At 31.6% G+C, this 144,179-nt stretch overlaps 5 protein-coding genes, 2 long non-coding RNA genes, 1 other non-coding gene and 3 pseudogenes across 9 annotated transcripts in view; 1 reads left to right on the top strand and 10 right to left on the bottom strand.

The window, feature by feature from the left end:
• LOC25480959 (boron transporter 4-like) overlaps positions 1-1,316 on the bottom strand; it is a 4,698-nt pseudogene extending 3,382 nt beyond the window's left edge.
• A 14,386-nt stretch (positions 1,317-15,702) lies between these two features.
• Positions 15,703-20,560, bottom strand: LOC25481101 (boron transporter 4-like; annotated as a pseudogene). Its single transcript, XR_005644234.1, has 14 exons — positions 20,511-20,560; positions 20,308-20,413; positions 19,931-20,013; positions 19,627-19,819; positions 19,261-19,399; positions 18,981-19,146; positions 18,553-18,722; positions 18,234-18,407; positions 18,031-18,126; positions 17,571-17,687; positions 17,044-17,366; positions 16,595-16,874; positions 16,138-16,267; positions 15,703-16,036 (listed from the first exon to the last, which is right to left on the bottom strand). The product of XR_005644234.1 is annotated as a boron transporter 4-like (transcript).
• Positions 20,561-48,695: 28,135 nt separating this feature from the next.
• On the bottom strand, positions 48,696-58,145 carry LOC120578279 (boron transporter 4-like). The gene is given in 15 exon segments (XM_039830926.1): positions 48,696-49,029; positions 49,131-49,160; positions 49,162-49,253; positions 53,934-53,937; positions 54,361-54,640; positions 54,810-55,132; positions 55,337-55,453; positions 55,798-55,893; positions 56,001-56,174; positions 56,320-56,489; positions 56,748-56,913; positions 57,028-57,166; positions 57,394-57,586; positions 57,698-57,780; positions 58,074-58,145. Coding segments are annotated over 14 exon segments (1,881 nt in total). The 5' UTR covers positions 57,765-57,780; positions 58,074-58,145; the 3' UTR covers positions 48,696-48,999.
• Positions 58,146-62,971: 4,826 nt separating this feature from the next.
• LOC25481271 (uncharacterized) lies at positions 62,972-64,128 on the bottom strand. Its single transcript, XR_005644034.1, has 5 exons — positions 64,022-64,128; positions 63,736-63,861; positions 63,550-63,645; positions 63,347-63,460; positions 62,972-63,181 (listed from the first exon to the last, which is right to left on the bottom strand). It is a non-coding gene; the product is annotated as an uncharacterized lncRNA (long non-coding RNA).
• Positions 64,129-90,288: 26,160 nt separating this feature from the next.
• Positions 90,289-92,420, bottom strand: LOC120578423 (boron transporter 4). Its single transcript, XM_039831144.1, has 6 exons — positions 92,229-92,420; positions 91,801-91,970; positions 91,482-91,655; positions 91,279-91,374; positions 90,820-90,936; positions 90,289-90,615 (listed from the first exon to the last, which is right to left on the bottom strand). The coding sequence occupies exons 1-6, from the start codon at positions 92,389-92,391 to the stop codon at positions 90,289-90,291; spliced, it is 1,047 nt and encodes a 348-aa protein (XP_039687078.1). The 5' UTR covers positions 92,392-92,420.
• A 5,672-nt stretch (positions 92,421-98,092) lies between these two features.
• LOC120578422 (boron transporter 4-like) lies at positions 98,093-105,800 on the bottom strand. Its single transcript, XM_039831143.1, has 6 exons — positions 105,670-105,800; positions 105,298-105,403; positions 104,916-104,998; positions 104,612-104,804; positions 104,244-104,384; positions 98,093-98,099 (listed from the first exon to the last, which is right to left on the bottom strand). Exons 2-6 carry the CDS (start codon positions 105,399-105,401, stop codon positions 98,093-98,095), a joined length of 528 nt encoding a protein of 175 aa, XP_039687077.1. The 5' UTR covers positions 105,402-105,403; positions 105,670-105,800.
• LOC120578748 (small nucleolar RNA R71) lies at positions 98,447-98,553 on the top strand. Its single transcript, XR_005644559.1, has one exon. It is a non-coding gene; the product is annotated as a small nucleolar RNA R71 (small nucleolar RNA).
• A 4,781-nt stretch (positions 105,801-110,581) lies between the features above and the next one.
• Positions 110,582-111,319, bottom strand: LOC120578103 (uncharacterized). Its single transcript, XR_005644033.1, has 3 exons — positions 111,180-111,319; positions 110,979-111,095; positions 110,582-110,867 (listed from the first exon to the last, which is right to left on the bottom strand). It is a non-coding gene; the product is annotated as an uncharacterized lncRNA (long non-coding RNA).
• Positions 111,320-112,417: 1,098 nt separating this feature from the next.
• LOC120578421 (protein ANTI-SILENCING 1) lies at positions 112,418-116,506 on the bottom strand. Its single transcript, XM_039831142.1, has 7 exons — positions 116,147-116,506; positions 115,003-115,171; positions 114,431-114,816; positions 113,997-114,023; positions 113,254-113,346; positions 112,727-112,805; positions 112,418-112,569 (listed from the first exon to the last, which is right to left on the bottom strand). The coding sequence occupies exons 1-7, from the start codon at positions 116,504-116,506 to the stop codon at positions 112,418-112,420; spliced, it is 1,266 nt and encodes a 421-aa protein (XP_039687076.1).
• Positions 116,507-132,070: 15,564 nt separating this feature from the next.
• On the bottom strand, positions 132,071-137,613 carry LOC120578278 (boron transporter 4-like; annotated as a pseudogene).
• A 5,295-nt stretch (positions 137,614-142,908) lies between these two features.
• The window catches only part of LOC120578277 (protein ANTI-SILENCING 1), a 6,052-nt gene continuing 4,781 nt past the window's right edge, over positions 142,909-144,179 (bottom strand). Inside the window, exons 8-9 of the mRNA XM_039830925.1 lie at positions 143,413-143,518; positions 142,909-143,328 (exon numbers count right to left, since the gene is read on the bottom strand). Of these exons, the coding sequence (XP_039686859.1) occupies positions 143,119-143,328; positions 143,413-143,518 (316 nt within the window). The 3' untranslated portion in view covers positions 142,909-143,118. The remainder of the gene's footprint in view (positions 143,329-143,412; positions 143,519-144,179) is intronic.

Here is a 144,179-nt window from a genome sequence, read left to right as displayed (position 1 = left end):
TGGTATTTATCCAATGTTGGATCCCCCTCTTTAGGAACTTCAAACTCACTTACCATTCCCTAAAGATTCCCCAAAAACAAACTAATATATCAGGAACTAACCTTGATAGCTTCTTGAATGAATAAGACTGTAATCAACATGCCAAAAAGCTCGCCAGCAATTCTTGTAAATCTGTTGATGATAATGGCAGCATTGAATATTGCTAAAAGAAATAGCAATAGAGCAGTCCATACACAAACCCTGAAATGTTAATAACATCCCTTAGAAAATGATTAAAACATGAAATTCAAGCCTGTTTTGATTGACTTAATTTAGTCTATCTAATTACATAAGCACTTGGGAGAGCTTATGAAAACAACTTATAGCTAATTATATGAAAATCTTTTGTTATAGAAATAGCTTATACATAAGTAGTTATGCTATAAGCACTTAATTAAGTTGGGTTATGTAGGAAATGTTATACTTACCATCCTACCCAAGCCAAAAAGAGTTCTCTTCCCAAACCTTCCTTATTTTTGGCATAATTGTACAAATATGTGTACATAAGGATAGTGGGTTCTGCCACTCCTAGTATTAGGAGAGGTTGTCCACCAAAAATGGAGTGTATGATTCCACAAATGGCTGTAGAAGCCAGTGTTTCCACAGTGCTTAAGCTTCCATCTACAAAATACAAGCAAGAAATTGTTCAATCTTAATACCAAAAGTTATGCATAGAGTGAGTGCATTAGGTCAGAGTGAAAGGACATAATGATCAAGAAAGAATGAACCAACCTGTTTCCCTACTGAGCTGCGCGCCGAAGGCAATAACAGGTAGAGCAGAAGCAAAGAAAATATACATAGTCGGTGCCAATATCCTGTCATTACATTAATATTATTATCGTTACATTACATTACATGATTATACACATAGTTCTAAATCACGGTCTGCAATTGCATTGTGGCGGCAGTGTAGAGGTTTTAAACGTCTCTACAACGGCAACTGTGGCCGTATCAACTGCATTTGCCAACGTCGCAATATTAAAATTCTCAAAGTAACTGACAATTTCAAACCATGAACACACATGCATGAATTTTTTTGGTGAAAAATACATACATACATATATACATACATACAAACATGAATAAATTTATATATAAAAGAAGCTTACCCGGTTCCAGAAGTGAGACCAGAAATCCAATCATCTTTATAGTGTACTGCTCTTCCCCTAAAATCATCTACAATACCCTTGAAAGGTGTTTTAAAGCTCTTCATATCTGCATTCATACATACATAAATAGAGAGTCATCACAAAAAGTGTAAGGTTTTACACGTTCAAGAAAAAATCAAACAAGAAACATAAATACTACGTACAAAACCAATAACAATTTAACATGCAATGCAATTTTTTTTTTTGAAAAGTAGGTAGCAAAGTGCTAACCTACCAAAAATATATATAAATAGGAGTGTGAACCAGTAAATATAAGTTGTTTTTTTTTTTTGAAAACTCGGTATCCGATCAAGAATCGACTAATTCGAGGGGACCAATCCCACCGTCCACTTGCGGGGGCCCCATTTAAAGCCAGAGCAAGCTCTGTATGGACTTAGCCCACCGAAATTGGCTCCAGAGGGAATCGAACCTGAGACCTCTGGAGGAGCAAACTCCAAGATCCCAAGCCAACCACTAGGCCAACCCCAAATGAATAACTATACTGTTAGGACAGGAAAATAATGAATTATATATTTTGTATTTATTTTAGAACAAGAAAATTTTAGTAAATATTATTACTTCACCAAATCATTAGATAAAAAAAAATGTTTTTTATTTACAAAGACTAAATCTTAAGTCACTTCTCGTCCAACGAAAAAAATATTATTGATACGTGTCAAAATATATATATATATATATATATATATATATATATATATATATATATATATATATATATATGAAACATACAACAAATAGGACCTCTTTTTTTTTTCTTCTTTCTAAATAAGGTTGCTCGCTCTACTTTTATCACGACACTAACCCCTTGACAACTATACACACAACAAGTAGGACATAATCAGACTAATATTACTGTAAATTTTTAACAGCTTCAAAAACTTTTGAAATTATACAAAAAAAAAAAATAAGTGTATCTTTTGTGGACCTCTACGATGATTGTCCACTTTAAGAGTGTGTTTGGTTTGGAAGAGAAATTGTGAAGAGAGAAATAGGTGAGAGTGAGTGATAGAAAAGAGAAATATGTGAGAAATAGATTAGATTTGATGTATTGTTTGATAAAAGAGAAATATTAGAGAAATAGGATAGAGAGAAATTGGTTGATTTTATGAATTGACAAAAAGCCTATATATAAAAATCAAACTTAAAATATATCGTAGAAAATCAAATTTACGTTACTATGTATTTTATTTTAAATTATTTTTTCATTTGCTACTTTTTTTATTATTCTTATTACTATTATCTTTGTTGTCATTTTAATATTATTTTTATTGAGAAGGTAACCAACTTTTGTTTAATCTTGCAATCCAGCATGTTCAACTCACTAGCACGTACTACATAGTAGTGTGGTGAGGTTGCCTTTATTACTCCCTCCGTCCCTAAATAAGTGACCTAGTTGACTCTGACACACATACTAATGCATATGTTTTATCTTTGATATCTTCAATTCTCTACTAAAAAAAATTATAAAAATTTAATATTTTAAAAATACTCATCGAGACGAATCCAACAACATCTTACATGATATTATTTATCTTTGTGAATTAGTAGAAAAGTATGGTCAAAGTATGTCAAGTCAATAATGTATATTGTCAACTGGGTCATTTATTAAGGGACGGTCATGTAAATCTTCAATTAGTTTGATGTTTCTACCCGAGTACTTGACCTTGTTTCACACTCTGCTCAAGAATCCTACATCGGATAGGTGATGGTCTAACAATATGTTTGTAAGTGGGGGCAATCATCACCTCACAAGCCGGTCATGTAATAATGAGTTAGGCCCCAAATTTCAACATGGTATCAAGAGTCTCTCCAAGATCCATTGGACCACCTGCTATCAGGTTTCCGCCTATTGGGTCACCCACTATTTATGTCCATGAACCAAGCCCAATAGTGTTGGTCGTGATGGGGTGTGTTAAGAGTCATACATCGAATAGGTGATAGCCTGACAATGTGTTTGTAAGTGAGTGCAATCCTCACCTCACAAACTGGTTTTGTAAGGATGAGTTAGGTCCCAAATTTCAACAACCAACTCTAACTTGAATTTAAGTTCGAAGTTTCATAATTAGACATATCAATATCAGTAGTTTGAGGCTTCTACTTGACTTTGTATAACACTTTGCTCACATCAGCTGTAACTTAAAGTTTCATAATTAGACACATCATTTAAAAAGTATGTCCGAACTTGCATTGCATGAAAATGAGTCTTTCCTAATTTTTTTATTAGAAAAGAAATAATGAAGATGGAAAATGAAAAAGAGATCCATATCAAATATCTTATCCTAGGCAACCCATGTGACTGCAAAAGTTATTTTAGTCTCAATGTCCCTTTTTCTAGCCTACATATGGTGGCTGTTCTTTATTTCTTCATTTTTCCATTAGTTTCTTTGTTTTGTGGTCGGCAATAATAATTATGTTTAATAGAATGATAAAATTGGGTATCTAACAAAATCAAGCTGACTTAGTGGCAGGTTAGAGAATAATTGCCTTTTGTACTATTAACATGACAAAATTAGGCAACAGTTAACATGGTTGCATGTGATTTTATTTACTAGTTTAGAACATCCTATGACCATGAATTTTCTTTTTAAAAAACTAATAATTTAATTCATATCATTAATCAAAAGGAGAAGCAATAATAATTATGTTTAGGATGTTAAAATTGGGTATCAAGAAAATCAAGCTGACTTAGTAGCGTTAGAGAATAATTGTGTTTTTGAACAAATAACATGGCAAAATTAGGACACAATTAACATGATTGCATTATTTATTTGATTTTTTCTAAATTACCTTTTTGAGATAAAAATGGTTGTATTATTTTTAAAAAATAAAAATATCATGGCAAAATTAGGACACAATTAACATGGTTGCATTATTTATTTGACTTTTTCTAAATTACCTTTTTGAGATAAAAATGGTTGTATTATTTTAAAAAAATAAAAATATCATGGTTGCATGTGATTTTATTTAGTTTTGAACATCCCGTCGCCATGGCCTTTTTTTTTCTTCGGCCAATGGGCAATATTAATAGTTAAAAAGGAGTTTAAACTCAACGATGCATTGACCGATAGCCTAAGAAATAGCTATCCTCCCAAATATATGAGCAATTATATTCGTTTGTCGTCTAATAAATTTTACTTCAAAGTTTTTTTTTTTTTTTTAAGGAAATATTACCTCAAAGTTAGAATGTAGAGATAAACTAGCTATTAATAAGGTAAAAGTTATTGAACTAAACTCCCAAACACCAGATGAGCGAAAATAAATAAATTCTATTTAAATTTGAGAATCGTTCTCAAACACCACTCGCTCTCATCTAACCATCTTGTTCTTGTTTTTTTTTTTTTAGGGATAACCATCTTGTTCTTGTTGATAAGCATCTGAATTGCTTCAAATAACACATTTGTTTCCCCTTCAATTGTCGACAATCGACATCTTTTTGAACTTTGTTCTGGCTAGAATAAATTCCCCTCCCCTGTTTTAAACACAACAACCCAAGGAAACAATACCCGCTTCAAGATGAAAACTCATATCCACATTATATTTAAGATACGATAAATGCTAAAATACTCTCTTTTCAACACTCACTTAAACACTTTTTTTAATTGGAAGAAACATATGTGTTCCACCATTTTAAGTGAATTATATTTTTAAAGTGTAGGATTCACATTAATTTCACTCAATAAAATTGAGTGTGTTTAAATGAATGCTGAAAAAAGTTCATTAGTAATACTCCTCTTAAGACATCCTTAAGACACCCTTGTTTTTCCACCATACCTTATTGAAAGCTTAAAAGTTACAAAAACTTACCCCACCTTTTGATTAAGGACATGTCAACCTTTCCCATGCCATCAACCTAATCTCTCTATTATTAGAACCTTTATCCCACAAAAGACATTTAACATTTTTTTCAATGTCACAAATTGATGGCTATAACGACTATCAAAACATTTTGAGTTATCATATCTATGTAGACTTGATAATATTTAAACTGTTCAATAATATTTTAGTGATAGAGTTTGAATAGTTGTTTGTAAGGTAAATGAGTTAAAAATCATGAAACTTAACATATTAAAATGTTGTGTTAGGATAAGATTTCGTTAAATATTTCTCTTATGCATCCTATTAATTGATTATATACTTATAGTGTTTTAATTATACCTTCACCTTTCATTTATGATATCTTTCTATGTACAAAAATAATGAGAGATCTATTGTATCTATTAGCTTCCAATTAATTTATACAATATCATTGAGTCCCGACGGTGGTTTATAATTATAAATCTAGCCATATGTCTAACAATTAACATCTATAAATAAAATTATTTCAGATCCATTAAGTAAAAATTATACGTCTAGCACTTTCTAAATTAAAAGTTCAATTTTTTGAGTTTCACATTAGAAAAGTATTACGTATGAAATATGTATGCTCCAAGCTTGCAAGCCTCTCCACTTTATTTGGCTTTCTTCCATACTGAACCGGCGTTGTAGTTGAAGCTCTGAGTGGGAGAGAGTTATTATTGAAAAAATGGAAGATAACCAATCCATAACGGTTGATTATTCTTCATCTTCTTCTATGTTCCTCAGTTTACCTCACTAATAATAATTGAAAATACTTCTTACTTGAACAAACATGGACATTAACTCTGCTTCGTTGACTTTACTGTTGTTTTCTACCTTGTCTCAAAAGTCCCACATCGACAAAAATAACCACCAAGGACAGCTATATATAAATTGAACTTTGAGCATTAATCGATACTCTGTTATTGTTTATTTGGATGCATGTTATTTTTAAATTTGTTAATTTATTTTTTGTAGATCTGTTACAACTGTTGAATTTTTTTTTTTTTAATTTAAGTAGAAAGAACTTCAAAATTTGAATTACTGTGGAGTATAAAATAGTTGTATTTTTTTCTTTTAAATAGATGATGTTTTATACACTTAAACAATTTATTGGACAAAAAATATTAAAAAAAAAGATAAAAACCAGAATTCTAATTTTTTTTTTTTAACTTTTATTCCTTTTTTTACAAGAAACTGTTACCTTTTTAAAAACGTTTGTTTTTTTATTTTTTTAAAGAAAACTATTATTATTTAAAAACGTTTTAAATAATGAAACAGAATTTTAAATAATAAAAAATTGTTGTTATTACAAAAAAGAAATTAAGTTTTATTTAAAAAACATTTTCTTTTTTAATAATTATTATTTAAACAATTTTTTTTTAATGAAAATGCATTTTTAATCATAATTTTGTAAGCAACGGGTTGAGGTCTCTACTATAATTCAAGTAAACTATCGAATCATCTGCAATTCATTCCCACCTTGAAATACACATATGCAAATTAAAATCGTAAGCACACATGACGTAACGTGTGGTAGTTTATAGTTGACTTTCTCCCTCAAAATGAAAATCATTTCACATAAGAACCCACACACTTATGTATTTGAATCAAATGGGTTTGATAATAAAAATTCATAACTCATACTCATCAAACAATGTTGAAATAAATTTAACGATTTGAGTTCACCCACTTGTTATTTTTTTTTAAGTCCTTAACCAATTGAGCCCAATTGTTGATTCATTTTTTACTATAAAAAAGGTCACAAACACAGAAGCATAAATAGATAGATAAAAAGAGTAAAAATAATTACTGGTAACATACATGTTTGCCCTACATTGCACAAATTTTCAAATTACAAAATGAGCTAACAAGAAATATAAAACCATAATTCAAGCAAAGGAAAAAAAAAGTTGAAATACAAAAAACAAGGTTAGAAAATAAACAAAAAAATCTAGGTACCTATAAAAAGGGGATTAGGGTTTAGTCTAGTCTCAAAAATCAACAACAATTATAAACTCAACAACATCAGATCTTCATCACAAATGTACACCAATCAATAAACCATGTTGTGTTTCATACACTGCTCATTACCAAGGATTCTGAACACGAGAGGAGCTTCCACTGTAGCGGCTCATTCATCACCAACATCCATAATCCGTTCAAAAGAAGAGCGAATCCGGACTGTATGGGTTTCTGGCTTCCGTTTGATGCTTTCTTTAGAAGAAAGGAAAACTTTATTCTTGGGTCGGATCAAAGATCTATCGATTTTAGTGGAAAAGGAAAAGAGTGAGATAGGAACCAAGGTGTGAGGGATTACATCCAACCCTATCATCATGAACAACTAAGGTTGACACATACCTTGCACACGAGCAACGAATTTGAGGTAGTAATGATATACTCCTAATATAATGAATGTGTGTGTTTGTGTGCTGGGTTGTTGTTTTCAATTTTTAATGTGTGTGTTTTTGTCATTTTTATCAATACACTGACTTGATAGTAAGTCATATTAAAAACAACTTATGTGCTGGGTTGTTTTTATTTTTTTTTATTTTTATTTTATTTTATTATTATCATGTTGTAACCAAAAAAAATCAGGGATTAATATAGGTCTCTAATTTGGCTTACTATCATTAACAACTTGATATAAGTTAAAGTATTTCTCTTTTTTTATGTGTCCTCTTTTTAAAAGAAAGTTATCTCAAATTATTTGACCATTTTACAATATTAATGCAACATTTGTTTTTTTTTTCATAAACATTATTTTATTTATTGCATTTCAATCCTCTATAATTATTCAACTAACTATTACTAATAAGAGTGATTTAGTAAATGATATATATTTTACTACTATTGAAAAATATTATTAATCTTTCCTAAATACCCATGTAAAAGTCAAATTAAACAACTATTTTGAGACGGTAACGGTATAATTTGATCCTAAATTTGGTCTCAACCCACATATTGTCTTGATTTAGTTATAATGCATATTGTCTTTACAGATTAACCTGATAGACACCGGTTTCCAACCCACATTTACCTTAGATATTTAAATCGCATTCTCTGTTGTTGATGCTGGTATTCTTGTTCTCTCTAGTGTACCTGAGGAACGCACGGTGTGTAACCACAAGAAATCTGATAATTACACGTGAATATGTAAGTTTTAGGATATACTCCCTCCGGTCCTATTTATAAGAGAATTTTGGGTCAACAAAAGTTGATGTATCTAGTTAAAAATTCAGTCCAAATACATTCACTTTTGTTGACCTAAATTTCTCTTATAAATAGGACCGGAGGTAGTATGTTATTATATATTTCAAGTTTATATGTATATAGTATACGTTGAATATGTATGTTTTTATTTTTTTTAAATGCATGTTGAATATATGTTTTTCTTTATATTATGATGATATGTTTAATTATATATTTATATTCTATAATTGTTTATATCATTGTATGTTATTTTTAGATCTGTTAATTTATTTTTTTTAGATATGTTACAATTGTTAAACTTTTTTTAAAATTTAAGTAGAACTTCAAAGTTTGAATTACTGTGAAGTATAAAACAGTTGTATTTTTTTCTTTTAAATAGATGATGTTTGATACACACTTAAACAATTTAATAGACAAAAATGTTAAGAAAGATAAAACCAAAATACTATTTTTTTTTTCTTCAAAACTTTTACTCTTTTTTTGATAAGAAATTGTTACTCTTTTAAAACGTTTGTTTTTTTTTGTTGTTGTTTTTTTTAATGAAAACTATTATTTATTTAAAAACATTTTAAATAATAAAATTTTTGTTGTTCTTACAAAAAAGAAATTAAGTTTAATTTAGAAAGTTAGTTTTATTTAATAAACGTTTTCTTTTTTAATAATTGTTATTTAAACAATTTTTTTGAATGAAAATACATTTTTAATCATAATTTTTTTTAAACAATTGGTTGAAGTCTCAATTATAATTGTTTCCTAGAAAACTATTGAATCATCTGCGATTCCTTCCCACATTAAAATATACATATGTAAATTAAAATCATAAGCACACATGATATAGCATATGTAGTTTATAATTGCTTTTCTCCCTCAAGATGAAAATCATTTCACATAAGAACCCACACACTTATATGTATTGGAATCAAATGGGTTTGATAATAAGAATTAATAACTCATACTCATCAAACAATGTTTAAATAAATTAAAGATTTGATTTCAATCACTTGTTTTTTTTTTTTTTTTAAAGTCTGTTAACAAATTGAGTCCAATTGTTGATTCACTTTTTACCACAAGAAATCAAACCATAAAAATAGTCACAAACACGGATAGATAGATAGAAAAAAGAGTGAAAATAGCATGTACTGATAACATACACGTTTGTCCTATATTGCACAAATTTGCAAATTACAAAATGAAAACCATAATCCAAGCAAAGAAAGAAAAGAAAATAATAAAAAGAAAAGAAGTTGAAATACAAAAAACAAGGTGAGAAATAAACAAAAAAATCTGGGTACCTATAAAAAGGGAATAAGGTTTAGCCTAGTAAAAAATGCAACAACAGTTATAAACTCAACAACACCAAATCTTCATCACAAATCTACACCAATCAATAAACCATGTTGCATTTCATCCACCGTTCATTCATTACCAACATCCATTATCCGTTCAAAAGAAGAACGAATCCGGAATGTATGGATTTCTGGATTTCGTTTAATGCTTTCTTTTGAAGAAATGAAAGCTTTATACTCGTGTCGGATTGAAGATCTATCGATTCTTGTGGAATATGAAGAGAGTTAGATAAGAACAAGGGGTGTGAGGGATTACATCCAACTCTATCATCAGGAACAACGAAGGTTGACACATACCTTGCAGAGGAGCAACTGATGACACATACCTTGCACAGGAGCAACTGATTTGAGATATTAAAGATATACTCCTAATATAATGAATGTGTGTGTTTGTGTGTTGAGTTGCTGTTTTCAATTTATAATGTGTGTGTTTTTGTCATTACACTAACTTGATAGTAAGTCAAATTAAGAACAACTTAAACCAGTGACTAAAACAAGTCTCTAATTTGGCTTACTATCATTAACAACTTGATATAAATTAAAGTATTTCTATTTTTTTATTTGCTCTTTTTTTTTTTAAAAAGTTATCTCAAATTATTTGACCATTTTACAATATCAATGCAACATTTGTTATCTTTTTTCCCATAAACATTCTTTTATTTATTGCGTTACAATCCTCTATAATTATTCCACTAACTATTCTTAATAAGAGTGATTTAGTAAATGACACATATTTTACTACTATTGAAAAACACTATCAATCATTCATAAATACCCATGTAAACCTGAAATTGAACAACTATTTTGAGACGGTGACGGTATAATTTGGTCCTTAATTATATATATATATATATATATATATATATATATATATATATAGTTTTTGGTTTGGTTATAATGCATATTGTCCTGACAGATTAACCTAATAGACACTGGTTTTCAACCCACTTTTACCTTAGATGTTCAAATCGCACTCTTTGTTGCTGATGTTGGTATTCTTGTTCTCTCCGTGTTCCTGAGGAACACATGGTGTGTAACCACATGAAATCTGGTAATTACACAGGGATATGTATGTTTTAGGATATTATGTTGTTATTTTTAAGATATATGTTTTATATGTTTCAAGTTTATTTGTAGAGTATATGTTGAATATGTATGTTGTTTTTTTTTTTCTCTAAGAAATGCATATTGAATATATGTTTTTCTTTATATTATGATGATAAGTTTAGTTATATATAGCTGCATGTTATTTTTAGATCTGTTAATTTATTTTTGTAGATAAGTTACACCTGTTGATTTTTTTTTTTTTTAAATTTAAGTAGAACTTCAAAGTTTGAATTAACGTGAAATACAAAACAGTTGTATTTTTTTTCTTCTTTTAAATAGATGATGTTTTATACACATAAACAATTTATTAGACAAAAATGTTAAAAAAAGAAAAAGGAAAAATACTTTTTTTTTTTTTTAAACTTTTACTCCTTTACTGACAATAATCTGTTACTCTTTTAAAACGTTTTTTTTTTAGAGAAAACTGTTATTATTTAAAAAGATTTTAAATAATGAAAAATAATTTTAAATAATAAAAAAAACAGTGGTTGTTACAAAAAAAAAAATTAAGTTTAATTTAGAAAATTATTTTTTTTAAAAAACGTTTTCTTTTTTAATAATTGTTATTTAAACAAATTTTTTAAATGAAAATGCATTTTTGATTATACTCCCTCCGTCCCAAATTGTATGACGTTTTGGGCATTTCACACATATTAAGAAATGCAATTAATATTGCGTGAAAAAAAAAGATATTATGAGTTGTTTTACAAAATTATCCTTAATAAATAATATGGGAAAGATAAATGAAAGAATTGAAAGAAGAGATAATAATAAATAGTTAAGGTTACAATTGGAAAAGTAACATTAATGTTGCATTGGTACTGTAAAACGACATATAATTTGGGACAATTTTTTTTCCTAAAGCGACATACAATTTGGGATGAAGGGAGTAGTTTTTTTTAAGCAACGGGTTGATGTCTCTACTATAATTGCTTCCAAGAAAACTATTGAATCATCTGCAATTCTTTCCCACCTTGAAATACACATATGCAAATTAAAATCATAAGCACATATGACTTAACGTGTGGTAGTTTATAGATTCCTTTCTCCCTCAAAATGAAATTCATTTCGCATAAGAACCCACACACTTATATGTATCGGAATCAAATGGGTTTGATAATAAGAATTCATAACTCATACTCATCAAACAATATTTCAATAAATTAACGATTTGAGTTCAATCACTTATTATTGTTTTTAAGTCCGTTAACCAATTGAGCCCAATTTTTGATTCATTTTTTACCACAAGAAATCAAACCATAAAAAAATTTACAAACATAGATAGATAAATTAAAAAAGAGTAAAAATAATATGTATCGGTAACATACACATTTGTCTTTTTTATTTATTTATTTATTTTTTGGTCAAGTAGCCTAGTGGCTAGAGCTCGCACAATTTAATTGTGGAGAAGTGGAGTGTCCGGGGTTCGAACCCCGGCTCCTGCATATAATATGCAATATCCCTACCAACTGAGCTAAGCTCACGGGAATTTTATCTTTTTTATTTTATTTGAGAGAATATACATTTGTCTTATATTGCACAAATTTGCAAATTAAAAAATGAGCTAGCAAGGAATATAAAACCATAATCCAAGCAAAGAAAGAAAATAAAATAATAAAAAGAAAAGAAGTTGAAATACATAAAACAGGGTGAGAAAATAAACAAAAAAATCTCGGTAGCTATAAAAAGAGGATTAGGGTTTAGTTTAGTCTAAAAAATCAACAACAATTATAAACCCATCAGTACCAGATCTTCATCACAATTCTACACCAATCAAATAAACCATTTTGTGTTTTATTCGCCTTTCATTACAAGGATTCTGAACACGAGATGAGCTTCCACCGCAGCGTTTCCTTTATCATCAACATCCATAACCCGTTCCAAAGAAGAGCGAATCCAAAATATATGGGTTTATGAATTTTGTTTGATGCTTTCTTTAGAAGAAAGAAAAGCTTTATAATACTTCTTAAATGAACATGGAAATCAAATCATTTTTGATTTCTCATTTAATTTTACTTTTACTTGCTGTTTTTCTTTTTTTGACTTTACAACGAGAAGTGTCTACCTTGTCTCTTAAATGATGTCAAACTCAAAAGTCCCACAACAGCAACAATAGAAGAAAAATGGCATTTTATGAAAAGAAGTATGGTGCGAGATTCACAAAATCATATGTTATTAGTTTATTTAAAAAAAGTAGGGTTAAATATGTTTTTGGTCCCTATAAATATACCAATTTTTTGTTTTAATTCCTCTAAAATTTTCCTTCAACTTTTAGTCCCTATAAAGTTTTCAATCATTACTCTTAAAATAGTTAGACCTATTTAAATCAAAGTCTAACTTAATCCGACCTACTTTCATCTCTATCAATATAATCCTCTCAACAAATGCACTTCTATATAATAAAAAGAAAATGCTAAAGTGTACAACACATCTCTCGTGCAAATCCCAGAAATGAGTGCTACTCTCTTGAATTTTAAGATAACAATTTACATGAATTTGTTACTATTATTGACTCTGATGGTAGTACTGGAAGTGTGATCTTACATCACAACGCTCCATGTGGTTAAAGTGTGGATGCGTAGCCTCCATTTTCGACCTAACTATCAATCTGCCAATTATAAATGGTGATTTTGCTGAGGTGGTTTTCAGGTTGTGGCAGCAACCAATTCTCACTCCGGAGAGGAGTGACAACAACGACAATGACACTGGCATCGATGGCAACAATGACAATGCTTGCCGCTTGTGTTATCGTATAAGTGGTGAGACGGTGTCAGGTACTCACATGCTGGCAAGAAACAATTACGCAGGTGTGACACACCTTGCAAAAAAAGAAAATTGTGAATGCCGAAGCCTGAGTACACCATTCACTACAGACTAGTTGCGTATGGATTCAAGGATAATTTCATTTATGTAGAAGCAAACAAATTTATTAGAACAAAATATCCAGTCTGCAAAGTTGCAGAAAGAATAGAACCGTCAAACTCTAACTTACGAAGGATGCTACAAAACCAGCTTAACACGGAAGCGAAAAGAATTACAATGCAAAGAAACAAACGAATAGCCTCATGCATGACAACCAGGGCAGACTGTAGAAAGAATGATCTCCACACAAAACATCTCAAGCAATTATGACAGACCTGAAATCTGTCCAGAATAAACTGCGACAAATCAGAAATGTATCGCTACTTTGGACAGCAGAAAACACAGTCAAATAAACCCCAAACTAGCACTTGCATTCAAGCATCATTGAGATATTTTATGTTATAATCAAGACTATTCAATTTCTCCTGCTCAGCCAACTTACGTGTACCCTAAATGGTCTGTTATGAAATAGTTTTCCATTTCTTGCTTTCCAAATACTCAAAACACAAGCATTCTATTTGAAAATGACCCAATGAATTGATCTAGATCTGCCAACCAATCCCTTTAAAAAAGCAGTAGATATGTTGAGTTGAGTCACCTGCAAATTGAATAGCAAACACTTGCAAACACCGATTCTACACCACCGCAATCACAGACAAACTGCTCCAGCCCCTAATTAATCACTCCATTCCTAAGAGACAGTTTTTAGTACCTAATATAAACAATCAATAATCCAATCCACGAATTCAGACACTAGAGCATATTTTAAGATATTGAAATCTCATAATGATACACTCTACTAAAAATAAAGTAGTGACTACTGTGTCTTTCAGTTAGGAAGACAAAATAATAGTTAGCAGATAAGATAACAGAAACCATTTTTAACAAATCATCAAATTATAGAGCATAAAAAATTGCCAGCATTTGTTGATCCATTGTCCAACACATTGATTTGACCAAAGATTTTGCTTTGCAAATTGGACACATGAATCCAACAGAATTTTATTGTATGTTAGAATCAACTTGTTAAACTCTATTCTGCACCATAGACATGCGATTGTGAGCTGATTTTTTTAATGCATGCATATAATACTTGTAGGAACATTCCTTCTGTTTTTCAAAATGATAAGTTATGCCTTATACTTATACCTTGTCTGAGCTGAAGGAACAAAAAGACTCACATTTATTTCTTTGTCTAATCAACAACCGCAATTTCTGAAATATGAATCAGAGGAACAATATGGTTCCATGACAGAATCCACTATGACTGGAGGAGACTTTTCTGCTCTCAGGACATTAAACTGGCACTCAAACTTCCCACCCACCATTAATTATAACACCGTCAGGGTCAGAAACAATGAACCAAGTCGGTCGATATTGTAAGTACACATCCTTCTCATCAAAGGTCATTCTGCATTAAGGAGTCATCTAAAAAATGTTTTTTGTTTGGTCATCAACATGAAACTGCATTTGTAGGACTTGAATTCACACGGTAAAAATATTTTAACCGTTCGATTAATGAAGATCGGAAGTCTCTTATTCTAACTTCACCAAGTTGTGTGTTCATTCATATTCATAAGGATGATGTAAAGGAAATAATGAATCGACCCAGGATTTATTGGACAAGTTCTGTAAATTTATTCCATATATTGTAACAAAAAGAATAGCATAGTGGAAGATATTCATTTGTTAGGTAGGGGTTGATTCACCTACAATTAACGGTTGCTTCACATTTTCATTCATGCCTATTAACAAAAGCCATTGCGCATAATAGAATGAGTTCATCAAATAAATTTTTGAGTGGAAGAAGATGGACTAACGTTGATTGATGTGTTTTTGGGTTTGAATATCTTGATGTTTTTGGGTTTATAAAATTTGATGAAGGGGACTTATTTGATTCAAGTTAAGTAAATTGAGAGGCTCTAAAACTATTTCGAATAATTTAAGGACCAAATTGATCGACAAACAAAAATTTAATGACTAACAAAGTTAATCACAACCAAAATTGTAGATTAGAAAATGGAAGATCGAAATCTCGGATTTAGAAAAATAAGAAGACAAAAACTGCAATTAAGTATATACTTTTTTATCCCGTGGTTGGTTCAATCCATCAATATCAAGGACAGGTTAGATTAAAATTATTAAAAGCAAATTTTTTGTTTAGCCAACCCACAATTTAGTTCGGACTAGGCTCATTTAACACTTCTAGATCTATTAACAAAATTTTATGGAAGCATCACATAGGGAATAATATATATGTAACTAGAGTACCAACTTTTCACTACTTATATTCTAATGTTACTTACAAATTCCACTAACATCACGTAGAAAATTTATATTGCAACACTTGATCTTCATGGATGTATTCTTTAAGAGGAGGAAACTCTATTAGTTGCATTGGATTGGACAGTCACGGTTACCATGTAATATCACATTCTAGTTTGAATCAAGTTTATGAGGATAAACCTGCAAAAACTCATCATTAAAAACGATGCATCTCTTTAGAGAAAGAATAAAACTATTTAACTCAAATTCATCCAAAGAAACAACATTTGAATTATGGTTACCTGATTATTTCTTTCCTCACTAAAGCTCATATATAGTTCTGACCTTCAACTCCCCTCTGTTAGTGGTTAACTCATCTAATATTTCAGCATTACCTATTTCCTTTGATCCAACTTTAGGTGATTCAACCTCCTGTTACAAAAGTAAAGAACTCTTTAATATCCTAGGTTATTGTGTAAAACATAATTGAGATGAAATAACATATTGAAAAGGCTTCGGATTGCATGCAATCACAATCCCACACATTCATGAAGTCAACACATCGGTAGTCCTTGGATCGGGTTCGAACGGTGTAGAAAGCAAGCAGGTTTTGATTTTTTTTCACTCTAAAATATCGAGCTTGAAATCTGCAACGTGCGATCTCGATTTAATGGCTACCGATGTGTTGACTTCGTGAGCGTGAAATCGTGACTGCAGACAAAGCAAATAAAAAAAATGATAAAATTAAGCATAGCATACTTTGTAGGATATATTGAAACTTAGTCTTGGAGCACCAGGTATTTCTTCATACTCAGCTGCATCTAGTTCCATAAGATGGTTTGGACTGAACAGCTTGGGGAGTATATATTGCCTCAATGTGATCAGCAAAAAGAATGGCAAAGGGAACAACATTCCAGCAATTGGAATCCATGTCACTCCAAAACAAACCAAGAAATACACACATTGGAAGAGTGTAAACAATACTATATGTTTGAATGGTACTGACTCAACAAAGGAAGCATGATCACCTTCCAACAACCTGCAAGGATAGGTTTGGCTTTAGAACCAGAAATCAATGACAACCGACACTTCAGAATAAAGATGTGTCCGGTATCCGATGTGTGAATGTCGTGTTCGGTGTTTGTGTCTATTTCAATGCTTCATGTCTATTTTGTTAAAATGGTGAAATCAAAGTAACTTTCACTTACTTGTACCATCTACTAGGTCTTACAAAAAGAAGCAATATCCTTTCCCAAAACTGATTCCCTGGAAGACTATCAATAGCCATGTAAGCAAAGTATCCCCACAAAACTGAAGTTGGTATCATTTTTATGGCAGGCATAGCAAACACTGCTACTCCAACAAAGAGTGATTGTAAAAGGTTGCTCACTCTTTGCTCCTTTACTCTTACAGGCAAATATGTATCAATATGTTTCTCAAGATCAAATGTGCTCTTATTGTTGTCTCCTTTATCTTCACCATTTAGGACAAAATCTTTCAAATCCTCTAGTTCTTTTACCACTGAATGATTCTGCAGAACCATGTTCAGGAACAATTAGTAATTTAGTTATTATTCGTGTCGTGTTTGATCTCCATGATAGCAGGTTCGGAGCAAGAATTTTATAGGACAGGGCAAAGATCAGAATATAATATGAACATATAATAAAAAACATAAAACAATTGCTGAATATATTTATTGGCAAAAGGATAAGAGGATCAGAAGGCGTAGGCTTACATTAGGATCATTATCCATTTCTATAAACACTGCTTGCATCATTCCATATATTTCAGAGTTGCTAGCTTTCTTCCCTATGCTTTCCTTGGCACTTTTAACCATCTTTCTCCGGATCAACTACCATTCAAAGGAAAATGAATCACCATATTCAGGCTTTGTGTATATAAACAACTTAATTAAGAGTTTACAACATAATCACTTATCATATAAATTTTATCTAAAAAAAAAAGATGAAGTCAGATTATTTTCAAATACCATGTAACCTTGAGAGCTTATGAAAGTAAGCAGAAAACAGCTTATTTGTATGTCATAACTTGTTTTCATAATCTCTCTCAAACTGTCTCACAAGTGATTATACCAATATATAAGCTCAAATAAGTCAATCCAAACAAACCCTTGCTATCAAATTCAATCTTGTTACTCAATACAAAATTACAAGTATCGATACTCATTTACACACCTGTTTCTTGAGAACAGCCAGACTCTTGGTGTGCATAGGGGATTGAGGCAGAACTCCATTTGAAGGAGGCAAACCAATTAGTCCACAAAGCAAAGTCTAAAAGTTTGATTCAAAGAAAAGCATTAGTTCGGTTGGTATCATTAATGTGAGTGACAATTAAACAACTCCATACAAGATATCATATATAAAATATAAATATATACCATGAAACCTAGTAACAATATGTCATAGTGATATGCCGAAGATTTCTTGAGATTGAATTCCTTTTGTTGCGCGAGTTGGGATGCAACACTATGGTCAAAGAAGTAAAGCCCTGCTATCATTAAGGCTGGAACAAAAGCAGCAAAAATATGTTCCAGAGAAACCTTCCCCATATCCTGCAGTAGAAATTATGTCAGTAACTTCCAAAACTACGTCATGTTTGGATAAACAACTTAGTTAAAGCGCTTATGTGTAAGATATTTATCAAACAAAAGATATAATAAAGTCCAATGGTTTTCAATAAGCTATAAGTTGTTTTACTTTGATTACTGTCCAGTGATGTAATGATGCAGATTCCCAAGCCAAAGGTGCAACGAGTCTTCTTGGAACTCCAGAAGGTACTTTACTTGCTACTACTGTAAATGATAAAGCTGTCCACACCACTACCAAGAATGGTACTCCATAGTCTGCAATGAAACTTCTCAACCAACCTGCTCAATAAACAAACAATGTCAGATTCCTTACTCCAACCATGGTAATGATTGATCCGGGTTGTGTGCAGTCGCAACCTCATGACTGCATATAGATGGCCACATCTGGACTGTCGGATCAAAATTGGACAGTCGATACTTCAAGTTCGATATTTTTAAAAGAAATTAAAATATGGGCAGTCCAAGATGTGGCTGAATCCAAATCCACTAATGATGGCTCAAAGCCTCAAATTATCACCAAGAGTTTTCTTGACAAACCTGTTCCATATAACCATGACCTTGCTTTTCTGCTTTTCAAAGAAGTATAGAGAAGGCAAAAAGTGAATATAATTCCTAGCAATCCATTTGCATACAACCAATGAAATTGGTATTTATCCAATGTTGGATCCCCCTCTTTAGGAACTTCAAACTCACTTACCATTCCCTAAAGATTCAATACAATAATATATCAAAGTCTTTTTCTTATGCGTTATGCCAAATTCATGTTTCATTTGATAGTTGATACCACCAAAAACAAACTAATATATCAGAAACTAACCTTGATAGCTTCTTGAATGAATAAGACTGTAATCAACATGCCAAAAAGCTCGCCAGCAATTCTTGTAAATCTGTTGATGATAATGGCAGCATTGAATATTGCTAAAAGAAATAGCAATAGAGCAGTCCATACACAAACCCTGAAATGTTAATAACATCCATTAGAAAATGATTAAAACATGAAATTCAAGCCTGTTTTGATTGACTTAATTTAGTCTATCTAATTACATAAGCACTTGGGAGAGCATATGAAAACAACTAATAGCTAATTATATGAAAATCTTTTGTTATAGAAATAGCTTATACATAAGTAGTTATGCTATAAGCACTTAATTAAGTTGGATTATGTAGGAAATGTTATACTTACCATCCTACCCAAGCCAAAAAGAGTTCTCTTCCCAAACCTTCCTTATTTTTGGCATAATTGTACAAATATGTGTACATAAGGATAGTGGGTTCTGCCACTCCTAGTATTAGGAGAGGTTGTCCACCAAAAATGGAGTGTATGATTCCACAAATGGCTGTAGAAGCCAGTGTTTCCACAGTGCTTAAGCTTCCATCTACAAAATACAAGCAAGAAATTGTTCAATCTTAATACCAAAAGTTATGCATAGAGTGAGTGCATTAGGTCAGAGTGAAAGGACATAATGATCAAGAAAGAATGAACCAACATGTTTCCCTACTGAGCTGCGCGCCGAAGGCAATAACAGGTAGAGCAGAAGCAAAGAAAATATACATAGTCGGTGCCAATATCCTGTCATTACATTAATATTATTATCGTTACATTACATTACATGATTATACACATAGTTCTAAATCACGGTCTGCAATTGCATTGTGGCGACAGTGTAGAGGTTTTAAATGTCTCTACAACGGCAACTGTGGCCGTATCAACTGCATTTGCCAACGTCGCAATATTAAAATTCTCAAAGTAACTGACAATTTCAAACCATGAACACACATGCATGAATTTTTTTGGTGAAAAATACATACATACATATATACATACATACAAACATGAATAAATTTATATATAAAAGAAGCTTACCCGGTTCCAGAAGTGAGACCAGAAATCCAATCATCTTTATAGTGTACTGCTCTTCCCGTAAAATCATCTACAATACCCTTGAAAGGTGTTTTAAAGCTCTTCATATCTGCATTCATACATACATAAATAGAGAGTCATCACAAAAAGTGTAAGGTTTTACACGTTCAAAGAAAAATCAAACAAGAAACATAAATACTACGTACAAAACCAATAACAATTTAACATGCAATGCAATTTTTTTTTTGAAAAGTAGGTAGCAAAGTGCTAACCTACCAAAAATATATATAAATAGGAGTGTGAACCAGTAACAACAAAAAAGAGAGGGGGGCCAAACCAAACCTCTCTAATGGGACACAAACCTAAAATTAGGCAAGCCTACTCTATTCCTACCAAGAAACAAATCATAATTTCAATTATGAATTATTGAAATGATGGTCACTTAACTCTAGTTAAAAGTACTTGTCGAAGAATTAGGTAATTGAACTGAAGTGTAACAACTACAAAGGCCAAATCAGTCCATTAGGTAATTGAATTGAAGAATTAGGTAATTGAATTAGGTAATAGAATCTCTCAAGTGGTCCATTAATTTATGTGTGCAAAGAGAAAAATGTTTAGTGTATAGTACTGTAGTTTTCCAACACTCGTTTTAACTTTTACAATATATTTTTCTAATTTTGTTTTTCTTAATTAGTTACCTTTTTAGGCACTTGATTAGTTAAATTTTAATTTTTTATGGAATTATTTTATACTGGGGTGTTGACCAAATCAATTGGATGAATTTTTGGAATTTATTTTATTATTATACTTATACCAACCATTTCCAGAATATGAGGGAACAAATAATATATAAGAAAAATTAAATTATATCTCATATTGTAAACTAAAATAATGAATAAAATTTGTTATGAAAGATATAAATGTAATAATAAAATATAATTTGATGCTTGAATGTTGTAAATTTCAGGACACCAAATCTAATCTTTTTTTTTTTTTTTTTAAGAAGAAGACCAAATTTAATATATTATTAAAACATTGTACAAACCATAATTTCTTCATCATATTTCAATAAAATGATAGTAAAGCCAAATGCAGATTATGAAAAAAGAACTCCTACAAAGTGCTTCCTCTCTAAATTATGAAGGAAAAAAAAAAGAGAATGTTTGGTCTTTAGTTTGTTCACTTTGGCATTTCTCTAAAAAAAAACTGTTCTTTTAAAAAATGTGAATTTTTTGTCTATTTTTCCATATATTTCCAATCCCTCAAAGACCTCCCCTCCAAACTCCCAAACAAAACCTTAGCGATTGAAAGCCAAAGTCTCAAGAGAATCTTTCTCAAGTGGTCCATTATGTGTGCAAACTGCAAAGAGAATGAATATGTTTGGTTAATGGTTACATACTTACATTACCTATAGTTTTCCACGTTTTCCAACCCTATTTTCGGCACACGGTTATTTTTTGTTCATAAATCACACACATGAGTTTACTACTTTGGAAACAAATCACGTTAATTTAAATAATAAATAGGAGACTTGAAAGCAATGGGAAGAAAGTGAATGTCATTTTCACCATGAAAGAAATGGAAGAAAATTTTATATACTTTTAATTTCCAAATCATTAGATTAAAAAGAATATAAGTTGTTTTTTTTTTTTTGAAAACTCGGTATCCGATCAAGAATTGACTAATTCGAGGGGACCAATCCCACCGTCCACTTGTGGGGCCCCATTTAAAGCCAGAGCAAGCTCTGTATGGACTTAGCCCACCGAAATTGGCTCCAGAGGAAATCGAACCTGAGACCTCTGGAGGAGCAAACTCCAAGATCCCAAGCCAACCACTAGGCCAACCCCAAATGAATAACTATACTGTTAGGACAGGAAAATAATGAATTATATATTTTGTATTTATTTTAGAACAAGAAAATTTTAGTAAATATTATTACTTCACCAAATCATTAGATAAAAAAAATGTTTTTTATTTACAAAGACTAAATCTTAAGTCACTTCTCGTCCAACGAAAAAAATATTATTGATACGTGTCAAAATATATATATATATATATATATATGAAACATACAACAAATAGGACCTCTTTTTTTTTTTTTTTTTTTTTTCTTTCTAAATAAGGTTGCTCGCTCTACTTTTATCACGACACTAACCCCTTGACAACTATACACACAACAAGTAGGACATAATCAGACTAATATTACTGTAAATTTTTAACAGCTTCAAAAACTTTTGAAATTATACAAAAAAAAAAAAAAAAAAAACTTTTGAAACTCTTGTTTTTTTAATGATTTGATGGGGTAATTTATGAAGTTTGATACAAGTTTACGAGCATGACACTTTATAACGATGATTTAGTATACTTTGTTTTATAATCAAGTTAAATTTTTGAATTATTAACATATCTATCGTACTATATACGTATGTGCGCCGTGCGCGTGCTATTTAATACTCCCTCCGTTCTAAATTGTAAGACGTTTTGGCCATTTCACATGTATTAAGAAATGTAATTAATATTGCGTGGGGAAGAGAAATTATGAGTTGTTTTACAAAATTATCCCTAATAAATGGTATGGAAAAGATAAATGAAATAATTGAAAGAAGAGAGAGTAATTAATAGTTAAGGATATAATAGGAAAAGTAACATAAATATTTCATTGGTATTGTAAAGCGACATATAATTTGGGACAATTTTTTTTTTCCAAAGCGACATACAATTTGGGACGGAGGGAGTATAATTATCTAATTTTAGTAAAAAAAAAGTATAATTATCCAAGGAGAAATGATATGTATAGCAAAGGAATGGGATAGCGAGAATTTCACGACCGTGTAGCGGTTGAATACATTTCCTATATTTCACCCATCATTCCCATGATTTGTGGACAAGCAGAATTTTGATTGGCTAAAACATTTTAGTGGTGTCCTCGAGATAAAAAAATTCTTGATAAATAACATCACTCTTATCTAAGTATCCGTAAGAACCATCATATTTGTTGTATTGGAGTAGTGGAATCAATAGAAAACTATAAAAACAAAACAACCTTCCATTTGTTTTGGGATTTTTTTGTTTTTTTTTTTGTTTTACGAATGTGATGAAGTTTGTGAAGACGATGATGATGACGAAGATGAAGATGAAGAGGGAAAAGGTAAAATAAATTAAATGTTGGTGATTTACTATTATATTCATTGAACCTACAAGATTCAATAGTTTCTTTTTTTATTTGAAAAGATTAAATGATTAAAACTAAAAATAAGTGTATCTTTTGTGGACCTCTACGATGATTGTCCACTTTAAGAGTGTGTTTGGTTTGGAAGAGAAATTGTGAAGAGAGAAATAGGTGAGAGTGAGTGATAGAAAAGAGAAATATGTGAGAAATAGATTATATTTGATGTATTGTTTGATAAAAGAGAAATATTAGAGAAATAGGAGAGAGAGAAATTGGTTGATTTTATGAATTGACAAAAAGCCTATATATAAAAATCAAACTTAAAATATATCGTAGAAAATCAAATTTACGTCACTGTGTATTTTATTTTAAATTATTTTTTCATTTGCTACTTTTTTTATTATTCTTATTACTATTATCTTTGTTGTCATTTTATTATTATTTTTATTGAGAAGGTAACCAACTTTTGTTTAATCTTGCAATCCAGCATGTTCAACTCACTAGCACGTACTACATAGTAGTGTGGTGAGGTTGCCTTTATTACTCCCTCCGTCCCTAAATAAGTGACCTAGTTGACTCTGATACACGTACCAATGCATATGTTTTATCTTTGATATCTTCAATTCTCTACTAAAAAAAATTATAAATATTTAATATTTTAAAAATACTCATCGAGACGAATCCAACAACATCTTACATGATATTATTTATCTTTGTAAATTAGTAGAAAAGTATGGTCAAAGTATGTCAAGTCAATAATGTATATTGTCAACTGGGTCATTTATTAAGGGACGGTCATGTAAATCTTCAATTAGTTTGATGTTTCTACCCGAGTACTTGACCTTGTTTCACACTCTGCTCAAGAATCCTACATCGGATAGGTGACGGTCTGACAATATGTTTGTAAGTGGGGGCAATCATCACCTCACAAGGCGGTCATGTAATAATGAGTTAGGCCCCAAATTTCAACATGGTATCAAGAGTCTCTCCAAGATCCATTGGACCACCTGCTATCAGGTTTCCGCCTATCGGGTCACCCACTATTTATGTCCATGAACCAAGCCCAATAGTGTTGGTCGTGATGGGGTGTGTTAAGAGTCATACATCGAATAGGTGATAGCCTGACAATGTGTTTGTAAGTGAGTGCAATCCTCACCTCACAAACTGGTTTTGTAAGGATGAGTTAGGTCCCAAATTTCAACAACCAACTCTAACTTGAATTTAAGTTCGAAGTTTCATAATTAGACATATCAATATCAGTAGTTTGAGGCTTCTACTTGACTTTGTATAACACTTTGCTCACATCAGCTGTAACTTAAAGTTTCATAATTAGACACATCATTTAAAAAGTATGTCCGAACTTGCATTGCATGAAAATGAGTCTTCCCTAATTTTTTTATTAGAAAAGAAATAATGAAGATGGGAAATGAAAAAGAGATCCATATCAAATATCTTATCCTAGACAACCCATGTGACTGCAAAAGTTATTTTAGTCTCAATGTCCCTTTTTCTAGCCTACATATGGTGGCTGTTCTTTATTTCTTCATTTTTCCATTAGTTTCTTTGTTTTGTGGTCGGCAATAATAATTATGTTTAATAGAATGATAAAATTGGGTATCTAAGAAAATCAAGCTGACTTAGTGGCAGGTGCCTTTTGTACTATTAACATGACAAAATTAGGCAACAGTTAACATGGTTGCATGTGATTTTATTTACTGGTTTAGAACATCCTATGACCATGAATTTTCTTTTTAAAAAACTAATAATTTAATTCATATCATTAATCAAAAGGAGAAGCAATAATAATTATGTTTAGGATGTTAAAATTGGGTATCAAGAAAATCAAGCTGACTTAGTAGCAGGTTAGAGAATAATTGTGTTTTTGAACAAATAACATGGCAAAATTAGGACACAATTAACATGGTTGCATTATTTATTTGATTTTTTCTAAATTACCTTTTTGAGATAAAAATGGTTGTATTATTTTTAAAAAATAAAAATATCATGGCAAAATTAGGACACAATTAACATGGTTGCATTATTTATTTGACTTTTTCTAAATTACCTTTTTGAGATAAAAATGGTTGTATTATTTTAAAAAAAATAAAAATATCATGGTTGCATGTGATTTTATTTAGTTTTGAACATCCCGTCGCCATGGCTTTTTTTTTTCTTCGGCCAATGAGCAATATTAATAGTTAAAAAGGAGTTTAAACTCAATGATGCATTGACCGATAGCCTAAGAAATAGCTATCCTCCCAAATATATGAGCAATTATATTCGTTTGTCGTCTAATAAATTTTACTTCAAAGTTTTTTTTTTTTTTTTTAAGGAAATATTACCTCAAAGTTAGAATGTAGAGATAAACTAGCTATTAATAAGGTAAAAGTTATTGAACTAAACTCGCAAACACCAGATGAGCGAAAATAAATAAATTCTATTTAAATTTGAGAATCGTTCTCAAACACCACTCGCTCTCATCTAACCATCTTGTTCTTGTTTTTTTTTTTTAGGGATAACCATCTTGTTCTTGTTGATAAGCATCTGAATTGCTTCAAATAACACATTTGTTTCCCCTTCAATTGTCGACAATCGACATCTTTTTGAACTTTGTTCTGGCTAGAATAAATTCCCCTTCCCTGTTTTAAACACAAAAACCCAAGGAAACAATACCCGCTTCAAGATGAAAACTCATATCCACATTATATTTAAGATACGATAAATGCTAAAATACTCTCTTTTCAACACTCACTTAAACACTTTTTTTAATTGGAAGAAACATATGTGTTCCACCATTTTAAGTGAATTATATTTTTAAAGTGTAGGATTCACATTAATTTCACTCAATAAAATTGAGTGTGTTTAAATGAATGCTGAAAAAAGTTCATTAATAATACTCCTCTTAAGACATCCTTAAGACACCCTTGTTTTTCCACCATACCTTATTGAAAGCTTAAAAGTTACAAAAACTTACCCCACCTTTTGATTAAGGACATGTCAACCTTTCCCATGCCATCAACCTAATCTCTCTATTATTAGAACCTTTATCCCACAAAAGACATTTAACTTTTTTTCAATATCACAAATTGATGGCTATAACGACTATCAAAACATTTTGAGTTATCATATCTATGTAGACTTGATAATATTTGAACTGTTCAATAATATTTTAGTGATAGAGTTTGAATAGTTGTTTGTAAGGTAAATGAGTTAAAAATCATGAAACTTAACATATTAAAATGTTGTGTTAGGATAAGATTTCGTTAAATATTTCTCTTATGCATCCTATTAATTGATTATATACTTATAGTGTTTTAATTATACCTTCACCTTTCATTTATGATATCTTTCTATGTACAAAAATAATGAGAGATCTATTGTACCTATTAGCTTCCAATTAATCTATACAATATCATTGAGTCCCGACGGTGGTTTATAATTATAAATCTAGCCATATGTCTAACAATTAACATCTATAAATAAAATTATTTCAGATCCATTAAGTAAAAATTATACGTCTAGCACTTTCTAAATTAAAAGTTCAATTTTTTGAGTTTCACATTAGAAAAGTATTACGTATGAAATATGTATGCTCCAAGCTTGCAAGCCTCTCCACTTTATTTGGCTTTCTTCCATACTGAACCGGCGTTGTAGTTGAAGCTCTGAGTGGGAGAGAGTTATTATTGAAAAAATGGAAGATAACCAATCCATAACGGTTGATTATTCTTCATCTTCTTCTATGTTCCTCAGTTTACCTCACTAATAATAATTGAAAATACTTCTTACTTGAACAAACATGGACATTAACTCTGCTTCGTTGACTTTACTGTTGTTTTCTACCTTGTCTCAAAAGTCCCACATCGACAAAAATAACCACCAAGGACAGCTATATATAAATTGACTTTACTGTTATTTGGATGCATGTTATTTTTAAATTTGTTAATTTATTTTTTGTAGATCTGTTACAACTGTTGAATTTTTTTTTTAATTTAAGTAGAAAGAAATTCAAAATTTGAATTACTGTGGAGTATAAAATAGTTGTATTTTTTTCTTTTAAATAGATGATGTTTTATACACTTAAACAATTTATTGGACAAAAAATATTAAAAAAAAAGATAAAAACCAGAATTCTAATTTTTTTTTTTTTTTTAACTTTTATTCCTTTTTTTACAAGAAACTGTTACTTTTTTAAAAACGTTTGTTTTTTTATTTTTTTTAAAGAAAACTATTATTATTTAAAAACGTTTTAAATAATGAAACAGAATTTTAAATAATAAAAAATTGTTGTTATTACAAAAAAGAAATTAAGTTTTATTTAAAAAACATTTTCTTTTTTAATAATTATTATTTAAACAATTTTTTTTAATGAAAATGCATTTTTAATCATAATTTTTTAAGCAACGGGTTGAGGTCTCTACTATAATTCAAGTAAACTATCGAATCATCTGCAATTCATTCCCACCTTGAAATACACATATGCAAATTAAAATCGTAAGCACACATGACGTAACGTGTGGTAGTTTATAGTTGACTTTCTCCCTCAAAATGAAAATCATTTCACATAAGAACCCACACACTTATGTATCTGAATCAAATGGGTTTGATAATAAAAATTCATAACTCATACTCATCAAACAATGTTGAAATAAATTTAACGATTTGAGTTCACCCACTTGTTATTTTTTTTTAAGTCCTTAACCAATTGAGCCCAATTGTTGATTCATTTTTTACTATAAAAAAGGTCACAAACACAGAAGCATAAATAGATAGATAAAAAAGAGTAAAAATAATTACTGGTAACATACATGTTTGCCCTACATTGCACAAATTTTCAAATTACAAAATGAGCTAACAAGAAATATAAAACCATAATTCAAGCAAAGGAAAAAAAAAAGTTGAAATACAAAAAACAAGGTTAGAAAATAAACAAAAAAATCTAGGTACCTATAAAAAGGGGATTAGGGTTTAGTCTAGTCTCAAAAATCAACAACAATTATAAACTCAACAACATCAGATCTTCATCACAAATGTACACCAATCAATAAACCATGTTGCGTTTCATACACTGCTCATTACCAAGGATTCTGAACACGAGAGGAGCTTCCACTGTAGCGGCTCATTCATCACCAACATCCATAATCCGTTCAAAAGAAGAACGAATCCGGACTGTATGGATTTCTGGCTTCCGTTTGATGCTTTCTTTAGAAGAAAGGAAAACTTTATTCTTGGGTCGGATCAAAGATCTATCGATTTTAGTGGAAAAGGAAAAGAGTGAGATAGGAACCAAGGTGTGAGGGATTACATCCAACCCTATCATCATGAACAACTAAGGTTGACACATACCTTGCACACGAGCAACGAATTTGAGGTAGTAATGATATACTCCTAATATAATGAATGTGTGTGTTTGTGTGCTGGGTTGTTGTTTTCAATTTTTAATGTGTGTGTTTTTGTCATTTTTATCAATACACTAACTTGATAGTAAGTCATATTAAAAACAACTTATGTGCTGGGTTGTTTTTATTTTTTTATTTTTTTTTATTTTTTTATTATTATCATGTTGTAACCAAAAAAAATCAGGGATTAATATAGGTCTCTAATTTAGCTTACTATCATTAACAACTTGATATAAGTTAAAGTATTTCTCTTTTTTTATGTGTCCTCTTTTTAAAAGAAAGTTATCTCAAATTATTTGACCATTTTACAATATTAATGCAACATTTGTTTTTTTTTTTTTTTCATAAACATTATTTTATTTATTGCATTTCAATCCTCTATAATTATTCAACTAACTATTATTAATAAGAGTGATTTAGTAAATGATATATATTTTACTACTATTGAAAAATACTATTAATCTTTCCTAAATACCCATGTAAAAGTCAAATTAAACAACTATTTTGAGACGGTAACGGTATAATTTGATCCTAAATTTGGTCTCAACCCACATATTGTCTTGATTTAGTTATAATGCATATTGTCTTGTTTATAGGGTTGAATAGAAAATTCAAGTTGGACATTGCTCATTATTATTGATTTATTTTCTTCAATTATTGATGTATCTTATCTACTTTTTTTTTTCTTTCTTCCTATTGTCTTCATCCTTTCTAACACAATGATCTTGCTCTTTTCTTTGCATAAATAAATATATAAAATGAGAATTGGTCTATACAGATATTGGTTTAATGAGATATTAACAAACTTAATTATTCAATAGTCATATACATCCATTTCTAGCACATTTTTATTTAGTTGGCATATTCAATATTAACAAACTTAATTGATTTTATTGTTGCAACATATTTGATTATACACTTTTTTTTAAGGATGAATATATACTTTTTTTTTTATTTTCTTTAATTCTAAGGTGAGAGAATTAACACATATGATCCTCATATATTCTATTTTATAAATGTTACTCATCTTTTTATGCAATTAAAAGAAGAAAAAAATTAATTGCACAGGACTATTATTAGTTTTCAAGGTAACGAGTATCACACTATTTTGATTAAAATAATTTAAAACCATTAATAAATTATCTTATACATTTATTGGAGAAAATAAGGAGAATCACATGATTTTAATGCATTAATGATATGTAAATTATTTTTTATTATTCCAGATAGTCATCTTATTTGAGAAGTTTGTATATATTAAATAAATTTTTAATAACATAATTTTAAGCATATATAAAAACGTTAAAAAAAAATATATTTTTTATTAACATTATTGATATAAATATAATTTAAAATCTCTCTAAAAAAAATATAGATCAAATTTATATATTTTTGTTTGTTCATCGTAATAGTTTTAAATTAACCGTACATCAAATGTACTAACTTTATAAGTTCAACAAAAAAAATTACATATAGAAATAACATAAAAAAACTACATTAATCAAAATTTATGACTCATTAAAAAATATCAAAAATTGTAATAAATGTGTTCTTAAAAAAGGAAACAATTCTAAATTTAAATAGTCTTAAAAAACAAAACTCACATTGACAACTATAATATTTGTGTCATATTTACTCCCTCCGTTCGTGTATGTAAGCACCCTTTGCATTTTTCATATTTTTTAAGAAAAGCTGCAACGAATTATGCCAACCAAAATCTTTTACAAAAGAATCAATCAAAGTACGGACTTCATCTTGATAGAAAATTTGGGATAAATAACTTCTTTGATGTTATCAAGTTACTAATTTAAAATTAAATAGAAAAATAAATAAAATTTATGGTCAACCTCATATTTTAAATAGAAATTAAAGACAATCTAATTAATTAGTCATGGATTTTTTTTCAAGGAATTAATGTGGAAATTTCTATTATAATAATAAATGATTATTATATATTTTTATTTACAAGAATTTCCGTTTTCAGTGTATAATTATAAGTGATTATGATATAATTTTATTTACAAGAATTATCATTTTCGTGTTTTTATTATGGGTTTTTTTTTTATTGAGGAAATCTTCTAAAAAAATAATCAATTTCTATAATCACCATGTGCATTAAATAAAAATTAATGAAGATAATTTATCAAAAAGAAATGAAAATTATATTTTTTTTATTTAAATGTTTGAATTTTAATAAGTAAAATAATATATAATTAGATACCACAGTAGGTACTCTAATTCATATTATACGACGTAACTCATCCCCTTTTTTGAAAATATAACTGTTTTTTTTATCCTCCATCAAAGCATACTATCCCCACAAGGTTATTTTAACATTATCATTCACCTCTATAATTTTTACTTTTTTCCCTTCATAAATACATTTATTTTGGTGAAACAAAATTGAACATGCATGGATAATTAATCTGATCATATGATGAGTCTTTTTCTCCTCATAGATTACCAAATTGAATGACAACTCCACAAATTACCAAGCATTATTTTCAAAAAAAACATTTCATTCAATAATTAAAAAAGACAAAGAAAAAATAATTAAAAAGAAGAAAATTCTCACACGCTTCACATCATAATGAAAGTAGATGTCTTTTATGTATATTATGTCTTTTAATAACATAATAATGCACTTAAATGTATTTTAATACAAAAATAAATTAATGATCATTGAACCATAATGATTCTTGAGGTATGGCATTTAATGTCATTATTAAAAAAAAAAAAAAAGTCCCAATAATTTCTTTTTGGTAAAAAAAAGTTACGATGATTGAATGTTAATTTTGCACCACGTAGAAAAAATCTTTGAGATAAAAGAACACTCAGTGTATTTTCATTACCCATCCCCAAGGGTACTTGAATGGCTCACAATCTGAAACCTCTAAATCTATATTATGTATTTTTACTACTAGACTAAACCCTTTGAGTTAGAGAATTGCAAAGAACAAGAAAATGAATTTTTATTTCAAATTATAATCACGACAAATGACATACTTCTTATACCCGAATCATATTTCATCTTAATTTTCTTTTATTAAAAGTAGTTATTGGTTGGTTTAATTGTTCTTACTGATTGAGATTGCTTAGTCAAACACATTTGTTGGTAATTTAATGGGTTTGTTGAAGGAATAGAAAATTTTGGATAATTAATTTACCATGACAATAAAGTGAGTTGTTCGTAATTTTATGATTTTGTTGAAAGAGATAGAGTTTTTTTGGTAATTATTTTACCAAAAAATAGACTCAATTAAAAACCAATATTTTTAAAATGTCTAATAAGGATATATTTTGTCAACTTAGAAAAACACACCTGCATTTCAACCAATGACCATATATGTAGGAATTTGAAATGATATAGGTTGACTTAAAAGGACATCAAAGCGAATAGCATCCAAATTTTTTTTTTTTTTTTTTTGGATAAACAGGGAGAGTGGACATGCATCAAGAGGAAACACCGACATCCCAACTAGGTTGGCACCCCAGGAAACCTCCATCCTATGCAGCCAAACTCAAATTTTATTAAAAAAGGGGGAAAAATACAACGAGGGGACTAGGCCAAAACTCTCAGAAAAAACAAAACAAAAAAAGCTACCACAGACTAAGGAAATATGTAGTTAGGAAGACCACATCTCGAACATTCCAGAAGAATATATTCATTGAGCAGGAGGTGAAGTGCCACCCTTGGAGCGGGTTTTATATAGAGCATTTCCATGAAATTGATGCTTGCGTAACATTTGTTGTTGTTTCGTGGATAGCACTTGAACTAAATTTTAAGATAAATAAATAAAAAATGTCATCCAAAAAGTAACAAAATAGGTCGTTAATAGTTCAGAGAGGAGCATATATTGGGTTTGATCGTCAAATTAGTCTAAAATCAACCACACGGTGAGATTGATGCCACATCTTCACTTAAAATGTCTAATAAGCATGCATTTTTTTAACTCCACATATCACATCTATATTGTCATATGTCACTAAAAACCATATAAGAAGGAAAATGAAATAATGGAGGTTGGATTAAAAAATAGAATCAAAGCGAATGACATCCAAAAACTAGATTTTAAGATAAAAAAATTAAGCAAATGACATAAAAAAAGTTCATCGTAACGTTGGGACTTCCAGAGGGGCATAACAGGGTTGGATAATTACATTAGGTTAAGAGCAATCACAAAAGTGAGGTTAATACCACATCCAAATTGTTAAGGTACTAGGTATTTGGGTCATCTCATTTATATGTTTCATCGCTTAAGTTTTATACTCTCTGCATCTATGATATCGTAGTATAACTAAATAAGACCATGGAAGGTGTAACATGGTAAAAAAAAAAAAAAAAAAGGGGTTGGTGTTGAGTTGATTTAATGGAGGAAATTTTGCGTTCCTTTCATGCGAAGATAAAAAGAATTTGAAATGAGAGAAATGATAAGGAATAAAGGGGTTTATGCTTTTTGATAGTGAGATTATAGATAATAAAGTTAGTTGATGGTAATTTACACGTTTGTTGAAGGAGTTGCAGTTTTTTGGATAAATGTTTTACCAAAAATTTAAAATAAAAAAGAAGTTACGTTATTTTAAAAATTCTAATAAACATGTATTTCGTTAACTAAGCATAATATCCAATTTTCCATTGTCAAATTTAACCAAAGATCATAAAGGGAGATTTATGTTCATTTCTTTCATAATAATAGATAAAAGAAGTTATAAAGAAAAAAATGAATATGAAAAATGATTTTTTTTTTTTGTTACATATGTAAAAGGACTTCAAAGATGAAAGAAACAATAAAGGAGAAATATATGTAGTGTGTTTTATTCGTGAGAGTATATTAAATAAACTAAGTTGTCGATAATTTTGGGTTTGTTGAAAGAGTTGAAGATTTTTGGATAATTATTTTACCAAAAAATTAGGCTTGATTAAAAAAATGTCACGTCATTTTAAAAAAAAAAATCACAGTTTTAAAATATCTAATAAGCATATATTTTGTAAAATCAATGTAAGACATACAAATTTTTCTATTGTCAGATCACACCAAAAATCAAATGCGAAGGAATTTGAAATAATAGAAGTTAAATAAAAAATAGCATGAAAACAATGACATAGTAGTTTATCATAATGTTAGAACAATAGGGAGCCTACATTGGATTAGATCACCATATTATACCAAGAGCAATCACACATGTGAAATTAACATCAAATCTTCACTCAAAATTTTTAATGAGCGTGTGATTTGTCAACTCAACATAATACATCTATAATTTTTTTAGTGTTATCCCACCAAAGATCAAAATAAAGAAATTTGATATATTTCAGGTTAGACAAAGAAATTGCATGAAAGTGAATGACATACAAAAACTTATATTTAATATAACAAAATTACGCAAATGAGATATCAAAACTAAAAAAAATAGTTCATCATAGTGCTTGAATTTCTGAGGTAGTCTATAATGAATTTGATTGTCAAATTTAATTAAGAGAAACCTCACAAGTAAGATTGACACCACATTTTCACCTGAAATCTTAAGACGTTGGGTATATTGGTTATGTCACATATATGTTGCTTAGTGTGTGTATGTGTGTGTGTGTGGACACACACACACATACACACACACACTCTTGCATCAAATGTAGAAGTTTAACTCACACATGAAACATTAACATCTCTCTATTAAATATTAGACTCCATGTGTTTGTGATTTTGTGAGATAGTCAGATAAAGGGAGAGAAACATCATGGTAAAAAATGTGGGTTGGTAGCGGTTTCATCGATGAATGTTTTTGTTCCTTTCTTTTAGATAAGAGAGAAAGAAAATTAGAAAAACAAATAAAAGAAACATGAATTTAAACATGAGAGAAATTATAAGGAGAATAAAGTAAGGAGTTTGTTTTATCTGTGAGAGTATAGGGAAAATAGTGAATTGAGGGTAATTTTATAGATTTGTTGAAGGTGTTGGAGATTACTGGGTAATTATGTCACCAAACTATTAGATTCATTAAAAAAAAATGTCACATCAATTTAAAATGTCTAATAAGCATGTATTTTATCAACTCAACAAAACACATATATATTTTTCCATTGTCGGATTTCACCAAAGACCAAGAAGAAAAGAATTTGAAATAATAGATGTTGGATAATTGTTTTTACATGAAAGCGAATGACGTTTAAAAACTAAAATTTAATATTAAAAACATTAAACAAATGACACCTACAAACTACATTGGATTGTATAATCATATCAGGCTAATAGAAACAACACAAGCGAGATTGATATCACATTTTCATGTCCTTATATGTTGCCGAACATATACTCTTACATAAAATTTAAAACTTTAACTCACACTTGACACATTAACATCACTCTGTTCCCCCTAAAATGTTGAACTAGGATATCATGCCACTGTTGGGCCTTCTAAGGGAGCCAACACTGGTGTAGATAGTGTCAAACTCTCTGTGCCCATGATCGACCACCAAGAACCACTCTGTTCCCCCCAAAATGTTGAACTGGGACATCTTGCCACTGTTGGGCCTTCTAAGGGAGCAACACTGGTGTGGATCCACACATTTTAAAAAGAGTAACCACATAAGTTAGAATGATATCATCTTCATCCAAAATTTTAAGCCTTAAGTATATGAGTTATTATTTTACTTATAAGTCGTTCAACTTACACTCTTTTATTCAATGTTGAACTTTAACAATACCAACTTTCTTCATCAAGTATGACAAAATTCTAGCCCGTGCTTGGTACGGAATTTCTTAATGGTATTAAGAGCTCTGGCATTCTAAATCACAGGTTGAAACTAAGGGTGGGATGTCCAGTTAGGCTGATGAGAAACATTGATGAGGTCAATGGTCTGTGTAATGGTACGAGGCTGACAGTTACACATCTAGGGAAGAGCACGATAGTTGCAACCGTAATTACGGGAAAAAGGGCTGGTACCAGGGTATTCATTCCCAGGATGAATCTTATTATGCAGGCGCATGCAATTTCCATTGACGCTTTGTTTTGCAATGACAATAAATAAAAGTCAGGGTCAATCTTTATCTCGAGTGGGAGTTTATCTTCCTAAGCCCGTGTTCACGTATGAACAACTTTATGTCGCTGTCTCTCGAGTTACTTCTAGAAAAGGTTTGAAGCTGCTCATCTTGGATGGAGATAATAATGTTTGCAAGGAGACCACGAATGTTGTGTATCGTGAAGTTTTTCAAAAAGTATGATCATTGGTTATGTTTTAGAATTGTTGTTGCTATAATTTAGAAAACCAAAGTTGCGTATTGTTTGGAAGTCGTTTTTTTTTATTTCTTTGTAAGGCGTATTGGTCATTACAAGACATGCAATTTCTATATAAGCATGTCCTCCTGCCATTGACTTTTAATTGATGCATTTTTCAGGTATAACAATACGTGAAACTTTTTTGTTTTTTTTTTTACATCGTTGTTACCCTAAAATATAATATTTACATTAGACCATTGATTTTGTAAAAAATAAAAACAAATAACAATCGACATTTCTGTAGCCCAAACTATATTTATACACACCCGTAAAAAATTTAACGTTTGCATTCACAGACTAGGTGTATACATCTGACACTGACTATTATATTAAAAAAATACATTTTTTTTAGTTTTTATGATTAGTAAAATACATTATGTCAACAAATAATAATATACAGTACGTCGGAGTATTTTTGCAAAAATATTACATATGCTAAGTTTAACAATGAGTACATCTTATACTACAAATAATTTAGTTAAGTATAAATCCAAATACTTTAATCGTTATGTGCAATGTTTAGATATTTCAAAATATATACAAAATTAACAAAATTAAGATGATATTTTTTCCATATCAAATTTAAATTATAACCATACTTATAACTTTAAGATAACATAATATAAAATCTATTCATTTGATCAAAACAGTTTTTTATTTCCCCGTGCTGGCACGGGTCACTGTACTAGTTTAAATAATAAATAGGAGACTTGAAAGCAATGGGAAGAAAGTGAATGTCATTTTCACCATGAAAGAAATGGAAGAAAATTTTATATACTTTTAATTTCCAAATCATTAGATTAAAAAGAATATAAGTTGTTTTTTTTTTTTTAAAACTCGGTATCCGATCAAGAATCGACTAATTCGAGGGGACCAATCCCACCGTCCACTTGCAGGGGCCCCATTTAAAGCCAGAGCAAGCTCTGTATGGACTTAGCCCACTGAAATTGGCTCCAGAGGGAATCGAACCTGAGACCTCTGGAGGAGCAAACTCCAAGATCCCAAGCCAACCACTAGGCCAACCCCAAATGAATAACTATACTGTTAGGACAGGAAAATAATGAATTATATATTTTGTATTTATTTTAGAACAAGAAAATTTTAGTAAATATTATTACTTCACCAAATCATTAGATAAAAAAAAATGTTTTTTATTTACAAAGACTAAATCTTAAGTCACTTCTCGTCCAACGAAAAAAATATTATTGATACGTGTCAAAATATATATATATATATGAAACATACAACAAATAGGACCTCTTTTTTTTTTTTTTTTTTTTTTTTTTTTCTAAATAAGGTTGCTCGCTCTACTTTTATCACGACACTAACCCCTTGACAACTATACACACAACAAGTAGGACATAATCAGACTAATATTACTGTAAATTTTTAACAGCTTCAAAAACTTTTGAAATTAAACAAAAAAAAAAAAAAAAAAACTTTTGAAACTCTTGTTTTTTTAATGATTTGATGGGGTAATTTATGAAGTTTGATACAAGTTTACGAGCATGACACTTTATAACGATGATTTAGTATACTTTGTTTTATAATCAAGTTAAATTTTTGAATTATTAACATATCTATCGTACTATATACGTATGTGCGCCGTGCGCGTGCTATTTAATACTTCCTCCGTTCTAAATTGTAAGACGTTTTGGCCATTTCACATGTATTAAGAAATGTAATTAATATTGCGTGGAGAAGAGAAATTATGAGTTGTTTTACAAAATTATCTCTAATAAATGGTATGGAAAAGATAAATGAAATAATTGAAAGAAGAGAGAGTAATTAATAGTTAAGGATATAATAGGAAAAGTAACATAAATATTTCATTGGTATTGTAAAGCGACATATAATTTGGGACAAATTTTTTTTTTTCCAAAGCGACATACAATTTGGGACGGAGGGAGTATAATTATCTAATTTTAGTAAAAAAAAAGTAGAATTATCCAAGGGGAAATGATATGTATAGCAAAGGAATGGGATAGCGAGAATTTCACGACCGTGTAGCGGTTGAATACATTTCCTATATTTCACCCATCATTCCCATGATTTGTGGACAAGCAGAATTTTGATTGGCTAAAACATTTTAGTGGTGCCCTCGAGATAAAAAAATTCTTGATAAATAACATCACTCTTATCTAAGTATTCGTAAGAACCTTCATATTTGTTGTATTGGAGTAGTGGAATCAATAGAAAACTATAAAAACAAAACAACCTTCCATTTGTTTTGGGATTCTTTTTTTTTTTGTTTTTGTTTTACGAATGTGATGAAGTTTGTGAAGACGATGATGATGACGAAGATGAAGATGAAGAGGGAAAAGGTAAAATAAATTAAATGTTGGTGATTTACTATTATATTCATTGAACCTACAAGATTCAATAGTTTCTTTTTTTATTTGAAAAGATTAAATGATTAAAACTAAAAATAAGTGTATCTTTTGTGGACCTCTACCAATGCATATGTTTTATCTTTGATATCTTCAATTCTCTACTAAAAAAAATCATAAAAATTTAATATTTTAAAAATACTCATCGAGACGAATCCAACAACATCTTACATGATATTATTTATCTTTGTGAATTAGTAGAAAAGTATGGTCAAAGTATGTCAAGTCAATAATGTATATTGTCAACTGGGTCATTTATTAAGGGACGGTCATGTAAATCTTCAATTAGTTTGATGTTTCTACCCGAGTACTTGACCTTGTTTCACACTCTGCTCAAGAATCCTACATCGGATAGGTGATGGTCTGACAATATGTTTGTAAGTGGGGGCAATCATCACCTCACAAGCCGGTCATGTAATAATGAGTTAGGCCCCAAATTTCAACATGGTATCAAGAGTCTCTCCAAGATCCATTGGACCACCTGCTATCAGGTTTCCGCCTATCGGGTCACCCACTATTTATGTCCATGAACCAAGCCCAATAGTGTTGGTCGTGATGGGGTGTGTTAAGAGTCATACATCGAATAGGTGATAGCCTGACAATGTGTTTGTAAGTGAGTGCAATCCTCGCCTCACAAACTGGTTTTGTAAGGATGAGTTAGGTCCCAAATTTCAATAACCAACTCTAACTTGAATTTAAGTTCGAAGTTTCATAATTAGACATATCAATATCAGTAGTTTGAGGCTTCTACTTGACTTTGTATAACACTTTGCTCACATCAGCTGTAACTTAAAGTTTCATAATTAGTCACATCATTTAAAAAGTATGTCCGAACTTGCATTGCATGAAAATGAGTCTTCCCTAATTTTTTTTTATTAGAAAAGAAATAATGAAGATGGGAAATGAAAAAGAGATCCATATCAAATATCTTATCCTAGGCAACCCATGTGACTGCAAAAGTTATTTTAGTCTCAATGTCCCTTTTTCTAGCCTACATATGGTGGCTGTTCTTTATTTCTTCATTTTTCCATTAGTTTCTTTGTTTTGTGGTCGGCAATAATAATTATGTTTAATAGAATGATAAAATTGGGTATCTAAGATCCAGAAGTCCTAGCTCAACCGGCAAAAATGCCGAAATTGTTAGGCCGGATGCCATGACCGGGGTTCGAACCCCGGTACCTCCACTTGTGTGTGTGAGTTTATAATTGCTTTGCCATTTCGTCTATCTACCAAAAAAAAAAAAAAAAAATTGGGTATCTAAGAAAATCAAGCTGACTTAGTGGCAGGTTAGAGAATAATTGCCTTTTGTACTATTAACATGACAAAATTAGGCAACAGTTAACATGGTTGCATGTGATTTTATTTACTAGTTTAGAACATCCTATAACCATGAATTTTCTTTTTAAAAAACTAATAATTTAATTCATATCATTAATCAAAAGGAGAAGCAATAATAATTATGTTTAGGATGTTAAAATTGGGTATCAAGAAAATCAAGCTGACTTAGTAGCAGGTTAGAGAATAATTGTATTTTTGAACAAATAACATGGCAAAATTAGGACACAATTAACATGGTTGCATTATTTATTTGATTTTTTCTAAATTACCTTTTTGAGATAAAAATGGTTGTATTATTTTTAAAAAATAAAAATATCATGGCAAAATTAGGACACAATTAACATGGTTGCATTATTTATTTGACTTTTTCTAAATTACCTTTTTGAGATAAAAATGGTTGTATTATTTTAAAAAAATAAAAATATCATGGTTGCATGTGATTTTATTTAGTTTTGAACATCCCGTCGCCATGGCCTTTTTTTTTCTTCGGCCAATGAGCAATATTAATAGTTAAAAAGGAGTTTAAACTCAATGATGCATTGACCGATAGCCTAAGAAATAGCTATCCTCCCAAATATATGAGCAATTATATTCGTTTGTCGTCTAATAAATTTTACTTCAAAGTTTTTTTTTTTTTTTTTTTTGTAAGGAAATATTACCTCAAAGTTAGAATGTAGAGATAAACTAGCTATTAATAAGGTAAAAGTTATTGAACTAAACTCGCAAACACCAGATGAGCGAAAATAAATAAATTCTATTTAAATTTGAGAATCGTTCTCAAACACCACTCGCTCTCATCTAACCATCTTGTTCTTGTTTTTTTTTTTTTTAGGGATAACCATCTTGTTCTTGTTGATAAGCATCTGAATTGCTTCAAATAACACATTTGTTTCCCCTTCAATTGTCGACAATCGACATCTTTTTGAACTTTGTTCTGGCTAGAATAAATTCCCCTTCCCTGTTTTAAACACAAAAACCCAAGGAAACAATACCCGCTTCAAGATGAAAACTCATATCCACATTATATTTAAGATACGATAAATGCTAAAATACTCTCTTTTCAACACTCACTTAAACACTTTTTTTAATTGGAAGAAACATATGTGTTCCACCATTTTAAGTGAATTATATTTTTAAAGTGTAGGATTCACATTAATTTCACTCAATAAAATTGAGTGTGTTTAAATGAATGCTGAAAAAAGTTCATTAATAATACTCCTCTTAAGACATCCTTAAGACACCCTTGTTTTTCCACCATACCTTATTGAAAGCTTAAAAGTTACAAAAACTTACCCCACCTTTTGATTAAGGACATGTCAACCTTTCCCATGCCATCAACCTAATCTCTCTATTATTAGAACCTTTATCCCACAAAAGACATTTAACTTTTTTTCAATATCACAAATTGATGGCTATAACGACTATCAAAACATTTTGAGTTATCATATCTATGTAGACTTGATAATATTTGAACTGTTCAATAATATTTTAGTGATAGAGTTTGAATAGTTGTTTGTAAGGTAAATGAGTTAAAAATCATGAAACTTAACATATTAAAATGTTGTGTTAGGATAAGATTTCGTTAAATATTTCTCTTATGCATCCTATTAATTGATTATATACTTATAGTGTTTTAATTATACCTTCACCTTTCATTTATGATATCTTTCTATGTACAAAAATAATGAGAGATCTATTGTACCTATTAGCTTCCAATTAATCTATACAATATCATTGAGTCCCGACGGTGGTTTATAATTATAAATCTAGCCATATGTCTAACAATTAACATCTATAAATAAAATTATTTCAGATCCATTAAGTAAAAATTATACGTCTAGCACTTTCTAAATTAAAAGTTCAATTTTTTGAGTTTCACATTAGAAAAGTATTACGTATGAAATATGTATGCTCCAAGCTTGCAAGCCTCTCCACTATTTGGCTTTCTTCCATACTGAACCGGCGTTGTAGTTGAAACTCTGAGTGGGAGAGAGTTATTATTGAAAAAATGGAAGATAACCAATCCATAACGGTTGATTATTCTTCATCTTCTTCTATGTTCCTCAGTTTACCTCACTAATAATAATTGAAAATACTTCTTACTTGAACAAACATGGACATTAACTCTGCTTCGTTGACTTTACTGTTGTTTTCTACCTTGTCTCAAAAGTCCCACATCGACAAAAATAACCACCAAGGACAGCTATATATAAATTGACTTTACTGTTATTTGGATGCATGTTATTTTTAAATTTGTTAATTTATTTTTTGTAGATCTGTTACAACTGTTGAATTTTTTTTTTAATTTAAGTAGAAAGAAATTCAAAATTTGAATTACTGTGGAGTATAAAATAGTTGTATTTTTTTCTTTTAAATAGATGATATTTTATACACTTAAACAATTTATTGGACAAAAAATATTAAAAAAAAGATAAAAACCAGAATTCTAATTTTTTTTTTTTTTTTAACTTTTATTCCTTTTTTTACAAGAAACTGTTACTTTTTTAAAAACGTTTGTTTTTTTATTTTTTTAAAGAAAACTATTATTGTTTAAAAACGTTTTAAATAATGAAACAGAATTTTAAATAATAAAAAATTGTTGTTATTACAAAAAAGAAATTAAGTTTTATTTAAAAAACATTTTCTTTTTTAATAATTATTATTTAAACAATTTTTTTTAATGAAAATGCATTTTTAATCATAATTTTTTAAGCAACGGGTTGAGGTCTCTACTATAATTCAAGTAAACTATCGAATCATCTGCAATTCATTCCCACCTTGAAATACACATATGCAAATTAAAATCGTAAGCACACATGACGTAACGTGTGGTAGTTTATAGTTGACTTTCTCCCTCAAAATGAAAATCATTTCACATAAGAACCCACACACTTATGTATCTGAATCAAATGGGTTTGATAATAAAAATTCATAACTCATACTCATCAAACAATGTTGAAATAAATTTAACGATTTGAGTTCACCCACTTGTTATTTTTTTTTAAGTCCTTAACCAATTGAGCCCAATTGTTGATTCATTTTTTACTATAAAAAATGTCACAAACACAGAAGCATAAATAGATAGATAAAAAAGAGTAAAAATAATTACTGGTAACATACATGTTTGCCCTACATTGCACAAATTTTCAAATTACAAAATGAGCTAACAAGAAATATAAAACCATAATTCAAGCAAAGGAAGAAAAAAAAGTTGAAATACAAAAAACAAGGTTAGAAAATAAACAAAAAAATCTAGGTACCTATAAAAAGGGGATTAGGGTTTAGTCTAGTCTCAAAAATCAACAACAATTATAAACTCAACAACATCAGATCTTCATCACAAATGTACACCAATCAATAAACCATGTTGCGTTTCATACACTGCTCATTACCAAGGATTCTGAACACGAGAGGAGCTTCCACTGTAGCGGCTCATTCATCACCAACATCCATAATCCGTTCAAAAGAAGAACGAATCCGGACTGTATGGGTTTCTGGCTTCCGTTTGATGCTTTCTTTAGAAGAAAGGAAAACTTTATTCTTGGGTCGGATCAAAGATCTATCGATTTTAGTGGAAAAGGAAAAGAGTGAGATAGGAACCAAGGTGTGAGGGATTACATCCAACCCTATCATCATGAACAACTAAGGTTGACACATACCTTGCACACGAGCAACGAATTTGAGGTAGTAATGATATACTCCTAATATAATGAATGTGTGTGTTTGTGTGCTGGGTTGTTGTTTTCAATTTTTAATGTGTGTGTTTTTGTCATTTTTATCAATACACTAACTTGATAGTAAGTCATATTAAAAACAACTTATGTGCTGGGTTGTTTTTATTTTTTTATTTTTTTTTATTTTTTTATTATTATCATGTTGTAACCAAAAAAAATCAGGGATTAATATAGGTCTCTAATTTAGCTTACTATCATTAACAACTTGATATAAGTTAAAGTATTTCTCTTTTTTTATGTGTCCTCTTTTTAAAAGAAAGTTATCTCAAATTATTTGACCATTTTACAATATTAATGCAACATTTGTTTTTTTTTTTTTTTCATAAACATTATTTTATTTATTGCATTTCAATCCTCTATAATTATTCAACTAACTATTATTAATAAGAGTGATTTAGTAAATGATATATATTTTACTACTATTGAAAAATACTATTAATCTTTCCTAAATACCCATGTAAAAGTCAAATTAAACAACTATTTTGAGACGGTAACGGTATAATTTGATCCTAAATTTGGTCTCAACCCACATATTGTCTTGATTTAGTTATAATGCATATTGTCTTTACAGATTAACCTGATAGACACCGGTTTCCAACCCACATTTACCTTAGATATTTAAATCGCATTCTCTGTTGTTGATGCTGGTATTCTTGTTCTCTCTAGTGTACCTGAGGAACGCACGGTGTGTAACCACAAGAAATCTGATAATTACACATGAATATGTAAGTTTTAGGATATACTCCCTCCGGTCCTATTTATAAGAGAATTTTGGGTCAACAAAAGTTGATGTATCTAGTTAAAAATTCAGTCCAAATACATTCACTTTTGTTGACCTAAATTTCTCTTATAAATAGGACCGGAGGTAGTATGTTATTATATATTTCAAGTTTATATGTATATAGTATACGTTGAATATGTATGTTTTTATTTTTTTAAATGCATGTTGAATATATGTTTTTCTTTATATTATGATGATATGTTTAATTATATATTTATATTCTATAATTGTTTATATCATTGTATGTTATTTTTAGATCTGTTAATTTATTTTTTGTAGATATGTTACAATTGTTAAACTTTTTTTAAAATTTAAGTAGAACTTCAAAGTTTGAATTACTGTGAAGTATAAAACAGTTGTATTTTTTTCTTTTAAATAGATGATGTTTGATACACACTTATTATTGTTTTTAAGTCCGTTAACCAATTGAGCCCAATTTTTGATTCATTTTTTACCACAAGAAATCAAACCATAAAAAAATTTACAAACATAGATAGATAAATTAAAAAAGAGTAAAAATAATATGTATCGGTAACATACACATTTGTCTTTTTTATTTATTTATTTATTTTTTGGTCAAGTAGCCTAGTGGCTAGAGCTCACACAATTTAATTGTGGAGAAGTGGAGTGTCCGGGGTTCGAACCCCGGCTCCTGCATATAATATGCAATATCCCTACCAACTGAGCTAAACTCACGGGAATTTTATCTTTTTTATTTTATTTGAGAGAATATACATTTGTCTTATATTGCACAAATTTGCAAATTAAAAAATGAGCTAGCAAGGAATATAAAACCATAATCCAAGCAAAGAAAGAAAATAAAATAATAAAAAGAAAAGAAGTTGAAATACATAAAACAGGGTGAGAAAATAAACAAAAAAATCTCGGTACCTATAAAAAGAGGATTAGGGTTTAGTTTAGTCTAAAAAATCAACAACAATTATAAACCCAGCAGTACCAGATCTTCATCACAATTCTACACCAATCAAATAAACCATTTTGTGTTTTATTCGCCTTTCATTACAAGGATTCTGAACACGAGATGAGCTTCCACCGCAGCGTTTCATTTATCATCAACATCCATAACCCGTTCCAAAGAAGAGCGAATCCAAAATATATGGGTTTATGAATTTTGTTTGATGCTTTCTTTAGAAGAAAGAAAAGCTTTATAATACTTCTTAAATGAACATGGAAATCAAATCATTTTTGATTTCTCATTTAATTTTACTTTTACCTGCTGTTTTTCTTTTTTTGACTTTACAACGAGAAGTGTCTACCTTGTCTCTTAAATGATGTCAAACTCAAAAGTCCCACAACAGCAACAATAGAAGAAAAATGGCATTTTATGAAAAGAAGTATGGTGCGAGATTCACAAAATCATATGTTATTAGTTTATTTAAAAAAAGTAGGGTTAAATATGTTTTTGGTCCCTATAAATATACCAATTTTTTGTTTTAATTCCTCTAAAATTTTCCTTCAACTTTTAGTCCCTATAAAATTTTCAATCATTACTCTTAAAATAGTTAGACCTATTTAAATCAAAGTCTAACTTAATCCGACCTACTTTCATCTCTATCAATATAATCCTCTCAACAAATGCACTTCTATATAATAAAAAGAAAATGCTAAAGTGTACAACACATCTCTCGTGCAAATCCCAGAAATGAGTGCTACTCTCTTGAATTTTAATTTTTTTTTTCTTCAAAATTTTAACCATGCTATATCTTTAAGATAACAATTTACATGAATTTGTTACTATTATTGACTCTGATGGTAGTACTGGAAGTGTGATCTTACATCACAACGCTCCATGTGGTTAAAGTGTGGATGTGTAGCCTCCATTTTCGACCTAACTATCAATCTGCCAATTATAAATGGTGATTTTGCTGAGGTGGTTTTCAGGTTGTGGCAGCAACCAATTCTCACTCCGGAGAGGAGTGACAACAACGACAATGACACTGGCATCGATGGCAACAATGACAATGCTTGCCGCTTGTGTTATCGTATAAGTGGTGATACGGTGTCAGGTACTCACATGCTGGCAAGAAACAATTACGCAGGTGTGACACACCTTGCAAAAAAAGAAAATTGTGAATCCCGAAGCCTGAGTACACCATTCACTACAGACTAGTTGCGTATGGATTCAAGGATAATTTCATTTATGTAGAAGCAAACAAATTTATTAGAACAAAATATCCAGTCTGCAAAGTTGCAGAAAGAATAGAACCGTCAAACTCTAACTTACGAAGGATGCTACAAAACCAGCTTAACACGGAAGCGAAAAGAATTACAATGCAAAGAAACAAACGAATAGCCTCATGCATGACAACCAGGGCAGACTGTAGAAAGAATGATCTCCACACAAAACATCTCAAGCAATTATGACAGACCTGAAATCTGTCCAGAATAAACTGCGACATATCAGAAATGTATCGCTACTTTGGACAGCAGAAAACACAGTCAAATAAACCCCAAACTAGCACTTGGATTCAAGCATCATTGAGATATTTTATGTTATAATCAAGACTATTCAATTTCTCCTGCTCAGCCAACTTACGTGTACCCTAAATGGTCTGTTATGAAATAGTTTTCCATTTCTTGCTTTCCAAATACTCAAAACACAAGCATTCTATTTGAAAACGACCCAATGAATTGATCTAGATGTGCCAACCAATCCCTTTAAAAAAGCAGTAGATATGTTGAGTTGAGTCACCTGCAAATTGAATAGCAAACACTTGCAAACACCGATTCTACACCACCGCAATCACAGACAAACTGCTCCAGCCCCTAATTAATCACTCCATTCCTAAGAGACAGTTTTTAGTACCTAATATAAACAATCAATAATCCAATCCACGAATTCAGACACTAGAGCATATTTTAAGATATTGAAATCTCATAATGATACACTCTACTAAAAATAAAGTAGTGACTACTGTGTCTTTCAGTTAGGAAGACAAAATAATAGTTAGCAGATAAGATAACAGAAACCATTTTTAACAAATCATCAAATTATAGAGCATAAAAAATTGCCAGCATTTGTTGATCCATTGTCCAACACATTGATTTGACCAAAGATTTTGCTTTGCAAATTGGACACATGAATCCAACAGAATTTTATTGTATGTTAGAATCAACTTGTTAAACTCTATTCTGCACCATAGACATGCGATTGTGAGCTGATTTTTTTAATGCATGCATATAATACTTGTAGGAACATTCCTTCTGTTTTTCAAAATGATAAGTTATGCCTTATACTTATACCTTGTCTGAGCTGAAGGAACAAAAAGACTCACATTTATTTCTTTGTCTAATCAACAACCGCAATTTCTGAAATATGAATCAGAGGAACAATATGGTTCCATGACAGAATCCACTATGACTGGAGGAGACTTTTTTGCTCTCAGGACATTAAACTGGCACTCAAACTTCCCACCCACCATTAATTATAACACCGTCAGGGTCAGAAATAATGAACCAAGTCGATATTGTAAGTACACATCCTTCTCATCAAAGGTCATTCTGCATTAAGGAGTCATCTAAAAAATGTTTTTTGTTTGGTCATCAACATGAAACTGCATTTGTAGGACTTGAATTCACACGGTAAAAATATTTTAACCGTTCGATTAATGAAGATCGGAAGTCTCTTATTCTAACTTCACCAAGTTGTGTATTCATTCATATTCATAAGGATGATGTAAAGGAAATAATGAATCGACCCAGGATTTATTGGACAAGTTCTGTAAATTTATTCCATATATTGTAACAAAAAGAATAGCATAGTGGAAGATATTCATTTGTTAGGTAGGGGTTGATTCACCTACAATTAACGGTTGCTTCACATTTTCATTCATGCCTATTAACAAAAGCCATTGCGCATAATAGAATGAGTTCATCAAATAAATTTTTGAGTGGAAGAAGATGGACTAACGTTGATTGATGTGTTTTTGGGTTTGAATATCTTGATGATTTTTTTTTATTTGTAAAATAGTCTTGCATACGTGGAATGACACATTAACGTCTAATGTTGCAAATTGTTTAATCATAAAATTTGATGAAGGGGACTTATTTGATGCAAGTTAAGTAAATTGAGAGGCTCTAAAACTATTTCGAATAATTTAAGGACCAAATTGATCGACAAACAAAAATTTAATGACTAACAAAGTTAATCACAACCAAAATTGTAGATTAGAAAATGGAAGATCGAAATCTCGGATTTAGAAAAATAAAAAGACAAAAACTGCAATTAAGTATATACTTTTTTATCCCGTGGTTGGTCCAATCCATCAATATCAAGGACAGGTTAGATTAAAATTATTAAAAGCAAATTTTTTGTTTAGCCAACCCACAATTTAGTTCGGACTAGGCTCATTTAACACTTCTAGATCTATTAACAAAATTTTATGGAAGCATCACATAGGGAATAATATATATGTAACTAGAGTACCAACTTTTCACTACTTATATTCTAATGTTACTTACAAATTCCACTAACATCACGTAGAAAATTTATATTGCAACACTTGATCTTCATGGATGTATTCTTTAAGAGGAGGAAACTCTATTAGTTGCATTGGATTGGACAGTCACGGTTACCATGTAATATCACATTCTAGTTTGAATCAAGTTTATGAGGATAAACCTGCAAAAACTCATCATTAAAAACGATGCATCTCTTTAGAGAAAGAATAAAACTATTTAACTCAAATTCATCCAAAGAAACAACATTTGAATTATGGTTACCTGATTATTTCTTTCCTCACTAAAGCTCATATATAGTTCTGACCTTCAACTCCCCTCTGTTAGTGGTTAACTCATCTAATATTTCAGCATTACCTATTTCCTTTGATCCAACTTTAGGTGATTCTGTTAAACTGATACAGTAGGTCTCATTTTATTTCTTTCCAAATCTACATTACAAGAGTGTAAAGGTATTCTATATATACAAGTAAAAACCTATTTTTACTAGACTGAAATAATGGTAAATTATTTCTGATTACAAATCAAATCCCTATGATTCCTCATGATATATCAGAGGCATAACTCACGCCAACACTCCCCCTCAAGTTGGTGCATAGAGATTCTGAATGCCCAACTTGTCAAGTGAGTTGAAAAAGTTTCTGCTGCATACGGCTTTTGTGAGTATATCTGCTAACTGGTCCTCAGATTTAACAAATGGAAATTGAATTATTTTGGTCTCCAGATTTTGTTTAATAAAGTGCCGATCTACTTCCACATGTTTGGTTCGATCATGTTGAACCGGATTGTGAGAAATGTCTATAGCAGCCTTGTTGTCACAAAATAGTTTCATTTCACAACTTGGAGCAAATCCAATTTCTGTCAATAGCCTTCGCAGCCAAAGGAGCTCACAAAGACCCTTAGCCATCCCCCGAAATTCAGCTTCAGCACTTGATAATGCTACAACCTTCTGTTTTTTACTTTTCCATGAAACCAAATTCCCTCCAACAAAGGTAAAATAGCCTGAAGTGGATTTCCTACTTGTGATATCTCCCGCCCAGTCGGCGTCTGTATAGCCTTCAACCTGAAGATGATTATTTTTTGTGAACATTAATCCTTTTCCAGGCGAGGATTTCAAGTACCGGAGAATCCGAATTACTGCATTCATGTGATCTTCACTTGGATTGTGCATGAACTGACTCATTACACTTACAGCGTAGGCTATGTCAGGTCGTGTATGAGATAGATAAATAAGTTTTCCAACTAACCTTTGGTACCTTCCTTTCTCTGTTGGCACTTGGTCTGGATATTCTCCAAGGTGGTGATTTTGAATAATTGGAGTATCTACTGGCTTACAATCTAGTAATCCAACCTCTGATAAAAGATCTAGAATATACTTCCGTTGAGATATAAAGATGCCTTGCTTGGACCTAGCAACCTCAATCCCTAGAAAATATTTGAGCCCTCCTAGATTTTTCATTTCAAATTCTGTTGCCAATTGCTTTTGAAGCCTTTCTATTTCCTTAGAGTCATCTCCGGTAATGATCATATCGTCTACATAGACGATCAAAGCTGTAACTTTACCTTCGCGATGTTTTAAGAATAAAGTATGATCTGCATTGCTTTGTTGAAAGCCATATTTTTTCATTGCCAAGCTTAATCGCCCAAACCATGCTCTAGGGGATTGCTTCAAACCATACAATGAACGTTGCAACTTGCACACCACTTCAGTCTTAGAACTTGTCATATATCCTGGAGGAATATCCATATATATTTCTTCATCGAGATATCCATGCAGAAAAGCATTTTTTACATCTAATTGATGTAATGGCCAATCAAGATTTACAGCGAGAGATAGAAGGACTCTTACAGTGCTCAACTTAGCTACAGGTGAAAAGGTTTCTTGGTAGTCTACACCATATGTTTGTGTAAACCCTTTAGCCACTAGTCTTGCCTTGTACCTTTCGATAGATCCATCAGCTTTATACTTGATCGAGAAAACCCACTTACAACCTACAGGTTTCTTCCCCTTTGGTAGAGGTACAAGATTCCATGTTGTATTCTTATTTAATGCCTCCATTTCTTCATTCATAGCTTGAATCCATCTCGGGTCTTCAAGAGCCTCTTCAACATTGGTAGGAACACTATGTGATGAGAGCTCATTTGCAAACTTCTTAAGAGGTTCAGACAACTCCTCTGTAGAGACATAATTAGTAATTGGATACCTCGATCTTTGGTCTTCCACCTCAGGAGAGTATCTTTTTGGTGGTTTCCCCCGATTATGCCTGTAAGGAAGCTCATAGCCAACATTGATATCAACATTATTATCAAGAGTAACAGGAGAGCTAACCTCAACGATATTCTCTAAAGAAGAGTCATTGGATACTGGAGAGAGAGGGGGGTTTGTTGCTTCAACTTCTGGAGAAGGGAAAAATGTTTGAGGAGCCTCATCGGAAACCTCATGAGATGGTGTATCGATATGATTGAACCAGTCAAACATCATCCAATTCGACTCTTCTTCTCTTGTCTCCCCCTGAAGAGAAGAATTGGATGAGGGAGGTGCATAGAAAGTGTCGAATTCGAGGAAAGTCACATCCATAGTTACATATGTATGCTGAGTGATAGGGTCAAAGCAACGGTACCCTTTCTGGTGTACACCATACCCCAAAAACAGGCAGCGAATGGCACAAGGATCAAGTTTTGTTCGCTGATTTTTATGTAGGTGAACGAATGCAACACAACCAAAGACTCGAGGTGGGAGCATTTGTATTGTGGGTAGTGACACAAATGTTGACAAAGTTTGCAGCGGAGTCTTAAAATCAAGAACCTTCGTTGGCATCCTATTAATGAGATACACTGCTGTAGTAACAGCATCAGCCCAATGGTGGCTAGGCACATGAGCTCCAAGTAAAAGAGCACGAGTAGTTTCAAGGATATGACGATTCTTACGTTCTGCGGTGCCATTTTGCTGGGGAGTTTGTGGACAAGTGGTTTCGTGAATAAGTCCATGTTGTTGGAAATATTCACGAAATTGTTGATTCACATATTCGCCACCATTATCAGAACGAAGAATACGAATCTTTGATAAGTATTGAGTTTGAATCATTTTATGGAATTGTTGAAATTTGTGGAACACTTCATTCTTGTGTTTTAACAAGTAAATCCAAGTCATTCGAGTGCAATCATCAATAAATATCACAAACCAACGAAAGCCAAAGACAGAGGATTTTGGGGATGGACCCCATACATCAGAATGAATCAAAGCAAAAGGAACATCAATCTTATTCATACTTAATGGAAAATTGACTCTATGACTCTTGGCTAAGATGCAAGCCTCACACTTTAAGTCCAACAATGATGTACCAGTAAATAAATCAGGAAACACATGTTTCAAGTATCCAAATGAAGGATGGCCTAGCCTACGATGCCAAAGTAAAATCTGTTCCACTTTAAGATTTTCCGGGTGGCGCATGTGGTGTGCTTGTCCTACACTAAAATCCTCCATGTAATAGAGCCCCCCCTTCTTAGTACCACGCCCAATGATCTCCTTGGTGAGAATATCCTGAAGGAAACAGAAAGATGGATATATCAGCACAACACAGTTCAAGTCGTTTGTAACTTGACTCACGGATAGCAACTTATGAGAGAGAGATGGAACAAGCAGCGTATTAGATAGTAAAAGAGAGGGTGATAACATCACAGTCCCAGCCCCTGTTACCGACGATAAGCCACCATTAGCGTTGGAAATACTTTTCCGTCGAGGAGTTGAGCGTTTAGAAAAATCAGCCACATCAAATGTCATGTGATCGGTAGCACCGGAATCAAGTATCCAAGCATTGCGGTCGTCAACAGGATTAGAGAAAATTAAAGCATTACCTTGTGTAAGGTGGGAGCTTGATGATGGAATGAGTGACAAATGTGGTTCTGCAGAAGCTACAGCAGCTGTTCCTGGATCGCTATCAGAAGTGCTTGTATCTCGATGCTTTCGAGCTTGAAAATCTGTCCACCAATCTGGATAACCATGAAGTTTAAAGCATGTTTCACGTGTATGTTTTGTTCCACCACAGTGAGAGCACTTAGTACCGATGTATGAGCTTTTATGTTTTGAGTTGGAACTCGCTTTGCCGGTATGTAATCTGAGACTTTTAGATGCAAGAACTGCTCCAGGTATTTCATCAGAGTTGTTTGTCATTACCGCTTGACGCAGAGCTTCCCTCCGAACATGTGCATAGGCTTGCTCCACTGTTGGAAATGGTTTCATCTGTAAAACATCGCTCCGAATATTATCTAAGCGGTCGTCAAGCCCATCCAAAAATACATATACTCGGTCTTCTTGGAGGAGGGTGTTGTAATGTTGGATATCAATGGGGCATTCCATCGGATTTGGACGACGGAAGTCGATCTCACGCCAAAGTCCTTGGAGATCATTATAATATTTCTCAATAGATCCACCAGCCTGCTTGAGACGGCTTACCCGACGCCGAAGATCATACACCTGAGAGGTGTCACTGCCATCAAAGTACGTGGTTGCAATTGCGTCCCACACCAACTTGGCTGTGGAGAATCGAATAAAATTACTGATGAGGGAGGTGTCCATAGAGTTAATCAGCCATCCTTTTACAATCGCGTTGTCAGTCCGCCAACGTCGAAAAGTAGGGTCAGTTTGAGGAGGTTGAGGAAGATCTCCATTGATATAACCCAGTTTGTCTTTGCCTGAGATATACATCTCGACAACCTGGGACCAGAGTGGGTAGTTGTTGCCGTCTAATTTGATGCCGATTGGTGCCACCACCGTATGATCAGAATTAACATTAACTTGTGACGGGGCTGCAGCTCGGTTCAAAACTTCTGTCATTTTCGCCGTCAATTCAGCTAGGATGGAGGACGATGATGTGTCTTCCGTATTAGAATCAGAGTCGGCCATGGAAGGAGGTGAATTTTTAGGGTTTCAGAGTTATTTTAGGTTTTGGATCGGAAGCTCTGATACCATGTTAAACTGATACAGTAGGTCTCATTTTATTTCTTTCCAAATCTACATTACAAGAGTGTAAAGGTATTCTATATATACAAGTAAAAACCTATTTTTACTAGACTGAAATAATGGTAAATTATTTCTGATTACAAATCAAATCCCTATGATTCCTCATGATATATCAGAGGCATAACTCACGCCAACAGATTCAACCTCCTGTTACAAAAGTAAAGAACTCTTTAATATCCTAGGTTATTGTGTAAAACATAATTGAGATGAAATAACATATTGAAAAGGCTTCGGATTGCATGCAATCACAATCCCACACATTCATGAAGTCAACACATCGGTAGTCCTTGGATCGGGTTCGAACGGTGTAGAAAGCAAGCAGGTTTTGATTTTTTTTCACTCTAAAATATCGAGCTTGAAATCTGCAACGTGCGATCTCGATTTAATGGCTACCAATGTGTTGACTTCGTGAGCGTGAAATCGTGACTGCAGACAAAGCAAATAAAAGAAATGATAAAATTAAGCATAGCATACTTTGTAGGATATATTGAAACTTAGTCTTGGAGCACCAGGTATTTCTTCATACTCAGCTGCATCTAGTTCCATAAGATGGTTTGGACTGAACAGCTTGGGGAGTATATATTGCCTCAATGTGATCAGCAAAAAGAATGGCAAAGGGAACAACATTCCAGCAATTGGAATCCATGTCACTCCAAAACAAACCAAGAAATACACACATTGGAAGAGTGTAAACAATACTATATGTTTGAATGGTATTGACTCAACAAAGGAAGCATGATCACCTTCCAACAACCTGCAAGGATAGGTTTGGCTTTAGAACCAGAAATCAATAACAACTGACACTTCAGAATAAAGATGTGTCCGGTATCCGATGTGTGAATGTCGTGTTCGGTGTTTGTGTCTATTTCAATGCTTCATGTCTATTTTGTTAAAATGGTGAAATCAAAGTAACTTTCACTTACTTGTACCATCTACTAGGTCTTACAAAAAGAAGCAATATCCTTTCCCAAAACTGATTCCCTGGAAGACTATCAATAGCCATGTAAGCAAAGTATCCCCACAAAACTGAAGTTGGTATCATTTTTATGGCAGGCATAGCAAACACTGCTACTCCAACAAAGAGTGATTGTAAAAGGTTGCTCACTCTTTGCTCCTTTACTCTTACAGGCAAATATGTATCAATGTGTTTCTCAAGATCAAATGTGCTCTTATTGTTGTCTCCTTTATCTTCACCATTTAGGACAAAATCTTTCAAATCCTCTAGTTCTTTTACCACTGAATGATTCTGCAGAACCATGTTCAGGAACAATTAGTAATTTAGTTATTATTCGTGTCGTGTTTGATCTCCATGATAGCAGGTTCGGAGCAAGAATTTTATAGGACAGGGCAAAGATCAGAATATAATATGAACATATAATAAAAAACATAAAACAATTGCTGAATATATTTATTGGCAAAAGGATAAGAGGATCAGAAGGCGTAGGCTTACATTAGGATCATTATCCATTTCTATAAACACTGCTTGCATCATTCCATATATTTCAGAGTTGCTAGCTTTCTTCCGTATGCTTTCCTTGGCACTTTTAACCATCTTTCTCCGGATCAACTACCATTCAAAGGAAAATGAATCACCATATTCAGGCTTTGTGTATATAAACAACTTAATTAAGAGTTTACAACATAATCACTTATCATATAAATTTTATCTAAAAAAAAAAAGATGAAGTCAGATTATTTTCAAATACCATGTAACCTTGAGAGCTTATGAAAGTAAGCAGAAAACAGCTTATTTGTATGTCATAACTTGTTTTCATAATCTCTCTCAAACTGTCTCACAAGTGATTATACCAATATATAAGCTCAAATAAGTCAATCCAAACAAACCCTTGCTATCAAATTCAATCTTGTTACTCAATACAAAATTACAAGTATCGATACTCATTTACACACCTGTTTCTTGAGAACAGCCAGACTCTTGGTGTGCATAGGGGATTGAGGCAGAACTCCATTTGAAGGAGGCAAACCAATTAGTCCACAAAGCAAAGTCTAAAAGTTTGATTCAAAGAAAAGCATTAGTTCGGTTGGTATCATTAATGTGAGTGACAATTAAACAACTCCATACAAGATATCATATATAAAATATAAATATATACCATGAAACCTAGTAACAATATGTCATAGTGATATGCCGAAGATTTCTTGAGATTGAATTCCTTTTGTTGCGCCAGTTGGGATGCAACACTATGGTCAAAGAAGTAAAGCCCTGCTATCATTAAGGCTGGAACAAAAGCAGCAAAAATATGTTCCAGAGAAACCTTCCCCATATCCTGCAGTAGAAATTATGTCAGTAACTTCCAAAACTACGTCATGTTTGGATAAACAACTTAGTTAAAGCGCTTATGTGTAAGATATTTATCAAACAAAAGATATAATAAAGTCCAATGGTTTTCAATAAGCTATAAGTTGTTTTACTTTGATTACTGTCCAGTGATGTAATGATGCAGATTCCCAAGCCAAAGGTGCAACGAGTCTTCTTGGAACTCCAGAAGGTACTTTACTTGCTACTACTGTAAATGATAAAGCTGTCCACACCACTACCAAGAATGGTACTCCATAGTCTGCAATGAAACTTCTCAACCAACCTGCTCAATAAACAAACAATGTCAGATTCCTTACTCCAACCATGGTAATGATTGATCCGGGTTGTGTGCAGTCGCAACCTCATGACTGCATATAGATGGCCACATCTGGACTGTCAGATCAAAATTGGACAGTCGATACTTCAAGTTCGATATTTTTAAAAGAAATTAAAATATGGGCAGTCCAAGATGTGGCTGAATCCAAATCCACTAATGATGGCTCAAAGCCTCAAATTATCACCAAGAGTTTTCTTGACAAACCTGTTCCATATAACCATGACCTTGCTCTTCTGCTTTTCAAAGAAGTATAGAGAAGGCAAAAAGTGAATATAATTCCTAGCAATCCATTTGCATACAACCAATGAAATTGGTATTTATCCAATGTTGGATCCCCCTCTTTAGGAACTTCAAACTCACTTACCATTCCCTAAAGATTCAATACAATAATATATCAAAGTCTTTTTCTTATGTGTTATGCCAAATTCATGTTTCATTTGATAGTTGATACCACCAAAAACAAACTAATATATCAGGAACTAACCTTGATAGCTTCTTGAATGAATAAGACTGTAATCAACATGCCAAAAAGCTCGCCAGCAATTCTTGTAAATCTGTTGATGATAATGGCAGCATTGAATATTGCTAAAAGAAATAGCAATAGAGCAGTCCATACACAAACCCTGAAATGTTAATAACATCCATTAGAAAATGATTAAAACATGAAATTCAAGCCTGTTTTGATTGACTTAATTTAGTCTATCTAATTACATAAGCACTTGGGAGAGCTTATGAAAACAACTTATAGCTAATTATATGAAAATCTTTTGTTATAGAAATAGCTTATACATAAGTAGTTATGCTATAAGCACTTAATTAAGTTGGGTTATGTAGGAAATGTTATACTTACCATCCTACCCAAGCCAAAAAGAGTTCTCTTCCCAAACCTTCCTTATTTTTGGCATAATTGTACAAATATGTGTACATAAGGATAGTGGGTTCTGCCACTCCTAGTATTAGGAGAGGTTGTCCACCAAAAATGGAGTGTATGATTCCACAAATGGCTGTAGAAGCCAGTGTTTCCACAGTGCTTAAGCTTCCATCTACAAAATACAAGCAAGAAATTGTTCAATCTTAATACCAAAAGTTATGCATAGAGTGAGTGCATTAGGTCAGAGTGAAAGGACATAATGATCAAGAAAGAATGAACCAACCTGTTTCCCTACTGAGCTGCGCGCCGAAGGCAATAACAGGTAGAGCAGAAGCAAAGAAAATATACATAGTCGGTGCCAATATCCTGTCATTACATTAATATTATTATCGTTACATTACATTACATGATTATACACATAGTTCTAAATCACGGTCTGCAATTGCATTGTGGCGGCAGTGTAGAGGTTTTAAACGTCTCTACAACGGCAACTGTGGCCGTATCAACTGCATTTGCCAACGTCGCAATATTAAAATTCTCAAAGTAACTGACAATTTCAAACCATGAACACACATGCATGAATTTTTTTGGTGAAAATACATACATACATATATACATACATACAAACATGAATAAATTTATATATAAAATAAGCTTACCCGGTTCCAGAAGTGAGACCAGAAATCCAATCATCTTTATAGTGTACTGCTCTTCCCCTAAAATCATCTACAATACCCTAGAAAGGTGTTTTAAAGCTCTTCATATCTGCATTCATACATACATAAATAGAGAGTCATCACAAAAAGTGTAAGGTTTTACACGTTCAAAGAAAAATCAAACAAGAAACATAAATACTACGTACAAAACCAATAACAATTTAACATGCAATGCAATTTAATTCAACGAAGAAACAAATCATAATTTCAATTATGAATTATTGAAATGATGGTCACTTAACTCTAGTTAAAAGTACTTGTCGAAGAATTAGGTAATTGAATTGAAGTGTAACAACTACAAAGGCCAAATCAGTCCATTAGGTAATTGAATTGAAGAATTAGGTAATTGAATTAGGTAATAGAATCTCTCAAGTGGTCCATTAATTTATGTGTGCAAAGAGAAAAATGTTTAGTGTATAGTACTGTAGTTTTCCAACACTCGTTTTAACTTTTACAATATATTTTTCTAATTTTGTTTTTCTTAATTAGTTACCTTTTTAGGCACTTGATTAGTTAAGTATAATTTTAATTTTTTATGGAATTATTTTATACTGGGGTGTTGACCAAATCAATTGGATGAATTTTTGGAATTTATTTTATTATTATACTTATACCAACCATTTCCAGAATATGAGGGAACAAATAATATATAAGAAAAATTAAATTATATCTCATATTGTAAACTAAAATAATGAATAAAATTTGTTATGAAAGATATAAATGTAATAATAAAATATAATTTGATGCTTGAATGTTGTAAATTTCAGGACACCAAATCTAATCTTTTTTTTTTTTTTTTAAGAAGAAGACCAAATTTAATATATTATTAAAACATTGTACAAACCATAATTTCTTCATCATATTTCAATAAAATGATAGTAAAGCCAAATGCAGATTATGAAAAAAGAACTCCTACAAAGTGCTTCCTCTCTAAATTATGAAGGAAAAAAAAAGAGAATGTTTGGTCTTTAGTTTGTTCACTTTGGCATTTCTCTAAAAAAAACTGTTCTTTTAAAAAATGTGAATTTTTTGTCTATTTTTCCATATATTTCCAATCCCTCAAAGACCTCCCCTCCAAACTCCCAAACAAAACCTTAGCGATTGAAAGCCAAAGTCTCAAGAGAATCTTTCTCAAGTGGTCCATTATGTGTGCAAACTGCAAAGAGAATGAATATGTTTGGTTAATGGTTACATACTTACATTACCTATAGTTTTCCACGTTTTCCAACCCTATTTTCGGCACACGGTTATTTTTTGTTCATAAATCACACACATGAGTTTACTACTTTGGAAACAAATCACGTTAATTTAAATAATAAATAGGAGACTTGAAAGCAATGGGAAGAAAGTGAATGTCATTTTCACCATGAAAGAAATGGAAGAAAATTTTATATACTTTTAATTTCCAAATCATTAGATTAAAAAGAATATAAGTTGTTTTTTTTTTTTGAAAACTCGGTATCCGATCAAGAATCGACTAATTCGAGGGGACCAATCCCACCGTCCACTTGCGGGGGCCCCATTTAAAGCCAGAGCAAGCTCTGTATGGACTTAGCCCACCGAAATTGGCTCCAGAGGGAATCGAACCTGAGACCTCTGGAGGAGCAAACTCCAAGATCCCAAGCCAACCACTAGGCCAACCCCAAATGAATAACTATACTATTAGGACAGGAAAATAATGAATTATATATTTTGTATTTATTTTAGAACAAGAAAATTTTAGTAAATATTATTACTTCACCAAATCATTAGATAAAAAAAAATGTTTTTTATTTACAAAGACTAAATCTTAAGTCACTTCTCGTCCAACGAAAAAAATATTATTGATACGTGTCAAAATATATATATATATATATGAAACATACAACAAATAGGACCTCTTTTTTTTTTTTTTTTCTAAATAAGGTTGCTCGCTCTACTTTTATCACGACACTAACCCCTTGACAACTATACACACAACAAGTAGGACATAATCAGACTAATATTACTGTAAATTTTTAACAGCTTCAAAAACTTTTGAAATTATACACAAAAAAAAAAAACTTTTGAAACTCTTGTTTTTTTAATGATTTGATGGGGTAATTTATGAAGTTTGATACAAGTTTACGAGCATGACACTTTATAACGATGATTTAGTATACTTTGTTTTATAATCAAGTTAAATTTTTGAATTATTAACATATCTATCGTACTATATACGTATGTGCGCCGTGCGCGTGCTATTTAATACTCCTTCCGTTCTAAATTGTAAGACGTTTTGGCCATTTCACATGTATTAAGAAATGTAATTAATATTGCGTGGGGAAGAGAAATTATGAGTTGTTTTACAAAATTATCCCTAATAAATGGTATGGAAAAGATAAATGAAATAATTGAAAGAAGAGAGAGTAATTAATAGTTAAGGATATAATAGGAAAAGTAACATAAATATTTCATTGGTATTGTAAAGCGACATATAATTTGGGACAATTTTTTTTTTCCAAAGCGACATACAATTTGGGACGGAGGGAGTATAATTATCTAATTTTAGTAAAAAAAAAGTATAATTATCCAAGGGGAAATGATATGTATAGCAAAGGAATGGGATAGCGAGAATTTCACGACTGTGTAGCGGTTGAATACATTTCCTATATTTCACCCATCATTCCCATGATTTGTGGACAAGCAGAATTTTGATTGGCTAAAACATTTTAGTGGTGCCCTCGAGATAAAAAAATTCTTGATAAATAACATCACTCTTATCTAAGTATTCGTAAGAACCTTCATATTTGTTGTATTGGAGTAGTGGAATCAATAGAAAACTATAAAAACAAAACAACCTTCCATTTGTTTTGGGATTCTTTTTTTTTGTTTTTTTTTGTTTTACGAATGTGATGAAGTTTGTGAAGACGATGATGATGACGAAGATGAAGATGAAGAGGGAAAAGGTAAAATAAATTAAATGTTGGTGATTTACTATTATATTCATTGAACCTACAAGATTCAATAGTTTCTTTTTTTATTTGAAAAGATTAAATGATTAAAACTAAAAATAAGTGTATCTTTTGTGGACCTCTACGATGATTGTCCACTTTAAGAGTGTGTTTGGTTTGGAAGAGAAATTGTGAAGAGAGAAATAGGTGAGAGTGAGTGATAGAAAAGAGAAATATGTGAGAAATAGATTAGATTTGATGTATTGTTTGATAAAAGAGAAATATTAGAGAAATAGGAGAGAGAGAAATTGGTTGATTTTATGAATTGACAAAAAGCCTATATATAAAAATCAAACTTAAAATATATCGTAGAAAATCAAATTTACGTTACTGTGTATTTTATTTTAAATTATTTTTTCATTTGCTACTTTTTTTATTATTCTTATTACTATTATCTTTGTTGTCATTTTATTATTATTTTTATTGAGAAGGTAACCAACTTTTGTTTAATCTTGCAATCCAGCATGTTCAACTCACTAGCACGTACTACATAGTAGTGTGGTGAGGTTGCCTTTATTACTCCCTCCGTCCCTAAATAAGTGACCTAGTTGACTCTGACACACATATTAATGCATATGTTTTATCTTTGATATCTTCAATTCTCTACTAAAAAAAATTATAAAAATTTAATATTTTAAAAATACTCATCGAGACGAATCCAACAACATCTTACATGATATTATTTATCTTTGTGAATTAGTAGAAAAGTATGGTCAAAGTATGTCAAGTCAATAATGTATATTGTCAACTGGGTCATTTATTAAGGGACGGTCATGTAAATCTTCAATTAGTTTGATGTTTCTACCCGAGTACTTGACCTTGTTTCACACTCTGCTCAAGAATCCTACATCGGATAGGTGATGGTCTGACAATATGTTTGTAAGTGGGGGCAATCATCACCTCACAAGCCGGTCATGTAATAATGAGTTAGGCCCCAAATTTCAACATGGTATCAAGAGTCTCTCCAAGATCCATTGGACCACCTGCTATCAGGTTTCCGCCTATCGGGTCACCCACTATTTATGTCCATGAACCAAGCCCAATAGTGTTGGTCGTGATGGGGTGTGTTAAGAGTCATACATCGAATAGGTGATAGCCTGACAATGTGTTTGTAAGTGAGTGCAATCCTCACCTCACAAACTGGTTTTGTAAGGATGAGTTAGGTCCCAAATTTCAACAACCAACTCTAACTTGAATTTAAGTTCGAAGTTTCATAATTAGACATATCAATATCAGTAGTTTGAGGCTTCTACTTGACTTTGTATAACACTTTGCTCACATACTACTACAAAAAGGGTCTTATATAGCGCTTTTTTTTTGCTTTAGATAGCGCTTTTGAAGCGCCGCTGTAGATGGCGCTGGTAAAAGAAATATAGCGCTTTTGTTCTGTATGAAGCGCTAGCTAAAGCATGGTTTATATAGCGCTTTATGTCAAAAAGCGCTAGCAATGGTTCTCCTTCGATAGCGTTTCCTATGAAAAACGCCATCTAAGACAGGTTTAAAGCATGGTTTATGTAGCGCTTTATGTCAAAAAGCGCTAGCAATGGTTCTCCTTCGATAGCGCTTTCTACGAAAAACGCCATTTAAGACAAGTTTAACAGCAGCGCTTTTGTATTAAAAGCGCTATGTAACAATATGTTTAGATAACGCTTTATAAAGGAAACAAAGCGCTAGGAGAAGCATTTATTTTATTTTATTTTATTGTCAATTTTTCTTTCTTTCGCAGATAGCGTTTTTTATTAATTTAAAGTAAAATATATATAAAGTCAGAAATTTAAATGGAAATATATATAATTTTGGCACGTTATAATTGGGACTATTATTTATCAAATAAAACTTAACCATATATCATAAAAAAATGTATGTACATATAGCATAAAAGTCAGAAATGTATGGCCTCTAATATGGTAACATAGATATCGATCTCTATGAGTTACACAACTAATTAGTTAACATAAAGATCAAAATCTTCTATTGTATCATGCAGTCTTCATCTATCTTCTTGATCTTCTCAACATTTTTATACAAAACAAGCAGACAAATCATCATTCATTTCCAAATTTCGTTACTTTCCTCCACCTGAATTAATATATACCAGAAAACACCATTAAGCAATAACACTATATTATATTAAAGATAAATTCAAAGTACTACTGATCATGAGTACAAATTAAAGCAAGATTATAAATTAAAACAACTACCATGCACTTCTATAGCAAATATATTTAGAAACATGAAACCCACCTTATCATAAAAATATCATATAACTTTTAGGCCGAGCATGAACTGACACCATTCTTCTTGGATTTCTCTTAGTTTATCTTTTGAGTATGTCACACACTTGAAATCATCAATGTACTGCATATATATTATAACAAAAACTAACCATGTTACTTAATAAACTTAATTATATACAAATATTATACTTTAATATAAAAATAACATACCAGCTTTGGAATCTCGTTTAGTTTTGAAATGAGAATCTCTTTCATAAACCTCATCACAAAGTACCCGCAATCTATACCATTTTCTTGGCGAGGACACTACAAACAATAAAATAAGTTTGTATCAATTAAATTATTTATATTATTCAGACACCAATTTTTTAAGGTTGTTATGTTATATTATTAAACCTGTACTCGGACCCATGATATGTTGTTAAATTTATTCTTTGATACTTAAGCGTCTCAACATTTTTATCCAAAACAAGCAGGCAAATCATTATTATTTATTTCCAAATTTCGTTCACTCTTCACCACCTGCGTATATAGCAGAAAACACCATTAAGCAAAAAACAATTATATTGTATTAGAGACAAATTCAAAGTACTACTGATCATCATGAGTACAAATTAAAGAAAGATTATAAATTAAAAACACTACCACTTCTAGCAAATATATTTAGAAACATGAAACTCACCTTATCATAAAAATATCATATAACTTTTAGGCTGATCATGAACTGACACCATTCTTGGATTTCTCTTAGTTTATCTCTTGAGTATGTCACACACTTGACACCATCAATGTACTGCATATATTATAACAAAAAATAATCATGTTACTTAATAAACTTAATTATATACAAATGTTATACTTTAATATAAAAATAACATATCAGCTTTGGAATCACATTTAGTTTTGAAATGAGAATCTCTTTCATAAACCTCCTCACAAACTACCCACAATCTATACCATTTTTTTGGCGAGGACACTACAAAAAATAAAATAAGTTTGTATCAATAAAATTATTTATATTATATTGATATCGATATCAGGACACGCTTAATCCAAGATGTATCTATAATTCGTGAAAGATTAAAATTAACAAAGCAGGAAACACATAGTTGACCTTTTTTTTTTAACAGCCATAGTTCACCTGTTTATTAAAAGTTTCCATTCCCATATCAGAACTGCTTTTAAATATCACGTATGAGGCACGGACACTCCTTGGATAAGGCGTGTCTCTGTGTCAGACACGTGTCGTGTTCGACACCGATACGACACCGACACATATAATTACACTGCATTTTGTGATTTTCTAAAAAAATTAGATGTATCGGCGTGTCGGTGTCCATGCCGTGTCCGTGTCCGTATGCGTGCTTCATAATCACGTAGTCTTGAAGGTTGTCCATTATTAGCCTCACTAACAAAAGAATCCTGCAACAAAAAAACAAAAAAAAACTATCCTTAAAATTTGATCTACGAAAACATGATCCTTAGTTCAATCCAAGTCAAATCAAAAAGAAAGAAAGAAAAAAAAAAACACCTACTTCAATCACTATGAGAATAGATTGAAACACCCAAAACCTAAATAAGGATTAACTATGATCTTCTAATAGTGATGAAATCAATTTTAACTTTCAAGAATCAAATTATCAAAACATGATTACATCAGATTCATACTGCTAAAATTGAAAGCTAAAAATTAAACCTTAGTTGAAAATTGAAATTAGGAAAGGGATGTAAAAAGACCCGGTAATCAAAATTGATTTTTTTTTGGGGTGATAAAGAAATATGAACTTACAGTGAGAAGGTCGTTCATGTTGCTGAATGATCAATTCAATTTCAAATAGAGAGAGAGAGAGGAGCCGTACATGGTTGTGGAAGAAGGATTATGATTTAGGGTTTAAGGTTAAGAGAGAAACCAATTCTTTCGTGGGTCTGGACAGTTTCTTCTTAAAATAGCGTGTTGTTACTTACTGCACATCGCTTTTCTGTATAAAAAAATAGAAAGAAATAGAAGAAAAAAATTAGTTGGAGATCGAACAGGTGACCTGATAGTGCATAGCGTTTTTTTTTAACAAAAAACTATTTAAGTAGTCCTCGCAGGGTATCGAACAGGAGAACATAAGGATGTCCAGCAAAAGCTTCACCGTTAGGCCGAATTTGCAATTAGATAACTTCTAGCGCTTTTTTAGAAGTATAAACGTTACCTATCTCATGCCTACTGTAGCGCTTATAAAGCGCTATTTAAAATTAATTTGTTTATGGCGTTCTCCATCAAAAGCGCTGTATAGAATTAATCCAGATTTTTTTTAAAATATTTATTATTTTTATTTAAACTATACTAGCGCTTTTTGAAGAAAATGCTATATAAGCTTTGTATCATAGATAGCGCTTTTTTGGCAAAAGAGCTATCTGAAGCCTCCGTGTTTAAATTTATAGCGCTTAAGTGTTAAAAATGCTATTAAAGAGGCGCTATATTTTCTCAATTTTGTAGCTGTAACTTAAAGTTTCATAATTAGACACATCATTTAAAAAGTATGTCTGAACTTGCATTGCATGAAAATGAGTCTTCCCTAATTTTTTTATTAGAAAAGAAATAATGAAGATGGGAAATGAAAAAGAGATCCATATCAAATATCTTATCCTAGACAACCCATGTGACTGCAAAAGTTATTTTAGTCTCAATGTCCCTTTTTCTAGCCTACATATGGTGGCTGTTCTTTATTTCTTCATTTTTCCATTAGTTTCTTTGTTTTGTGGTCGGCAATAATAATTATGTTTAATAGAATGATAAAATTGGGTATCTAAGAAAATCAAGCTGACTTAGTGGCAGGTTAGAGAATAATTGCCTTTTGTACTATTAACATGACAAAATTAGGCAACAGTTAACATGGTTGCATGTGATTTTATTTACTAGTTTAGAACATCCTATGACCATGAATTTTCTTTTTAAAAAACTAATAATTTAATTCATATCATTAATCAAAAGGAGAAGCAATAATAATTATGTTTAGGATGTTAAAATTGGGTATCAAGAAAATCAAGCTGACTTAGTAGCAGGTTAGAGAATAATTGCGTTTTTGAACAAATAACATGGCAAAATTAGGACACAATTAACATGGTTGCATTATTTATTTGATTTTTTCTAAATTACCTTTTTGAGATAAAAATGGTTGTATTATTTTTAAAAAATAAAAATATCATGGCAAAATTAGGACACAATTAACATGGTTGCATTATTTATTTGACTTTTTCTAAATTACCTTTTTGAGATAAAAATGGTTGTATTATTTTAAAAAAATAAAAATATCATGGTTGCATGTGATTTTATTTAGTTTTGAACATCCCGTCGCCATGGCCTTTTTTTTTCTTCGGCCAATGAGCAATATTAATAGTTAAAAAGGAGTTTAAACTCAATGATGCATTGACCGATAGCCTAAGAAATAGCTATCCTCCCAAATATATGAGCAATTATATTCGTTTGTCGTCTAATAAATTTTACTTCAAAGTTTTTTTTTTTTTTTTTTAAGGAAATATTACCTCAAAGTTAGAATGTAGAGATAAACTAGCTATTAATAAGGTAAAAGTTATTGAACTAAACTCGCAAACACCAGATGAGCGAAAATAAATAAATTCTATTTAAATTTGAGAATCGTTCTCAAACACCACTCGCTCTCATCTAACCATCTTGTTCTTGTTTTTTTTTTTTTTTAGGGATAACCATCTTGTTCTTGTTGATAAGCATCTGAATTGCTTCAAATAACACATTTGTTTCCCCTTCAATTGTCGACAATCGACATCTTTTTGAACTTTGTTCTGGCTAGAATAAATTCCCCTTCCCTGTTTTAAACACAAAAACCCAAGGAAACAATACCCGCTTCAAGATGAAAACTCATATCCACATTATATTTAAGATACGATAAATGCTAAAATACTCTCTTTTCAACACTCACTTAAACACTTTTTTTAATTGGAAGAAACATATGTGTTCCACCATTTTAAGTGAATTATATTTTTAAAGTGTAGGATTCACATTAATTTCACTCAATAAAATTGTGTGTGTTTAAATGAATGCTGAAAAAAGTTCATTAGTAATACTCCTCTTAAGACATCCTTAAGACACCCTTGTTTTTCCACCATACCTTATTGAAAGCTTAAAAGTTACAAAAACTTACCCCACCTTTTGATTAAGGACATGTCAACCTTTCCCATGCCATCAACCTAATCTCTCTATTATTAGAACCTTTATCCCACAAAAGACATTTAACTTTTTTTCAATATCACAAATTGATGGCTATAACGACTATCAAAACATTTTGAGTTATCATATCTATGTAGACTTGATAATATTTGAACTGTTCAATAATATTTTAGTGATAGAGTTTGAATAGTTGTTTGTAAGGTAAATGAGTTAAAAATCATGAAACTTAACATATTAAAATGTTGTGTTAGGATAAGATTTCGTTAAATATTTCTCTTATGCATCCTATTAATTGATTATATACTTATAGTGTTTTAATTATACCTTCACCTTTCATTTATGATATCTTTCTATGTACAAAAATAATGAGAGATCTATTGTACCTATTAGCTTCCAATTAATCTATACAATATCATTGAGTCCCGACGGTGGTTTATAATTATAAATCTAGCCATATGTCTAACAATTAACATCTATAAATAAAATTATTTCAGATCCATTAAGTAAAAATTATACGTCTAGCACTTTCTAAATTAAAAGTTCAATTTTTTGAGTTTCACATTAGAAAAGTATTACGTATGAAATATGTATGCTCCAAGCTTGCAAGCCTCTCCACTTTATTTGGCTTTCTTCCATACTGAACCGGCGTTGTAGTTGAAGCTCTGAGTGGGAGAGAGTTATTATTGAAAAAATGGAAGATAACCAATCCATAACGGTTGATTATTCTTCATCTTCTTCTATGTTCCTCAGTTTACCTCACTAATAATAATTGAAAATACTTCTTACTTGAACAAACATGGACATTAACTCTGCTTCGTTGACTTTACTGTTGTTTTCTACCTTGTCTCAAAAGTCCCACATCGACAAAAATAACCACCAAGGACAGCTATATATAAATTGACTTTACTGTTATTTGGATGCATGTTATTTTTAAATTTGTTAATTTATTTTTTGTAGATCTGTTACAACTGTTGAATTTTTTTTTTAATTTAAGTAGAAAGAAATTCAAAATTTGAATTACTGTGGAGTATAAAATAGTTGTATTTTTTTCTTTTAAATAGATGATGTTTTATACACTTAAACAATTTATTGGACAAAAAATATTAAAAAAAAGATAAAAACCAGAATTCTAATTTTTTTTTTTTTAACTTTTATTCCTTTTTTTACAAGAAACTGTTACCTTTTTAAAAAGTTTGTTTTTTTATTTTTTTAAAGAAAACTATTATTATTTAAAAACGTTTTAAATAATGAAACAGAATTTTAAATAAAAAAAATTGTTGTTATTACAAAAAAGAAATTAAGTTTTATTTAAAAAACATTTTCTTTTTTAATAATTATTATTTAAACAATTTTTTTAATGAAAATGCATTTTTAATCATAATTTTTTAAGCAACGGGTTGAGGTCTCTACTATAATTCAAGTAAACTATCGAATCATCTGCAATTCATTCCCACCTTGAAATACACATATGCAAATTAAAATCGTAAGCACACATGACGTAACGTGTGCTAGTTTATAGTTGACTTTCTCCCTCAAAATGAAAATCATTTCACATAAGAACCCACACACTTATGTATTTGAATCAAATGGGTTTGATAATAAAAATTCATAACTCATACTCATCAAACAATGTTGAAATAAATTTAACGATTTGAGTTCACCCACTTGTTATTTTTTTTTAAGTCCTTAACCAATTGAGCCGAATTGTTGATTCATTTTTTACTATAAAAAAGGTCACAAACACAGAAGCATAAATAGATAGATAAAAAAGAGTAAAAATAATTACTGGTAACATACATGTTTGCCCTACATTGCACAAATTTTCAAATTACAAAATGAGCTAACAAGAAATATAAAACCATAATTCAAGCAAAGGAAAAAAAAAAAGTTGAAATACAAAAAACAAGATTAGAAAATAAACAAAAAAATCTAGGTACCTATAAAAGGGGATTAGGGTTTAGTCTAGTCTCAAAAATCAACAACAATTATAAACTCAACAACATCAGATCTTCATCACAAATGTACACCAATCAATAAACCATGTTGCGTTTCATACACTGCTCATTACCAAGGATTCTGAACACGAGAGGAGCTTCCACTGTAGCGGCTCATTCATCACCAACATCCATAATCCGTTCAAAAGATGAGCGAATCCGGACTGTATGGGTTTCTGGCTTCCGTTTGATGCTTTCTTTAGAAGAAAGGAAAACTTTATTCTTGGGTCGGATCAAAGATCTATCGATTTTAGTGGAAAAGGAAAAGAGTGAGATAGGAACCAAGGTGTGAGGGATTACATCCAACCCTATCATCATGAACAACTAAGGTTGACACATACCTTGCACACGAGCAACGAATTTGAGGTAGTAATGATATACTCCTAATATAATGAATGTGTGTGTTTGTGTGCTGGGTTGTTGTTTTCAATTTTTAATGTGTGTGTTTTTGTCATTTTTATCAATACACTAACTTGATAGTAAGTCATATTAAAAACAACTTATGTGCTGGGTTGTTTTTATTTTTTTTTATTTTATTATTATCATGTTGTAACAAAAAAAAATCAGGGATTAATATGGGTCTCTAATTTGGCTTACTATCATTAACAACTTGATATAAGTTAAAGTATTTCTCTTTTTTTATGTGTCCTCTTTTTAAAAGAAAGTTATCTCAAATTATTTGACCATTTTACAATATTAATGCAACATTTGTTTTTTTTTTTCATAAACATTATTTTATTTATTGCATTTCAATCCTCTATAATTATTCAACTAACTATTATTAATAAGAGTGATTTAGTAAATGATATATATTTTACTACTATTGAAAAATACTATTAATCTTTCCTAAATACCCATGTAAAAGTCAAATTAAACAACTATTTTGAGACGGTAACGGTATAATTTGATCCTAAATTTGGTCTCAACCCACATATTGTCTTGATTTAGTTATAATGCATATTGTCTTTACAGATTAACCTGATAGACACCGGTTTCCAACCCACATTTACCTTAGATATTTAAATCGCATTCTCTGTTGTTGATGCTGGTATTCTTGTTCTCTCTAGTGTACCTGAGGAACGCACGGTGTGTAACCACAAGAAATCTGATAATTACACATGAATATGTAAGTTTTAGGATATACTCCCTCCGGTCCTATTTATAAGAGAATTTTGGGTCAACAAAAGTTGATGTATCTAGTTAAAAATTCAGTCCAAATACATTCACTTTTGTTGACCTAAATTTCTCTTATAAATAGGACCGGAGGTAGTATGTTATTATATATTTCAAGTTTATATGTATATAGTATACATTGAATATGTATGTTTTTATTTTTTTTAAATGCATGTTGAATATATGTTTTTCTTTATATTATGATGATATGTTTAATTATATATTTATATTCTATAATTGTTTATATCATTGTATGTTATTTTTAGATCTGTTAATTTATTTTTTGTAAATATGTTACAATTGTTAAACTTTTTTTAAAATTTAAGTAGAACTTCAAAGTTTGAATTACTGTGAAGTATAAAACAGTTGTATTTTTTTCTTTTAAATAGATGATGTTTGATACACACTTAAACAATTTAATAGACAAAAATGTTAAGAAAGATAAAACCAAAATACTATTTTTTTTTTTTTTCAAAACTTTTACTCTTTTTTTGATAAGAAATTGTTACTCTTTTAAAACGTTTGTTTTTTTTGTTGTTGTTTTTTTTAATGAAAACTATTATTTATTTAAAAACATTTTAAATAATAAAATTTTTGTTGTTCTTACAAAAAAGAAATTAAGTTTAATTTAGAAAGTTAGTTTTATTTAATAAACGTTTTCTTTTTTAATAATTGTTATTTAAACAATTTTTTTGAATGAAAATACATTTTTAATCATAATTTTTTTTAAACAATTGGTTGAAGTCTCAATTATAATTGTTTCCAAGAAAACTATTGAATCATCTGCGATTCCTTCCCACATTAAAATATACATATGTAAATTAAAATCATAAGCACACATGATATAGCATATGTAGTTTATAATTGCTTTTCTCCCTCAAGATGAAAATCATTTCACATAAGAACCCACACACTTATATGTATTGGAATCAAATGGGTTTGATAATAAGAATTAATAACTCATACTCATCAAACAATGTTTAAATAAATTAAAGATTTGAGTTCAATCACTTGTTTTTTTTTTTTTTTAAAGTCTGTTAACAAATTGAGTCCAATTGTTGATTCATTTTTTACCACAAGAAATCAAACCATAAAAATAGTCACAAACACGGATAGATAGATAGAAAAAAGAGTGAAAATAGCATGTACTGATAACATACACGTTTGTCCTATATTGCACAAATTTGCAAATTACAAAATGAAAACCATAATCCAAGCAAAGAAAGAAAAGAAAATAATAAAAAGAAAAGAAGTTGAAATACAAAAAACAAGGTGAGAAATAAACAAAAAAATCTGGGTACCTATAAAAAGGGAATAAGGTTTAGCCTAGTAAAAAATGCAACAACAGTTATAAACTCAACAACACCAAATCTTCATCACAAATCTACACCAATCAATAAACCATGTTGCATTTCATCCACCGTTCATTCATCACCAACATCCATTATCCGTTCAAAAGAAGAACGAATCCGGAATGTATGAATTTCTGGATTTCGTTTAATGCTTTCTTTTGAAGAAATGAAAGCTTTATACTCGTGTCGGATTGAAGATCTATCGATTCTTGTGGAACATGAAGAGAGTTAGATAAGAACAAGGGGTGTGAGGGATTACATCCAACTCTATCATCAGGAACAACGAAGGTTGACACATACCTTGCAGAGGAGCAACTGATGACACATACCTTTACACAGGAGCAACTGATTTGAGATATTAAAGATATACTCCTAATATAATGAATGTGTGTGTTTGTGTGTTGAGTTGCTGTTTTCAATTTATAATGTGTGTGTTTTTGTCATTACACTAACTTGATAGTAAGTCAAATTAAGAACAACTTAAACCAGTGACTAAAACAAGTCTCTAATTTGGCTTACTATCATTAACAACTTGATATAAATTAAAGTATTTCTATTTTTTTATTTGCTCTTTTTTTTAAAAAGTTATCTCAAATTATTTGACCATTTTACAATATCAATGCAACATTTGTTATCTTTTTTCCCATAAACATTCTTTTATTTATTGCGTTACAATCCTCTATAATTATTCCACTAACTATTCTTAATAAGAGTGATTTAGTAAATGACACATATTTTACTACTATTGAAAAACACTATCAATCATTCATAAATACCCATGTAAACCTGAAATTGAACAACTATTTTGAGACGGTGACGGTATAATTTGGTCCTTAATTTTTTATATATATATATATATATATATATATATATAGTTTTTGGTTTGGTTATAATGCATATTGTCCTGACAGATTAACCTAATAGACACTGGTTTTCAACCCACTTTTACCTTAGATGTTCAAATCGCACTCTTTGTTGCTGATGTTGGTATTCTTGTTCTCTCCGTGTTCCTGAGGAACACATGGTGTGTAACCACATGAAATCTGGTAATTACACAGGGATATGTATGTTTTAGGATATTATGTTGTTATTTTTAAGATATATGTTTTATATGTTTCAAGTTTATTTGTAGAGTATATGTTGAATATGTATGTTGTTTTTTTTCTTCTAAGAAATGCATATTGAATATATGTTTTTCTTTATATTATGATGATAAGTTTAGTTATATACAGCTTCATGTTATTTTTAGATCTGTTAATTTATTTTTGTAGATAAGTTACACCTGTTGATTTTTTTTTTTTTTTTTAAATTTAAGTAGAACTTCAAAGTTTGAATTAACGAGAAATACAAAACAGTTGTATTTTTTTTCTTCTTTTAAATAGATGATGTTTTATACACATAAACAATTTATTAGACAAAAATGTTAAAAAAAGAAAAAGGCAAAATACTATTTTTTTTTTTTAAACTTTTACTCCTTTACTGACAAGAATCTGTTACTCTTTTAAAACGTTTTTTTTTTTAGAGAAAACTGTTATTATTTAAAAAGATTTTAAATAATGAAAAATAATTTTAAATAATAAAAAAAAACAGTGGTTGTTACAAAAAAAAAATTAAGTTTAATTTAGAAAATTATTTTATTTAAAAAACGTTTTCTTTTTTAATAATTGTTATTTAAACAAATTTTTTAAATGAAAATGCATTTTTGATTATACTCCCTCCGTCCCAAATTGTATGACGTTTTGGGCATTTCACACATATTAAGAAATGCAATTAATATTGCGTGAAAAAAAAAGATATTATGAGTTGTTTTACAAAATTATCCTTAATAAATAATATGGGAAAGATAAATGAAAGAATTGAAAGAAGAGATAATAATAAATAGTTAAGGTTACAATTGGAAAAGTAACATTAATGTTGCATTGGTACTGTAAAGCGACATATAATTTGGGACAATTTTTTTTCCTAAAGCGACATACAATTTGGGATGAAGGGAGTAGTTTTTTTTAAGCAACGGGTTGATGTCTCTACTATAATTGCTTCCAAGAAAACTATTGAATCATCTGCAATTCTTTCCCACCTTGAAATACACATATGCAAATTAAAATCATAAGCACATATGACTTAACGTGTGGTAGTTTATAGATTCCTTTCTCCCTCAAAATGAAATTCATTTCGCATAAGAACCCACACACTTATATGTATCGGAATCAAATGGGTTTGATAATAAGAATTCATAACTCATACTCATCAAACAATGTTTAAATAAATTAACGATTTGAGTTCAATCACTTATTATTGTTTTTAAGTCCGTTAACCAATTGAGCCCAATTTTTGATTCATTTTTTACCACAAGAAATCAAACCATAAAAAAATTTACAAACATAGATAGATAAATTAAAAAAGAGTAAAAATAATATGTATCGGTAACATACACATTTGTCTTTTTTATTTATTTATTTATTTTTTGGTCAAGTAGCCTAGTGGCTAGAGCTCACACAATTTAATTGTGGAGAAGTGGAGTGTCCGGGGTTCGAACCCCGGCTCCTGCATATAATATGCAATATCCCTACCAACTGAGCTAAGCTCACGGGAATTTTATCTTTTTTATTTTATTTGAGAGAATATACATTTGTCTTATATTGCACAAATTTGCAAATTAAAAAATGAGCTAGCAAGGAATATAAAACCATAATCCAAGCAAAGAAAGAAAATAAAATAATAAAAAGAAAAGAAGTTGAAATACATAAAACAGGGTGAGAAAATAAACAAAAAAATCTCGGTACCTATAAAAAGAGGATTAGGGTTTAGTTTAGTCTAAAAAATCAACAACAATTATAAACCCAGCAGTACCAGATCTTCATCACAATTCTACACCAATCAAATAAACCATTTTGTGTTTTATTCGCCTTTCATTACAAGGATTCTGAACACGAGATGAGCTTCCACCGCAGCGTTTCATTTATCATCAACATCCATAACCCGTTCCAAAGAAGAGCGAATCCAAAATATATGGGTTTATGAATTTTGTTTGATGCTTTCTTTAGAAGAAAGAAAAGCTTTATAATACTTCTTAAATGAACATGGAAATCAAATCATTTTTGATTTCTCATTTAATTTTACTTTTACCTGCTGTTTTTCTTTTTTTGACTTTACAACGAGAAGTGTCTACCTTGTCTCTTAAATGATGTCAAACTCAAAAGTCCCACAACAGCAACAATAGAAGAAAAATGGCATTTTATGAAAAGAAGTATGGTGCGAGATTCACAAAATCATATGTTATTAGTTTATTTAAAAAAAGTAGGGTTAAATATGTTTTTGGTCCCTATAAATATACCAATTTTTTGTTTTAATTCCTCTAAAATTTTCCTTCAACTTTTAGTCCCTATAAAATTTTCAATCATTACTCTTAAAATAGTTAGACCTATTTAAATCAAAGTCTAACTTAATCCGACCTACTTTCATCTCTATCAATATAATCCTCTCAACAAATGCACTTCTATATAATAAAAAGAAAATGCTAAAGTGTACAACACATCTCTCGTGCAAATCCCAGAAATGAGTGCTACTCTCTTGAATTTTAATTTTTTTTTTCTTCAAAATTTTAACCATGCTATATCTTTAAGATAACAATTTACATGAATTTGTTACTATTATTGACTCTGATGGTAGTACTGGAAGTGTGATCTTACATCACAACGCTCCATGTGGTTAAAGTGTGGATGTGTAGCCTCCATTTTCGACCTAACTATCAATCTGCCAATTATAAATGGTGATTTTGCTGAGGTGGTTTTCAGGTTGTGGCAGCAACCAATTCTCACTCCGGAGAGGAGTGACAACAACGACAATGACACTGGCATCGATGGCAACAATGACAATGCTTGCCGCTTGTGTTATCGTATAAGTGGTGAGACGGTGTCAGGTACTCACATGCTGGCAAGAAACAATTACGCAGGTGTGACACACCTTGCAAAAAAAGAAAATTGTGAATGCCGAAGCCTGAGTACACCATTCACTACAGACTAGTTGCGTATGGATTCAAGGATAATTTCATTTATGTAGAAGCAAACAAATTTATTAGAACAAAATATCCAGTCTGCAAAGTTGCAGAAAGAATAGAACCGTCAAACTCTAACTTACGAAGGATGCTACAAAACCAGCTTAACACGGAAGCGAAAAGAATTACAATGCAAAGAAACAAACGAATAGCCTCATGCATGACAACCAGGGCAGACTGTAGAAAGAATGATCTCCACACAAAACATCTCAAGCAATTATGACAGACCTGAAATCTGTCCAGAATAAACTGCGACAAATCAGAAATGTATCGCTACTTTGGACAGCAGAAAACACAGTCAAATAAACCCCAAACTAGCACTTGCATTCAAGCATCATTGAGATATTTTATGTTATAATCAAGACTATTCAATTTCTCCTGCTCAGCCAACTTACGTGTACCCTAAATGGTCTGTTATGAAATAGTTTTCCATTTCTTGCTTTCCAAATACTCAAAACACAAGCATTCTATTTGAAAATGACCCAATGAATTGATCTAGATCTGCCAACCAATCCCTTTAAAAAAGCAGTAGATATGTTGAGTTGAGTCACCTGCAAATTGAATAGCAAACACTTGCAAACACCGATTCTACACCACCGCAATCACAGACAAACTGCTCCAGCCCCTAATTAATCACTCCATTCCTAAGAGACAGTTTTTAGTACCTAATATAAACAATCAATAATCCAATCCACGAATTCAGACACTAGAGCATATTTTAAGATATTGAAATCTCATAATGATACACTCTACTAAAAATAAAGTAGTGACTACTGTGTCTTTCAGTTAGGAAGACAAAATAATAGTTAGCAGATAAGATAACAGAAACCATTTTTAACAAATCATCAAATTATAGAGCATAAAAAATTGCCAGCATTTGTTGATCCATTGTCCAACACATTGATTTGACCAAAGATTTTGCTTTGCAAATTGGACACATGAATCCAACAGAATTTTATTGTATGTTAGAATCAACTTGTTAAACTCTATTCTGCACCATAGACATGCGATTGTGAGCTGATTTTGTTAATGCATGCATATAATACTTGTAGGAACATTCCTTCTGTTTTTCAAAATGATAAGTTATGCCTTATACTTATACCTTGTCTGAGCTGAAGGAACAAAAAGACTCACATTTATTTCTTTGTCTAATCAACAACCGCAATTTCTGAAATATGAATCAGAGGAACAATATGGTTCCATGACAGAATCCACTATGACTGGAGGAGACTTTTCTGCTCTCAGGACATTAAACTGGCACTCAAACTTCCCACCCACCATTAATTATAACACCGTCAGGGTCAGAAACAATGAACCAAGTCGATATTGTAAGTACACATCCTTCTCATCAAAGGTCATTCTGCATTAAGGAGTCATCTAAAAAATGTTTTTTGTTTGGTCATCAACATGAAACTGCATTTGTAGGACTTGAATTCACACGGTAAAAATATTTTAACCGTTCGATTAATGAAGATCGGAAGTCTCTTATTCTAACTTCACCAAGTTGTGTATTCATTCATATTCATAAGGATGATGTAAAGGAAATAATGAATCGACCCAGGATTTATTGGACAAGTTCTGTAAATTTATTCCATATATTGTAACAAAAAGAATAGCATAGTGGAAGATATTCATTTGTTAGGTAGGGGTTGATTCACCTACAATTAACGGTTGCTTCACATTTTCATTCATGCCTATTAACAAAAGCCATTGCGCATAATAGAATGAGTTCATCAAATAAATTTTTGAGTGGAAGAAGATGGACTAACGTTGATTGATGTGTTTTTGGGTTTGAATATCTTGATGATTTTTTTTTTATTTGTAAAATAGTCTTGCATACGTGGAATGACACATTAACGTCTAATGTTGCAAATTGTTTAATCATAAAATTTGATGAAGGGGACTTATTTGATGCAAGTTAAGTAAATTGAGAGGCTCTAAAACTATTTCGAATAATTTAAGGACCAAATTGATCGACAAACAAAAATTTAATGACTAACAAAGTTAATCACAACCAAAATTGTAGATTAGAAAATGGAAGATCGAAATCTCGGATTTAGAAAAATAAGAAGACAAAAACTGCAATTAAGTATATACTCTTTTATCCCGTGGTTGGTCCAATCCATCAATATCAAGGACAGGTTAGATTAAAATTATTAAAAGCAAATTTTTTGTTTAGCCAACCCACAATTTAGTTCGGACTAGGCTCATTTAACACTTCTAGATCTATTAACAAAATTTTATGGAAGCATCACATAGGGAATAATATATATGTAACTAGAGTACCAACTTTTCACTACTTATATTCTAATGTTACTTACAAATTCCACTAACATCACGTAGAAAATTTATATTGCAACACTTGATCTTCATGGATGTATATTTTTGCTTCTTTAAGAGGAGGAAACTCTATTAGTTGCATGGGATTGGACAGTCACGGTTACCATGTAATATCACATTCTAGTTTGAATCAAGTTTATGAGGATAAACCTGCAAAAACTCATCATTAAAAACGATGCATCTCTTTAGAGAAAGAATAAAATGAAGGTGAGAAAGACACAAGAAGGGGGGGGGGGGGGGGGGGGGGGTTGAATTGTGTTTTCTTTTTCTCTCTTAAATTAAACTTCTTCTGATAAACCTTCAGAAGCAGTTTGTGAGTGCTTCTGATGAATTGATCAGAATTAGATGTGCAGCGGAAAAGAACAGAGTAGAGAAAAGAAAGACTAAGACACAAGCAGTTATCCTGGTTCCTTCCACAACACGGAAGTAGTCTAGTCCCCCTTGCACTTCCAAGGAGATTTCACTATAATCAAAGAGATTACAACTGCTCAATACTTTCTAAGTATGAGACTTCACAAAGATGCTCAAGCACACACGCAAGAGACTTCCAATGCTCAAGCACTAAGCAAGAGACTTATAATGCTCAAGCACACAGGCAAGAGACTTCTGATCAAACAAAAATACAGAGAATTGAGTTTGACTTGAACACTTGATATACAATCAGTGGTGTTCTCAATACAATACAGTAAAGACTCTAGACTTTGAATTTCTAAGATGTATCAAATCAGTGCAGAAATTCAGTGTGCTTTGTAGAATCAATTTGACAGAGTTTTGGCGCTTTTTAACTTGTATATATCTATCTGCTATCTTCAAGTCTTCACTCCTTTATATAGAGGCGTGAAAGAGACGTTGAGATAATCAGCACGTTCAAAGAGTCGTTTGAAATCCTTTAATCATCCACCAGTAGTCCTTTGCCTGATTTGGGTGTAGTCCTTTGAAGAATAAGCTTCAAATTCATTCCCATCTTGAAGGCGCACATTCTGCAGGCAAGGCTGTTGTCTTGTCTTGTAGCGTAGACAAAAGTAGAGTAGTGGAGGTAGTGGTTGTACACTTGTACTTTGTCAACTCTAGTAAAGAGAGACAAGTGCTCAGTGCTATCCATATATCCGTTGGAACCTCCCTTTCGATTCTTTGTTCTTCTTGGATAAGACTGAATTGAGAAACAACTACTTTGAATCTTCAGTTTGATTGAGGGATCAAATGCAGCTTCTGGTGAAGATATTTTGCTTCTGATGAAAAACCTTGCTTCTAATGATCTTCTGCTTCTGATGACGTCATCACTTCAGAAGCACTCTGAACTTCAGGAGCGTTTTTCTTCAGACGCTTAGGATTTCTTTTTCTTTCCATTGTTCTTCCAGGACTTGTTGAAATTACTTTACTAGCCTTTTGTCCTGTACACTTGAACAATTATTAGTAATAACCAGTTGACAATTTTTAATACCTTGTTATCATCAAAACTCAATAAGGTTCATTGTGAAACACATTTTGTTCTAACAATCTCCCCCTTTTTAATGATGACAAACACTAGTATTTAAAATGTTCAATTGTTGTTGATCTAATTAATAAGTTGACTATTGGGATAGAGGTTTGTAAGCTCCCCCTGAGTCTAATAGATCTTTAAGGTGAGGTTTGTAAGCTCCCCTTGAGTTCTATTCTTATTAATTAAATTTCAATAAAATATTTATAAAAAATAAATATCAGAAGTGTTTTAAAGTGGTTATAGTGGGGCTCAGTGCCTTAAAAATACTATACATTTACTCCTCCTTTTGTCATCAACAAAAAGAATAAGAACAAAAGAAAGAGTAGCAGAGCATATAACCATATAAAAACATAAGATGTATCAAAGCATAAGACATTAAAAACAATAAATATCATCAGAATTAAAAGTATAGAACATATGATTTAATAAACAATGATAATATTTATAAAGAAGAGTTAAGATACAAGGATAAAGCTACTAAGAACAAAAGTAAAAAAAAAAAAAAAGCTAGAATTGGGTGTGCAACTAAGGTTGGGCTTGCTTATACAACTGCTCTAAGAGATATCTGATCTGATCATCCTTCTTCTGAAGTAGCTCATCCTTTTCCCTTAATTTTCTCTTATGCCCAGCATGAATTCTTGCAGCTCTTGTGATGTATTCTTCCTCTGGGTAGAAGGGAGTGATATCCAGCAGAGGCACATAATTCAGCTCTTTTCCCTTGTCTGCTTCATGCATATCATCCAACAGCTTCTGAAGCATTGCAGAGTGAGATGAAACACACTTGGTTCTGAGCTGACTCATCAGATCAGTGAAGCTCTTCTGCAGATCCATCCACTGATCATAATAGTGAATAGAAGGTACAGGAACTGTTCTGCGAAGAATCAGTGTCTGAATCTCCTCACTAAGTCTGATCAGCTGTTCCTCTATATACTCAGTTTCAAGGATAGTGTCAGGAATGGGTGAGGGTTGAGTTTGAGTTGTAGTTGATGAGGAGGGTTGGTCAGAAGTTAAGTCTATTATGGTAGGTGAATTTGGTTGTTGTTGTTGTTATGTTGGTTGGTCAGAAGTTGTTTGTTGGTCAGGAGCAACTTGTTCAGAAGCAGATTGTTCCTGAATAGTTTGCTCAGGGATGGTTTGGGTTTCTGTTTGGGTTTCTTGTTGGTTTTCCAAAACAGTCTTTTCAGGGACTGTTCTAGAGGCCTTTGTGGGTGTTGGTTGCATTTCACCACCTAGATGTTTTTCTAAGTTGTGAATGGTTGAGAATTCTTGTTGTTGGGGGGTTTCTGAAGTAGTTGCTTCTGAAATTACTTCAGAGGCTTTTTGTGGGGTTTGGTTATGTGGTGAGTTTCCTTGTGTAGGTTCTGGGTTGGGTTGAGGCTGTTGTATACTAACAGGTTCTTCAACTACTGGATAAAGAGGATGTGAAGCAGGCAAATTGAATTTTTCGCAGAGTTTAATTCTGTTTTTGGAAAATTCAATTTGTGTCTGTTCAAAGTCAAAGGTTCCTAAGTCTGTTAGTTTTGTTGGTTTGATGTTAAGGAGGTTATCTATGTTTTTGTTCAGGTTTAGTTCATCAGATTATGTTGATGAATCTGATGAGGGTGAAGAAGGTGGAGTAGGAAAGGTAGGAATCTGAGTATTAGATGGAGCATTAGATGGATTACCTGAAGAAAGAGGTTCTGACTGAGGTGCTTCTGGACCTGTTGTAGAAGGATCTGATGAAGTGACTCCTGAAGCTTGCTTATTTTTCAAGGCTTGAGTCAGCAGGGATGCTCCAAGCTTAATGGATTCCATATCAGAAGCCATAGCAGCAAGAGTAGGATCTGGTTCATACCCTGCAGCCTTGAGTTGATCTTCTCTTTCTTTTTCAAAGACTTCCTTCAACTTCTTCTTCTCTGAGATTCTGGTTCTGGCATACTCATCAGCCTTTTTGAGTTGAATCTCAGATGCTTCAAAACTGGGCATGACTACAGGCTCAGTGTTGATAGTCCTTTTCATTTTCTTAGGACTTGAGTCCTCATCCCAGTTCTCTGCCAGTTCTTCTAGTATTTGCTCTTTACGTCCCTCAGCTGTCTTCAGATTTCTGGTTATTTCAGACCTCTTCCTTTTGATGGTCTGAAGAGCAGCTTCTCTTTTCTTTTTGGGACTTGGAGGCTTTTCAGAAGCAGCTTGATCAGAAGCAGCTTGTTCAGAACCAGTTTGTTCAGAAGCAGGCTGTTCTGCTGTTTCTTGAGCTCTCCTTGTCCTCTTCCTGATGAGAGGGATTTCATCCAATTCCTCCATTTCTTCCTGAATGGTGAACATAGCAGGTTTTTCTTTCTTGGCTTTCTGATGCTTCTGAGCACCCTTCTCAGTAGCATCATCAGCAAGGTATTCTTCCTTGGTGATCTGCTTCTTCTTGGACTTTCTACCTTTAGCCACAGGCAGAGCACCACCATACATCTCCTCAGGAACATCCTTCAAGCTGATTTTCTCGTTGTAGGTTTTGTAGAAGTCCATGATGTATGCCCTTTGAACATCCAGAGGATCCTTCTTGCATATATGAATCTCATTAGAGACTAGATCAGATATGACATCAGATTCATGCATATCTGTATCTAGTTTCTTGCAAGTTGAGATCAGTCTCATATTGACCAGAGTTGCCCCATTTATTATTTTTCCTGTGACTGCTCCCAGCTTCTGATTGTCATAAATGCCCACATCCTTCAGGGCACTTAGGATTCCTCCTTCCTGAAAGATTATAGAGAGCAGCCTTCCATAAGGAACGAACTTTCTGTTCTCCATCTGACTCTTCTTGAGTTCCTTGATCATGTACTTAAACATGTACTTGGGAACATTCATTGTTGTTTCCTGAGTGATGGTGTGATGCAGAAAGACCTTATGACCAAGAGAGGGTTGATCATTTCCTCCACCCTTGGGAAAGATATTTTCATTTTGGATCTTCAGAAGCATCTTCTTCTCCATGCTTAAGGTGCTGTAGGGCTTAGCAACCTTTGATCCGTAGATAGTGTTATTCACAATTTCCTTCCAAGGGCTTGTTCTGGGGTTAGGAATCTCTTCTCCATCGTACGTCCCAGCAGCATCCCTTCTCATGGCTTGAGCAATCACTTGCTCATTGATGGAAACTGGAATGCCCATGACAGATGATCTAATCTCAGTCCCCGTGAAGGCGAGTAGACCCATTTCTTCTCTGGTTTTTCCCTCCAGGGTAGGATTAACCAGAATCATCTGAGCTTCTTCCTGTTTAGCAGCAATTTTATCATAAACTGAAGCTCTTACCCAGAATTGTCTGACCAGCACTTCATAAGTAGGACCATTGAGAAGACTGAAGTAACCCATCAACTTCTGCTTCTTGTAGAATCTTACCAAATCGCATCCATGGTGAGTTAGAGAAGCAAAATCCACTGGATTTTCCGCTTGAATGATCAACTCCCATTCTTCGATCGACATGGTTCTTCCTTTTATCTCATACGCAGGAGTATCTATATCCATATTTGAAGATGAACCACCAGCAGAACTTGAAGATGCCATTGATTTGAAGTAGTTTTAGGGTTCTAAGGTGTTTTGAGAAGATGAGTGAATGCGTTTACTTTCGCAGAGGGTTGAGGAAAAAAATAGAAAGTGTTTGTTGTGAAGTGAGTAGTGTGTGTTTGTTTTAAGTGTTTTTATTAAAACGTTTGCAATTCAGAACAGACAAACAAACATAGCATTAATGACAAATTGGGGGCGCGTGATAGTATATTTAAAACCAAGTAAAACATCATTGCCCTTTTTGTTATACTCCAATACAAATAGACCACGTCAGAGACTTTTCAGAAAACTAACCTTTGGGTAATGGGACAGTTGTCACATAAAGTAACTGCCAACGTTCCCACTAGCCTTGCTATTCAGAAGCAAATGATACCTTTTCTGAAGTATTAGTGCTGACGTCATCTTCAGAAGCAAATTTTCCTCAGAACCTCAGTTAAGAGCTTCTGATGGATCAGCTGCTTCTGAATAAACTTCAGAACCAAAAACTTCTTATTCAGAGGCCAACAATTTTTCAATCAGACACAAAGTGCATGTTCAAATTTTTCTTAATAAAATCAAATCTTTCAACAGATAAAGGTTTTGTAAATATATCAGCCCATTGATGTTCAGTATCAATGAATTGTATATCTAAAATCCCTTTTTGAACATAGTCTCTGATAAAATGGTGTTTGATCTCAATATGCTAGGCTCTTGAATGTAGAATTGGATTCTTTGACAAACAAATAGCAGCAGTATTATCACAAAAAATGGGAATACTGTTAGCATTAATCTGATAGTCTTCTAACTGATGTTTCATCCAAAGTAGTTGTGTACAACAACTTGCAGCTGAAATGTATTCTGCTTCTGCTGTAGACATAGCAATTGTTGCTTGTCTTTTGCTTGCCCAGGATATCAGATTTTCTCCCAGGAATTGACAATTTCCACTGGTTGATTTTCTTCCAATCCTGTCACCAGCATAATCAGCATCACAGAATCCAATCAACTTGTAATCTAGGGATTTCCTATAAAGGAGTCCAAGATTAGTTGTTCCTTTCAAATACCTGAAGATTCTCTTAACAGCAGTTAAATGAGATTCTCTAGGATCTGATTGAAATCTTGCACACAAGCATACACTGAATAAAATATCAGGTCTAGATGCAGTGAGGTATAACAGAGAACCAATCATACCTCTGTACAGCTTCTGGTCTACTACTGTTCCAGTATCTTCTTTGCTTAAGGTGCAGGTTGGATGCATTGGAGTGTTCATCACTTTACAATCTTCTAGCTTAAACTTCTTCAGAAGTTCCTTTGTATATTTTGTTTGATGAACATATACTCCTTCTTTACTTTGGTTGATTTGAATTCCAAGAAAGAACTTCAATTCTCCCATCATACTCATTTCAAATTCATCCTGCATTAACTTAGAGAATTCTTTTCAAAGAGATGCATTAGTAGAACCAAATATTATATCATCAACATATATTTGCACAATCAAAATGTCTTTCTTAAGAGTCTTTCTGAAGAGTGTTGTGTCAACTTGTCCTCTTTCAAAATCATTTTTGATTAAGAAATTACTTAGTCTATCATACCAAGCTCTGGGAGCTTGTTTCAAGCCATATAGTGATTTCTTAAGTTTATAAACATGGTCAGGATGCTTAAGATCCTCAAATCCAGGAGGTTGTTTCACATAAACTTCTTCTTCAATGACACCATTAAGAAAAGCACTTTTGACATCCATTTGATACAATATTATGCCATGATTAATTGCATAGGATAGAAGTAACCTGATTGCTTCCAATCTTGCAACTGGAGCAAATGTTTCAGTGTAATCAATGCCTTCTTGTTGACTGTAACCTTGAGCAACAAGTCTGGCTTTGTTTCTGGTTACCTCTCCTTGTTCATTCAACTTGTTTCTGAATACCCATTTTGTTCCAATAATGTTCTTCTGAAAAGGTTTGGGTATCAGATCCCACACATCATTTCTCTGAAACTGATTTAGTTCTTCTTGCATAGCTAGTATCCAACCATCATCTGAGAGAGCTTCTTCAATAGTTTTAGGCTCAATTATTGAAAGCAATCCTATTAATGATTCTTCTTGTCTGAAATGTGATCTTGTTCTTCTAGGACTATCTTTGCTTCCAATGATTAGCTCCTCAGGATGTGAAGATTTGTGTTTGAATTTAGATTGAATAACCTGCTGAGTGTTATCTTGAATATCCTCAGAAGCATTTTCATTCTGTTCTATTGGACTAGGTTCTGCTTCCAAATTAGACTCAGCTTCTGGAGAGATTTCAGCTTCTGAACGAGATTCAACTTCTGAATGCTTTTCAGAATCAGAAGGTTGATCAGATTCTGATGCATCTTCAGAATCAGTTGTACATGCATTACTTTCACTTTGCTCTGGAGTTTTACTTCCAGGCTCTCTATCATCAAATTTTACATGCATAGATTCTTCAACACAATGTGTTTCTGAATTATACACTCTGTATGCCTTTGACCTTTCAGAGTAACCTAAAAAGATTCCTCTTTGAGCCTTGGCATCAAATTTCTTCAGATAGTCTTTAGTGTTCAAGATGTAACAAGTACATCCAAACTGATGAAAGTAAGAGATATTGGGTCTTCTTCCTTTAAAGAGTTCATATGCAGTTTTCTCCAACATAGGTCTGATATAGATCCTATTTTGAATGTAACATGAAGTATTAACTGCTTCTGCCCAAAAATGTTTAGCTAGATTGTTTTCATGGATCATGGTTCTGGCCATTTCTTGTAAGGTTCTGTTCTTTCTCTCTACAACCCCATTTTGTTGTGGAGTTCTAGGAGAAGAGAATTCATGGAGAATCCCATGTTTTTCACAAAAGAGTTCAAATGGCTCATTTTCAAATTCTCCACCATGATCACTTCTGACTTTCAAAATTTTCACTTCTTTTTCAGATTGTATTTGAGTGCAGAAGCTGCTAAACACTTCACAAGCATAATCTTTACTTTTAATGAATTTTACCCAAGTCCATCTGCTGTAATCATCAACAATGACTAATCCATATTTACTTTCATATAAGGATGCAGTGTTAACTGGTCCAAAAAGATCAATATGGAGTAATTCCAAGGGTCTAGAGGTTGATACAATGTCTTTAGCTTTGAAAGAATTTTTCACAATCTTTCCTTTCTAACATGCACCACAAAGTGCATCTGAATGATAATCAATGCTAGGCAATCCTTTGACAAGTTGTAACTTGCTAATTTTAGAAATTAATCTCCAATTAGCATGTCCCAGCCTTTTGTGCCATACCCATTTTTTATCATTCATTGACAGAAGGCAAACTACCTTCTGATCAGCCAGATCAGAGAAATTTATTTTATAAACATTTTCAACTCTCTTTCCCTTGAATGTAATGGATTTGTCATCCTTGTTGACCAGTGTGCAGTTGGTCTTACTGAACATTACATCATACCCATTGTCACAAAATTGACTCATGCTCAATAGGTTATGCTTCAGACCATCTACAAGCCACACATTATTTATTGAGATGGAGGAATTACCAATAGTACCTGTACCAATGATTTTTCCAGTCTGGTTGCCACCAAACTTCACTTCTCCTCCATCTTTCATTGTAAGGGTAAGGAACAAAGCTTTCTCTCCAGTCATGTGCCTTGAACATCCGCTGTCTAGGTACCATGACCTTTGTTTCTCTCTTGCCCTTAGGCACACCTGCAGTTTTAGCCAATTCAGATTTAGGTACCCATATCTTCATGGGTCCTTTTGGGTTAGTTCTGGAGGTTTTACTTTTCCTCCCTTGTACCTTAGGGTAAATGCTGAGAGGCTTCTGATCATTCAATACTTTAGGTTTGACACCTTTTCGTATTGTTTTCTCAGAAGCAGTAACTGCTTTATTCTTTTGATCCTTTTGCTTTGGGATTTTAGATTCTAGCTTAATCAGACTCTGAGGAACAGGTTCTGATCTTTTCAGAATTTTAATCCTTTGACTCTTAGGATCAGATTTTGTCATAACCTTGGACTTGAGGTTTTCTGGCTTTGATGTGATCTTAGCCTGTGAACCAGAAGCTTCAGGTTCTAACTGAACAACAGTTACAGCATTTGTACCTTCAGGCACAAAGGTGGATTTCAATCCATCCTTGATACAATCATAGTAGCTCTTGAGACTGTATTCTTTGGATTTCTCCTCAGAATAGCCAATCCCTTTGCCATTGTTCTTGTATGTGTTGTAGATCATAGAAACAACTTTGCTTCTGTCTATTCCAGCCATAATAAAATCATCCAAGGCAATCTGATGTTTATTGCCTGAACCTTTATCACATTTTTCTTGTAGCTTCTGACAAAGAATTTTGAGTCTATCTTCATATGTTGTTGATATGAGGTTAAACCCTTTTAGTTCTTCTTCAGAAGCTTTTAGCTCCAATAGAGTTGACTTTTGTTGTTTCATTAAATCAACATATTTTTCTTTTAAATCTGTCAACTCATTGGTTCTGTGCTCAAACAGTGATAATAGTTCTTTTAGAGAATCCACAAGTTCTTGTCTAGGAATTTTGGAATATACCTCATTTTCATCTTCTGAATCTGATTCAGCTTCTGATACTGCTTCTGATGATACTGTTGCCACTAACCCCATGGCTGCTTTTGTATCATCTTCTGCTTCTTCTTTATCAGAACCAGATTCACTATCCAAATCTTCCCAGGTTGCCATCAAGCTCTTTTTGATTTGCTTTCTAAACTTACTAGAGCTGAAGCTTGATTTCTTGGATTTGCTTTTAGATTTCTCCTTCCGAAGATCAGGGCAATCAGCAATAAAGTGACCAGGCTTCTTGTAGTTAAAGCACCCCTTCTGATCTTCTTTCTTTGAGTTCTTGTAGCCACCTCTCTTGCTCAAAAATTTCTTTTGCTTCCTTGCCAGATATTCAAGTTTGTTGGACAGCATAGCCATCTTCACCGACTGATCTTCATCAGAATCTCCATCAGGTGATTCTTCTTCAGATTCACTGGCTTTGTAGGCTTTTGAAGATTTTGAAGTCTTTCCTTTAGATGGTAGAGCAATAAATTTACTCTTCTTAGAGGATTCATGCTCATTTAAACTCATTTCATGCACTTTGAGTGAGCTAACAAGATCATCAACACTTAAAGTGTTTAGATCCTTAGCTTCCTCAATAGCAGTTACTTTGGGTCTCCATCTTGAAGGTAAGCTTCTCAAAATCTTACTGACATGATCAGAAGCAACATAGCTTTTCTTCAGAATTTGCAATCCAGACACCAAAGTTTGAAATCTTGAGTACATTTCTTCAATACTCTCATCATCCTTCATTCTGAATAATTCATACTGATGAAGAAGCATCAAAGCTTTGGCCTCTTTCACCTTCTTGCTGCCTTCAAAGTTGGCACATAGTGACGCAAACATAGCCTTTGCAGTAGATTTGTCACTCATCTTCATATATTCGGTGCGAGGTATAGAAGCCACAATAATTCCTCTGATTTTGTGGTGCTTCTTGTAAAGCTTTTTCTGAGCAGGAGTATGTATTCTTCTGTCTATGGCAGCTCCTTCTTCATCTAAATCCAGGTCATCAACTCCATCTTCCAATATGTCCCATAGCTCTTCATCCAAACCCATGATGAAGCTATACATATTTGTTTTCCACCATGAAAACTCTTCTGGATCTCCATTAAACTTAGGAGCTTTACCAGAGTCTGTTTTCCTGTCAGCAGTATCATAGTCATGCTTGACACTTGTGTATTTTAAGGTTGTAGTTGATTCCTCTCCTCCAGACATGTTTTTCTATAGGATCTTGATCTGTAACACTGTTAAGCGCTATGATAACAGAGCACGCTCTGATACCAATTGAAGGTGAGAAAAACACAAGAAGGGGGGGTTGAATTGTGTTTTCTTTTTCTCTCTTAAATTAAACTTCTTCTGATAAACCTTTAGAAGCAGTTTGTGAGTGCTTCTGATGAATTGATCAGAATTAGATGTGCAGCGGAAAAGAAAGACTAAGACACAAGCAGTTATCCTGGTTCCTTCCACAACACGGAAGTAGTCCAGTCCCCCTTGCACTTCCAAGGAGATTTCACTATAATCAAAGAGATTACAACTGCTCAATACTTTCTAAGTATGAGACTTCACAAAGATGCTCAAGCACACACGCAAGAGACTTCCAATGCTCAAGCACTAAGCAAGAGACTTCTAATGCTCAAGCACACAGGCAAGAGACTTCTGATCAAACAAAAATACAGAGAATTGAGTTTGACTTGAACACTTGATATACAATCAGTGGTGTTCTCAATACAATACAGTAAAGACTCTAGACTTTGAATTTCTAAGAAGTATCAAATCAGTGCAGAAATTCAGTGTGCTTTGTAGAATCAATTTGACAGAGTTTTGGCGCTTTTTAACTTGTATATATCTATCTGCTATCTTCAAGTCTTCACTCCTTTATATAGAGGCGTGAAAGAGACGTTGAGATAATCAGCACGTTCAAAGAGTCGTTTGAAATCCTTTAATCATCCACCAGTAGTCCTTTGCCTGATTTGGGTGTAGTCCTTTGAAGAATAAGCTTCAAATTCATTCCCATCTTGAAGGCGCACATTCTGCAGGCAAGGTTGTTGTCTTGTCTTGTAGCGTAGACAAAAGCAGAGTAGTGGAGGTAGTGGTTGTACACTTGTACTTTGTCAACTCTAGTAAAGAGAGACAAGTGCTCAGTGCTATCCATATATCCGTTGGAACCTCCCTTTCGACACTTCAGAATAAAGATGTGTCCGGTATCCGATGTGTGAATGTCGTGTTCGGTGTTTGTGTCTATTTCAATGCTTCATGTCTATTTTGTTAAAATGGTGAAATCAAAGTAACTTTCACTTACTTGTACCATTTACTAGGTCTTACAAAAAGAAGCAATATCCTTTCCCAAAACTGATTCCCTGGAAGACTATCAATAGCCATGTAAGCAAAGTATCCCCACAAAACTGAAGTTGGTATCATTTTTATGGCAGGCATAGCAAACACTGCTACTCCAACAAAGAGTGATTGTAAAAGGTTGCTCACTCTTTGCTCCTTTACTCTTACAGGCAAATATGTATCAATGTGTTTCTCAGGATCAAATGTGCTCTTATTGTTGTCTCCTTTATCTTCACCATTTAGGACAAAATCTTTCAAATCCTCTAGTTCTTTTACCACTGAATGATTCTGCAGAACCATGTTCAGGAACAATTAGTAATTTAGTTATTATTCGTGTCGTGTTTGATCTCCATGATAGCAGGTTCGGAGCAAGAATTTTATAGGACAGGGCAAAGATCAGAATATAATATGAACATATAATAAAAAACATAAATCAATTGCTGAATATATTTATTGGCAAAAGGATAAGAGGATCAGAAGGCGTAGGCTTACATTAGGATCATTATCCATTTCTATACACAATGCTTGCATCATTCCATATATTTCAGAGTTGCTAGCTTTCTTCCCTATGCTTTCATTGGCACTTTTAACCATCTTTCTCCGGATCAACTACCATTCAAAGGAAAATGAATCACCATATTCAGGCTTTGTGTATATAAACAACTTAATTAAGAGTTTACAACATAATCACTTATCATATAAATTTTATCTAAAAAGAAAGATGAAGTCAGATTATTTTCAAATACCATGTAACCTTGAGAGCTTATGAAAGTAAGCAGAAAACAGCTTATTTGTATGTCATAACTTGTTTTCATAATCTCTCTCAAACTGTCTCACAAGTGCTTATACCAATATATAAGCTCAAATAAGTCAATCCAAACAAACCCTTGCTATCAAATTCAATCTTGTTACTCAATACAAAATTACAAGTATCGATACTCATTTACACACCTGTTTCTTGAGAACAGCCAGACTCTTGGTGTGCATAGGGGATTGAGGCAGAACTCCATTTGAAGGAGGCAAACCAATTAGTCCACAAAGCAAAGTCTAAAAGTTTGATTCAAAGAAAAGCATTAGTTCGGTTGGTATCATTAATGTGAGTGACAATTAAACAACTCCATACAAGATATCATATATAAAATATAAATATATACCATGAAACCTAGTAACAATATGTCATAGTGATATGCCGAAGATTTCTTGAGATTGAATTCCTTTTGTTGCGCCAGTTGGGATGCAACACTATGGTCAAAGAAGTAAAGCCCTGCTACCATTAAGGCTGGAACAAAAGCAGCAAAAATATGTTCCAGAGAAACCTTCCCCATATCCTGCAGTAGAAATTATGTTAGTAACTTCCAAAACTACGTCATGTTTGGATAAACAACTTAGTTAAAGCGCTTATGTGTAAGATATTTATCAAACAAAAGATATAATAAAGTCCAATGGTTTTCAATAAGCTATAAGTTGTTTTACTTTGATTACTGTCCAGTGATGTAATGATGCAGATTCCCAAGCCAAAGGTGCAACGAGTCTTCTTGGAACTCCAGAAGGTACTTTACTTGCTACTACTGTAAATGATAAAGCTGTCCACACCACTACCAAGAATGGTACTCCATAGTCTGCAATGAAACTTCTCAACCAACCTTCTCAATAAACAAACAATGTCAGATTCCTTACTCCAACCATGGTAATGATTGATCCGGGTTGTGTGCAGTCGCAACCTCATGACTGCATATAGATGGCCACATCTGGACTGTCGGATCAAAATTGGACAGTCGATACTTCAAGTTCGATATTTTTAAAAGAAATTAAAATATGGGCAGTCCAAGATGTGGCTGAATCCAAATCCACTAATGATGGCTCAAAGCCTCAAATTATCACCAAGAGTTTTCATGACAAACCTGTTCCATATAACCATGACCTTGCTCTTCTGCTTTTCAAAGAAGTATAGAGAAGGCAAAAAGTGAATATAATTCCTAGCAATCCATTTGCATACAACCAATGAAATTGGTATTTATCCAATGTTGGATCCCCCTCTTTAGGAACTTCAAACTCACTTACCATTCCCTAAAGATTCAATACAATAATATATCAAAGTCTTTTTCTTATGTGTTATGCCAAATTCATGTTTCATTTGATAGTTGATACCACCAAAAACAAACTAATATATCAAAAACTAACCTTGATAGCTGATGAGATAAAACCGCAAGTGCACGGTCTTACCGAAGTAGTAATAAAGAGTATCGTTCTGACAGGGAGTAGTTTAATTTAGTTAACCTTTAGAAATGATTAGAAGAGAGAAGAGGTTGTAAATTGGGGGTTTTTAAACGGTTAAAAACAATATAATAAAAGAGCCTTGGGATCGTTGGTTTCATCTAAATAACAAGTCCTTCTCAAACCAAAACCATAAGCTTATAATGTTATGTTAGACCTAATTTCTCAAGACAGTTTCTCTTAAGTTCCTCTAGCAACCAAGCCTATTTCGCTGACTTGATTACTATTGGATTTTGGTTCCTCTAACAACCAAGCCTATTTCGCTGACTTGATTGTTATTAGTTCCCTTGAAGATCGAAACTATATGTCTCAAAGATTGCAAAGCCTATTTCGCTGACTTTGCAATCCTTGTCTGAATTCACTTGTTCGAATATCAAAGCTCCACTTTCGTTTTATGAATTGATATTTGGAATAATGGACGAACAATTATCAAACCCTCCACTTTCGTTTCCACAGTTTGATAATGGTTAATCCATGTTAAGACGGTGAATTCAGATAAGAAATTAGGGTTACATAAGATTAAGGCTTAGGGCTTGGTTTGATTAGGATTATGTCATTTAGACTTATCCAACAATCCCAAGACAAGAAGAAGTCTACTCACTCATGTTCATCGTAGACATGGGGGAGAAGAGAGAAAGCATGAAAGTAAAAGACAAAGAAATAAAGGAAAAGAACTTTATTTAGAAAAGCAAATGTCACTTATTGTATTCCAAGTAAAGATGAATATTAGTGATGGCTAGCTACTCTATTTATAGTACACAATTGACTTAAAATCTAAGCAAGTATATTCCTAGAATATTCCTCGGTAGATTGTGCGCCAAAATAGAATAGCTTGGAGTCAAAGCAAAAGCAGCAAAAGGCATCTGGAGGGTGGCACGGCCGTGCCAAGCTTCTGACTTGTGGGAGATATATTTTGCTTCCCAATCTTCATGTTTTTGTGTCCAATCTGCTCCAAATCCCTTTCTTTTGCTCCAAGACTCTCTCCATCAAATATTCTTTCCTGAAATATAATAAATTGCATTTTAAAGTAAACTATCCTAAAAAGGAAATAATACTAATATAAAATTATATAAAATCTAAACTAAAAAGCATATTAAAATAACATATAAATGACTCATCAAACTCCCCCATACTTGAATATTTGCTTGTCCTCAAGCAAAAGGCATAAACATAGTAGCATCAATAGTTTAAATCAAATGACAATTAATTAAAGCACATGTCTCCTCAAGGGCTTAAATCCCAAAATGTACACTAATCACAAACTCAAGTATTTCTTGAAATCTTTATTCTACCCAGCAATCAAGTTTCAAGTGAGTGTGTGTGTGAAGTCCAACCCTTTTCTTGCTCCTGTATAAGATAGGTATAATGAGGAAACATGGTCTAATCCTAGCACTAAACTAACCAAGAAAAATTCCTTCTACAATTCATATAAGAGAGATGGGAGTTTTTGAGAATCTTTGTTCTTTTGCCATATGCACATTTTAAGTTCTTTATTTAAGGAGCAACATTTTCACGTAGGAGGTCAGAGGGCCTACCCCCTTCCCCAATCTAGATTCAATGATATTCCTTAAAACATCGTCTTCACGTAGGAAGTCGGAGGGCCTACCTCCTTCCCCAATCTAGTTTCAACAATGCTTTTTAAAGTTTTTCTCAAGATAACAATCACCTTCACGTAGGAAGTCGGAGGGCCTACCTCCTTCCCCAATCTAGATTCAGTGATGAGACCTTGGAATTGTTTGGCTTTTTGGCTTTTTATGATCTCCCTTATACTCACTTATACTACTGGCGCTTTGAGAATTTTTAAAGGTTAATGCACCACTAAGATTAGAATGTGTTTCCTTAAAATACCTATTCATACATTTACTCAAGGGAAGCAACTTTGTGTTTTTCTCATTGGAGAATTTTATTCACTTTAAAACAAGATGTGGTTATATCAAGAAGACTTAAAACACAAGAGTTTGCTTTCATGTACAAGAATCAACAAAATAAGAGGAGACAATGAAAATTTTTGTGTCATGATTTTTTTCAATAAAAATTAGCTACTTCACTATGCCTTTTCCAATAAAACAGAACAAAAGAATAAAGTTCAAGGGAGTTTGGAAACACTACGACTACTGACACTTTATTAGGCTCCCCCCACACTTAGGAGAAGCATTGTCCTCAATGATTCAAGATAAAAGAAAAATAAAAGAGAAGGAGAGGTAGAAGAGTGAGATAGAGATGAAAGAGATAAGGTGAAAAAGAGGAAGAGGAAAACTCACATTTTTATTGAGGTCCATAGGGAGGGCCCTGAAGGTGTAAATGTTGCATCATGTTCCGAAGCATTTGGTTATTTTCTTCGGATATGCGGTTGCCCCGTAGGACATCATTTCTTAGCCCAGATAATTCAACACCTTGCCTTTGTTGCTCGGTGCTTATCCTTTGTACCTCGGTTTGCATCCATGCCCATCTTTCATTGTTGTCATTATGGTCATGGGGCTCTTCTTCATGGTGCATGTGAGAACCCTCTTCGTCACCTTGATTATGCTCTTCATGTACCTGTAATCCATCACCAACATACAACAAATTTTCCTCCACCTCGGGGTTAGTCCGAGATGGGTTAGGAAGTAAAAACAAAAGTGGTATGCGAAGTTGAAGTGCATAAGTCATGGGTGGGTGAATCTTAATGAAGTTCATAGCAACAAGGGTTTCAATATTAAGTCTATTGTTGCCCTCAATTGGATTTATCCCATCTTCTTCACTTACTCCAAACTTTCTAGCGATGAAGGTAATGATACCACCGACTACTATCTCAGCTCTATTATCAGGTCTAGCTCCTACGGAGGAAAGGTAGTCAAGTAGGTAGAAACAAGTATTAACGGGATTGTTATTAAGCATTGCCCAAAGCATAAAAAGTTCATCCGTCCTAGTTGTTCCTACTTCTTTTCTACCCCAAATTGTACAAGCCATGACTCTCTGGAGGTATCGAAGCACGGGGTTGTGAATGTTACTAGCCTTGTTATTGCGAGGATTGTATTGCCTTAACCCGGTAATGCGTTTCCAAAAGAGAGCGGGGTCATAGTGTTCCGACTTTAAATTTGGATTCCAAGAGTCATGAATGAACCCCGCATTTGCAAAGTCCATCTCTAAACAGAAATTTTCAAGAGACATCTCATAATCCATATTCAAAAGTCGGAAGGAAACTCTATGATCGGGGTTGTCAAAGTTCACCTTATCCTTCGTAAATTCAATAGAACTTAAGAATTCATAAGTGAAATTTTCGAAGCCCTTCATAGGTCTAAGCATATCAACCTATCCTAAATTTCCTAGTAAGCTAAACACATTATCCCTTAGTCCTAGCACACTCAAAGTATAAGGATCTGGATATCGACAAGGATGCAAAGGTTTAGAGAGAAGAATTTTATACCTGTCCCTTTGCTTGGTGTCCTTGAAGATTATTCCATGATTCTTGGCTTGAGTTTTCTTCTTTTGTTGTGGTCCTCCAGAAGAGCTTGCTCCACCTTTCCTAGATGCCATTTAGCCGGAACCTTGGGTGACCGTTTGTGTTTTGGGTGAGGGTTGGTTTTTTTGGAAATGTTTTTGGTAGAAAAGGTTGGTTGGGTGATGGGGTTGTGGTTTGAGTAAGTGTTAGGAGTTGGATTGGGTGAATTGATGAAGAATTTGTGGGTTTTTGGGTAGGTTTATAGGGGCTACGAATTTGGTGATTTTTGGGAGGGATGGAGGAAAGGTGTTTTTGATTGATAGGTTATGATTGAAATGGGTTTGTGATTTATTGGGTGAAGAAATTATGTGAAATGGTGAAGTTTTGGGGTAGATATAGAAGCTTTGAGTATCTATGGTTATGGAGGTTTTTTGAGAGAAGTGTAAATGGAGAGAGAGTTTGTGGTAGAGAATGAGGGAAGAAGAAGATGAAAAGGTGGGTTTATCCTTACCTGTAGTCGGGCACGGCCGTGCCAACCTTAGCACGGGCCGTGCCAACATACTGGAGCTTTGGCTAGTTTTGGATGTGTATGGTCTGGCACGGCCGTGCCAGTGTGAGCACGGGCCGTGCCAAGGTTCTGGATAGTGGCCTCAAAATTTTTCTTGTTTTGCTTGAATCACCTTCGGACGATTACCTACAAAATAACTTAAAAAACAAAAACGAAAGCAGTTAAATACGTGGGTTGCCTCCCACGAAGCGCTTCTTTATAGTCATTAGCTTGACGTTAAAAGAAAGTGTCCTTAGAATGGATCAAAGAGGTCATGTTGTGTAGATGGCGCTAATAAGCGTTCTTTCACTTTATGACCTTTAATCATATTGCAAGAGTAGAGGGCGGGACCTTTCATATAATTCTCCAACTCAAATCCTATCAACTCATCACTCACTTGAAAAACAATCCTACCGTTTTGAACATCTACTATAGCACCCGCAGTGGCGAGAAAGGGTCGTCCTAAGATTATAGGGCATGCATTTTCCTCATCTATGTCAAGTACCATGAAATCAGTTGGGACTTCCATCCCTTCTATTTTAACGGGGACGTCCTCGACATATCCGACAGGTTGTATATCAGAACGATCGGCTAATTTCAATGTTGTGTCGGTAGGTTTTAGCTTGCCCAACCCCAGCCTTGTAAAGAGGGGTAGGGGCAACAGACTAACACTAGCTCCTAAGTCACATAAGGCATGGTTTAAGGATTCATTCCCTATCATACAAGGGATGGCAAAACTTCCGGGATCTCTAAGCTTAGTAGGTGGCTTCTTGATGATTGTACTAGTGTCCCTTGTCAAAGCTACTGTTTCATTTTCATCTATAGCCTTTTTCTTTGAAAAAATTTCTTTTAAAAGCTTGGCGTATAGAGGCATACGAGACAAGGCTTCAGCATAGGGGATTTTAACGCAAATCTTTCGAATTATGTTAAAGAGTTTAGTGAATTGAGCCTCCGAGTTGAGCTTAGTAGGCCTTAGAGGTGTTGGGGCTTTGTTCTTATCAAGCGGTTTCTCACTTTTTATCACACCATTCTTACCTAGACACCTGACACTCTTCTTCTTGACATTTTTAGCTTTAGTAACAGTCTCTTATATCTTACTACCCCCTAGAAAAATAGCGTTGACATGGGCTTTGGGGTTTGTTTCATGTTGACCGGGAAAGACTCCCGGTGTTTGAGAAGAGGTGGCCACTTGCTGGGCCACTTGGGAGATTTGGGTCTCAAGCATTTTGGTGTGTGTGGCGATGGAATCAACCTTGGTATTGAGCTTGGAGAGAGAGTCGTTTAGAGATCATGTTTGGTTTTTTAACTCTTGAAGTTGTTTATTTTGATTCATCATGCAATTTTCCAACATTATTTCCAAACTAGATTTCTGAGCCACTCTCTGGTTGTTTGTATAGCCAGGTTGTGCTGTTTGCCCATAGGAACCTTGAGGATTTTTGTAAAAATTTTGATTTGGCCTCATTCCTTGGTTGTATTGAGCGTAATTTAGTTGCTCAATATTGGCAGCACTACCTAACTGACAATCAACACCTGTATGACCAGTTATACCACAGACTTCACAAGTAGGGGATGCAGGAGAAGGTGAGGCAGTATTAACATTAAGTTTTTCTATTTTTTGTGTTAATGCCTCAACTTTAGCAGCAAGGTGGTTATATTCAGAGACTTCGTATATACCTGCCTCTTTCTTAGAGGGAGTAGGAGTGGTGACGGCTCTTTCGTTGGTCCATTGATAGTGATTTTGAGCCATGTCCTCAATCAAAGCGTAAGCCTCCGTGTAGTTTTTGTTCATTAGAGCTCCACCTGCAGCTGCATCAACAGACATTTTAGTGGTATAAGTCAAGCCATTATAAAACGTGTGGACTATAAGCCACTTCTCTAGGCCATGGTGGGGACAAAGTCTAAGCATTTCCTTGAAACGCTCCCACGCCTCATAGAGAGATTCCCCATCTTTTTGATTGAAACGCGTAATTTGGTCTCTAAGCTTAGCTGTTTTGGATGGGGGAAAGAATCGGGCGAGGAATGCTCGCCTCATATCGTCCCATGAAGTAATGGAACCGACTTCTGTAACACCCCGTTTTCCCAACATGAAAATTTCATTTATTTAATCAGAGTAATTAACAAAAACGGAATGTCACACTTCTTTTCTTAAAATCATAAACTGAATAAATAACTATTTATCCTTTAAAATTCAATAACTAAAAAGTCTTTAATACTTCGCAGCGGACATTATTCAATAATCAAAACAGTCTTTGGCACGAAGGTCTCTTCATAATTATCTCATATAATCCAATCTAAAACATAGTCATAAATCTTCTTAAAAACAATACGTAAGGAATAGAAAGACAACATTAAAATTCCCATCCCGTTACGTATCAGAGCACCTAAAGACACACATGAGAGCTAATCCAGTCACAACAGCAACTTAAACTCGATCACCTGCAAGTTACTCATTCGAAGAGCAACATTTTCAAGCAGAAGGGGTGAGATTTCACAAAACAATAATATCAAGCATATAATTCAATAATTATATTTAACAACACGAATAACTTCTTCTATTAGTAATAATAATTCTTCACGTATAATTCTTAATAGTCCAACCAACTTCTAATTATCATTTACTTCATATTCACCACATTATAACATAATCATATAACACGTATTAACCAAATCATAACAACATAGATCATCACATCATACTCATAGTTCATATATAACATAACAACATCTTTAATTAATTCATATACAACATAACAACATCATTAATTCATAATAATAATTATTCATCAAACATCTCATTATCATTTCATGAATAAAAGAACTTATCAACTTAACATAAACATCATCAAGTACATTTAACAACTCATAGATAATATCATGTAATCATCATCTTATAATATATAACAACAACATATCTATCATTTTATATTAATATAACAACACGTACTAACACCATAATTAACATCATAAATCTTTAACATAAACATCTTAAACATAATCATCTTAAACAATAGCATCTTTGATAAACAATTACCAAGTAATCACAAAGTTCGATCATCATCAATAACATAACATAATATTCACTTAATAATAATTAATCATATATGGAACAACATATTCATCACTTTATAATAATATAACAACAACGTATTCATCATCTTATGAAAACATAACAACAACATATTCAGAGCATTCACTTAATAATAATTAATCATATATAGTACACCATATCCATCACTTAATAGTAACAATTATATACACCATCATAACAACTTAACAATATCATAATCAACATCTTAAACAACATAGCAACATAACAATATCATAATCATTATCTTAAATAACATAGCAACATAACAATATCATAATCATTATCTTAAATAACATAGCAACGTAACAATATCATAATCAACATGTTAAACAACATAGCAACATAACAATATCATAATCATTATCTTAAATAACATAGCAACGTAACAATATCATAATCAACACGTTAAACAACATAGCAACATAACAATATCATAATCAACATCTTAAACAACATAGCAACATAACAATATCATAATCATTATCTTAAATAACATAGCAACGTAACAATATCATAATCAACATGTTAAACAACATAGCAACATAACAATATCGTAATCAACATGTTAAACAACATAGCAATATCATAATCAATATCTTAAACAACATAGCAACGTAACAATATCGTAATCAACATGTTAAACAACATAGCAACATCTTAGTCAGCATCATATAATTCACATCATAAACATCGTATAATCTTCGTAGGTACTTCTTTAACAACACATAGGTAGAAGACAACTCGACGACCCATAGATGATAATTCATCGACAACTTAACAACTCATGGATGATAATTCATCAACAACGACCTTGACTCGACAAATGCGACAATGCAACTTAGAAACTTATATGCATGTGGTACCAATTGTCATCATAAGTATTAATATACTTTTATCGTGCGGAGGACAAAGCTCCTAAAACGTGCGGAGGACAAAGCTCCTAATCGTGCGGAGGACAAAGCTCCTAAACGTGGTGAGGACAAAGCTCAATGAAATGCTATGCATACTCTTAACAACAAAACACCGTAATCATCGTAATCAACATATTATCATGCATCCAATAATTTGGAGCTAAACGTCATCAACTTATTCATATTCTTGCAACTTAGTTAAATAACAATTCATTTCAACATCTTGATCATTCAATAATATTTCAAGTAATGCATTTAATCATTAATTCATAGTATATAATATTTTCTCATTAATCATATCATCAAAGTAAATCATATTCATCACAACAACAAAATAACATCAATCAATAATGATAATTATCATAAATAACAATTACAAATGCACGTCATCCACATATCAATCATCAAACATAATTCATGCAATATATATCAATAATATTTCAAGTAATGCATTTAATCATTAATTCACAGTATATAATATTTTCTCATTAATCATATCATCAAAGTAAATCATATTCATCACAACAACAAAATAACATCAATCAATAATGATAATTATCATATATAACAATTACAAATGCACGTCATCCACATATCAATCATCAAACATAATTCATGCAATATATATCAATAATATTTCAAGTAATGCATTTAATCATTAATTCACAGTATATAATATTTTCTCATTAATCATATCATCAAAGTAAATCATATTCATCACAACAACAAAATAACATCAATCAATAATGATAATTATCATATATAACAATTACAAATGCACGTCATCAACATCTTAATCATCAAACATAATTCATGCAATATATATCTAATTATATAACATTATAAATATCATCAAATCATTTTAATCATTATCTAAGGTCTAAGGACAGTTTCTACATCTTTTTAACAAGTTTCCACCGTTTATTCATTAATTCTACAATTTTAACATACTTTTCAATTCCTCAAAAACTCATCCTACATCATGTTAAACCTAACCATTGATTCATATACTTAATAGAATTGCAAAGTTAGTCTCACCCTTACCTTGGATTGATGGACGAAGAACTATACCGCTTTCTCTTCTTTAAAAGGACATTAAACATAAGAGGGATTATAGTCTTAAGAACACTTTTAATTCCGAAGGGACAGAAAGGAGTAGAAAAAGAAGAAAGACTCGTCAACACAAGTCAAAAGAGGGAGAAGAGAAGAAAAGCACAGGAAGCATCAACTGTGAATTTCGGTGTGTAGAATGCACTGTGTGAGTTCTCTATTTATAGAGATAATTTACAACTAATAAGTGAGAAACTTTGGGAACAAGTAATTCATTTAGTACAAAAATATCTCAATTGAGTACCAAAATATATCATATTGAGTACAAAAATATATTATTCAATACATAAATATGTTATTCAGTACATAAATATATATTATTGAGTATCAAAATATATATTTCAGATCAAGCACTAAAATATATTAGATAGCCTACCAAAATATATCATATTTAGTATAAAAATATATTATTCAGTACATAAATATATTATTAAGTATCAAAATATAGTTCAAAGCATGCACTAAAATATATTATATTGCCTATCAAAATATTTCAGATTATGTTGCAAAATATTCTAGCTCTTCCCTTTTATAAAAATCCTTCACCTACTTATTTTTCTCTTATATCCAATTTTGTCCTACAAGTCTCAATATTCTATTACAATATATATTTATAATTTCTATAACAAATAACATACATATTTCGAAACAACATAACATATATATTTCCAAATCAAATAACATATATATTTCCAAATCAAATAACATATATATTATATAATAAATACCAACATATAACACAACAAAATATCACTCATCAAAATAAATCATATAAATCACATAAATCATATAAGTATATTCTAAACTCATTTAAAATAATCAAATAATTAGAGAGGGCGTTACAACTTCTAGGGAATGGAACCAAGCGCTAGCTCTATCCCTTAAGGAAAAGGGAAAGAGATGAAGTCTTACGGCTTCTTGGTTCTCTTTAATGGTGCCACTGAGTCTAAGGAAGCAAGAAATATGGAGATTTGGATCCTCAGTGGGTGATCCAGAAAACTGGTTTTGCTGCACTAAATTGAGTAGTGCAGGCTTGATTTCGAAGTTATTACCCGCAACCGTTGGGTACACGATAATAGCTTGTGGCTCTTCCGTTGAAGGAGTAGCATACTCTTTGAGAGTACGTTCAGCCATAGCGGTATTATTTTGTGCCTCTCTCTTTTTCTTATGCAAAAACCTTTCGATCTCAGGAATAAATTCTCCGAGACTTTTACTTCTTCGCATAAGAAACCGAGAACCCAAGAAGTTAGTGGTAAAAACAAAAAGAAAGAAAATTAGAAGAGAAGAGGAAGAGAAAAGAGAAGAGACTTCTAATCACTAAGAAAGAGTTAATTAAATTAGTTTACTCCCCGGCAGCGGCGCCAAAAACTTGATGACATAAAACCGCAAGTGCACGGTCTTACCGAAGTAGTAATAAAGAGTATCGTTCCGACAGGGAGTAGTTTAATTTAGTTAACCTTTAGAAATGATTAGAAGAGAGAAGAGGTTGTAAATTGGGGGTTTTTAAACGGTTAAAAACAATATAATAAAAGAGCCTTGGGATCGTTGGTTTCATCTAAATAACAAGTCCTTCTCAAACCAAAACCATAAGCTTATAATGTTATGTTAGACCTAATTTCTCAAGACAGTTTCTCTTAAGTTCCTCTAGCAACCAAGCCTATTTCGCTGACTTGATTACTATTGGATTTTGGTTCCTCTAACAACCAAGCCTATTTCGCTGACTTGATTGTTATTAGTTCCCGTGAAGATCGAAACTATATGTCTCAAAGATTGCAAAGCCTATTTCGCTGACTTTGCAATCCTATTTCGCTCCACTTTCGTTTTATGAATTGATATTTGGAATAATGGACGAACAATTATCAAACCCTCCACTTTCGTTTCCACAGTTTGATAATGGTTAATCCATGTTAAGACGGTGAATTCATATAAGAAATTAGGGTTACATAAGATTAAGGCTTAGGGCTTGGTTTGATTAGGATTATGTCATTTAGACTTATCCAACAATCCCAAGACAAGAAGAAGTCTACTCACTCATGTTCATCGTAGACATGGGGGAGAAGAGAGAAAGCATGAAAGTAAAAGACAAAGAAATAAAGGAAAAGAACTTTATTTAGAAAAGCAAATGTCACTTATTGTATTCCAAGTAAAGATGAATATTAGTGATGGCTAGCTACTCTATTTATAGTACACAATTGACTTAAAATCTAAGCAAGTATATTCCTAGAATATTCCTCGGTAGATTGTGCGCCAAAATAGAATAGCTTGGAGTCAAAGCAAAAGCAGCAAAAGGCATCTGGAGGGTGGCACGGCCGTGCCAAGGCTAGCACGGGCCGTGCCAAGCTTCTGACTTGTGGGAGATATATTTTGCTTCCCAATCTTCATGTTTTTGTGTCCAATCTGCTCCAAATCCCTTTCTTTTGCTCCAAGACTCTCTCCATCAAATATTCTTTCCTGAAATATAATAAATTGCATTTTAAAGTAAACTATCCTAAAAAGGAAATAATACTAATATAAAATTATATAAAATCTAAACTAAAAAGCATATTAAAATAACATATAAATGACTCATCAATAGCTTCTTGAATGAATAAGACTGTAATCAACATGCCAAAAAGCTCGCCAGCAATTCTTGTAAATCTGTTGATGATAATGGCAGCATTGAATATTGCTAAAAGAAATAGCAATAGAGCAGTCCATACACAAACCCTGAAATGTTAATAACATCCATTAGAAAATGATTAAAACATGAAATTCAAGCCTGTTTTGATTGACTTAATTTAGTCTATCTAATTACATAAGCACTTGGGAGAGCTTATGAAAACAACTTATAGCTAATTATATGAAAATCTTTTGTTATAGAAATAGCTTATACATAATTAGTTATGCTATAAGCACTTAATTAAGTTGGGTTATGTAGGAAATGTTATACTTACCATCCTACCCAAGCCAAAAAGAGTTCTCTTCCCAAACCTTCCTTATTTTTGGCATAATTGTACAAATATGTGTACATAAGGATAGTGGGTTCTGCCACTCCTAGTATTAGGAGAGGTTGTCCACCAAAAATGGAGTGTATGATTCCACAAATGGCTGTAGAAGCCAGTGTTTCCACAGTGCTTAAGCTTCCATCTACAAAATACAAGCAAGAAATTGTTCAATCTTAATACCAAAAGTTATGCATAGAGTGAGTGCATTAGGTCAGAGTGAAAGGACATAATGATCAAGAAAGAATGAACCAACCTGTTTCCCTACTGAGCTGCGCGCCGAAGGCAATAACAGGTAGAGCAGAAGCAAAGAAAATATACATAGTCGGTGCCAATATCCTGTCATTACATTAATATTATTATCGTTACGTTACATTACATTACATGATTATACACATAGTTCTAAATCACGGTCTACAATTGCATTGTGGCGGCAGTGTAGAGGTTTTAAACGTCTCTACAACGGCAACTGTGGCCGTATCAACTGCATTTGCCAACGTCGCAATATTAAAATTCTCAAAGTAACTGACAATTTCAAACCATGAACACACATGCATGAATTTTTTTGGTGAAAAATACATACATACATATATACATACATACAAACATGAATAAATTTATATATAAAAGAAGCTTACCCGGTTCCAGAAGTGAGACCAGAAATCCAATCATCTTTATAGTGTACTGCTCTTCCCCTAAAATCATCTACAATACCCTTGAAAGGTGTTTTAAAGCTCTTCATATCTGCATTCATACATACATAAATAGAGAGTCATTACAAAAAGTGTAAGGTTTTACACGTTCAAAGAAAAATCAAACAAGAAACATAAATACTACGTACAAAACCAATAACAATTTAACATGCAATGCAATTTAATTCAACGAAGAAACAAATCATAATTTCAATTATGAATTATTGAAATGATGGTCACTTAACTCTATGGCCAAAGGGTCATAATGAATAAACTATGGCCACATGTTCATAAAAAAAATTATATAAAAATCATTACATTAGACTTTCACCACTTGATTTGGTTAGTTATCTGTGTGATGAACATTGATTGTTAAGATGTGTGTTTGTGCTTGAATAAGTCACAACAACCGAAGCATATCACGATCTCAATCTTGTTAGGTTCAATATGGAATGATTTCCATGAAAAAACAACATGGAAATTAATCAAATAATATGCATGTTGGCTCATGGCTGTATTGTGAAACTTGGCCCCTAGAAATTGTGACCGAATATGCTCTTTATTTAGATGTAATAATCACCTCAAATGGATGCTCTAGAGGAACTTTTGGGATTGTTAGATATAGTCAGAGATTTGCTAGATTGTAATATTAGCTATCATAGAAATTAGAATGACTACACAAAGTGTATTTTACGCACTTTGTAATCAATTTTTGTTAAAAAAAATATTTCTCTCATTTTTTATTATTCTATGTGTTGGGTTCAACTATTCTTTCTCAACACGGATGATTGTTTTTAATTTGTGAATAAAGCTATTGGATAATTATTGTCTCATTTCTAATGAACTTTTACTTCAAAACCATAAGAACAGGAGATTTCTAGAAGTCATGAATGCATTTTTGGTCTCTTATTATCACTAACTCACAATATAGCTTCCAAATTTTAAATTCGAAAGGTTTAAATATGTAAAAGGTTTCTGTAAGTTTGCGTGTTTTTTGTTTTCGTCTCTGTATCTTTTTTTGTTCTAAAACAAACCTTGTAAGTTGTTAACTTTTTGGTTTTAGTCCCTAACGTTAACTTCTGTTAAAAAAACGCTGATGTGTCTAACGGTGGCTGACGTGGCATTGTTTGACGTTGCAAAACAGGCTTATGTGTCCTTCCAGGAAAGATTACAGGGACCAAAATCAAAAACGAAAAATTACATAGGGATGAAATTAAAAATCACTAAATTACAAAGTTTAAAATTAAAAATCCTTGATGTTTCCATCTTCTTCCTCTCTCTTCCATATTATTCTTTTTCTGCTTAGACTCTCTTCACTGTGAAATTGTAAAGATACCATTTGTAGCTTCTCCTGACTTTGTATCGTGATTTTTCCATTCACCAAACATATACTTCATCATTTTGAGGCCAAAACTTGTCCCATTTTTTGTCCTATGTCACATGAGTAAGTACATGTTTATGGGAGAAAAAGGTGATAAGTTAGCTTTGAATTTTCATTTTATTCTCCGTTAGCAATTCAAAATTTCAAACAGTCTTTAAGAAATATTTTTCTCTCAATAAAAGGAACAAACACAAATTGCCAGCCACATCAAATAACCAAATGTTGTTGTGGGAACCCTGTTCCAACCTCTATATAGTGAACTTTGTAGGATAATAAAAATCTAGTACCTAACAACATAAATCAACACAGGTTATTGGTTTTTGTGTACTGATTTGTTTATCAATAAGTATTTTTATGAAGGATGAGGTAGTTGTGTTCATATATATAGTGTAGCATCATTTTATAAATCAAATGGAGGTCTTTATATATAGGGTTAATAGTGTTTTTGGCCCCTGTAATATAGTGCACTTTTGGTTTTAGTCCCTGTAAATTTTTTTTTTAGATTCCACCCTTGAAAAATGAAGATTCTTCAGGATTGGCCCCTCACCACAATGAGTCAGCAGAATCTCCTACGTGGCAGTGACGTGTCAATTTCTTTTTCTTTTTTTTTTCATGCCACGTGGCATTTATGATTTTTTTTTAAAAAAAAAATCAAAAAATTAATAATGATTAAAAAAATCTGGAAAAATTATAAATATAATTTTAAAAAACGTGAAATTTAAAAATGAAAAAATCTTAAAAAATTAAAACAAAACCTGAAAATTTTATGAAAAAATTTAAAAATTCTGGAAAAATTAATAAAAATTAAAAAAACACTATTAACCCAAAAACACTAATAATGAAAAAATTTGGAAAAAATAAAATAAAAAATCTGGAAAAGATTAATATATATTAAAATTTTCTAAAAATTAATATATTTAGAAAAAAAAATTAATTTTAAGATTTTTTTCAATTCTGATAAAATTAAAAAATTCTGGAAAAAATTTATATTTTTATTTTCAAAAGTAAGAAGTTTTATTTAAATCTTTTCCATAATTTTTTTCGAAAAGTTAGTTTTTTTAAATATGATTAATCTTTTTTCAATTTTTTTTTTTAAATATGATATTCTGGAGAAAAATATTCGAAAATTTCAATATATATTTGAAAAAAATATTCGAATATTTTTTTCCAGATTTTTTTTTTAATTTTCCCGAATTTTTTCATTATTTTTCTTTTTACCAGATTTTTTTAATCATTTTTTATTTTTCCATTTTTTTTTAAATTTTTCATTATTTTTATTAATTTTTTATTTATTTATTTAAAAAAATCATAAATGCCACGTGGCGTTCATTTACACACATGGCATGAAAAAAAAAAAAAAATTGACACGTCACTGCCACATAGAAGATTCTGCTGACTCATTGGGGTGAGGGGTCAATCCTGAAGAATCTTCATTTTTCAGTGGTGGAATCTAAAAAAAATAAAAATTACAAGGGCTAAAACCAAAAGTGCACTATATTACAGGGGCCAAAAACACTATTAACCCTTATATATATTGGGTCAATTCTGGAACTAGTAAATCTTAATATGTTTTTTTCGTCCTTTTTTAAGTTAACTTCACTTAAAATTAACAAGAACTCAACAATTTAATTTTGCCATGTGAAGGAATTTAAAAAAATGAATATTTGATGGTGTAATATAATGTGTTTCTTAGAAGTTCATTGAGTTATGTAGTTGTATAAATTAGAGTCTAATTGAAGACCTTCAAACCATAGTTGTTTACAAATTCAATTTCCCTTCTGGAGAAATCAATTAGCAAGAGATTGTAGACTTGAGCAAAATATATAGTATGATTTTATAGTATATGGAATTGCTTCATCTTGTAAGAGACCCAAGGTTTACTGGTGTGTGGAAATAGATTAATCATTCTAATCTCAAATGCATCATGTAACTGGTTTGTTTTAATCTTCTGGTGGTTTAAGTTATGTTTTCTTGCCATTAACCTTTGATGTTTTCTATTCTCTTATTCTTCCTCTGCACAGTGTTTGAAAACCTAGCTAGTTTTCAATGCACAAATTTTGGTTTTGGTATTCAAGTTATTTTTTGGTGAGAGTAGCACTGTTGGAAGTGTCACTTTAGTTCCAATGTTGTACTGTTGTTGTCCGCAAATGAAACAAAATGAGTTACCACAATGAAATGCAAGGAAATAATGTTACAGGTTCATGCAAGAAGAATATGGAAGAGAGAGGAAGAAGATGGAAATAAGACTTTTAATTTCAAATTTTGTAACTTAGTGATTTTTAATTTCGTCCCTCTGTAATTTTTCGTTTTTGATTTTGGTCCCTGTAATCTTGCTTGGAAGGACACATAAGCTTGTTTTGCCACGTCAAACAATGCCACGTCAGTCACCGTTAGACACATCAGCGTTTTTGTAACAGATGCTGACGGGAGGGACGAAAATCAAAACGTTTGTAACTTACAGGGTTTGTTTTAGAACAAAAAAAGATACAAAGACGAAAACCAAAAACACGCGAACTTACAAGGACGATTTACATATTTTAGCCAATTCGAAATATAACTTCCAAATTTTAAGAGCTAATTTTCGCCAATGTGCGCAAGTTGTTATGTTGTAGGATGATGTGACAATACACATGTAGATTAAACTTCATTATTTTATTGTCTCTGTGAGTAAGGACAGTGCAAACCCTAAAGAAATAATACTTCTTATGTGGCATTTCACATGGGAAAAGTTAATCATTTTCCCAAAGTTGGATTCAATGATTAGATTAAGTGAAGAACATATTCTTAACATGCTCTCTCAACATTAGATTTTTCTTCACACTATCTTCCAACAATTTAACAATTCTGAAAATTAATTTTTAGAAATTGAAAAAATCAAAAAAATATAAAAAAATTCAGATATTTTTTTTTTTAAATTCTGTAAACCATTTATTGAATATTAGAATTTTTATTTTGAAAAAATGTGAAAAAAATTGTTCAGAATTTTATTTCAAAATCCTTATTTTCCAGAATTTTATTTTCTTAGAAAAATAAAAAACTTTAATTTCAAAATATTTTTTTTAGGATTTTTATTTTACTTTTCAGAATGTCTTATTTTATTATGAAATTAAAAAATATATTCTTTTAAGAAAAATAATAACTTATATTAGTTTCCAAAATTTTATTTTTATTGAAATAATTTTTTTTTTCAAAAAAAAAATTCTAACATTCAATAAATGAATTACAGAATTTTTTTTAAAAAAAATATCTGAATTTTTTTTATATTTTTTTTAATTTCTGAAAATTAATTTTCAAAATTTTTAAATTGTTGGAAGATAGTGTGAAGAAAAATCTAGTGTTGAGAGAGCATGTTAAGAATATGTTCTTCACTTACCAAATAAGCATTGTCACATTATCGAGTGAGTTAATTAACCCCAAATTCAATGGTAATAAATATTTAAAATTTGGGAGACCGTCTATTTGAATATAAAATTAGCGGGACTAAAATAATAAAAAAAAAAAATTTGGTGGTTCATAAACTAAAATAATAAATTTGAAAAAATAGAAGACCAAAAACACACCCAAGTATGTTTATTATTAGTGTATGGGATCCCACAAGTATTTGATAGTCAAACCTATGCTTATGTTCTACTTCCTCTGGTCATATTTATAAGAAAAAAAAATATTTTTTAGATTTATTCAATATTTAATGTATTTGTAGACCAAGTACATTATGTATTGAATGAGCTTAGCTCAGTTGGTAGGGATATTGCATATTATATGCAGGAGCCGGGGTTCGAACCCCGGACACTCCACTTCTCCACAATTAAATTGTGTGAGCTCTAGCCACTGGGCTATTTGACCCAAAACAAAAAAAAAATTGCAATATTAATTTGCCATCAAGTTGTTCAGAATGCAATGTACTAACATTGATAAAAAAAAATGTACAAACAGCTGAAACACGAGTGGTTTCCTTGTATCTACGGAAACACAACTAAATCATGTTTCCCTGCCAAAATTCTCGGTTACAATGGGAGAAAAACAAATATTGTAAATTCATATTTATCTTTAAAAAAAACTATCAGGCTTCAAAAAAATATGCTGTCTCTTCTCTTCTAAGTTTCCTCTTCACATTATCTATCTCCTTCATTTGTTGCTGTAAAGAAAACAGATTAAGTTAAACCATCAAGACTAGTCAGAAGTCAGAAAGAAGTTTGATCAACAAGATTGACGAGGATTCATTGGCGGAAAAAAAAAAATGCCCCACCTCACATATGTACTTCCAACATGCTTCTGACTTATCATATTGATGTGCCCATTCGATGGCCATCGCATATTCAATTGTATTAGACTGTGAACAATGTGATGTTGATACAGCATTTCTCTATAAAAAAGAAAAGAACATATTGTAAATCATGTTTTCCGGTATGTGGTAAAATTAATTGATAAGCAAGTTGAGTTAGACTACCATCTCTCTTTGCTTGTGAAGCGCAGCTCTACTAATCGACAGATGGCCTGTGAGTGTGCTTTGCTTGAGTGGCTCTCTTACTTTTCCCTTCTCGGCAGTGACAACTCTGCAGGAAACTTACAAACATTATGTGAAGAAGCATGATGGATAACCCACATGTTCATGGATCACAACAGGCTCCGATACCATGTTGAGAAGCATGATAGAGCCAAATAAAGAGAAAATAAAATGATACAAAATTAATATTGGAATTGATTGTATGAAATTGATACAATGAGTGTATGATACACCATAGTGGTCATAAGGTCTAACTAATATAACCAACTTGTAACTAATCATAACTAACTGGTAAACTGCCTTAAACATATTGACTTGTTCTTATTAATATCAACTTATATCTAACATATACATTGAACAATGTATCACATAGTTTATAGTCCTTCAAAATATTAGAGCTATCTAATATTTCCAGATGTGTCATTCTTTCCATTTCAATAGCAGATGGTACATGACTACATGCTAAAGGCAGAACCCATATGATTTGCATTATTCAATAATTCTCCTATCATCAACTATCAAATGTTGCAAAATCCCTGTTTCAATTTTTGTTTCATTAATAACCAAATTGTGAAGAAATATAAACTGAAGTTACTCGACCACTATTCCATAATAACTTCAAATCTGAATTAGAACATCTTGATCTTTTGTGGTTTGGATCTACCAAATTACATTTAACTTAACATTTAAAGTTCTCTGATTGGAAACAGTGATTAGGATTTAGGACACTAATATTATATTAAAGCCATTCAGCTTACAAGCTCTAGGATGACAGCTTAACATTGGATTGAATCTCTAGTTTTGAGTATGGCTCATACTTGCCCGTAGTATTAGTAACCCCAAGCAAAGCTCTGTACTCTTAAAGTCCATGCATTGCATTATAGAAACCTACAATAGCCACTTTGTTGGCAGGGACGTGTACAATTGACCAAATTCTGCAATCAATTGCTGTATGCATGTGCGGTTATTTATCAACAGTCTTTGCAGTCAGATTTGCTAGTCTAAAATCTAGTCTCTACCATCAATAAGTTTAAGAAACTTTCAAATACAATACAAACCGTAAGCATATGTGGAACCTTTCATGGTTGCATAACTATACTGCAGCCATTGGGACATAAGTGTCCATATTTGTAGGTATTCAACTTTATAATATTTTCAGGAGGTACTGGGTGGATTAAATGTTATGCAAGTTCTGGAACAGAACAGAATAACAAAGTAGAAGAGAAAAACAAAGCAGTAAATGAAATACCTTCAAGAACAAGGCATCTGCTGGTCAACTCAGATATTGCATTTTCAGCTGCATCTTTTGATCTGAAAATAACCAATGCTCTACCTGTCGGTAGATGAGCAAACAAAATCAGTTGATGATCTAACAACAGAAAATTATCATTAGTTTTGAATTTGATGTTTTCCATCGTTACAAAGAAAGATCAACAATAAAAATGAAACATGATATAATTTGCTGTTCATGAAAATAAATCTGTAAGTACCATAGTATGTATTGGACGTCGGGCTCAATTCTATCATCCTTGCCTCAACCTTTTCTTTGAGCGCATGCCAAACAAGATCCTCAACAAGTGGAAAAAAATAAATAAGAAATGAGACAATTAGACACCAAGACAGCATTAAATTAAAATCTGAACCCAAACTCATTACTCCCCATCTCTATTTATAAGACCATTTTTGACACTTTTTCTTTGTCCCTATTAATAAGGCCCTTTACAAAATTCTAAATGCATTAATGATTTCTTTACAGAATGTCCCTATTTAATTTACCATTGAAAAGCGTAAATACATTTTTTCACTCGTTTATGACGTTATCAATTATAGGGGTAACATCTAAAATAAAGGATAAAGAGAGTATAAGCGAAAAGTAATTCATCTCTCAACATATTCCAATTACTCGATTATGAATCCCAACATAACACAACCCCACACAACATTTTTCATATTCTATTGCATCAAAGGTACTTTCGAAACTATATTAGAACGGGAGAAAAAGTTGGATCCTAGATACCTCTACTTCAAACGACGTGTAGGATGGATCCAGATCACTCAGCAAAACCAGGGTACCCAGCTCTTGAGCTTTCTGTAGTCTTTCTTCCCAAGGCTAAAAAATAAGCATAATAATCACTTCATGTCACTATCTTTGGATGTCACACACACAGTCTACTTTGAGCACAGATATGAATAGGAATCTATACAATGTTCATTGAACAGGAAACTTCATTCTGTTTTAAAAGTTTTATTATGCAATACTCTTCTTTATTTGCAGTACAAAAACAAAATTCCATAATGATTTTAAAATCCAAAGAGGGTTAACAAGGCTAATTTTAAGACTAACCTAGGTCAGAATCAGATACATTCATGCCATACAGGCCAAAAAAAAATTTAAAGTAGTTGCATGCAATTGTCCAAGCATTTCGCAAGGAAAATCAATTTCTCATAAACCTAATATTGATTTAAGTACTAAATAGAAAGGAAAAAAAAACTTGATAATATCAACCAAAATTCAATAAAAGAAATAAAAGAGAAATCAACGGCACATAAAAAAATGAATGAAACTAAAAAGCTAAGAGAAACTATTCATTTATTTAGATGCTAGACCAAGAAAATTACAAAGTAATCTACAAGCTCAAGTTATGAGCTCCTTTCTCTATTATCCAAATTACAAAGAAAAACACTTTACTGATAAATCCAAGCTGTTGATCAAAACCTGAACCAAAAGTCCAGAATAAAAGTAAAGAAATAAAAACTCACCATTTTCTTAAACCACTTTCTTTTCTCCTGCAACAATAAATACAGGGATTAGTAAAGGATTAAAGATAAATACGGGGGTTAGCAAAAAATTAGAGTAGTACTGGAGTCATATATACACGAAAACCACATTCCCAATCTTTTTATTGTGCTTTAGAACTCATGTTATAAAGTTAAATCATTTATATCAAATGAAGAAAGGACATTTTGAAATGAATATATAATGATGATTAAACTTTCATAAGTTAAAAATATTTTTCTCTGTCAAAAGTCTAAACACACCAAAACAAGAAGATGAACTATAATTTATCCAATTCATTCACGTCATCTAGGAGACTAGGATCAAGTTTTCAAGACAGCAGGGAAAATTCTGTCCAAAAAAAGAAAGAAAGAAAACAATCAAAACTATGATTACCGTCATGATTTTAGAGACTTACTGCATTCGGCCTTTCAGTCACCTCCGTAACTTTCCTGGTTGGATTATAACTGTCATCCTGTCGCAACTCTTTCTTCTCATTAAATTCCTTTTTCTTTTGAGAGTTGCTACTATGACCAAGTCTTGACTTCTCTTCAAAGACCTTCCTCTTTTTAAATGGAGAAGAATCTAACAATGTCTTTGGTGAGACAATCTCAGAAGCTGTTCCTTCAACTTTACAACGCAGGATGTCTGAAGGAGCGGTCTTAGTCTTAACCTCATGTTTAATATTCTCCGATGTTATAGTCTTTATCTTTATCTTTGTGATATCTTTAGACATTTTATTTGCCTCAAGATGCACACTGTTACCTGTCTTTCTATCCCTCTTCTTATTAAAGAATTGCTCCACTGCAGAACACCAACACAATGAACTAATGTAATTGGGAATGCTAACTTTTGGTAACAACATACTTCCATATTGTAAAAAATCAAGCAAGTGTACCATATGAACAGTTCAAATAGTTACTATATGTGGTGTGTCCAATTTAATCATGAAAATAGCAGGCAAAGAAGTGCAAAACATGAATAACTGACCTTCAATTCCATCAATCTTATCTGGAAATTTATCATCGATTACAAGCCTATCAACATCGAAAGTACATTTGAAAAAGAAATCTGCTCTCTTTAACTCTGTTTCAGATGGCTTGGGATTTCTCTTATCCTCTGAACTGCAAACTATGCAGCATTTTCCAAGAATTGATTCCTGAAAACATATTTTGAATGGAGGAAATAGCACCATCAAACCAACTTTAGCGAAATGACAAACCCACTTTTCAACTATATCGAATTTGAGACACTTGCCCAACAAAACTACCATTAAGGAGAAGCAGGTATTAGCTCTTCCTAGAATGATAATGTCTAGATATATCAAAAGAGGACATTCAAAAATTGTCAGCTAAAACGCAATTTACGGCAAGATACATAAACACCCTAACCCAAACTATCTAAATGCATGTCATTAAGCATTTTTGTAAAACTTCAATAAGATAACATAGTACATGATTTATAAAACTAAAATAAAACAAACCAAATTTTGTAACCATTTAACATCTTCAAAAGGAAGTCTAGTTAGTATCTTCAGACTGCTAGCAAATGCACATGCTTTCATTCATCCCCTTCTCAAATTTCTCTTAAAACCAGTATTTCATTTACTAGAACTCAAGATATTTTCTATCAACATCCTCATAATCCTTACTTCTTCAACTCTCAGGAATAAAGATAGTTGAAAATAGCTTTTATGATGAATATAAGTTACATTTAACCAAATCATTAAGCAGAATAACGATTTCAGCTGGTGCCAAAAGGCTCCACAAGAACATTTTTCAACCTACCAAGATAAGCTAATATATATTGCATTCAAAGATAAATCTCTCATTCCATGCATTCAGTCTATTTTCATCACAAACATTCAGACCCCACATTCAAATAAATTTAGGACATACTCAATCTTCAACTATAGTACAGGGTCTCATGATCACAATAAATCAAACTATAAAGTACTGACACGACACAACACTGACACGTCAACACGAGTTATAATTTGAAAATACGATATAATTGAATGTGATCACGTTGTCAGTATCATGCCATGTCAGACACTAACACTAACACATGTTGTCTTCAATCATAAGTATGAGTGCTACATAAAAATCAAATAATGAATTAGAATTACCATTACCACGGAATTGACATTGGTAAGACCTTTGCCTTTCCCAGAAGCCAAGAACAACTCATTCCAACTCGGCTGATAACTTCGATGAAAACTCTGAATTTCCGAAGGACGAAAGAACCAAACAACTCTGATCATCTTTCTACGACCATTCTCAAACATCTTGACAAGCATACCAATAGAAGTTTCAACATGATCAGTGTGGTAAAAATAAACACAATCATGTAGAAAATACTCAACACCTTCATAAACAAAAGAATCATAGAACTGTGTATCTTTATTCTTCACACCAATTCCTCTTTTGTTCCCCCATTTAAAATCTCCAACTATTTCTTCCACACAACAAGCTTGTGTTAGTGATGGCGCCATTTTACTCGCAAAACCCGAGACCTCGCAGTTGTGTCTGAGTATTCAGTTTCAATGATGTTTACCACTTCGTCTACAAAGAAGAAGAAAAAGAAAGCATAAATAAATAAAGTAATAGTTCCATTAATATTCATTCATAACTAGTTTGAAAACAGAGAAGTAAAAATTTGAAAGTTGAAACGACGACGTTTTGGTTTGATTTGAACGTACGGACGGAGTAAGAAATAAAGTGTGAAGTCATGCAATGCAGCAGTCGAGAGAGTTTGTTGGTTCCTTTAATATACAACAATGCATTGTTTTTGTCAATTGAGCTACACACAAAGATAATATTAATTACATTTTAATTAATGCTACATGTTAATGTTAAATTTTGATTACTTTGTTTGTAGTTTTTTTCCTTATGAAACTAGTTAAACAGCTTTAAAGAAAAGTATCATTCACCAATCACACTTTAGTAACCGATCATTTTGTGAGGATGGGCACTTCCATGCAAATAATGCCAAGGGAAAGTAACTAATTCCTTTTTCTTACAATGACTATGTACACAGGATCGGTCCTTAATTTTTGTTTTTTATTTGTGACCGATAAAGTTTTGCTCTTTTAATTCTTTGAATATTTTTATTCATGTTCCTTCAAAAAAAATAGTATATTTTTTCTTGTACATTTTGTTCTAAAAGATTCATTTTAAATCAAAGTTTACAAAAAATATATTTTTAATTTAATTAGTGAAAGTGAATTAAAGAAAAATATATCTATATTGTAATAACTACTACATGAAAATAACAATTTCTATTGCTCAAGAAAATGGTATCTTGAATGGTCGTCCCTCGTGCCCATACTCAATACCACCTTTGCGTATCTAAGGCACTAAGGGAGTCATGTATAATATAAAACTAAGTCTTAAGGATATAATTAAATATAAGAAATAATGTGAATTAAAGAAAGAAAAAAAAAACAAGAATTTATGTTAAAATAATATATTAGGCTTATATTAATACTAGGCAGTGCGGAAAGCCTTTTTTAATGACAAATGTATTGTAAGTAGGGGTGGGAATAGGCCAGGTCAGGCCAGGCTTTGATAGGCCTGAGCCTGGCCTACGAAATAAATCATAAGCCTGGGCCTGGCCTATGGCCTATCATAGGCCGTTTTTCTAGGCCTGGCCTAGCCTATTTAAAAGCCTGGACTGGCCTGAAAGCCTACTTACAGGCCCAGCAGCAAAGCTCGCAAAAAATTTATGCAGGGGCCAACTATAAAGAAGATTTTTTTAAAAAAACAAACATATTAAATTTAAGAATAAAATATATTTTTAGTCCTATAAATTATAATTTAGGGTTAAAAAAATGGTGACAACTTGTGTACCCATCTCACTATGGTGGGTATTTGTACCCATGACCTTTTAAGTCAGTTAAAAAGTTAACTGACGTCATAAGATTTTTTAATTTTAATTTTTTTTTAATTTTTAATTTTATTTTTTTAGGAACGAGGTTTGCTTTGATACCAGAGTTTTAGCAGAGTGCGGAAGACTTTTTTCTATAGAGAAATTTAAATTCTTTTGTTTAGTTTTTCGAGTTGTAGAGACAACTTGAACTTTGTAATTTATTTATCTCTTTTTTTTCTGAGATTTCAAAATCTCTTTTGGATGGTGTTACTCTAAGGCTCTAATTCCTGTTCAATGGTTTTTCTGTTTCTTCGAATAGATATTTCTCAACTTTTATCAAGGAAAAGCTATTTCTTGCTAAATTTCTAAATATATGTGACTTTAGGGTAACTAAAGGTGTAAATAATTCATCAATATGAATTGTATTTTTTTTCTATAAATTCTATGTTATGGTGTGAATTACTCAAAGCATAATTAATTCTATAACAGATTGTAAAAGGATAATTACCCTTTTTCATAAAATTGGAGTTTTCCAACTTATAATGAAAAACTATAGATCTATCTAGATCTTTATCTTTTAGAGATAATCCCATTTGTAAATTTATATCAAATTTTATTTTTCCATATTTTAAATTATACTTTACTTGTGCAATTGTTGCTTGTCTTTTGTCTAAAATCCTAGAGTATTCTAGGGCTATTTCTATAGGTGAATCAATACACCTTTATGACCTCTAGAAATAGCCCTAGAAGACTCTAGGATTTTAGACAAAAGACAAGCAACAATTGCACAAGTAAAGTGTAATTTAAAATATGGAAAAATAAAATTTGATATAAATTTACAAATGGGATTATCTCTAAAAGATAAAGATCTAGATAGATCTATAGTTTTTCATTATAAGTTGGAAAACTCGAATTTTATGAAAAAGGGTAATCATCTTTTACAATCTGTTATAGAATTAATTATGCTTTAAGTAATTCACACCATAGCATAGAATTTATAGGACAAAATACAATTCATATTGATGAATTATTTACACCTTTAGTTACCCTAAAGTCACCTATATTTAGAAATTTAGCAAGAAATAGTTTTTCCTTGATAGAAGCTGAGAAATATCTATTCGAAGAAACAGAAAAACCATTGATCAGGAATTAAAGCCTTAGAGTAACACCACCCAAAAGAGATAAATAAATTACAAAGCTCAAGTTGTCTCTACAACTCGAAAAACTAGATAAAAAAATTTAAATTTGTTTATAGAAAAAGTCTTCCGCACTCTGCTAAAACTCTGGTATCAGAGCAAACCTTGTTCCTAAAAAAAAAATTAAAAAATTAAAAAAAATTAAAAAAAAAATAAAATCTTATGACGTCAGTTAACATTTTAGCCGACTTAAAAGGTCATGGGTACAAATACCCACCATAGTCAGATGGGTAACAAAGAATTTCCCTAAAAAAATTATTCAATTTTTGTCTTTGTTTTTTAAATTTTTTTAAAAAAAAAAGTGTTTTTAGTCTTGAATTTAATCTCTAACAAAAAATTAAGGATTAAAATTAACAAATCTTAGTCTTTTCAAATGTAAATAAATAGGTTATTTGCAAGAAACTCATTGTACATTTAATTTGTCTATGACTATTTTCTTGATCATTTTTATTGTTGAAAAAGGTTTCTTTATTGTTGTTATTGAGACGGGAAGTATCAAACCAATACAAACATAGCTATAAAGTGTGTGGTGCTGGTGGGCTGAGAGCGTGTGGGCCTACAATTGTATTACTTTATTTGTTAAATAAACGAAATATTATTATTATTTATTATTTATCTCTTTTGGGTGTTAATCTTTCGATTCTTATACAATATTATCAAATAATTTGAAGTTCGACCGAAAGTTAAATAAAGATAGAAAAAATTATTTCATCTAAAATTAAACTTGGGTAGCTAAATATATATTATTAGGGGTAGCTAAATATAAAAATATACCTACTCGCTAAGAAAAAAAAAAAAATTGGGGTAGCAAGGGCTACCCCTCCCTTGTACTACCATCCGCCCCTGTACAAGCCTACTTCACATTAAGGCCATCAAATAGTTCATTTGGCCTACTAAATAGGTTAAACATGTCTTAAAGCCTACTTAAAAGCCTATTTTACTACAAGTAAATTTCAACTAGATTAAAGCCTACATAAAAGCCTATAACAACAAAATCTATTAAGGGACTAATAGATAGAGAAAAATATGTTTATATTTTTAATATATACAATTATTTTAATATAAAAAAATATTTTTTAATAAATAAGTATTAATAGGGCGGCCTATTAGGCTTAACAGTCTTTTTTTGAAGCCTAAGCTTGGCCTATTTAACTAAACAGGCTTTCTAAAAAGCCTAAGCCTAGGCCTATCTACTAAACAGTCCAGGCCAGGCCAGGCCGTAAGCCCCTGTAGGCCGACCTGGCCTATTCCCAACCCTAATTGTAAGACCTGTTTTTCTTTTTTTGTTTGGATTTGATTCATGGATCTCAAACTTCTTATCTTTTAATTCACACCAGTTAAGTTATACAACACACACTCATGAAAGTTTGTGTAATATGATCTCGTCCTATATTAATGAACTACGACTTTGCTTGGCTGGCAAAAGAAAGTTCAAGGAAAGAATGTAAGAGGAAAGATTGTAAAAGGAAAGATCGAGAGTGGAAAGTGAAATGATTGTTTTAGTGGTTTGGTATGAGTGAAAGTGAATATAAAGTGGAAGGAATGAATGATGTGTATATTTGTAAAAGGACAATTACATCCTGAAATTTTTTAACTACATATTTCATTTTAAATTTAATATTATATCTATACATTTAAATATATTTTCATTTAGATATAACAATTTAAGTATTTATTTTAAGTTGGGAGAAGAAATGTGTATAGTATATGTCAAAATCTTAACTTGCCTAGCATGCTTGTACAAAGATCTAATGCAAAACGTTAATATGCTTGGCACGATGCTATAATATATTATATTAGGGTTATTTTGGACTTTTTTGTCATAAAGTTGGTGCCTTCTCCATGTTTCTGTCCATGGAGGTGCATAAAGGTTTTGAGCGTGGGTCTCATCTCAAAACTTTCTTTCCTCTTCTTTTTGAAGTGCTGCCAAACAGTGGAAAGTCTCTGTATCCACTCACTTTCTTTCTCTATCCTTTCATTCCTTTATCTTTCATCTATTCCAAACAGACCCTACGAGAATTCTTTGAAATCTAATTTCATTCTTAATTATCGTGTAAAACTCAAAAGGATGCCTAATTTGAAACGGATGAAGTATTTTTAGGTCATATTTTTACTCTCTCATTACCACAATTTTCATACGAGTAAAAACAAATTTTCTCTCGTGATCAGAACGATGAATCTCAAAAAATTATATTTTTATCTCTTTTTGAAGCGGAAATTACTTATGTTGGGATCTACCAATCAAGGAGAGAAAAACACTATTTTTAGATTTATTCATCCAAATGCAATAAAAACAAGGTTTTAATGCAATTTTAATTACTTTATTTTAGTACTATTTCTTATATTTGTCCCCTTATCTAGAAGTTTGTTAGTTTTGGTATCTTTATAGAATTAATTATTTTAATTTTTAAAATATATTTTATCGGATACTCCACAGATACATTATAATACTTATAAGATACTTTACAGATGCGTATCCTAGAAAATATAAAGGGTAAAAAAGTGAGACAATGTTGTGACAAAAGAGTTGTATTCAATAAAACTTAATTATTATTATTTTTTTTAAAAAGAGTGATTTTTATTACAAAAATCATAAATTCTAATTTATTTTAAAATCTATAAAAAAAAAATAATCTCTAAATTATTAAATCTCCCAACCACCTCATTAAACTAGCGCAAATAGACATTGCGTCTCGACAATGAAGAAAAAGGTGATTTACCGATTCCTCCACGGTCTCACACGACAAGGTGGCCTTCGGTGCAAGAGGACTTTCCAACTCAACGCCACCACTTTTAGCAAAAACTCTCTCAGCTAAACAATTCCTCTCCCCTCCATCTTGGTCACTTGTAGGAGAAGCAATCTAAAGATTTTCTTCTAGGAGAATTGACGTGCTTTCCTGAAGGTCATATAGTATACAATGTTTTCATGTCTCAGAATTTAGTATATACCTTAGGAAGAATTTTGTTTGATATTGAATAATTGCATCCCAAGCATTAAAGCTTCTTACATATCTTTAGTAAATAAATTTAAAATGTTGATCCAGGAAACAGTGGCGGAGCCAGAAATTACATAGAGACTGGGCGAAAAATTTATCGCAAATTCACATGTGACATAATATATATATATATATATATATATATATAAATTCCTTCCTTCAAAAAAAAAAAAATATATATATATATATATATATATATATATATATATATATATATATATAGATAAATAGTCATATAAAAATAAAAAAGGATCGTCGTATTAAGTTGTTTGAAGGATTTATCGGCAGTGGCGGATCTTGAGTTATTTTCTCGGGGGTACCAAAATTCTATGAAATATATATTAAGCTGTTTGAAAGATTAATCAAAACTGTTAACTGCTGTAGTGGTTTAATTTGCATGAGTATGACCCAGATGTGTGAGTTTGATTCCCACCATGGAACTTTTTTGACAAAAAAGTAAATATATACAGAAATATAAAAAAGGGACAAGAAGGAAGACTCAAACCCGCAACGTCTAAGAGAAATAATAACTGCTTCTCCACTGCACTAACTAGAAAATATGTAAATAAAATGCCTGATATAATATATATAGAAACATTGCGGTACCATGGGTTCTAAGGAAGATCCGCCATTAATTATCGATCGAGCCCGGGCGACCGCCCGGGGTCGCCGGACGGTGAAACCGCCCCTGCCAGGAAATGATATTCATGGTAATAATATTCTTAGGAATATTATCTTAGGTGGTGGTTCTCTTAGCACGTAAGTGTTACTACCAGGATAACTATTATATCTACTTTCAATTTTTGCAACTATAAACAAATGAATTTAACAAGTATCGAAGTCACAGATGCAAGTGTATTGCTTATTTGTTACCCCAAAATTTGAACTACCCCAGTTGTTTCAATACTACAATATATGTAAAATATATCTGTATCATTTGAAAGAATTTGGAAATTTAGTATTAAACCACTCTAAAATTATTGTGTTTGTAAAATCTACCTCATCTAAAGTCAGCAATTCAAAGAGATTAAAGTCAGAGATATTAGGTGCGTTTATTTCAACTCTAAAGAAAATAGTTCGTTTCTATGCTTCCATGAGAAAGAAAGCTCGGCAAAACTTAAGCGTTAATTACATGACAATGATGGATTCAATGACAAATGAAGGTATGCATAATGAATTGATAGTTGAAGATGTCAACCTTATGCATACAATATTTTTGCTCTCAATGAAATAATATATAATATATCTTCACATTTCAAACTTAATTGTTAATGTTTCATAATTAGACGGTTCGAACCCAAATATCATGAATGAATCACATATGATGCAAATAGCACGAGGTTCTGGTTGTCTAGTAGGGAAATGTTGGAGTTGATGGAAGAGTACAAGCGTATTGCAAAGGAGTTCAGTAAGCTATCTTGAAGTAGGAACCTACAATACATGGTGAAATCATTCCCTCCACATTTACTGAAGCAATTTGGTGGCGTCAAAGAGTTACAAAACATGATGAAGATAGTTGATTGGGCAGGACTTAATAGCAGAGGATTATTCTTAATGACGGCTACAAACATTTCATGAACTTTTAGTGGAAAAGGAAAAGAGTGAGATAGGAACCAAGGTGTGAGGGATTACATCCAACCCTATCATCATGAACAACTAAGGTTGACACATACCTTGCACACGAGCAACGAATTTGAGGTAGTAATGATATACTCCTAATATAATGAATGTGTGTGTTTGTGTGCTGGGTTGTTGTTTTCAATTTTTAATGTGTGTGTTTTTGTCATTTTTATCAATGCACTAACTTGATAGTAAGTCATATTAAAAACAACTTATGTGCTGGGTTGTTTTTTTTTATTTTTTTATTATTATCATGTTGTAACCAAAAAAAATCAGGGATTAATATAGGTCTCTAATTTGGCTTACTATCATTAACAACTTGATATAAGTTAAAGTATTTCTCTTTTTTATGTGTCCTCTTTTTAAAAGAAAGTTATCTCAAATTATTTGACCATTTTACAATATTAATGCAACATTTGTTTTTTTTTTCATAAACATTATTTTATTTATTGCATTTCAATCCTCTATAATTATTCAACTAACTATTATTAATAAGAGTGATTTAGTAAATGATATATATTTTACTACTATTGAAAAATACTATTAATCTTTCCTAAAAACCCATGTAAAAGTCAAATTAAACAACTATTTTGAGACGGTAACGGTATAATTTGATCCTAAATTTGGTCTCAACCCACATATTGTCTTGATTTAGTTATAATGCATATTGTCTTTACAGATTAACCTGATAGACACCGGTTTCCAACCCACATTTACCTTAGATATTTAAATCGCATTCTCTGTTGTTGATGCTGGTATTCTTGTTCTCTCTAGTGATCCTGAGGAACGCACGGTGTGTAACCACAAGAAATCTGATAATTACACATGAATATGTAAGTTTTAGGATATACTCCCTCCGGTCCTATTTATAAGAGAATTTTGGGTCAACAAAAGTTGATGTATCTAGTTAAAAATTCAGTCCAAATACATTCACTTTTGTTGACCTAAATTTCTCTTATAAATAGGACCGGAGGTAGTATGTTATTATATATTTCAAGTTTATATGTATATAGTATACGTTGAATATGTATGTTTTTATTTTTTTAAAATGCATGTTGAATATATGTTTTTCTTTATATTATGATGATATGTTTAATTATATATTTATATTCTATAATTGTTTATATCGTTGTATGTTATTTTTAGATCTGTTAATTTATTTTTTGTAGATATGTTACAATTGTTAAACTTTTTTTAAAATTTAAGTAGAACTTCAAAGTTTGAATTACTGTGAAGTATAAAACAGTTGTATTTTTTTCTTTTAAATAGATGATGTTTGATACACACTTAAACAATTTAATAGACAAAAATGTTAAGAAAGATAAAACCAAAATACTATTTTTTTTTTCAAAACTTTTACTCCTTTTTTGATAAGAAATTGTTACTCTTTTAAAACGTTTGTTTTTTTTTGTTGTTGTTTTTTTTAATGAAAACTATTATTTATTTAAAAACATTTTAAATAATAAAATTTTTGTTGTTCTTACAAAAAAGAAATTAAGTTTAATTTAGAAAGTTAGTTTTATTTAATAAACGTTTTCTTTTTTAATAATTTTTATTTAAATAATTTTTTTGAATGAAAATACATTTTTAATCATAATTTTTTTTAAACAATTGGTTGAAGTCTCAATTATAATTGTTTCCAAGAAAACTATTGAATCATCTGCGATTCCTTCCCACATTAAAATATACATATGCAAATTAAAATCATAAGCACACATGATATAGCATATGTAGTTTATAATTGCTTTTCTCCCTCAAGATGAAAATCATTTCACATAAGAACCCACACACTTATATGTATTGGAATCAAATGGGTTTGATAATAAGAATTAATAACTCATACTCATCAAACAATGTTTAAATAAATTAACGATTTGAGTTCAATCACTTTTTTTTTTTTTAAAGTCTGTTAACCAATTGAGTCCAATTGTTGATTCATTTTTTACCACAAGAAATCAAACCATAAAAATAGTCACAAACACGGATAGATAGATAGAAAAAAGAGTGAAAATAACATGTACTGATAACATACACGTTTGTCCTATATTGCACAAATTTGCAAATTACAAAATGAAAACCATAATCCAAGCAAAGAAAGAAAAGAAAATAATAAAAAGAAAAGAAGTTGAAATACAAAAAACAAGGTGAGAAATAAACAAAAAAATCTGGGTACCTATAAAAAGGGAATAAGGTTTAGCCTAGTAAAAAAATGCAACAACAGTTATAAACTCAACAACACCAAATCTTCATCACAAATCTACACCAATCAATAAACCATGTTGCATTTCATCCACCGTTCATTCATCACCAACATCCATTATCCGTTCAAAAGAAGAACGAATCCGGAATGTATGGATTTCTGGATTTCGTTTAATGCTTTCTTTTGAAGAAATGAAAGCTTTATACTCGTGTCGGATCGAAGATCTATCGATTCTTGTGGAACACGAAAAGAGTTAGATAAGAACAAGGGGTGTGAGGGGTTATATCCAACTCTCTCATCAGGAACAACGAAGGTTGACACATACCTTGCAGAGGAGCAACTGATGACACATACCTTGCACAGGAGCAACTGATTTGAGATATTAAAGATATACTCATAATATAATGAATGTGTGTGTTTGTGTGTTGAGTTGCTGTTTTCAATTTATAATGTGTGTGTTTTTGTCATTACACTAACTTGATAGTAAGTCAAATTAAGAACAACTTAAACCAGTGACTAAAACAAGTCTCTAATTTGGCTTACTATCATTAACAACTTGATATAAATTAAAGTATTTCTATTTTTTTATTTGCTCTTTTTTTATAAAAAGTTATCTCAAATTATTTGACCATTTTACAATATCAATGCAACATTTGTTATCTTTTTTCCCATAAACATTCTTTTATTTATTGCGTTACAATCCTCTATAATTATTCCACTAACTATTCTTAATAAGAGTGATTTAGTAAATGACACATATTTTACTACTATTGAAAAACACTATCAATCATTCATAAATACCCATGTAAACCTGAAATTGAACAACTATTTTGAGACGGTGACGGTATAATTTGGTCCTTAATTATATATATATATATATATATAGTTTTTGGTTTGCTTATAATGCATATTGTCCTGACAGATTAACCTAATAGACACTGGTTTTCAACCCACTTTTACTTTAGATGTTCAAATCGCACTCTTTGTTGCTGATGTTGGTATTCTTGTTCTCTCCGTGTTCCTGAGGAACACATGGTGTGTAACCACATGAAATCTGGTAATTACACAGGGATATGTATGTTTTAGGATATTATGTTGTTATTTTTAAGATATATGTTTTATATGTTTCAAGTTTATTTGTAGAGTATATGTTGAATATGTATGTTGTTTTTTTTCTTCTAAGAAATGCATATTGGATATATGTTTTTCTTTATATTATGATGATAAGTTTAGTTATATATAGCTGCATGTTATTTTTAGATCTGTTAATTTATTTTGGTAGATAAGTTACAGCTGTTGATTTTTTTTTTTTTTAAATTTAAGTAGAACTTCAAAGTTTGAATTAACGTGAAGTACAAAACAGTTGTATTTTTTTTCTTCTTTTAAATAGATGATGTTTTATACACTTAAACAATTTATTAGACAAAAATGTTAAAAAAAGAAAAAGGCAAAATACTATTATTTTTTTTAAAACTTTTACTCCTTTACTAACAAGAATCTGTTACTCTTTTAAAACGTTTTTTTTAGAGAAAACTGTTATTATTTAAAAAGATTTTAAATAATGAAAAATAATTTTAAATAATAAAAAAAACAGTGGTTGTTACAAAAAAAAAATTAAGTTTAATTTAGAAAATTATTTTATTTAAAAAACGTTTTCTTTTTTAATAATTGTTATTTAAACAAAAATTTTAAATGAAAATGCATTTTTGATTATACTCCCTCCGTCCCAAATTGTATGACGTTTTGGGCATTTCACACATATTAAGAAATGCAATTAGTATTGCGTGAAAAAAAAAGATATTATGAGTTGTTTTACAAAATTATCCTTAATAAATAATATGGGAAAGATAAATGAAAGAATTGAAAGAAGAGATAATAATAAATAGTTAAGGTTACAATTGGAAAAGTAACATTAATGTTGCATTGGTACTGTAAAGCGACATATAATTTGGGACAATTTTTTTTCCTAAAGCGACATACAATTTGGGACGAAGGGAGTAGTTTTTTTTAAGCAACGGGTTGATGTCTCTACTATAATTGCTTCCAAGAAAACTATTGAATCATCTGCAATTCCTTCCCACCTTGAAATACACATATGCAAATTAAAATCATAAGCACATATGACTTAACGTGTGGTAGTTTATAGATTCCTTTTTCCCTCAAAATGAAATTCATTTCGCATAAGAACTCCCACACTTATATGTATCGGAATCAAATGGGTTTGATAATAAGAATTCATAACTCATACTCATCAAACAATGTTTAAATAAATTAACGATTTGAGTTCAATCACTTGTTATTGTTTTTAAGTCCGTTAACCAATTGAGCCCAATTTTTGATTATTTTTTACCACAAGAAATCAAACCATAAAAAAATTTACAAACATAGATAGATAAATAAAAAAAGAGTAAAAATAATATGTATCGGTAACATACACATTTGTCTTTTTTATTTATTTATTTATTTTTTGGTCAAGTAGCCTAGTGGCTAGAGCTCACACAATTTAATTGTGGAGAAGTGGAGTGTCCGGGGTTCGAACCCCGGCTCCTGCATATAATATGCAATATCCCTACCAACTGAGTTAAGCTCACGGGAATTTTATCTTTTTTATTTTATTTGAGAGAATATACATTTGTCTTATAATGCACAAATTTGCAAATTAAAAAATGAGCTAGCAAGGAATATAAAACCACAAGCAAAGAAAGAAAATAAAATAATAAAAAGAAAAGAAGTTGAAATACATAAAACAGGGTGAGAAAATAAACAAAAAAATCTCGGTACCTATAAAAACAGGATTAGGGTTTAGTTTAGTCTAAAAAATCAACAACAATTATAAACCCAGCAGTACCAGATCTTCATCACAATTCTACACCAATCAAATAAACCATTTTGTGTTTTATTCGCCTTTCATTACAAGGATTCTGAACACGAGATGAGCTTCCACCGCAGCGTTTCATTTATCATCAACATCCATAACCCGTTCCAAAGAAGAGCGAATCCAAAATATATGGGTTTATGAATTTTGTTTGATGCTTTCTTTAGAAGAAAGGAAAGCTTTATAATACTTCTTAAATGAACATGGAAATCAAATCATTTTTGATTTCTCATTTAATGTTACTTTTACTTGCTGTTTTTCTTTTTTTGACTTTACAACGAGAAGTGTCTACCTTGTCTCTTAAATGATGTCAAACTCAAAAGTCCCACAACAGCAACAATAGAAGAAAAATGGCATTTTATGAAAAGAAGTATGGTGCGAGATTCACAAAATCATATGTTATTAGTTTATTTAAAAAAAGTAGGGTTAAATATGTTTTTGGTCCCTATAAATATACCAATTTTTTGTTTTAATTCCTCTAAAATTTTCCTTCAACTTTTAGTCCCTGTAAAATTTTCAATCATTACTCTTAAAATAGTTAGACCTATTTAAATCAAAGTCTAACTTAATCCGACCTACTTTCATCTCTATCAATATAATCCTCTCAACAAATGCACTTCTATATAATAAAAAGAAAATGCTAAAGTGTACAACACATCTCTCGTGCAAATCCCAGAAATGAGTGCTACTCTCTTGAATTTTAATTTTTTTTTCTTCAAAATTTTAACCATGCTATATCTTTAAGATAACAATTTACATGAATTTGTTACTATTATTGACTCTGATGGTAGTACTGGAAGTGTGATCTTACATCACAACGCTCCATGTGGTTAAAGTGTGGATGCGTAGCCTCCATTTTCGACCTAACTATCAATCTGCCAATTATAAATGGTGATTTTGCTGAGGTGGTTTTCAGGTTGTGGCAGCAACCAATTCTCACTCCGGAGAGGAGTGACAAAAACGACAATGACACTGGCATCGATGGCAACAATGACAATGCTTGCCGCTTGTGTTATCGTATAAGTGGTGAGACGGTGTCAGGTACTCACATGCTGGCAAGAAACAATTACGCAGGTGTGACACACCTTGCAAAAAAAGAAAATTGTGAATGCCGAAGCCTGAGTACACCATTCACTACAGACTAGTTGCGTATGGATTCAAGGATAATTTCATTTATGTAGAAGCAAACAAATTTATTAGAACAAAATATCCAGTCTGCAAAGTTGCAGAAAGAATAGAACCGTCAAACTCTAACTTACGAAGGATGCTACAAAACCAGCTTAACACGGAAGCGAAAAGAATTACAATGCAAAGAAACAAACGAATAGCCTCATGCATGACAACCAGGGCAGACTGTAGAAAGAATGATCTCCACACAAAACATCTCAAGCAATTATGACAGACCTGAAATCTGTCCAGAATAAACTGCGACATATCAGAAATGTATCGCTACTTTGGACAGCAGAAAACACAGTCAAATAAACCCCAAACTAGCACTTGGATTCAAGCATCATTGAGATATTTTATGTTATAATCAAGACTATTCAATTTCTCCTGCTCAGCCAACTTACGTGTACCCTAAATGGTCTGTTATGAAATAGTTTTCCATTTCTTGCTTTCCAAATACTCAAAACACAAGCATTCTATTTGAAAACGACCCAATGAATTGATCTAGATGTGCCAACCAATCCCTTTAAAAAAGCAGTAGATATGTTGAGTTGAGTCACCTGCAAATTGAATAGCAAACACTTGCAAACACCGATTCTACACCACCGCAATCACAGACAAACTGCTCCAGCCCCTAATTAATCACTCCATTCCTAAGAGACAGTTTTTAGTACCTAATATAAACAATCAATAATCCAATCCACGAATTCAGACACTAGAGCATATTTTAAGATATTGAAATCTCATAATGATACACTCTACTAAAAATAAAGTAGTGACTACTGTGTCTTTCAGTTAGGAAGACAAAATAATAGTTAGCAGATAAGATAACAGAAACCATTTTTAACAAATCATCAAATTATAGAGCATAAAAAATTGCCAGCATTTGTTGATCCATTGTCCAACACATTGATTTGACCAAAGATTTTGCTTTGCAAATTGGACACATGAATCCAACAGAATTTTATTGTATGTTAGAATCAACTTGTTAAACTCTATTCTGCACCATAGACATGCGATTGTGAGCTGATTTTGTTAATGCATGCATATAATACTTGTAGGAACATTCCTTCTGTTTTTCAAAATGATAAGTTATGCCTTATACTTATACCTTGTCTGAGCTGAAGGAACAAAAAGACTCACATTTATTTCTTTGTCTAATCAACAACCGCAATTTCTGAAATATGAATCAGAGGAACAATATGGTTCCATGACAGAATCCACTATGACTGGAGGAGACTTTTCTGCTCTCAGGACATTAAACTGGCACTCAAACTTCCCACCCACCATTAATTATAACACCGTCAGGGTCAGAAACAATGAACCAAGTCGATATTGTAAGTACACATCCTTCTCATCAAAGGTCATTCTGCATTAAGGAGTCATCTAAAAAATGTTTTTTGTTTGGTCATCAACATGAAACTGCATTTGTAGGACTTGAATTCACACGGTAAAAATATTTTAACCGTTCGATTAATGAAGATCGGAAGTCTCTTATTCTAACTTCACCAAGTTGTGTATTCATTCATATTCATAAGGATGATGTAAAGGAAATAATGAATCGACCCAGGATTTATTGGACAAGTTCTGTAAATTTATTCCATATATTGTAACAAAAAGAATAGCATAGTGGAAGATATTCATTTGTTAGGTAGGGGTTGATTCACCTACAATTAACGGTTGCTTCACATTTTCATTCATGCCTATTAACAAAAGCCATTGCGCATAATAGAATGAGTTCATCAAATAAATTTTTGAGTGGAAGAAGATGGACTAACGTTGATTGATGTGTTTTTGGGTTTGAATATCTTGATGATTTTTTTTTTTTATTTGTAAAATAGTCTTGCATACGTGGAATGACACATTAACGTCTAATGTTGCAAATTGTTTAATCATAAAATTTGATGAAGGGGACTTATTTGATGCAAGTTAAGTAAATTGAGAGGCTCTAAAACTATTTCGAATAATTTAAGGACCAAATTGATCGACAAACAAAAATTTAATGACTAACAAAGTTAATCACAACCAAAATTGTAGATTAGAAAATGGAAGATCGAAATCTCGGATTTAGAAAAATAAGAAGACAAAAACTGCAATTAAGTATATACTTTTTTATCCCGTGGTTGGTCCAATCCATCAATATCAAGGACAGGTTAGATTAAAATTATTAAAAGCAAATTTTTTGTTTAGCCAACCCACAATTTAGTTCGGACTAGGCTCATTTAACACTTCTAGATCTATTAACAAAATTTTATGGAAGCATCACATAGGGAATAATATATATGTAACTAGAGTACCAACTTTTCACTACTTATATTCTAATGTTACTTACAAATTCCACTAACATCACGTAGAAAATTTATATTGCAACACTTGATCTTCATGGATGTATATTTTTGCTTCTTTAAGAGGAGGAAACTCTATTAGTTGCATGGGATTGGACAGTCACGGTTACCATGTAATATCACATTCTAGTTTGAATCAAGTTTATGAGGATAAACCTGCAAAAACTCATCATTAAAAACGATGCATCTCTTTAGAGAAAGAATAAAACTATTTGACTCAAATTCATCCAAAGAAACAACATTTGAATTATGGTTACCTGATTATTTCTTTCCTCCCTAAAGCTCATAGTTCTGACCTTCAACTCCCCTCTATTAGTGGTTAACTCATCTAATATTTCAGCATTACCTATTTCCTTTGATCCAACTTTAGGTGATTCAACCTCCTGTTACAAAAGTAAAGAACTCTTTAATATCCTAGGTTATTGTGTAAAACATAATTGAGATGAAATAACATATTGAAAAGGCTTCGGATTGCATGCAATCACAATCCCACACATTCATGAAGTCAACACATCGGTAGTCCTTGGATCGGGTTCGAACGGTGTAGAAAGCAAGCAGGTTTTGATTTTTTTTCACTCTAAAATATCGAGCTTGAAATCTGCAACGTGCGATCTCGATTTAATGGCTACCAATGTGTTGACTTCGTGAGCGTGAAATCGTGACTGCAGACAAAGCAAATAAAAAAAATGATAAAATTAAGCATAGCATACTTTGTAGGATATATTGAAACTTAGTCTTGGAGCACCAGGTATTTCTTCATACTCAGCTGCATCTAGTTCCATAAGATGGTTTGGACTGAACAGCTTGGGGAGTATATATTGCCTCAATGTGATCAGCAAAAAGAATGGCAAAGGGAACAACATTCCAGCAATTGGAATCCATGTCACTCCAAAACAAACCAAGAAATACACACATTGGAAGAGTGTAAACAATACTATATGTTTGAATGGTACTGACTCAACAAAGGAAGCATGATCACCTTCCAACAACCTGCAAGGATAGGTTTGGCTTTAGAACCAGAAATCAATGACAACCGACACTTCAGAATAAAGATGTGTCCGGTATCCGATGTGTGAATGTCGTGTTCGGTGTTTGTGTCTATTTCAATGCTTCATGTCTATTTTGTTAAAATGGTGAAATCAAAGTAACTTTCACTTACTTGTACCATCTACTAGGTCTTACAAAAAGAAGCAATATCCTTTCCCAAAACTGATTCCCTGGAAGACTATCAATAGCCATGTAAGCAAAGTATCCCCACAAAACTGAAGTTGGTATCATTTTTATGGCAGGCATAGCAAACACTGCTACTCCAACAAAGAGTGATTGTAAAAGGTTGCTCACTCTTTGCTCCTTTACTCTTACAGGCAAATATGTATCAATGTGTTTCTCAGGATCAAATGTGCTCTTATTGTTGTCTCCTTTATCTTCACCATTTAGGACAAAATCTTTCAAATCCTCTAGTTCTTTTACCACTGAATGATTCTGCAGAACCATGTTCAGGAACAATTAGTAATTTAGTTATTATTCGTGTCGTGTTTGATCTCCATGATAGCAGGTTCGGAGCAAGAATTTTATAGGACAGGGCAAAGATCAGAATATAATATGAACATATAATAAAAAACATAAAACAATTGCTGAATATATTTATTGGCAAAAGGATAAGAGGATCAGAAGGCGTAGGCTTACATTAGGATCATTATCCATTTCTATACACAATGCTTGCATCATTCCATATATTTCAGAGTTGCTAGCTTTCTTCCATATGCTTTCCTTGGCACTTTTAACCATCTTTCTCCGGATCAACTACCATTCAAAGGAAAATGAATCACCATATTCAGGCTTTGTGTATATAAACAACTTAATTAAGAGTTTACAACATAATCACTTATCATATAAATTTTATCTAAAAAAAAAAGATGAAGTCAGATTATTTTCAAATACCATGTAACCTTGAGAGCTTATGAAAGTAAGCAGAAAACAACTTATTTGTATGTCATAACTTGTTTTCATAATCTCTCTCAAACTGTCTCACAAGTGCTTATACCAATATATAAGCTCAAATAAGTCAATCCAAACAAACCCTTGTTATCAAATTCAATCTTGTTACTCAATACAAAATTACAAGTATCGATACTCATTTACACACCTGTTTCTTGAGAACAGCCAGACTCTTGGTGTGCATAGGGGATTGAGGCAGAACTCCATTTGAAGGAGGCAAACCAATTAGTCCACAAAGCAAAGTCTAAAAGTTTGATTCAAAGAAAAGCATTAGTTCGGTTGGTATCATTAATGTGAGTGACAATTAAACAACTCCATACAAGATATCATATATAAAATATAAGAGTAAATTACACTCCCCTCCCCTCAAAGATGCTTGAATTACACTCCCCTCTTAAGTTAAAATATACACTTTACTCTCTCAATATTTTTTTTATGTTATAATTTATACTCCCCTCTCTTATAAGATGCTTGAATTACAAACTTCTCCCTTAATAATTAAATATGCACTACACTTTAATCTATTTGAACATAAATAAATATTCTTATAATATATATATATATATATATATATATATTAATTTTGAATCACCATTTAAGAAAAATTAATTCATTTCTTTATAGTTTAAATGTCATGATAATTAAATTTAAATATATTGCTATTGATTTTATAAATTAGAGTATAAAATTAACTTTTAAATAATCATGTTTTAATGATTTTAGTAATTTTTCACATATTTTAATTTTGTTTTGGGTTGTTTCATGTTTTATAATAGAGTTTAAAACTACATGTTAATGAAATTGTGAATAAAAAATAGCGAAAAATATGTATTCAATTTTTTATTATATTAAAATAGACCAGCAATAATATTTTTTTTAAGTGTGTTAAATTATTATTTTTTGCTAGATTATTAGAAATAATAAAAAAGAATATTGAGGGAGTAAAGTGTAGATTTTAACATAAGAGGGGAGGGAGATGTAATTCAAGCTTCTCTTAGGGGAGGGGGGGTGAATTTTTTTCTAATATGTTTTGAATAAGAGGGGAGGGGAGTGTATATTTTAACTTAAGAGGGGAGAGGAGTGTAATTCAAGCATCTTTGAAGGGAGGGGAGTGTAATTTACTCAAAATATAAATATATACCATGAAACCTAGTAACAATATGTCATAGTGATATGCCGAAGATTTCTTGAGATTGAATTCCTTTTGTTGCGCCAGTTGGGATGCAACACTATGGTCAAAGAAGTAAAGCCCTGCTACCATTAAGGCTGGAACAAAAGCAGCAAAAATATGTTCCAGAGAAACCTTCCCCATATCCTGCAGTAGAAATTATGTCAGTAACTTCCAAAACTACGTCATGTTTGGATAAACAACTTAGTTAAAGCGCTTATGTGTAAGATATTTATCAAACAAAAGATATAATAAAGTCCAATGGTTTTCAATAAGCTATAAGTTGTTTTACTTTGATTACTGTCCAGTGATGTAATGATGCAGATTCCCAAGCCAAAGGTGCAACGAGTCTTCTTGGAACTCCAGAAGGTACTTTACTTGCTACTACTGTAAATGATAAAGCTGTCCACACCACTACCAAGAATGGTACTCCATAGTCTGCAATGAAACTTCTCAACCAACCTGCTCAATAAACAAACAATGTCAGATTCCTTACTCCAACCATGGTAATGATTGATCCGGGTTGTGTGCAGTCGCAACCTCATGACTGCATATAGATGGCCACATCTGGACTGTCGGATCAAAATTGGACAGTCGATACTTCATGTTCGATATTTTTAAAAGAAATTAAAATATGGGCAGTCCAAGATGTGGCTGAATCCAAATCCACTAATGATGGCTCAAAGCCTCAAATTATCACCAAGAGTTTTCTTGACAAACCTGTTCCATATAACCATGACCTTGCTTTTCTGCTTTTCAAAGAAGTATAGAGAAGGCAAAAAGTGAATATAATTCCTAGCAATCCATTTGCATACAACCAATGAAATTGGTATTTATCCAATGTTGGATCCCCCTCTTTAGGAACTTCAAACTCACTTACCATTCCCTAAAGATTCAATACAATAATATATCAAAGTCTTTTTCTTATGTGTTATGCCAAATTCATGTTTCATTTGATAGTTGATACCACCAAAAACAAACTAATATATCAGAAACTAACCTTGATAGCTTCTTGAATGAATAAGACTGTAATCAACATGCCAAAAAGCTCGCCAGCAATTCTTGTAAATCTGTTGATGATAATGGCAGCATTGAATATTGCTAAAAGAAATAGCAATAGAGCAGTCCATACACAAACCCTGAAATGTTAATAACATCCATTAGAAAATGATTAAAACATGAAATTCAAGCCTGTTTTGATTGACTTAATTTAGTCTATCTAATTACATAAGCACTTGGGAGAGCTTATGAAAACAACTTATAGCTAATTATATGAAAATCTTTTGTTATAGAAATAGCTTATACATAAGTAGTTATGCTATAAGCACTTAATTAAGTTGGGTTATGTAGGAAATGTTATACTTACCATCCTACCCAAGCCAAAAAGAGTTCTCTTCCCAAACCTTCCTTATTTTTGGCATAATTGTACAAATATGTGTACATAAGGATAGTGGGTTCTGCCACTCCTAGTATTAGGAGAGGTTGTCCACCAAAAATGGAGTGTATGATTCCACAAATGGCTGTAGAAGCCAGTGTTTCCACAGTGCTTAAACTTCCATCTACAAAATACAAGCAAGAAATTGTTCAATCTTAATACCAAAAGTTATGCATAGAGTGAGTGCATTAGGTCAGAGTGAAAGGACATAATGATCAAGAAAGAATGAACCAACCTGTTTCCCTACTGAGCTGCGCGCCGAAGGCAATAACAGGTAGAGCAGAAGCAAAGAAAATATACATAGTCGGTGCCAATATCCTGTCATTACATTAATATTATTATCGTTACATTACATTACATGATTATACACATAGTTCTAAATCACGGTCTGCAATTGCATTGTGGCGGCAGTGTAGAGGTTTTAAACGTCTCTACAACGGCAACTGTGGCCGTATCAACTGCATTTGCCAACGTCGCAATATTAAAATTCTCAAAGTAACTGACAATTTCAAACCATGAACACACATGCATGAATTTTTTTGGTGAAAAATACATACATACATATATACATACATACAAACATGAATAAATTTATATATAAAAGAAGCTTACCCGGTTCCAGAAGTGAGACCAGAAATCCAATCATCTTTATAGTGTACTGCTCTTCCCCTAAAATCACCTACAATACCCTTGAAAGGTGTTTTAAAGCTCTTCATATCTGCATTCATACATACATAAATAGAGAGTCATCACAAAAAGTGTAAGGTTTTACACGTTCAAAGAAAAATCAAACAAGAAACATAAATACTACGTACAAAACCAATAACAATTTAACATGCAATGCAATTTAATTCAACGAAGAAACAAATCATAATTTCAATTATGAATTATTGAAATGATGGTCACTTAACTCTATGGCCAAAGGGTCATAATGAATAAACTATGGCCACATGTTCATAAAAAAAATTATATAAAAATCATTACATTAGACTTTCACCACTTGATTTGGTTAGTTATCTGTGTGATGAACATTGATTGTTAAGATGTGTGTTTGTGCTTGAATAAGTCACAACAACCGAAGCATATCACGATCTCAATCTTGTTAGGTTCAATATGGAATGATTTCCATGAAAAAACAACATGGAAATTAATCAAATAATATGCATGTTGGCTCATGGCTGTATTGTGAAACTTGGCCCCTAGAAATTGTGACCGATATGCTCTTTATTTAGATGTAATAATCACCTCAAATGGATGCTCTAGAGGAACTTTTGGGATTGTTAGATATAGTCAGAGATTTGCTAGATTGTAATATTAGCTATCATAGAAATTAGAATGACTACACAAAGTGTATTTTACGCACTTTGTAATCAATTTTTGTTAAAAAAAATATTTCTCTCATTTTTTATTATTCTATGTGTTGGGTTCAACTATTCTTTCTCAACACGGATGATTGTTTTTAATTTGTGAATAAAGCTATTGGATAATTATTGTCTCATTTCTAATGAACTTTTACTTCAAAACCATAAGAACAGGAGATTTCTAGAAGTCATGAATGCATTTTTGGTCTCTTATTATCACTAACTCACAATATAGCTTCCAAATTTTAAATTCGAAAGGCTTAAATATGTAAAAGGTTTCTGTAAGTTTGCGTGTTTTTTGTTTTCGTCTCTGTATCTTTTTTTGTTCTAAAACAAACCTTGTAAGTTGTTAACTTTTTGGTTTTAGTCCCTAACGTTAACTTCTGTTAAAAAAACGCTGATGTGTCTAACGGTGGCTGACGTGGCATTGTTTGGCGTTGCAAAACAGGCTTATGTATCCTTCCAAGAAAGATTACAGGGACCAAAATCAAAAACGAAAAATTACATAGGGATGAAATTAAAAATCACTAAATTACAAAGTTTAAAATTAAAAATCCTTGATGTTTCCATCTTCTTCCTCTCTCTTCCATATTATTCTTTTTCTGCTTAGACTCTCTTCACTGTGAAATTGTAAAAATACCATTTGTAGCTTCTCCTGACTTTGTATCGTGATTTTTCCATTCACCAAACATATACTTCATCATTTTGAGGCCAAAACTTGTCCCATTTTTTGTCCTATGTCACATGAGTAAGTACATGTTTATGGGAGAAAAAGATGATAAGTTAGCTTTGAATTTTCATTTTATTCTCCGTTAGCAATTCAAAATTTCAAACAGTCTTTAAGAAATATTTTTCTCTCAATAAAAGGAACAAACACAAATTGCCAGCCACATCAAATAACCAAATGTTGTTGTGGGAACCCTGTTCCAACCTCTATATAGTGAACTTTGTAGGATAATAAAAATCTAGTACCTAACAACATAAATCAACACAGGTTATTGGTTTTTGTGTACTGATTTGTTTATCAATAAGTAGTTTTATGAAGGATGAGGTAGTTGTGTTCATATATATAGTGTAGCATCATTTTATAAATCAAATGGAGGTCTTTATATATAGGGTTAATAGTGTTTTTGGCCCCTGTAATATAGTGCACTTTTGGTTTTAGTCTCTGTAAATTTTTTTTTTTTAGATTCCACCCTTGAAAAATGAAGATTCTTCAGGATTGGCCCCTCACCACAATGAGTCAGCAAAATCTCCTACGTGGCAGTGACGTGTCAATTTTTTTTTTCTTCATGCCACGAGGCATTTATGATTTTTTTTAAAAAAAAAAATCAAAAAATTAATAATGATTAAAAAAATCTGGAAAAATTATAAATATAATTTTAAAAAACGTGAAATTTAAAAATGAAAAAATCTTAAAAAATTAAAACAAAACCTGGAAATTTTATGAAAAAATTTAAAAATTCTGGAAAAATTAATAAAAATTAAAAAAACACTATTAACCCAAAAACACTAATAATGAAAAAATTCGGAAAAAATAAAATAAAAAATCTGGAAAAGATTAATATATATTAAAATTTTCTAAAAATTAATATATTTAGAAACAAAAATTAATTTTAAGATTTTTTTCAATTCTCATAAAATTAAAAAATTCTGGAAAAAATTCATATTTTTATTTTCAAAAGTAAGAAGTTTTATTTAAATCTTTTCCATAATTTTTTTCGAAAAGTTAGTTTTTTTAAATATGATTAATCTTTTTTCAAATTTTTTTTTTTAAATATGATATTCTGGAGAAAAATATTCGAAAATTTCAATATATATTTGAAAAAAATATTCGAATATTTTTTTCCAGATTTTTTTTTTAATTTTCCCGAATTTTTTCATTATTTTTCTTTTTACCAGATTTTTTTAATCATTTTTTATTTTTATTAATTTTTCCAGAATTTTTAAATTTTTTCATAAAATTTCCAGGTTTTGTTTTAATTTTTTAAGATTTTTTTCGTTTTTAAATTTCACGCTTTTTAAAATTTTATTTATAATTTTTCCAGATTTTTTTAATCATTAATAATTTTTCCATTTTTTTTTAAATTTTTCATTATTTTTATTTATTTTTTTAAAAAAATCATAAATGCCACGTGGCGTTCATTTACACATGTGGCATGAAAAAAAAGAAAAGAAATTGACACGTCACTGCCACATAGAAGATTCTGCTGACTCATTGGGGTGAGGGGTCAATCCTGAAGAATCTTCATTTTTCAATGGTGGAATCTAAAAAAAAAAAATTTACAGGGGCTAAAACCAAAAGTGCACTATATTACAGGGGCCAAAAACACTATTAACCCTTATATATATTGGGTCAATTCTGGAACTAGTAAATATTAATATGCTTTTTTCGTCCTTTTTTAAGTTAACTTCACTTAAAATTAACGAGAACTCAACAATTTAATTTTGCCATGTGAAGGAATTTAAAAAAATGAATATTTGATGGTGTAATATAATATGTGTTTCTTAGAAGTTCATTGAGTTATGTAGTTGTATAAATTAGAGTCTAATTGAAGACCTTCAAACCATAGTTGTTTACAAATTCAATTTCCCTTCTGGAGAAATCAATTTAGATTGTAGACTTGAGCAAAATATATAGTATGATTTTATAGTATATGGAATTGCTTCATCTTGTAAGAGATCCAAGGTTTACTGGTGTGTGGAAATAGATTAATCATTCTAATCTCAAATGCATCATGTAACTGGTTTGTTTTAATCTTCTGGTGGTTTAAGTTATGTTTTCTAGCCATTAACCTTTGATGTTTTCTATTCTCTTATTCTTCCTCTGCACAGTGTTTGAAAACCTAGCTAGTTTTCAATGCACAAATTTTGGTTTTGGTATTCAAGTTATTTTTTGGTGAGAGTAGCACTGTTGGAAGTGTCACTTTAGTTCCAATGTTGTACTGTTGTTGTCCGCAAATGAAACAAAATGAGTTACCACAATGAAATGCAAGGAAATAATGTTACAGGTTCATGCAAGAAGAATATGGAAGAGAGAGGAAGAAGATGGAAATAAGACTTTTAATTTCAAATTTTGTAACTTAGTGATTTTTAATTTCGTCCCTCTGTAATTTTTCGTTTTTGATTTTGGTCCCTGTAATCTTGCTTGGAAGGACACATAAGCTTGTTTTGCCACGTCAAACAATGCCACGTCAGTCACCGTTAGACACATCAGCGTTTTTGTAACAGATGCTGACGGGAGGGACGAAAATCAAAACGTTTGTAACTTACAGGGTTTGTTTTAGAACAAAAAAAGATACAAAGACGAAAACCAAAAACACGCGAACTTACAAGGACGATTTACATATTTTAGCCAATTCGAAATATAACTTCCAAATTTTAAGAGCTAATTTTCGCCAATGTGCGCAAGTTGTTATGTTGTAGGATGATGTGACAATACACATGTAGATTAAACTTCATTATTTTATTGTCTCTGTGAGTAAGGACAGTGCAAACCCTAAAGAAATAATACTTCTTATGTGGCATTTCACATGGGAAAAGTTAATCATTTTCCCAAAGTTGGATTCAATGATTAGATTAAGTGAAGAACATATTCTTAACATGCTCTCTCAACATTAGATTTTTCTTCACACTATCTTCCAACAATTTAACAATTCTGAAAATTAATTTTTAGAAATTGAAAAAATCAAAAAAATATAAAAAAATTCAGATAATTTTTTTTTTTTAAATTCTGTAAACCATTTATTGAATATTAGAATATTTTTTTTGAAAAAATGTGAAAAAAATTGTTCAGAATTTTATTTCAAAATCCTTATTTTCCAGAATTTTATTTTCTTAGAAAAATAAAAAACTTTAATTTCAAAATATTTTTTTAGGATTTTTATTTTACTTTTCAGAATGTCTTATTTTATTAAGAAATTAAAAAATATATTCTTTTAAGAAAAATAATAACTTATATTAGTTTCCAAAATTTTATTTTTATTGAAATAATTTTATTTTTTCAAAAAAAAAATTCTAACATTCAATAAATGAATTACAGAATTTTAAAAAAAAAAAATATCTGAATTTTTTTATATTTTTTTTAATTTCTGAAAATTAATTTTCAAAATTTTTAAATTGTTGGAAGATAGTGTGAAGAAAAATCTAGTGTTGAGAGAGCATGTTAAAAATATGTTCTTCACTTAACAAATAAGCATTGTCACATTATCGAGTGAGTTAATTAACCCCAAATTCAATGGTAATAAATATTTAAAATTTGGGAGACCGTCTATTTGAATATAAAATTAGCGGGACTAAAATAATAAAAAAAAAAAAATTTGGTGGTTCATAAACTAAAATAATAAATTTGAAAAAATAGAAGACCAAAAACACACCCAAGTATGTTTATTATTAGTGTATGGGATCCCACAAGTATTTGATAGTCAAACCTATGCTTATGTTCTACTTCCTCTGGTCATATTTATAAGAAAAAAAAATATTTTTTAGATTTATTCAATATTTAATGTATTTGTAGACCAAGTACATTATGTATTGAATGAGCTTAGCTCAGTTGATAGGGATATTGCATATTATATGCAGGAGCCGGGGTTCGAACCCCGGACACTCCACTTCTCCACAATTAAATTGTGTGAGCTCTAGCCACTAGGCTATTTGACCCAAAACAAAAAAAAATTGCAATATTAATTTGCAATCAAGTTGTTCAGAATGCAATGTACTAACATTGATAAAAAAAAATGTAGAAACAGCTGAAACACGAGTGGTTTCCTTGTATCTACGGAAACACAACTAAATCATGTTTCCCTGCCAAAATTCTCGGTTACAATGGGAGAAAAACAAATATTGTAAATTCATATTTATCTTTAAAAAAAACTATCAGGCTTCAAAAAAATATGCTGTCTCTTCTCTTCTAAGTTTCCTCTTCACATTACCTATCTGACATTGGCGGAAAAAAAAAAAATGCCCCACCTCACATATGTACTTCCAACATGCTTCTGACTTATCATATTGATGTGCCCATTCGATGGCCATCGCATATTCAATTGTATTAGACTGTGAACAATGTGATGTTGATACAGCATTTCTCTATAAAAAAGAAAAGAACATATTGTAAATCATGTTTTCCGGTATGTGGTAAAATTAATTGATAAGCAAGTTGAGTTAGACTACCATCTCTCTTTGCTTGTGAAGCGCAGCTCTACTAATCGACAGATGGCCTGTGAGTGTGCTTTGCTTGAGTGGCTCTCTTACTTTTCCCTTCTCGGCAGTGACAACTCTGCAGGAAACTTACAAACATTATGTGAAGAAGCATGATGGATAACCCACATGTTCATGGATCACAACAGGCTCCGATACCATGTTGAGAAGCATGATAGAGCCAAATAAAGAGAAAATAAAATGATACAAAATTAATATTGGAATTGATTGTATGAAATTGATACAATGAGTGTATGATACACCATAGTGGTCATAAGGTCTAACTAATATAACCAACTTGTAACTAATCATAACTAACTGGTAAACTGCCTTAAACATATTGACTTGTTCTTATTAATATCAACTTATATCTAACATATACATTGAACAATGTATCACATAGTTTATAGTCCTTCAAAATATTAGAGCTATCTAATATTTCCAGATGTGTCATTCTTTCCATTTCAATAGCAGATGGTACATGACTACATGCTAAAGGCAGAACCCATATGATTTGCATTATTCAATAATTCTCCTATCATCAACTATCAAATGTTGCAAAATCCCTGTTTCAATTTTTGTTTCATTAATAACCAAATTGTGAAGAAATATAAACTGAAGTTACTCGACCACTATTCCATAATAACTTCAAATCTGAATTAGAACATCTTGATCTTTTGTGGTTTGGATCTACCAAATTACATTTAACTTAACATTTAAAGTTCTCTGATTGGAAACAG

This window comes from Medicago truncatula, chromosome 2 (assembly GCF_003473485.1).
Source record: "Medicago truncatula cultivar Jemalong A17 chromosome 2, MtrunA17r5.0-ANR, whole genome shotgun sequence".
Classification (NCBI taxonomy): Eukaryota; Viridiplantae; Streptophyta; class Magnoliopsida; order Fabales; family Fabaceae; genus Medicago; species Medicago truncatula.
This window is presented reverse-complemented; position numbering and strand designations above follow the sequence as displayed.

Coding starts and splice junctions, on each gene's coding strand:
- LOC120578422 (XM_039831143.1), bottom strand. CDS start 105,401: ATGAAGAGCTTTAAAACACCTTTCAAGGGTATTGTAGATGATTTTAGG. Junction 104,999..105,297: donor GGTCTCACTTCTGGAACCGG/GTAAGCTTCTTT, acceptor ATGTAATGACAG/GATATTGGCACCGACTATGT. Junction 104,805..104,915: donor GCAGCTCAGTAGGGAAACAG/GTTGGTTCATTC, acceptor TGTATTTTGTAG/ATGGAAGCTTAAGCACTGTG.
- LOC120578423 (XM_039831144.1), bottom strand. CDS start 92,391: ATGGTAAGTGAGTTTGAAGTTCCTAAAGAGGGGGATCCAACATTGGAT. Junction 91,375..91,481: donor TATTGTTACTAGGTTTCATG/GTATATATTTAT, acceptor TCAAACTTTTAG/ACTTTGCTTTGTGGACTAAT. Junction 90,616..90,819: donor AAATGGATAATGATCCTAAT/GTAAGCCTACGC, acceptor ATGGTTCTGCAG/AATCATTCAGTGGTAAAAGA.
- LOC120578421 (XM_039831142.1), bottom strand. CDS start 116,506: ATGGCGCCATCACTAACACAAGCTTGTTGTGTGGAAGAAATAGTTGGA. Junction 114,817..115,002: donor TAAGATTGATGGAATTGAAG/GTCAGTTATTCA, acceptor GGTGTTCTGCAG/TGGAGCAATTCTTTAATAAG. Junction 114,024..114,430: donor TGACTGAAAGGCCGAATGCA/GTAAGTCTCTAA, acceptor TTATTGTTGCAG/GAGAAAAGAAAGTGGTTTAA.